A 144,179-nucleotide genomic window follows, 5' to 3' on the forward strand; every position below is an offset into this window, starting at 1 on the left:
ATTTTAGCAAAGATCACCTTAGAAAACAACACTAATTTGTTATTGTCATTACTCAAACTTTGGAGGTGAGCATAAATTCTATTGTACATTTTTGTTCACTCTTAAGGAATTTTACTTTTGTAGACATTAGGAGAAATTTCTGTGTGTTTTATTGGAAGCCATGCTGAAACCTTTCAGACCTGCTTTTGCCTTGTATCTGGCAACCCACTATGATTAACTGCAAAATTTCTGTGTAAGCTACAGCAAGTCTGAAGAGGCACATTCCATTATTGTCTTCACTGAACCAAGCATCCCATTTCTCCTTTCCATTTGGAAAGTGTTAAGGGTTGAACATTCAGTATCACAGCAAGAAGGTGACATGTCAAAGTGCTCCCTAGCTGGCAGTTGTGCAGCCAGGATGACAAACTCTGAGGGAAGAACATGACCTCGAGGTGGCCAGGCCCAGCCAAAACAACCCTTTGGTACTACACTTCCAAGCCTTGTGGCAAGCACTAGCTGAACCTCTGCAGAGAGCATCCCTACTCACAAAGCCATTAGCACACCTTTCCAGGGGTATTCTTGAATGCCAGTGCCTGATCTAAGTTTAAAACTGCAGAGAAGCCAGGGTTAATGCAACCTTTTAAAGGATAAAAATTATCAATGATTTATCTTTTTTCTGTTTTTAACCTTGGCTAGAGACATGAGGAAAATCTTCTATGAAATTATTTTTAGGATACAGCATTTTCTTCTTAGCTTTTAGTTTAGGTTTTGCCAAAAGATTCAGTTTCTTTGGGCTGCCTTGATCTCTGAAACAAAGTTTAAGCAACAGTTGCCCTGCTCAGTGCTGCTTTTCAAATGAACTTTTACCTTACTCATATAACAAACCAGAGACTGCTACACCCAGGAAGCTGTAGAAAAAGTGTAGCATGAATTCTTCCTCCAATATCACTGTCTCTAGGAGAATTTGAAATGAAAACTGGTAGCCCATTTAAAATAAAGTTATTTTCAATGTAATTATGAAAAATCTCCATATTTGATTACTTTCTGATTACATTAAAGGGTTTATTTTATATGTGTGTGTGTGTACATGAAACTCCAGTATGTACTGGGATGAGTTTATTGCAGTTCATGTTACTGTACAGCAAGACTGCCTCCACATGTGCTCTGATTGAGATATGGGATGGATTTTTTTTTTTAATTCAAAGCAGCAACAAAGGCTTATTTTGCTTATTTCACTACTGTCAGTCTGAGGTGGTTTGGGCTTTTTATAGGCTTGTAAAGGTGGTCAAGTTTATTAAAGTAAGAGGACCAAATTCCTGCTTTTTTTCAGTTTCGTGCAAAAAACTGGGAACCTCTCTGTAGGAATATTAAGTAATTTCGTGTGCACAGAAGGGAGCCTGTTGCAGGGAACTCCAGGTGAGCTGCCCCATGCACAGCTCCCTGCTGTGCAGAAACACCAGCTCACATCCATCAGCCCACAGACAGCACACACTGTGCCGCGATGGCTCTTGGAGACAGCACCAACCTCCCCATCCCTTGCTGCACCTCCAGCTCCAAGGACAGCACACAATCCCTCCTGTCTCTTGTGCCCACAGCATATTTATGCCCTGACATAAGGTAAGGTGTATACTAAGAAGGCATTGACAGCTCCAAGCTAAGTTTCACCTTTTCTTTTGTTACATCAGTCCTTAACTTCCCAATTGCTTTAAGTATGAGCTTGTGCCTGTCAAGGTGGCTTACTTGTCTTCTTCCATATCAAAATGAAAGCATGGCTAGTTTAAAAGGGCTGACAACAAAATCCTCTAGTCTAAATGAAAGAAAGCAAAACAAAACAAAAACCCTAACTCAGCATAATCATCTCTCTACAGCATGAGAAAGAAAGAAGTGACAGCAATCTGCAGATTTTTAAATTATTTTTATTGATTCTCATTGACGTCCTTGCTGAAATGTGAACAAAAGATTGAGTCGATTACTGAGGTCTATTCAAGGCTTTTCTGATAGCTTAACCAATAATAACTGTACAAAAAACTCAGCTGGGTGGAGGCAGAGATCCTAAAGGGTATCTTTATAATTAGGGAAGAGTTCACAGAGCCACCACAGAGCTGTATACCCACCCTTGAATACACCAGATGCATTTCTGCATGGAGGTTGAAAGATGGAGTATCAGCATGGGCATCGACTCTGCTGGTTCTGCCCTTCTATGGTAGATTTGGTTTGCATGGCCAAGCTTTGGTAGCCGGGACCTACAGAGGTGGCTTCTATGAGAAGCTGCTAAAAGCTTCTTTTAGCTCTTTGTTCATAAGAGCCAATCCCTTGTAGCTCCGAAGACTCACATACCACTGGTAAAGAGTGGGCCAATTAGAAATGGTGGTAACACCTCTACAATAACATATTTAAGAAGAAAAAAAAACCCCAAGTTATTGCAGAGTCATATTTGAGGCCAGAGAAGAGTGGAGTGAGAACACGTGAGAGGAACAACTCTGCAGACACTCAAGGTCACTAAAGAAGAAGGGGAAGGAGATGCTCCAGGCATTGGAGCTGGGATTTCCCTGCAGACCCATGGTGAAGACCATGGTGAAGCTGTGCCCCTGCAGCCCATGGAGGTCCATGGGGGTGCAGACATCCACCTGCCACCCATGGAGAAGACCCACATCAGAGAGATGGATGCCCAGAGGAGGCTGTGACCCTGAGGGAGTGTGGAGAGAGGAGCCTACACTGGGGCAAGCCTGTCTTTGAAGGACTGCACCCCGTGGGACAGTGACCCACACTGGAGCAGTTTGAGGGGGACTGTTGCCCATGGGATGGACTCACATTGCAGCAGCTTCTGGAGAGCTGCTCTTTGTGAGAAGGAGCCACATCAGAGAAGTTCACAGAGAACTGTCTCTGATGGAGGGACCTCATGGTGGAGCAAGGGAAGGGCTCTTCTCCCTGAGCAGCAGGAGAAACCACAGGTGATGAATTCACCATAATCTCCATTCCCTGTCTCCCTACACTGCTCTGGGGAGGAGACAGAGCTGTAAAGAGGGAGGAGATGAGGGGAAGGTGTTTTTAAGGTCTTTTCTTACTTCTCATTATCCTGCTCTGAATTTGTTAGTAATAAATTCAAATATCTCTAATTCTAGCCTGTTTTGCCTGTACTGCTATTTGGTGAGTGATGTCTTCCAGTCCTTATCTTAGCTCATGAACCTTTATATTTTCTCTCCCCTGTCCAGATGTTGAGGGGAGTGATAAGAGAGGCTTTGGTGGGTCCCTGGAGTCTGGCCAGCATCAACCCACTACATAAGGGAAAGGCAGATTTGGAAATTTATTGTTGTTAGTAGTAAGTTATGATTTGACTAGCACAAGGAATTTATTTGTTGAATTATCTTTAAATCATCACATTTCAGAGTAGAACCACACTTTAAATATGGGAAATGTTATTTGCTGTATATGTATTATGTTATTAAGCATAATTAAAGTTGAAAGCCATGAACCACACTCGAAGCTACTGCAAGGCTATAGAACATTTCTGTGGCCAACAAAATAAAGTACCATATGCTGGAGAAGCCAGCAGGCAAGAAGTAATACACTTAGTAGCCTGAACTACAGTATGCTGTGGGCCAGTATCCGTGCAAATATTCCAGAAATGAGTAATGAATAACTATTCTACTCTGAGAAACAAGTATGTGACTGCTAACATCATCATTTCTAGATATGAAAACTGCCAAAAACTAAACCATAACTTCAGAGAACAAAACCTCTCTTTTTATGGGTGCAAAATTCTACAGTGCCCTGTTTCAAGCATCTCAAAGATATCATATCTAGCTAAAGTATTTCACCTCTTGACTTTTCTAGAAGCCTTGCTGTGATTTTTTCAGACACTAAGTCACACAGAATATTCTATGTTTCCTTTGTACCCTCAGAAGTAGACAACAAAAGCTTTTTTTTTTTTCCTTTATGCTATGTTTTATTCATAACCATTGAAAAGAAAAATCGAAAGTCTGGTGTGAGTCACTCTTTAGACTTTTCTATTAGAAAATTGAATCAGAACTGTAAATGGTTTCAGACACAGATACCCAGAACCAGCACTGGAAACAGAGCAAAAACTAATGCAGACCTGGAAAAGGCAGTTTGAGCGCAAGGTCTTAAAATGCAACTGAACTGAGACCTGATTTGCACCACGATTGCCACTGGAATCATTCACTAGTGGAAGAAGTAAGGTCTATCTCTGAGACAAAAAAGAGTAGCTGCAGGCTTCACTGGCCTCCAGAACAGAAGTGTTTTACCCCACACATCCTCCTGCCACAGCTCTGGACTAAGCACCCTCAAGGGAACCAGCTCTCCCAGAAAGGTCACCACGAGAAAGAGTGGTGCAAACACAATCCCCAGTGGTTCTCCATCAATGAGAGGCATCCAATCTGATGCTCTGGGATCTTTCTCGGCTGAAAGAGAATTTCTCCATCTCTATTGGAACAATCCCCTTTCTTGACCTGCATAGCACTGAAATGATGACAGCTGGAGCCTGATTCTGTTACACTGCTATTTCTGATATCTGATACTTGGTAAAAATGCCCTCTAGCCTAGAGGATATACAACCCATGTTCCCAGCCAACAACACAGAGTTTGCATTAGCAGAATGTACTGAACTGTGGCTGCCTTCAGTCTTCTACATTCATAGGTAGTCATGAGGAATAAATTACACATTAGAGAAGCTAAAAAAATTCATCAGCTTATATCTGGAGCCAAGTTGTCCCCTAGGTATGTGGAGTACAAAATTTCAGCTCATTCTAAGCAAAGAGCCAAAGAGATAAAGAGTCAAAACAGGCTCTCTAAAGAAGACCTGTTCCCATTCCTCTAGCTCTGCACAAATTCAACTAATGAAATTTTCAGAAGAAATTGTGCATTTTTTTGCGGGGAAAAAAAATAAAAAGGAAGAGGAAGGGATCCTGGGGGCTACAAAGCTAGAACAGCTTCTGTGGAGACAGATCACTGACTGAGAAAAATATAGTTGTTACAAGATGTTTAGTCAATTCATCACCATTTAGATTACACTACATTGGTATAAGCTTCTGTGAACATACCAGGGCTATGATAAGGAGGGCTATAGAAAAACATATGCTATATAAACCTATATAAATAAAAGTGAAATACATTTCAAATAAATCTCTTACTTTCAATATTTCTTTCTTTCTTTTGATTGTATTAAGCAACAGTTGTGAATTTATCAGGTTTTTTTCTAAAAGAAGGGGCACCCCCACTGCTCTCTACTATGTGTGGACAGAGCAAAAAAAAATCACTCACATTCCTTTAAATACCACAAAAAAAACCAGATAAAAAACCCCAATGAGCTCATATTTATATAAATACTATTACATTCGTTTCATGTACTTTTTATATCCAATGAACTGTAGCCTGTAGCCTTAGAACGTTAATAAAAACCATGTTTGCGTTCATAGTTCATAGTTTAAAAAACTTACAATTGATAACAGGAGTCCAATACATTTTATGCACGCTATTTATCCACTTAAAAAGTGGGGGTGGGAAGAAAACAAGGAAAGCACCAGGGGCCTGATCCTGCTCCCATGAAAGACAGTGGGAAGTTTTCCTGTTGCCTACAAGATGCTGGATTGTGCCTTTGGTTTTGCTGGCAGATCTGTAAGTGACTTTTTGTTTCTCTTGTGGCTAAAACACAGTCATTTGCTGCCCTCTAGAAGTAGACTGACACATACGCCTTAGTTTACTTCAATACAGGCCTTGTCACTCGAATTTAAAAAAATGCACCTAACAACAATAACAAGCAATGTCAAAGAACTAGAGGGATGTGAGGAACTACGAGGTATACAGAGAATTTTGAAGTGTTCTCTAAATTCAGTTATTTGATAACATCACTGATTATTCTGTTTGAAACATGTAACAGTGTCATGTATTGCTCCTGGGATTATCAAATTTTTTTAGGAGAAATTAATTCAGATTATTGTTTTATTCTGCTTAATAAAACTGAAAATTAACAGAATAGAATCGTGAGGGCTTTATTTAAAGCCCAACCCTCACCACACTGATATAGGACACTGACAGGAACGAGAGATTCATCATGTCAGGACAAAAGAATGACAAAATAAGTCAGAGAGTTTCAATTGATAGTTAAATCTTTTATTGCCTCCAAAAGTAGCAATCTATTAATAATGGTTCTTTATTAAGTGTTTAGATTTATTTTCAATTTTATTTTGGTTTTATTAGTAGGGGGGGAAAGGCTGAAAACCACTGGGAACTGCCTGATTTCCACAAACTCCCCAATGAATGAAAATTAGGACAGAAATTTATTTCAAATTAAAAAAAAAAAAAAAGATAAACCACAAATATTCTAACTTCAGCTCCAAGAGGTTAAAGAATCCAAGCATGAAAGCAATGAATGAACAGAACTCAAATGTCAAGATACCATTCAATTATCATCATGTAATGCAATTAGATTACAAGTATACAGTTAGTATATGGTTTTCTTAGATTGATTTTATTTATTTATTTATTATTTCACTTCCATCACAAGTGGATTTTATGTGTGAAATATGTAAAAGTAGAAGTATTGTTCTAGTACCAGTTCACAAACAGCCCAATGCCATTAAGTTATATCTCATACCATGCTCATTGCTATATTATGTTCCCTGAAGTGACAAAGGACTTGCAGACCAAGTCCTGAACAGCTGAAAAGTTCTTGATTCTCCTTATACCTATCAGAAAAATTGCCCACTTAAGGATATATGCACTAATCAACCAAAAATCAATTCATAATTAGCAGCCATTTAAAAAAATTTGTCTTAGAATCACCTAACTATTTACATTGGAAAAAGCTTTTCCGACCTGTCAAGCTCAACTTGTGTTTGCTTCTCTTCCCAGTACTTTGACAATAAATACAAGCAGGACAGGCTTGCAACTTTAAATCTCAAGTTAGGTACTCCTAAGATGCAAACTGAATGTGACTGTTGTGATATATGTCATTTCAGAGACAAAGACGTTCAAATTAAGATTCTGGCAGGTGAAATATATTTCTGATGTCTCCTTTAAATGTCAAAATTTAGGTAAAGTGAATATGTTGTTGCTTGTATCTCCTAATAAGCATTCTTTAGAAATGCCAGTGTTTCACACTTTCCATAATTAGTCTGAATATATTTCTTTTGAAGTGTAAATCAAAGATTCAAGAAGTCTTTCTAAGTTCTCTCTCTCCTTAACCAGATTTATGCTATTTTTGCTTCTAATTGGCTTGTCTAAAATCAAACATTATTTTAAACTCAGGTAAGGTAAGCAGCAAGGTCAAGACCAAGGGTCTAGGAGCTTAAGCATGTTTTCTGTGAACAAAAAATAGTTGAACAGTCTCCCAAAGAATGGAAGCAAGATAGAGTTTAATCACTTTGATATTTTGAGTCAACTGCAAGGTCAATAAATGTGTATACTCCCACACTAAAATACGAACAGAAGGTGGGTCATGCATGTCATGCCCTGACAAACCAGACCTGTCTAAGCTTAACTATTTTAAACACCCTTAAGGAGTGAATGTCAAGCCAGGCACTTCCAAAGTTTTCTCAGATTGCTGGCTGCGGAGTTTTCAGCTAAATAAAGTATGGTGTGGATGCCACCAAGTGGTAGCTGTTATCACATACCAGCGTCCTCAGCATGGCCTCACTCCAGGCTAACACTTCAGTTGCAGAAAATATTCCAGGTACAGGCATTTGCCAGGAATGGAATATCACTATTGCAAAAAGAGGAAAAAATTCTCTAAGGAAAAAATTTGATTCCTACTGCTAATGACAGAATTGTCATGAACTTAAATGAAACCAATACCAACTTCCTTTTGAAATTTTATAAAATACTTATAATCTTCTCAGAGCAAATTCAAAGTTGATCAAAAGACCACATCTGCAGTTCAGGTTCACAGGAATCCTGCAGAGAGATCCAAGGTGTACCTGGAAGAGATCCTTTGTGTATAACTGATTCTTTGGGTATATACACACTCCTAAATGTCAAAGGGCCATGGACAAGTTCAAGTATTGCTTAACTGTCTTATCACTACCCTATTTTTGTTCTTGTTGCAAATTGCTCTCTCTCAGACAAAGTATAAGCAAAGTGCTGGGAACAATTTCCTCCAGAGAATGATCACAAAAGCCAGTTGGCTGAAACTGCTCTGGGTATGCCATGACCATTTGCTCTGCAATTAACTAACTCCCTGTGTTCTCTACCATCCTTCAACATTATTGCAGCAAGGTTTGCACATATCTCATAAACCACATCTCAGGACATATATAGCCTCAGTTCCATGCCATAAGAGCACTCAGTCGCTATTTCATGCCTTTGCATTATTTCAGCCACAGTGGCTTGACAAGAGGCCCACAGGATCCATCCAGGTACACAGCACAGAGTTGGGCAGCCTCTACCTCTACGGAGCCAGGAATTACAGCAAGGGTATAAGACAACCCCTGCCGCTTGTTGGGATTTCTGAGGAGAAGTTGCTTATATGAGAAGCAATTTAGAAACACACCCTGTCTATGAGCTCATTCTTGGAGAGCATTACAGAAGGAATATATATATATTCCTTCAGGAATTCTGCCATGACTCCCAGCATAAATCTGGTATAGAAGACATGAAGAACCTTCCATCAAAGGCATTGCACCTGGTACATGTTGGAGATACCTGGTTCAAATGTATGAGCTCCATCCATACCATCATTCTTCCAGCCTCACTCACCACACTTGTGAAGGACCTAGGAGAAATTCCCTGCCTGCTGAATGGGGCAATCAGAGAACTCTGTACTCTCTGCTCTACTTTTCAGGCAGCCAAGTGACTTGCCACCAGTTTTGTAGTTCAATAAATACCAAATTGAAAGTGAATAATTCTGACTTGCTTTTTCTTGTTGACTCATACTCATTTCAATAATAAAGTATGTCTGGGAAAAAAACTATTTACTAATTAAAATTATGTACTATGTTAATAATAACAATGTCTATTTAATTAATGTGTTTATTAACACAGTTATCTGAAAACAAAAGGCAGATTAGATTGCTTCTGGCACTAGCCTGAGGGGAATGGCAACACAGCCTGGCTCCACTGCCTACCTTCATCAATCAGAGCCCTGGAAAGCTGAGCAGGCTGTGACAGTGCTACCTACTGCCACTGAAGAAAGGAGGGACACTACTGCAGAAAGTGTAGCAGGCCCTCTACCCAGAACTTTTTTTCCTCATCTATACACTAAGTTCAAATAAATACTTTGCTTTTCACTAAAGATTTCCATGGAGATGTGTAGCAAAAAGTCTCGTTCTAAAGTCCCTTCTGCTCTGTCTTTCCAAGAACAGAAGTAGATTGGCACAAGCCCTTTGTCTACAGCAATGCTCACAATGTGCCCACACAGCTCAGGAACCATAAGCAGGCTTCAGGTGAAGCATTCTGACAGCCTAATCTCGGATTTCTAGTGTGCAACCAACAAAACCCAGAGCACCATTTGTTGATACCAATGAATAAGAACATTCAGAATCATGTAGACAGTGAATCCAAGAAATGGATGTTTTCCAATTCCTTCCCTGGAATCTAAATCAGCACTCACCAAATGTTACTGAGATCACAGTCTGCATCACAATAAATATGATTACCTGAAATAGAGTATCAAACATTATAAATCAATGTCAACAAAGAACATCTTCATCTGTCTATATTTGAGAAGTAGGTCTTAATGATAAACCAGAAAACAAAAAACCAAACAAAACAAAACAAACAAACAAACAAAACAAAAAAAAATCAAAAAACCCATGGATTAGGCAGGCTGGGAAAGCAAGCCAAGGACTCATGGTCCCACTACATAAATATGAGTTTGGGAGAAACAAGTCTGAAATTTTACACAGTAGAAAAAAAGTGGGAGTAACACTGAACAAAACCTTACTGTCTTGACAAATCACTGAAAACAAGACACATAAAAAACCACTTGTACAGCAGCATGTTCCAGACATATTTTGCATTTCACCTCTGAACTCAGTTTGCATAAAGAGAAGCACAGGAGCCAAAATACTTACACAGAGGTAAACAAGGAACCAAAAAAAAAAAAAGAAGCCCTCTTTATTTATAAAAAAAAATAACGCCTGAAAAACATGAGTCCCTGTGCTGAACAAAGACCCTGCTAGCCCAGCATCCTGCCTCTGACAGCAGCTAAAGCTCTACTGCAGAAGTAAGAAAACAACAGGCAAATGCATAAATCATCAAGAGGCTGTTATGCTTTCACCAATACTGACGAAATGGATGACAGAAGGTTATACCAAGCCTGTGGGTATTAGCCTGAGGAAACAATGTTTTACTGTTTTTCTAATTATGTTGACAATTTTCTATCTAACAAACTAACTGATTTTTAATTAAGATGTTTGAAACTTGGTATTGGAGACTCATGCATTAGAGAAGGATGTTCCCCAAAAGCTGCCTCTTATTCCTGAGAAAACACAGAGCTAGGAATAAGAGGTGGTCTAGTTCCTGCATCAAGTAAGGGAGTTGCAGACCCAAAGAAGTGAAATAGCATGAAGAGGGAAGCGGTGACAGAAGGAGAAAACACTTGAAATTATTAAATCTAAATACTGCCCAATCTGCTAGGAGCTGAATTTCTCTGCTAAAATAATGTTGTTTGACATTCAAGGTCTACAGTGATTGCCTTCCAATACATACAATAAGACTTGATAGCATAGGTGAACAGGAAAATGAAATGCTATATAGTAAGTTTAAAGATGGAAAAAAACCCATTCTAAAGTTATAAAAACACTGTGATAAAAGAAATAATAACATGAATATACAGGCAGGTCATCAATCACATAGACTTAATCAACCACTGTGCACAGATGAACCTCTGGACCTATAAGGATCATATACCATATACATTAACATCAGTTAACAAAAGCAAAAGTTGACTGAACATTCTGTTTGTATTTTACACATATCTAGAACACACTCATTGATGAAATTCCAACCCAGAAATATGGCTTTACCTAACCAATGGCTAAGGCATTCCCTAAATATGATGGAAGAAATTCTATCCCAACTAATGTTCCTGAAGTTTCCATAGACTTATGCTCACCCTGTTTTTTCTACACAGTAATGACAGGCAATTCTTCACTGCTGCTGAACACTGCTGGAGTTACTGTTGTTCAATAAACCAGTACAGAGAATTTACTCAAGCTGATTTAAGTCAGAAGTCTGTTGCTTAGCCTCTGGAGGAATATTGGAAAACACAGTCAACAGGATATTTCAGAGCTTTCTTATCTGCAGAATTTGTCATTTATAAGATGTCATCATCTTTAGTATGTTATTCTGGAAACTTATTTAGAGGTAATGAGCAGGAAATTTGGCATTACTTTCAACATAATTCTCTGTAATTATTTCTAAATCATAGTACAAAAATATTTTTCCACTCCATGATTTATGCAGCTTGTACTCTTGTACACTCTGATGACTCAAAATTTCAACAGGCCCTCATGACATTATTTTCAACTTTCTATGTGCAGCTGGAGCTGGTGGGCCATATATTCCAGGACTATCTACAGCATCATATTAAGAACTATTAAGTCAAACCATGTGTGAAATCAGCATATACAAATTACATTTTTTAACGTCTATGCCAAGTACCATACTTCAGGACTGAAGCAGAATTAGTTTGCAATAAGTGAAGATGAGCTGTGATTCCTCTTTCATGTCTTACTCCAATGGCAAGTACTTCTTGAACTTTAATCACAAATAACTTTTCCTTATTTTCAGTCTTTTAGCTTCTTATTAAGTGGCAGACTCTGTTTCTCATTGACCCATAATTTGAAGCAAATAGAAATGCATTTCTTTTTACTGTTTGTATAGCAGCTCATACAGCACCATTCTGCTGTTTATTAAGAATTTTTGGGTATTCTGGAACTTTATTTGCTTGACCATTACTGGGTGATGAAGTCCAAACATGCCCTAAGTAGCAGAACAGATGTTTGCAACTTTCAGAGCTCTTAAAATTTGTGACTGAGAGGTCCTGCTGGAGTACAGGTCCTTGTGAAGAGACAAGACTACCTCAGGAGACCAGGAGATTATTCAAAGAACATGTCAAGGGCAATGACATGTAATTAAGCACTTGAGAGCAGGATGCTATCTGAGCACAAAAATAGTGAGGAATAAAATGAATTAACAGGATAAACCTTGCTCTGGTACGTCAATTTTCTGCATATAGGATAAAGGGCTTAGATGTAAATGGAGTTAGGTGAAGAAAGGAATAAAATGGAATGGTATGTCTCAGAAAGTATGCCCCATAAACAACATTCAGACAGCAGAAACTGCATAACTGAAGGAGAATTTGGGGAAAAAATCTTCCTCAAAAAATCCATCCAGAGATGGATTGCACCCTGATAACAAGCAGTGTGACACAGTCAAGAGAGGGGTGATAGAGGTGTAATTTAGTGATAGTGGTGTGCAATGAATAAGATCCAAGAGTGATAAACTTGGACCTTGCTACAGTGTGGGGATCTACAGGATTGCACAGTAATAATAGTGACATCATTATTTGCTAGGTCATTTTGCTGATTTATTAGATTATTAATAGTGGGTAGATCCAACAATAAACATTGAAGCCTCTCCCCTCAGGCCTGCAATTGAGAAAACAAGATTTCCAGACAACAGCTGTCCTCTCACCCTTGCATCCTCTGAAAGACATTTTCCATTTAGACATATTAGTCTGCAAAGTCCTTAAGGGCTGCAAACCTTTTGAGTGAGCTTTACCACTGATTTCACAAACTTGCCTTAAGAAAAACTGGCAACATTTTGTCTTAGCTTAAGCTGATGCAAACGACTAATTAGATACTCATTATTTGAAGAATATTTTGCTTTATGTGAATTAAAGTTTTCATTGAAGTGATCTGAATTATCTGTTTTCAGGAGAAAAACCAAGATGAAAAGTTAAAAACCAAATTTTAACCAAATCAGTTTCTATTCACACGCTCATGCATGCCTATAAAATTCTTTTCATACATCTGTGGTAGCAGCACTCACCTTCTCCCTGGCTGACATATGGAGACAACAAGCCTTTCATGACCCAAGGTGGGAATGGGAAGAGGCCATTGTATCCCTTTGGTCCACAGACAGGGTCCCCAGCCAACAGGGCAGAGACATTTCTGCACCATGACCTCCATCCAAGGAGACTCCTCTGGACTGAGTGCCCCTCACCATTCTCTCCCCATGGCAGTGACTCTTTTTGTACTGAATATCCCTGAGTGATCCTTTGATCCCTCTATCTTCTGCAGACTCTTGAGTGAGAGGCCTCTTTGTGTGTCTATCTGTGTGCACATGTACATTTTGTGTAGTAACATAATCCCAGTGAGTACAACAAACTTGTAACCCGTTAAACGTCATGGGAGCATCACCATTACCTACCTTGCTCATTACTCTAGGCCATTAGTTTTAGTTGCAACTTAAAGTTTGTTATCTGCATGAAGTTGTTGCCATGTACTTCTGTGCCAGCATGCTGACAGTTGTCCGAATTCCTAGCTCTCATGGGCCGCAGTAAGACCAGATGGGTTTGTGTTGGACACAGCATAATTCCCACTCTCCTCCTTTAAGAGTCGTTTTCTGCATTAGTATCATACAGCATGTGCAGGGACTCTGACAGATCATGGTCACACAATTCTGACGTCACATTCCCAATACATTTCCACTACAGAGAGGGAGTCAGGGTTTTTTTTTTCCATTTTCAGTTTCATTTCATTTTGTTTCATTCTTCGTTCCTTTAAGATCTTTCCTGGCACCCCATGGGATTTTTTCCATGGCTGCCCAACCTCAACAGCTCTCCCTCAGGTGAAGACAAGTTGGCCTTTTTGAAAATAAAAAAATTCTTTTCTTGGTAGTGGGAGAAGCTCAAGTTTTCTGTCTTTCTGCTCCTGTATCAGCCCAGGCCTTGACACTGCACTTGTCCTTGAACGGACCTTGCCCCTGCCCTTGGGTGGGCTCATGTGCAGGAAGAGCCAGAGCTACTTGTGTCTCCCAGGGATCAGTATTGGTCCCAGTCCTAGTCAGTACTGATGATCTGGACGAGGGAATCAAATGCACCCTTAATAAATCTGCATATGACAGGGCAGGAGGGTTGAAAGGATCTGCAGAGGAACCAGGACGGGCTGGATCAATAGGCCAAGACTAACTGTATAATGTCCAAGAAGGCAAAATGCCAGGTCCTGCCTTTGGGTCACAACAGCCCCTGCTGTGTTACAGACTGTGGGAGGAGTGGCTGAGCACCTGCCCTGTGGGAATGACCTGGGGTGCTGGTTGACAGTGGCTGAATGTGAGCCAGAGTGTGTCCCGCTGGACAAAAAGGTCAATGGCATCCTGTCCTGTATCAGCAATAGTGTGGCCAGCAGGACCAGGGCAGTGATTGTCCCTCTGTACTCAGCACTGGTGAGGGCACATCTCGAGTGCTGTGTCCAGTTCTGGGCCCCTTACCACAAGGAAGACACTGAGGTGCTGGAGCGTGTCCAGAGGAGGGCAAGAAGGGTCTGGAGCACAAGTCCTGTGAGGAGCAGCTGAGGGAGCCGGAGGTGTTTAGCTGGAGGAAAGGAGGCTCACAGGGCACCTTACTGCTCGGCACAGCTCCCTGAAAGGAGACGGCAGCCAGGCAAGGGTCGGCCTCTTTTACCTTACTCTTTTACGGGTAAGAAGTGCTAGGACAAGAAGACACGGTCTTACGCTGCGGCAGAGAAGGTTTCGGTTGGAGATAAGGAGGAATTCCTCCACAGAAGAGGTGATTAGACACCGGAATGGGCTGCCCAGGGAGGTGGTGGAGTAAGCGTCCCTGGAGGTGTTTAAGGAAAGACTGAACGCGACACTCAGTGCCATGTTCCAGCTGACACGGTGGTGGTCGGTCAGAGGCTGGACTGCAGGGTCCCCGCGCTCCCTTCTGACCGCACGGATTCTGTTTTTCGGGAAGCTGCCGCAGGCCGAGGGGCGGCGCCGGGCCGGGTGTCCATGGAAACCGAGCGCACGCGGAGCGCCGCCCTCCTTCCCTGCTTCCCGCCGCCGCAGTGGCCACCATGATGCTGCTGGGCGGCCGCGGGCTGGACGCCAGGTACGGGGCCGCGGGGCCGGGGCCGCCGGGCTGCGGCGGGAGGACGCCTCGCTGCCCGCAGCGAGCCCGGGGCTGGCGCGGGGTCGGGGAGCGATGCGGGCCCTCCTGGCGCGTCCCGGGGAGATGGGGCCGCCTCTGCCTTCCTCCGTGAAGGCCGCAAAACTTTTGCAGGCCTAGTGTGCTGTGCAGAGATGGAGAAAAGCTGTGCTGCCGGTGTGTATGCCGAGCTCTCGCGAATAATTCTGTGGGCAGTTCTAAGCGGTGGCGGTAATGAGGAGGGAATAAAAACTTTTACACCCCCATAAAAGAAAACGTAGTGTTTCACGTCCCAAAATTAAATACTAGGTGCATGGGTGTACTGTAAGGTCTGAATGATGTCTTCCTCCTGGAGGGAGACACTTTCTGACATAAAGATCTTTCAAGAAGACAGGAAACCTTTTACTGAACATCTTTGTCGGGTAGTATAATTTTAAAAAACAGCTTTATTAGCACCTAATGAAATTCCTACTTGCCTCCTCACCTGGTGAAACCGTCCCTATTCGAGTGGTTCTGTGCCCCAGCATGTCCTGGAGGACTGAAAAACTTCCTTGGGGATTTTTAACCCTAACGGAATCTCTCTTGAACAGCCTTCCAGGCAGCTCGCCGTGAAGGAACCCAACTCGGTTTTTGCCCAAGGCAGAACTATTTTTCGTTAATACATTTCCTGAAGTAAAGGTGTTCCTCATTTGAATTGTTTGCATTGTTGTTTAGTTGCAAAGTACCAAATTTCTTCGAATTTTTCTGATCATCATGTATCCTGATACAAAGTCAGTATTTAAATACTGGTCAGCAGTATTGGGATAGCTTAAGTATATGAAGGAAGGTTTTGTTTCTCTCTCTTGCCAAGACAGTGGTAGGAGTGAATTCACTCGCAGAGAATTCTAGCACTTCACGTCAATAACCTTGTGTTAGACCATAGAGACTTCTTAGGACCCAGTATCTGGCAGGTACTGTTAGTTGAACTGTCTTACAGCTGATTCACTCAGATCAACAACTGCCATGAGTTCACATGACCATCAGATAATATAGGAATATGAAAGCAAAATACAAAGTGAAATATGTGAGTTACTGGAATGACTTCTCTAAATCATTAATCATGAAACATACAGGCATTGGATAAATAAACTAATTAGATTTATCTGGTTCAAAAGAAAGTAATTTATTAGTGTGATGAATGTCCTTTCAGTGGTATTAGAATTTTCACCTCTTGTGTCCATTCACTTTTCTTCTTTAATTCTTGGTGATATTTATTCTTTGTAGTGCAGTTTGGTAACTGTTTACAATTTAAAGTCCATTTAATACCTTTACCAGTTTGTCCTCTACTGCCTAATTTCTCCAGCCATTGCCTTGCCTGTTTAGATTACAGGCTTTTGCAGGAAGGTCTTGCAGAAGTCTTGCTTGAGACTGCAATTGTTACCACTGCACTAGTAACTAATAACATGAGTAATAGTGAGCTGTTGCTTAAATGCAGGAGGAAAACTTCCATGCAGATTTTTGTGATTTGGGTTGTCATGTACTTGATCTTTAAGTGTAATTTGCTTTTTTTTTTTAGTTTGTTATTCATTCATAAAAAAGCACATATTACATAAGTTACAACATTCTCTTTTTCAGAATAAATTTCTGCTTTGCACTGAAATGAGATATCCAAGTTATTAATGGTATAATCATATAGGTTTTCTTCTGTATGTGTTGTAAACATTTCTGCCCTTCTTATTTTTCACTTCTTTTTCTTTGGTATCCAGGGACAATCAGACTAGACAAATGCAAGATGCTGTTTCAAATGTGGAAAAACATTTTGGTGAATTGTGCCAAATATTTGCTGGATATGTACGTAAAACTGCCAGACTACGAGACAAAGCAGATCTTCTAGTAAATGAAATATATGCATATGCAGCTACAGAGACACCAAACTTAAAAGTTGGACTGAAAAACTTTGCAGATGAATTTTCCAGACTTCAGGATTATCGCCAGGCAGAGGTACAAAATTAAAGCTGTACATGTTGTGTTTGCCATCTGAACTTTTCACTTACTTATCTGTGATTTAAAGGGAAATCATATACTCTGCATTCAGAAGAGAAACAGGAGAAAACATCTAAATATATTAATGTCTGAGCAGAGTAGGCTGCCAAAGCATTCATCATTTACCCACCTAATCACTTCAAGGAAAACTGCCTAAAATTAGTCCTGTTGAAGTCAGGAAAACTATCCCTATGAACACATAAATTATTTGAGGAAGAGCAAGAGGGTTTTTGACTTTAGATTATGATTTATGGTTAATAAAGTGTTCTTTATTAGTTGTGTGATTTGAGTTGTCTAGCAGCAGCTGAGGCAAAATCAGTCATTTTCCTTTTGCTAAGCATTACCAGAAATAGTATTGAAGAGGTGCTGTCAGGGACCACTGTAGATTTCATAAGTTTGTAGTTCAGCATTAAAAGTACAAACTTGATTTGGACCGTATGTGACTGTATGGCCACATTTCTCTTAGTTGAGTGAGAGTGTAAGGGAAGGTGTTTATGCCATTTAAACATTTATGTATGGTGCCAGTCAAATTGTAACTTACAATGCAGATACTGAGATTAAAAAAAAATCATTCACATGTACTCAATCTAGTTTTTGGAGTACATATCTATTCTTTTAGTAGAACATAGAAAATTCCCATTTATAGTTTTGAATGTAAGACACACTACAATTCAAAAAAGAGACTGAAGTAGTTGACATTCTTTATGTCGTCAGGGCTTTTTTATTTTGGAAAGGATTGCAAGTCATCTCTTCATAATAACAAATTGGAAAGAGAAAATATGTAGTTAAAATGTGAAGCAGCGAGTTTGACATACAAGGAATATGTGTGGATCTTTATCAGTCTATTTAGGGAGGGATTTTTAAGATGTAAAAAAACCCCTTAGGGTGTGTGCAATTTTAATTTTTCCATAAGCTCATATACATCTCCAGCTGAGATGTGGCTCCAGCTGAGCCACATGTAGCTTATGCTTCAAATGATGTAATAGTAAATTATCCTCTGCTATTAAAATTATATTGTGGCCGAAGGTGAATGCAGATTCAGACTTCATGATCTCTCTGTTTCCATCATTGAACTATGAACCTGCAATTTTGAGGTACATATGTAACAACCTGAGGTTTGCTTTTGTTGATTTTAAATGTTTTTTAAAAACTGACATTCGGCCTACATCGTCCTGCCATGCCTGTCTGTAAACCAGCATTGCCCTGTGAAAGAAAAAAAGGCAGGAGCAGCAAAGGAAAAGAGAAGCTTTTGGTCTTTAAATCGAATTCTCCTTTGCTCTTGAAAACAAAACATATTATCTCAGCTTTGTTTCTTCTGGGCATCAAGTCTCTTAACAGTTTTCCTGTTTGCTGCCAAAGTAGGCAAGAGAAAATTAGCTTATAAGGATTATCAGTTTCTGGTCTTTAGCTGCAGTGCTAGATAGATAAATACTTAGGGGTGAGGTACCACAACATGTGGTAGGGTAAGTAAGATGGGCAGGTTCTTTGGTATGTCTGTAACTCATGTGTTGTTTAGAGCCTTATTACCCTATTCCTTTCTATTCTATTGGCAGTTCAAGTGAAATTGTTTGACAGTGCACTGGGAGATGGGATCAAGGAGAAATGTTTGCTCAGCTGGCATAGATGTTGGCTGACTGGTGACTACCAGTATAGAGGGAACTGTCTCTTCCCAGTAGAGGTGTGGACCTTGTCCTGATCTGGATGTCACAGTGATGTGCCACAGCACTCACTCATGGTCCATAAGTCGTTGGCAGATTACACTGGGGCCACTCAGACACTTTTGTCAGATTTTACAAGCAGGTCTTATCCTATTGCCTGTCTGACCATATGTAGCTGTTTTTCTGACTAGGAGAACTGAAACAAAAATTCAGAACCATTCATCATGAGAGTATTTATGCGTTTTACATACCCTGTTATTGGTGTTTTTAGTGCACTCAGTACCAGTGATGCTGTTTCCACTATCTTTAAGAAGTGTTCCATTTTGTACAGTATATTTGATAGCAAAGATTGCTTGGTCCATAACCTATCAGAATGTGTAGAGCAAATACACTGATCTTTAGATAGAAAGCTACAGAACTCCACGATGCAATGTTGAATGTATTTAGTGCTCAGTTTGATGTATTCAGAATTTTCCATGTTTCATTTATCCTGATCTAATTTGGAAAAAAGGAATTCTACTAGAAATCAGCTTGAGCTCTTCAGAAAACAAATTTCTTCTTGGTTAATGTACTTGTAGATTTACAAAATTTTTAAAAACTGTTATCCTAATATTTTTTCAGCATATATTGATTAAATTCGTAATAAGATGAGTCACTATTAAATTATATTGTTTCCCATTTCTGCACACCCTGAATATGGATGATTTTAGTAACCTTGTGATTTCTTTCTGTAGGTTGACAGACTGGAAGCCAAGGTTGTTGAACCTCTGAAATGTTACGGGACCATAGTGAAACTCAAAAGGGTAGGTTAAACATATGTTTTCTCACAACGTATATTTCAGTGTCCTGACCACTCAGTTGAAAACTTTTTGTTTCTTGGGAAAATCGTTCTGATTTTTCATATTTCAGTAATCAGTTCAACTTAATTATATAGTTAGATAGCTGAACTGAAGCTATATATATGTTGGAGGAAAGAGCTTTGATGTGAAGAAAAGGATATTCAGGTTCTTTGAACACAAGCAAATGCTCAGAAAAGGCATTTATTTCTTCTCTTCCAAACTTCCTGGATAGTGTAAATTCAGGACTTTTTATTTATAAATAATGTCATTTATTGTTGTTTGATTTTGGTGATGATGGTGATGACATTATTACTACTACTACTATTTTGGCTCTTAGTCATCAATATGCTGCCTTTAACAGCTTTTTTAACTCAGAATTGTGTTCTACAATAAAGTTCATCACTTAGAAAACATATTTGAACCTGGTAAGTAGGTAGTGGCCTAAATTCCTCTCTGTTAAGTCATCATGATGACCTGAAGATACACAAAAATCTGAGGTCTCTTCATTCACTATATTTTTGAAACAATGTTTATGGGGGTTCGAAATATTCCCTTAAAGTATCTGTAAGTTTGTTTCCTCCAGGAAGGATAAGCTTCAACAAATAATTTTTAATAAGCAGATGTTTGTAAAATTTGTATCATATGCAGAGAATACCTTAATCCTGCAAACTCAAATCTGTAATTGATGTTTATGTCTGTACCATAATCTATATAAATCAAAAGCTTAAATTATTATTTTTATCTGATGATATTTTACAAAAATACCAAAACAAAAATCTTGTGCTGTGCTCATCATGATTAATTTGAGTAGATTGTGGCACTCCATCTCAAGCAAGCAGTTTTCCCATGTTTTTGTTTTGGTTTTTTTTTCCATATGGTGAAGAACCAAGTAGTGTTTGGAACTTAGTGCACAGTTACCTCACTTGGTGGTTAAAGAGATGACTGTGAAGGAAATGCATCCTGCACTTGAGTAGGACTTCCCACGGTAGTCCTTTGCAGAGCTGTAGATTATAGAGCCTAAAGGCTGGTATCTTAATGGTCACTCTGAAACCCAGTTTGTGAGATCTAAAACTGAGTACTCTGTAGGGTATAAATGTCGAGGGAGGAAGACAAGTTTCATGTGTTTGTGGCAGTAGGGTTGCTGAGGAGACACAGAACATTACAGCAGTGCCTGGGGCTTACAAACCATTGAAGAAACTGTCTTGAGGTGCACTGCCACTGATAGCCAGTAATGCTGAGGAGAGAAGCATCTGAAACCAAGTCATTGCTTGTAACAGTGAATTGAATTTCCTGTGGTCTTTGCTTTTCAGAATGTCAGAAAGCATTGCATAATGTTTATTTTAGCTACAGTGAGGAGTATGAGAGCATTTTTAAACTGTAGATGGATCAACTATTTTACCAGTTTACCTTTGAACTAAGATAGAGTTCACTAAAGATGTAGGCCATTAAATGTTGTTGTGTTGTTGTTTTTTTTTCCATTGCACGTTGACCATAAACCTTGGTTAAAACTTCAACTACCTTGTCTTCAGTTATGATCTATAATTCCTGGGACATATTTAGTGACAAAGGAAATGTTATTACTCATGTAAATCTAGCACAAGCAGCTAGTTCTAGGAGTGCTGTAGCTGTAACTAGATCAGCTGACTAAAATCAGGCAGAGTATGTCATTATAGCTACTTTCTATAAAGGGAATGTTCTCACTGCTGCTTACATACTGGGTCTGTTCCAAGAAGTACACAGCAGTATTTCTGTGCTAAAAACAACTGTTGCTTTTTCTGTGGTGTAAGATATCAATGTCCTGTGCTACTAAATGCTTTAAAGTGGCCCAGGTCAATCAGAGTAGCGTTGTCCTAGATTCTCCTAATGCAGTAAAATTGTTTAAGTCACTTGTTCTGGTTTATGATGCTGAATCGCTTCAGTGGAAGCTAAAACACTCTTCTTGTCCCACAACACAGCTTAAATGTAGGATATGAGGATTTCTTTCTGTTTCATTGTTCTATATATCAATCTTCACTTTTCTGCTTTTTGGCAACTCTGTTCCTGGTTCCTTTCCTTCATGTAAAACAGGACATCATAAAGACAAGGTGATCCACGGGCAGAAGAAAGGATTGATTTGCTTTAATAACTTCAGTGACTAAAGCAGGTAACAGTACAGTGATGAGGCTCTGCCAGCTCATTGTCTGGTGGATGAACTGTAACTGTACTTCTGTATGATTTGAAAATAGATGGGTGACCAGAGTTATTACGTGTGACTTGAATTCATAGTTAAAACCAAGAGGGACTATGAATAATTTTATATTCTTTGTCTTTTTATCTCATTGCCTATTCCATTCCACTTTTGCTTGAGTGTAACTAAAGCATATTTTCCAAAAATATGTCAAAGCTTGGTCTAAAGACACTGGAGGTGAATGTAGGACTGTTGGTGGTAGTTGGTAGTTAGTTGATGTTTGTGGTGTTTTGTTTTAAATGAAAGACTTCACCTAATCTTTGGTTCTTGTTATATGCTCCACTGAGATGAAAGAGCCCTGTAATGCTTTGGGGTTTTTTTTCTGAATGAAGGTATTTAGACACTAGTAAAACAAATTTTTCTTTTTTTTTTTTTTTTTTTTTTTTTTTTCTGTTAGGTAATGTAGACCATGATTCTTTTGCTATAAATTGCATTTCCTCTGACTTTTATTATTTTTATTGGGGTTTTTTTTCTGCACCATTTTATTGGACAAAATATGTATGTAACTGGGTCCTACTTTTGTACATCCAAAACTTATACACAGCTTCACCACTACGGCCATAGTAGCACTAATTCTTTGTCACGCTTCAGCTAGGAGAGCAATATGTTTCATCTTGGCTGTTGCTACAGAAAACAGAGGTAGAGAGGGGAACAGTTCAGTCCCTGTAGGTATTTCCAGAGGCACTACGTCCTAGAAAGAAAATACTGAATTTAATAATGGTAACTCTAGAACTTTGCATCCTCAAGTACACTTTGCATGAAAGTCAGAACCCTTTCAAGCCACAGTGTTAAATCTGATTGACTGTTTTAAATGAGCCTAGAAAGTCAGTACTGTTAACAGGGCTCAGTCATTAAATAGCACTAAACATGCAGCTGTGACCATTAGATAGAAAACTTCGTTGTTTCAAAAATAAACATGTTCTTTTCTCTTTCTCTAGCCTTAAAATTTAAAACTGGAAAAAACCAAGTTTAAAAAATTCTGTTATTCCTTTTCTTGTAGCCACATGGTTTTCATAAAAGCAAAAGGCCTTTTCAGTAATCTTTGACCTTAGAGGTAAATTCTCTTCTGAAAGGACAGCAGTAAAATCAGCCTTGATGGGCTGAAGATGAAGTAGTTTGTATTATCAGAAGCCAGCTCTGTGTCCCTAGAGATGAAGCAAAATGACAATATACATGGACATACAGACAGTAAGGACAGAAACAAGGACGAACTGCATGTTTTGCCCTTGACCTCATGTGCAGCCTCATTATTGAAGGAACACAGAGCACTGTGAAACCTGGCAGTCTTGTGCTTGTCATTGAGTAGTCATCTGGTCACAGGATCACAAAACTTGTTGAAAGATACGTTCTTAGTTGCATATCCTTCTGAGGGACAGATAACCATTTAATGGCCTACTAAAGATGTAAGCTATGATTTTTTTTTTCCCCATTGCACATAAAAGCATTAAAATTGTGATATCCAAGGCAGGAGCACAGACAACTGCTCAATATGATGGTTTCTAATAGTTCTATCTCCATTCTGGAGTAGTAAATAAAAGGAAAGTGGTATTTTTAGAATAAAAGGTCATTTGAAATGCATGCCCAATCCTGCCTCAGATTTTGTTAGACCTCAGACTGTATTTCTGCTTGTTCTAAACTACTGCTTCTTTAAACTGGAACTGTCAGAATTAATGACCATTTCCTTACCAGCATCAGTGGAGTGATAAATACTTGACTGATAATCTTACATTCCATGAATGTCAAACATTTGCAAAACTCAGTTTATAGCATGAACAAAAATTTGAAAAAACTGGTAGATGAACATTCTTAAATTGTCCCAGGTCTTCCTAGAAGTACGTACTACCTTCTCCTTTGGAAATGGAGCAAAAAACAGTTATCAAGAGTTTCTGCCTTTTCTAGATCATTTAAGTTTTATCTTCTCCAGCTACATCATTCCTTGGATATATTTTCTTCCAAATGGTTTTAAACACCTTACTAAGTGCATATATATAAATATGCAGTTTAACCCTTTCAGCCTTAAAATTCCTGTGGTACCTTGTAGCACAGAATTGTTCAGGTTGAAAAAGACCTCTGTGATCACTGAGTCCAACCATTAGTCCAACACAACCATACTCACCAGTAAACTATGTCCCCAAATGCCATAGCAACACCTTTTTTGAACACTACCAAAGTGGTGATTCCATCAGTTCCCTGGGCAGCCTATTCAAATACCTGACCACTCCCTCCATTGGAAAAAAATCTTCATAATATTTCATCTAAACCTCTCCTGATGCAGTTTACATGTCCTCATCCTGTCACTGGTTGTGTGGGAGAAGAGACCAACCCCCACCTGGCTACAACCTCCTTTCAGGCATCTATGGAGTGCAATAAGGCTCCCCCTGAGCCTCCTCCAGGCTAAACACTCCCAGCTCCCTCAGCCATTCCTCATCAGACTTCTGCTCCAGCTCCTTCAGCAGCTCCACTGCCAGCAGTGACAGCAGTTGGCAGTGGACAGGTGACAGCAGTGTATTTTCTTCAGAATTTCTCCTTGGTACTGACTGCTGCCTGCTTTGGTTTTTTTTTTTAATGATGCTACTTTATTTGATGCTGCTTTTTATTTCTGAGTACCACATTTATTCTATTGCTAAGTCAGGAACAAGTCTGCCTTCTTAATGCTTTGGGGATCTCAGCTTGTGACCATCTGTTATACTTCTCATGTAAAGCTGTGAATATCTTTCTCTTTCCTTCTCCCCATTTTCAATTATAATGTGTGCTATAGGGAGTTGCGCCAGGTGCAAAACTCGCTCAGTCCCTGACTTCTCTTTCAGAGGATCAGTTAACAGATCACTAAAGTCTGTTTTTATTCAAAGCTTAAGATTTGTCCATGCATGTATAGGCAGTGCATGTATGAAGAAGAGCATATTTTGTATTATCCTAAATGTATTTCAAACATGTCTAAAACATTTTATTTCCAGGATGATCTTAAAGCAACTTTAACCGCAAAGAACCGAGAAGCCAAGCAATTATCTCAACTGGAAAAGACACGTCAGCGGAATCCATCAGATCTACACATTATTGTATCCTGCATCTCTGGTCACTATGACAAATAGTTTTAAAATTTCTTGGGAATTAAACCGTTATGTTTAGGAAGTGACAGTAACAGTAATACTCTTTAGAGGGACTGTTTCCAATGTTGAATCTTTTCTTAAACTTCATGTAGAATTACAGCTGCTACAGAGCAGTAGTTACTCACTTTTGAATTGAAAAGAAACTATGAATTAATTGATCTGTTTATGCAAGAGAGGTAGGCATAGATTACATCTAGGAATTTGGAAGGTTTTAAAAGCAAGTGTTATCAGACAATTTGTTTTTTTTTGTTTCTGTGGATTTATTGTTTTACTGGTTTTTTCCCTGCCATTTTGGTCATTGTGCTTCCTGGTACCTAGATGGGATATGAGTTTCCTCCAGCTGCATGAAGGGTCATTATTCTCTTAGTATAATACTCAACTAGATTACTCTTCTTTTCCAAAGACCAGTCACCCTCCCCAGTGTACTATTCTGTACCACAGCAGGAAAAATTAAGCTTCCATCAAACCAAATCAGAATTTCCAGTAAAATCTCATTGAAGTTTCAAATTTTGAAGCAATGCCAAAATAAACAGAATCAAGACAACCCTACTTCAGTCCCTTTATGCTTACATATTATGATACAGGATCTAGGTTCATGATGTACTCTTTACTTTTTTATTACATTTTAGTGTTAGACTTGAGAGTCTTTAAGCAGTCTGATTTGTTGCTGGATTTTATCAACTCTGTTTCAGAATCTTCAAGATCTTTCTAGTGTCTGGGGCATGAGACTGCAGAAAGAGTGAAAATTGACTGTGTTGGTCAAACAGAACACAGAACTACATTTTATTTTTGTCTTTGCCAGAGAATTTCCATTTAATATTAATCAAATCAGTTAAGTAATGCCTAATTAGAATTCCTCACGTAATAAAGACAGACATATGTCAGCCACAGAGTTAGAACTTCAGCTGTGTTGCTAAGTTCTCTCTTGTTGGAATTAAGGGAGTGAATTATAATAATAAGCTGTTTTCCCCAAAGAGAGACTGGTCCTATTTTTCTCCCTCAAGCTAATTCCCTTTCATTTCATGGGTATGTCACTGGACCTAGTTCATTTCTTCTTGTTTCTTTTCTAAGCTTCTCCCAAATACTCTTCTGTGACTTAGTTTCTTGCAACACCTCTTTTTGGTACTTAAGGCTTTGAGTGAAGAGTTATAAAATCTCAGTACAGTCTGATTCTGCAGCATAGGCACCAAATGCTGCCTATTTGCATTTTACAGTGATTGACGTAAAACACATAAGAAAGTATTAGGAGCAGGAATGTGCTCTTTTGAGGGTGTGTGCCGGTCAGCTTTCAGGTCTGAGAGAGGCTTTTCCACATTAGAGCACAGTAGTTGGGCTGGTGCAGGGGTTCTCTTATTCTTGAGCAACTGTGAAGTTGCAGCAGTGAACAACTGGCTACAGATAGCAAAGGATCTGTACTCACTCCCATCTTACAAATGGGGTGTTAGCACAGCTTTGAAAAGAAAACATTATCAGACTTCTAAAAATACAGAAATATGCTTCCATAAATTAAAATAGATTTATTTTTCTTAGGAATTCTGCTAAACTGTAGGTTACCTGCTTTTTATTTTGTTCTTTTAAAAACAAATAACCAAATCCTCAGTCCAAAACAAAAGCTGTCCTGAAATGTTTTGGCCTGCATACTTGAATTCTAGCAAATATCTAATAAACTCTACATCTTACAGCCAGAAGCTTCAGGCAACATCATAATAGCACTAAATATATAGATGTTTTGACATAATTAAGGGAAATAGTTCACAGTATATTAAAAGTAGAAGTGAAAATGAATACATCTGTGAATATTGATTGTTACGTTGCCATTTTTTCCTTTACTTATATTTCCAGTCACAGGTGAGTGTTCAGAAGAGAAAATACCAAACTGCTGTTGTCTGAACTATGCAGGCTCTGCGACTTTAGACACTTCACTCTGAAACAACCAGAATTCCTCTCCAAAAGCCTCTGTGCACAAATTATGTCCAGTCTGAGATGTATTTGGGTATCACAGAAATAACATACTGTATTTGTATGTGTAAGGGCTGTGTATGCGTAATAGCTGCCATCACTTACACAGTGACTGATTGAAGTAATTGAAAATACACAAAATGTCTTTTCTTCCCTCCTGTGGTTTGGGCAAAATCAAGAAAGAGAGATGAACATGTTCATAAATACACCTTTTGTACTACTAAAGATTATTATCAATTCTGTTTGCCCTGTAAGGGCAGAGTTGTGTCTATGATTCTAGGCTGTTTTTGAAAGGAGATTGTTTCAAATTGATAATCCTGTAAAATAAGATCAGCAGATTAGAATCAAAGAAGTTGAACAGAGCATGCCTTATGCTTTGGGTTTCTATATGTGTAACACTAAAAGCTAGATCACAGGAACTGGACCTGTGGTGTCTTCTTCCATTTAAAAAAATCCTCTCTTAAGTTGCAGCTTTGTAGAAATGGGAAGAACCCTACAACTTGACCATGGGATACAGTACTTGATCCATATACTACTTTCAAATCTCACTACAAAATAGATTTATGATAATACTTACTGACTGAGCCTGTAGTATCATTACTGTATGATGTTTGACCAATAATGTAAGGAAAATTACAATTTTAGACCCAAATCTTTCAAGCTTTCAAGTGCAAGCTCTTGCAACTGTACATTGTTAATTTGTAATAGTACAGAGTTCTCAGACTTGACTTAATCAGAATAGTTTCAATATCTTTCACTAAATGGTAGTGAACTTTCTATAAAGTTCATAATTATATCTAATTAAAATAGCTATCTAAAATGTTTTTTATAGTAACAAAATAAGAAAAACTGTGTATTTATGTGTTTAGGAAGTGGTTGATGTGTTCCCTTCCCAGTGCCCTGTTGAATATGTCCTTTATAAGATATTTTAATAATACAAAAATATTAAAAACATAAAATACCTGAAATACATTTGAATCTAAAAATTACAACAACTCTAGCCTGAAGGATTGAGATATTTACAGGATGTTAGTTCCAGCTGCTGCTATAATTGTCTATTTAAATAATTTTTTTAAAACTTACTAAGATGAGGTTCAGCACACTATACTGGAAAAGATTCTTTCTGGACTCAGCAGGTTGATCTGCAGTAGAAAACAAGGAGTGATCTTTCCTGCTCACCCACCACTCTGGCCTCTGCTGGGTTGAGTACCTAAACCCAGTCACTGTGTTGTCATTGTCAGGGCTGGCTCAGTAAAACTATCACATGATTATTACAGAAAATGAATCAAGGCAGAGGGACTTTCCTGACTGGCTGCAGCTGATCATTTTTCATGTTTCACATGAAAGTCACAACAATGCAGAAAGCATGTTGTATATGCTCATTAAGCTACGGATTTAAAATCCTGTAACACAGATATGTATTGTTTTGAAAACTCAGACTTAAATGTTTTCATGGCAGTTACAGGAAATAGCTTTGTGTCAAATGCAAGGCTAATTTCACCTTTGTGTTACTTTACCAGGCTGAAAGTGAACTGCAGAGAGCGACACTGGATGCTACTCGAACAACTCGGCACCTAGAGGAAACCATTGATAATTTTGAGAAAAAGAAGATAAGGGACATCAAAGTATGTGTGCTCACATTTCATCTTGCATAATAAAATTACTATAGTTAGTCAGGGACAAGATTAGCAACATTCAGTATTCACTGAAATGCAGATCTCATGGTATTCATTAATATTTCACAAGAATTTTAAATGACAGGTATGTGTAGAATCTACAGATTCTATATCCTCAACCTCTTATAAAAGACTATCTTCAAAATAGTCAAACTTCTGACTGACTGCATCTTGTGAATACATATTGGACATTATCAAGAAACTTTTCAGCAAGACATGTTATTCGTATCACATTTCCTCTTTACTTTTGAGGTATTTATTTAGAATTTATTATTAAACAATAACTACATAAGTGATAGCCCAGCCAGCCTTATGTTTAATTTCTATAATTCAAGTCTGACTACTTGAAAGTACTAAGTATCATGCAGTTAGTCTACAGCAGTTTTTTTGAAGTGAAAATGTACTTTACTAGATTAAGAAAACCTTTCTTTTACTTTCAGAACATATTTTCTGAATTTATAACCATTGAAATGTTGTTCCATGGGAAAGCTTTAGAGATATATACTGCTGCTTACCAGAATATCCAAAATATTGATGAAAATGAAGATTTGGAGGTAAGAGTGATTGAGATTTGCTTCTCTTTACTTCCTATATAAAAACAGTTTTCACAGTTGAGCTATACATGTCCCACACAGAAAAATGCAACAAATATTTCAGGTTCCCAGAACAAATTCATGTATACCAAGCCTTTTTTTTGCACTTCTTCAGCAAGAGCATGAAGGTTTGTAATCTCAGAGAACACAAACAGAGAGCAACTGCAGTGGCAATCTAATTTTTCCCACAAAACACAGAAAAGAGACTCAGAAAATTACCTGCCACTCCAAACTCAGCTAAACCTAGTTTTTAAAGAACACTTCTGCAGTGAATCTTGCTCTAAAGATGCACATAGAAACATTCTTACACTGCTGTGATAAGATAATGTAAAGACTAATTACTGCAATAAAGATCTCCCTCTAACCGGAATTTTGTTTGCTTGTTTTCATCTTTGAATCACTTTTATTAGGTTGTTCTAGAATTAAGAGACATTTGTTATTTACTACATTGGGGTTTTTCCCTTGTGGCGGTAACCAGCTTCAAGTCACTCTTTCTTTTCTATTTGAATTATAGTTTCTCCTTCCCAAGATATGCTTTTCAGTCCTATTCATTCTTGCAGTTCTTCTGGATGTTGGGCCTTTAAACTTAATATCATTGAAATGTGTGTTGTGTATATCTGTTTGGTTTGTCAAAAAAGTTGGATCATTTTCAGTCTTTTTTTGTAAATCCTACCAGTAATAATTTTGTCTATGACATAGCTCAGAACCAAGTTAGCACAAGACTTAAAAAAACCACGATTCTTCAGTGACAGTCATATTTGAGACTAGTTGGTAATTTTACTTCATTTAAACTATGCCATGGCAATTTTGTACTATTTTAGTTTTACAATTATAATGTCACATGGCACTAATTCAGAAATCTCCTTTAAGTCAGTACTTTGTCCTTCACAACCAAATTTTTAATCTCATTTTAAATTTCCTGTTAATTGGACAATAATTTATTTTTCGTAAAAATACTAACCATAATGTACCATCTCCTAGACTTAGTCTTGCACAGATAGCTGTATTGGTTATTGAAATAACTTGAAAATATAACAAATGTTACAGTCTTCTCTGTATTCTAAGAGGTTTCCCAAATTTTTCCTGAGTTGTAGATCTCCTGTACATTGCAAGTAAAATTTTTCTGATGCAGTTGTGACCGACAGCAGGGATTTGCTTGTGAAGGGACTGAGCTCATCTTTACAAGAAATGGACAGCCTGAAGGAGTTGCAGGGGTTCATACTTCTAGCTTAGGCTGAAACTCAGCTAGATATGTTGGTGGGAAACCATTGCAGTTTTCCCTGTGTAAATGTCCCCAAACCTCTGAAGATTGTTTACCTTTACCACATTAAGTGTGTTAGTGTATGTCAGGTTAAGCAAGGACCTTGTTTCAGCTAAAAGTTATCAGTCCAAACTACAGTTGATGCACATCTCTAAATCAGGCTTCATTGTCCGATGCTGCATTTCTGCAAGCTTCAGTCTTGGTGATTCTTAGCTTGCACGCATCTAAGTCACAGCTTTCTCTTTTTGATTAGGTTTTTCGGAGTTCACTTTATCCACCAGACTATCAGTCTCGTTTAGACATAGTTCGTGCAAATTCCAAGTCCCCCCTGCAAAGAACTGGCTCCTCAAAATCTTCACTGAGAACAACACAGGTAAGAAAACAAATTACCTAAGTTACTGTATTAAAGCTCTGCTTAACGTAATCTTCCAGCTAATGCACATGGATCCACTGTCTTTACTCAGTTTACCGTCAGAAATGTAAAGAAACTTTCAGTGGCATAAATATCGTATTAAGCTCTTGATAATGCAGCTTCATCATTGAAAGGAAAAAACCCTCAGCTTTTAAAGCTGTGTTCCTTTCTTTTGTCAAATGCCATTTCCAGCAATACTTGGTCTTCCATCAACAAACTGTGCCATCTTGCAGAGAAGAGATCTAGAAGCTTATCTGAAATTCAGAGTAGCGACATTCTTTAAACACTTGCGTATTTTAGTGTTCAGATTCTAGCGTGCCCTCCTCATGCAGACTAGTGATATCTTCTAGCAGCAGAGCAAACCCATGACCAACAGACCTCTCCTTTTATACTCTGAAAATTCACAGCGGGGCGGGCGGGAGAGAATGAAAAAAATGAGAGAAACAGTTGAAGACAGTGACACTCTTTTGTGACACAGGACCAGCTACCTTGCAAATATCTTTGCCACTTGTTTACAGCAGTTAACTTGCAGACACTGCAAAATGGCTAACTTATTTTTAATTTATTGCAACTGTAATCCTCTAACTACAATGATTGTTACCAGTGTTTCAGTTAAAGACAAAACCACATTTAAAATGTATCTTACCTTTCTTCTTTGAATAGAATCATGCATTGATATTGTCCTAAGGAAAATTTTTCTTGACTTCCTACACACTTTACACCTTGTCTGCTCTCAACATAGAACGGATCAATTATTACAGTTGAGCTGTTCTGTTGGTGAACGTATGAATTGTGTCATCTGAAGGGATACAACTTAGTGACTCAATGCCTGAAGTACTATCTTGACTGAGTAATTTGCCAGTCCTGTCTATCACTCAGGCAAATTTCATGTTCAAGCTACTTCAGAAAATGTAAGAGATAAAAAACACAAAATGAGAAAACTGAGAGTATGTACACTGTGATTTCTCCAAGAGGTGTAGTTGTGGAAACTGACAGTGGTCAGAACATGGATTCTTAGACTCCAGGCAGTGCCTTGAAGTATGTGGGAAAGCCAAGGACAAAACTCTCTCAGTCTTGCCTGGGAAGTCATGAGGAGGAACCCAAAACAATCCCTATAAACAATCCCTGTGGAGAGCCTCCTCTTGACACCTGGTGTTTTTCCAACTTGTTTACTGGTAAAGATGTTTACAAAAAGGTGGTGCCCTAAAGGACCAATCCTATTCATTGTACCTAAACACTGTATAAAAAGAATTTGTCTTTCAGTGGACTTTGCTGTAAGCCCTCTGAAGAAATCCAAGTTCTACATGTCGTTCCATGAGCCGCACTGAATCGTAACAATAGTGGAGTGGAACTCCATTTTGATTAACTTGCAAGTTAACCTTTCTCGTTTCCTAGACTGCTCTCTTAATTATTTCTTTGGGTGTTAGTGTTCTCGTAACCTTTCCTGTTCTGAAAAGAACAGGAAGTCATCTACACCTAGAGGGAAACTCCAATGCAATTCAAAAAAAGGTCATCTTACTTGGTTGTGCAGTGTGTCTCCAGAGGAGGATCATATGGCAGAAAAAAAGGGGTGGACCCTACTAATGCAGTCATCATAGGGCAGTGAAGAAAAATTTAAGCAGCCCTTCCTGATTCTGTAAACAGCATGGTGCTGAATTACACTAAGGGCTCTAATCTTTGGAACCACCAAACATCCCATGAGGAAAAAAAAAGGCTGTATTCAGAAAAACTTTCAGGTGATTTGCTTTATCTTTTCTGTGGATCCTTCGCTCTGAATTTTTTGACAGATCTAGTCTCCTGCTACACAGTAATCCTGTACTGTCTGTAATGAAGTACTTTGCAATTTCCAATGTAAAGCAGTATAAACAATGTGGGAAGCAGTTCACAAAATCACATGACCCACAAGTCTGGCAGGGGAGGACACACACACACAAACACTAGCCTGTAGGTGGAGGACAGTGTGGGAAGTCACTGCATACCAGATAAAGTGTGCCAGTAACACAATTCAGGTCTTTTCAGAGGATTTAACACATACCATCTTTGAATTTATTTCTGGCTCTGTGGATTAACTTTCTGTATTATCTTTATGTTAAAAATCTAAAGTCCTCCTTGAGCTTGATTCATTTTCTCACAAAGAGCTATGTCCTTCATTTTACAACAATTCACTTGGCAATTTATCCTCAATGTTTTGGTTTAACAATTCAGGTTGGTAGATCTTACATTTTAGAACTATAGCAAAACAGAATGACCTTTTCCAGATATTTTAAATCAAACTTAACTACGCAAATTTTATCTATATGCATTAAATATAACAAACTTTTACACTGACACTCTGTAGGACAGTGAAGTATCATTTTAACCATTACTGAAAATGTCTGCATCCGAATGTTCCAACACTAAGACATGTGGAGAGAATTGTCATTCTTCTGTAGTAGCATCTACAGTGAAACATAGAGCTGAACTGCTTAAGCAAGGACAGTCATCAGCTACATGCAATTAGAATTAATTTTTACATAAAATTATTTATGGTCAACAAATTATCATAATTTTTTTGCATTAAGTTATGAAAAATTAAATTCCACTCTCGGTATGTTTTAGTTCTTCGGCACAATAACTTGGATTTAAACTACATAATTTCTTTTCTCACTTTCCTTCCCTGATCCAGTTTGGTTCTTATGGATAGCCATCTTAGCACCACAGGTGATAATATTTAATAAACTATTTCATTTATTGCTGCATGGTCAGAGGTATTTGAGTAGTGAGAAGAAAAAAATCCATAAAGCCAAAACACTTCTTATTTCAGGAAAGGGAGGGAGCTTTTCTTCAGACACATGATGCAAGTTCTGCTGAAGAATTTCAGATGCTCTGAACTAGAAAAAAAACCTTAGAAAATTAGTCTATCCAAGTGAAATTCTTTTCACCTTAAGAGGCTCAAGCTGCAGCTTTCCTTAAACTCCAATTACAAATCACTGCCACTGTCTTTTTCTTCTTTCACAGAATAAGACTGCTGCTTTAGACATTTCAACTCAAGTTAACCCAGCTTCACCCAATGATTAACTCCATTTTCTGTTGTGCTCAGGAATTTTTAAGCAAGTATTTGCTTCGAGCTCAATTATGTACTTTGTGAGCATCAACAAGACTAAGGATTTTTCTGCTTTCAGAAGTTCAATGATTACAGTTTGCTTTATGCACACACAAAAAAAACTTATGTTACATACATGGCTGTATGAATTATAACACCTCAGAAGTCGATTTAATAAAATGAGCATTTAAGGACTTTTAAAATAGGGGGTTGCTTAAAAAAAAGGCAAGCTCTGTCTTCAGTACAGAAGTTTTTATTATATCACTGTATGTGAGAAGACACAGAAAATATAACCAAAATTAGAGCTGCAGATACCCTTAAAGAACTACCGAACCTGAAATAATTTTTCAAAGGCATTCCAGATGACTTGGATAACTGTCTTCAATGTTCTCTTTCTCATGGGGAAAGAAAAAAAAAATCCATATATCCTTTTTTTAAATTGCAAATGTTGCACTGTCCATCAAGAATCTATCTTCAATAGGAATTGGATTGAGCATTAAAAAAAAAAAATAGGAATTGGATTGAGCATTAAAAAAAAAAGTCCAGGCTGCAAAATCTTTCAAATGAGATGAAAGCTTGGCAGCTGGCACTTGTTTTTAATGTTTGATGAACCAAAAAGAGGAGTCACTCTAAAGGCAAGCGCTGATGGGCAGGGAAGGAAGTTCATCTATGGATCAAGACACTTTTACTAAGTTTGTCTAATTCATTCTTGGAAAAAAAAAAAAAAAGTAAAAAGCTTAGAGCAGCATAGTTTTGAGCTTTTAACTGAAGAGGTCTGATGTCTCTAAGATAAGATTAGGCCCTAATACTCATCTTCAGCCTGCTGTTTCAACAGCCAACCCAGTAAAGGAATGATCTGCATCTTGTTGATTTTTAGCATTAACTGGGTAAAAATGACATTTTCCCTATCCTATAATAGTTGTCAAGGATTACATGGATTTTATTTAGCTTTTAAAAATCATTATAGCATTTTTATTGTGTCATGTATCTTTCCATTGGTGTGCATGTTATGAAGAGTTAATAAATTAATAACTTAGTCCCCCCATGAAAACCCGACAAACATTTAGACTGAAAATGCCGATAGAGAATTTTTTGGTTGCAGAGAACAAATAGTTGATATCCTTTTGTTGGATTTTTGTTTTAGCAGACTTCCCACAGAAAGGTACGAAAAGATGAAGAAGAAGACGAGGAGGAAGATGAAGATGATGAAGAGGAGGATGAGGAGGATGAATTTGATGCTACTAAGGAAGTGAGATAGCAAAGCTGTTCTAAGAGGAGTTTTTTTATTAAGGGGGAAGAAAAACCCTTTACCTAGAGGCTTTTATATGTTGGATCTAAAATTTCACTGGGGCTGTGTATTTAGAATTCCAGCAGGAGCATGAATCAGCACTGATTCCAGAGTGCCAGACAACAAAACAGTTTCAAAGAACGGAAAAAAATCCACTGAAAGTGGACAATTTCAGTAGCTAGAAAATTAAATATTTAAATAGATGCCTGTATTATATTTGCATAAATTGTATTGTAATCACACTTGCTTAAACTTAGGTGATGAACAGTGTCCAAATACTGCACTAAGCTTTCAAGCAGTTACGAGCATTGTTTTCTTGTTACTTTGCCAATATATTACCTCTCTAGCTATACACCTCTTGAATTTATTAAGTGCTCTAGCTGTAACTGTTATATTTGGGTGCACACATCCTAAATTGCAGTAATTAAGAAACTGTTTGCAGCAACAACCTGTTTTCATTTTGCTATTCACTCTGGATGGCAGAAAGCAGGGTGAGGTGTACTTTTTTTCTTATTTTCATTTTCCTCAGGCTTTCATCAGGTTCAGATGACTTTTGATTCCTTTACACATTCAGAATGAACAGTTACAAATAAGGACCTGGCCCAGTATCTTATGTTCAATTCTGCTTTGCTTTTAATAAAAGTGCCTTCATGATAAAACTAGTGGATATTTTATGTAGTTGATAATTATTATATTAGTTGAGATGCTATACATAGTTCAAATTTCATGTGTTTACCAACACAATTCAGTTTCTGGTTCCATCAAACACAAGAAATTACACATTTTGAGTGTAATTTCTTGTCCTGTTTAGAGATAGAGGCTACATGTGTTCATTTTTTAATAGTGTATGGTTGTCTGCCAGAAAGCTCCTACCACACTGTTCACCTCCACCTTTAGTATCTGCTAAAGAACAAATCCAGAAGAATTTAAAACTTGTTTTCCCAGTCACAAGTTAACTTATAACAAAATCTTTCAGTTACAGAAATAAACTAGGAAATGCATTTATAATATTGATGCCACTTTTGTCCACTGATGCAAAGTATGCAAAGCATACAAGCATACCCGTTTTGACACGTGAAAAAACAGGTTTTGCCAAAAAAACAATGTGATGAAAATAAGTGTAAAGTTCACAATAAAGGGTTCTGTTTTAAACCCAGACAATAGTTTTACACCAGCATTACACATCATTGACACTGAATTACTGCTGGCAAGGAGTAAATACCAGTGAGCAAAACTTTTAAAAGTATCTGTGTAATTAATTCCTATGTATATTTCAGCAACTAAGGCACTTAAATAAATAGTTCTATCACATCAGAATTCTAGTGATCACCAGAATTTCACTTCACTTTACCATTTCACACACAATGAAGTTGTCCATCTCCAAAACAGATGGCGTACTTCATAACAGTTTAAGATTTTCATATAATATACATAGATACAAATAGAAAATACTTGTGTACTATGCCTTGAGAAAGCAATTCTGAAAAAAGGCAGTTTTGTTTACATTAATTGGCCTCTAAAAGATTATGCAGTTGACAAGCCTAAAATTCATTCTTCCTACATCACAAAAAAAGTCGACTTCAGGAGTCACAGAAAAACTTCCAGAAAGGAAGTACAGGTCAGGCAACTTTGTCCTGCGTGCATGTCATAACTCCGCATGTTGCACAGAAATTGTGCAAACTGTTGAAACTATAGATGAAGAGTAAAATAGTGCACAACCAGAGTAACAATTTAGGATGTTAGTAAAGAACGAAATATTACCTAGAGATACTTCTCTGCAAGAATTTTCTTGTGGTATGAGTGCATACTGCAAGACTGACTTGCAGTTATTCCATTCACTCATTTTTATTTTCTCTTAGTGGCACCTAGAAGATGCAGGAATATGTCCATTCTTGCCTGGACTATTTTGCCTCTGTTGAACACACAGACACATTCCTTTGGGATTAAGGGTGCTCATCACTGGCCTGTTGGACCTCCCCTAAATGCCTCAAGCTGCTTTTGTAACTGATCACTATTTCTCGTTTATGACAACAGAAAATGTTCTCTTTTACCTCAGAATTTTTGGACAATGGTAACAAAAGCAACTTCACAGAAGGCAGAACTAAGGAAACTTGTCATGTTTTATATCAGCATCACAAAATGCAGCATTTCATTTATCACTGTGGATGGCAGTTAAAAAGGAAGAAGAGTATTTCAAGCAATGTAATCATAGACAGTCTCTGATTTGTTCTTTGTGCTGGAAATACTGTGCCTCCAAAGCACTAAACATCTGATGTTATAAAACCCTGTTATCAGGAAATGCTGTCATCACACTATGCACCTGTACCACGCAGGCAGGCAGAATCAGGATATAATGCCCAGGGGCACTATAGATGCAGGGGGAACAGAGGTAAATGGACACACACAGACCCAAAACACCAATGAGAAAACAGCTATAAACTAAGAACCCACTCTACTGTTAACCTTATTATTTAACTCATGTCCTGGCACCGCTTCCCAGGTTTCCTATGCTTCAGTGCATCTGTTGTACATACTTTGAGATACAACTTTTCATACAGACATTGAAAAAATAATTTTTTATCAATCAAACATTTCAGATTAAGCTGAAGTAGTCATAAACTCTATTCTGGCTTTAAATTAAATACAAATCAGCTCCAGGGCAAACAAGACCATTTTGTAATGCCTTAATTATAACCTCCGCCATTACAAGCTTTATGATACTTTATGATACTAATGGGGAAAAAAGTTTACCATCTGAAAAACTAATGGTATCTTATTAGCAATTACCCTTAACCTTTTCTGAAAACAGATAATTTTTTTCTAAAAGATAATCTCACACTTGACTGGCAGAACAACCTACTCAACTCTTACCTTTCCAGCCTCCAAGTTTGAAATCTTCTGTTGTAGATGTGCTTTAAAATCAACAGATCATCTAAAACTGATTAACTGGAGAAGTTAGTTGTATTGGCATTTTCAACACAGCTTAGTAGTAAAGATACTAGCTTACAAAAATAGTCACAGTAGTTTTCAACATGATGGTCAGGATAGTTTATTTTGAAGATTCTCATGTCTTTATTTTCCCTGCAACATTTTCTGGCTCCTTGATCTCTTTTACAGTAGCAATTAAATAAAGCACAAAATGGTTGGGTTTTAATTCCTTTCAAGTTCAGAGGAGGATTCAAGACTGTATGATTCTGAAGCTAATTCCTACCAGAAAGCAAAAACCAGTATGCTAAGTGTTCAGAATTTGAAGACTTGGCCATTATGTTTCTTTGCTCAGAACCATCTACATATACAGACCTTGCATTACCATTTAAGAAGCTTTCTTCTTGGCATTTAAAACAGAACCAATAATATGCAGAAGAAATAAAGCTACACTAATCTTGTAAATATTACAGAACAAAAAAATCCAAGCAGTTGGCATGGAAGTTGTGCAATCACAGTGACAGACTTCACATAAAGTAATGAAGGTTTGACCACCAGTGAGGGGCATCATTCACTGAAAAGCCTGCCCAGACAGCTCTGTCCTTAAAGCTGTTAAAGATGCAGTGGACAAGGCCTTGACCTGGACAAGGCCATTCTAGCTGAAACTTGCTTTGAGGAGGCAATTGGAATAGAGACCTCCCTACTTCATGAATTTAGGAATTCTGAGTATTGAACAAGCCAAGGTTACAAGTTTTCACTGCCAAGTTGCAACTTTGTTGTCTCAGTTTGAGGGGACTGCAACTTAATCCTTTAGTACTAGAAGATACTACCTTGCACAGTTGCAAATTCAACAACAGTCCTTGCCCACTAAGTGTTAATTTTGAAGACAGAGCTTTTTCGAGCTACTTTTTATTTCTTCCTAAAATTTAAATATGCTGGTAACAAATCAATGAAAACAACATGTTCTAAATGCTGACATAAGCATTTTATTATGTAAGAAAATAAGATAGTTGGTTGTCAGCTTGGTTGCCAGTGACAGATGTTAGTTAAAACTAATCAGAGATTGACCTGGGATGCATCCAGACATCATTAGCCAATGAGTATTCATATTATGCAGCATATGAAGATAAAACCACTCAAGTCAATTCTTGATCTAACTCCAACATTTATTTTCCTCCTTAAGGTGAGAAAAAATCCTAACTGATGAACACGGCCTCTGCAATCTCTGTAAACTACCCATCATTTGCTGTGTTGACAAACTACCCCATTCACTCTCCAGATGAAGCAGCCAGCATCATTCTCACCAAGACCCAGAGCTGCTGAGCATAACAGTTGAGACCATTAACTATACAAGTTTTAAATATAAGACACACATTTAAATGGCAATTTCCTTTTTATTTTAAAAAAGTTGCAAAGCCAGCTAACGAGAACAGGAAGCTCTTAAAACAGGAATGCCTGCAAACACATGAAACCGAATAAAACCTGAAAAGTTTGCACAAAAAGAAACAAAAAAAAAATCAGAATTTTTAAAATTTTACTAAGCTAACCTCAGTAAGAAGTCTCATTTACTAATGCAGGTAGCACTGAAAATCTTCTATTTGAACCGTCTGTGTGGTCAGTCAACCAGCACTTACGTTTTCATTTGATGCAGAGACATAAGACTGGAATTAATCTAAAAAAAAACCAAAAAAAACCAACCCAAAGCATTGTAACTCCATCTCTTTATACCTTGATGTATGACATTCAATCTCCTACAGGTATTTCAACCAAGAGCTAAACAACTGAACTGGGTATTATTTACAACCGTTGATGGAAACTCTTTTGCATCTTCCAGTAATTAAAAGTTAAAATAACTGTCAATACTGTCAAACCTAGAATGTGTTATTAGAGCATCTCTTCCTCCTTTACAGCAAACTCAGCTTAACTTTCCGTGGCCCAATGGGCCTATCGTTGAGTTCATTAATAGCAGCCATTGCTTCCTCATAGTTTGTCATAGCAACGATGGCATCACCAGAAGGTAATCCTTGCTCATTGTACTGCACAGAAACTGACTCCGGGATCACTCTGTAGCCATAGAAAAAATCCAGAATCTCATTAGGAGTAGCTTTAAAAGGTAAATTTTTCAACAGAATAGGAACAACCCGTTCAGAACCACCACCACTGAAATTTGGATCTGGCATAAATCTTCCTTCAGGAAAATTTCCCATTTTATTATTCCCAAACTCCATTCTGCCAAAAGGTTCACTGTCACAACCAAAATCCATGAGAGGTGGTGGACCCCTAAAATCCTTAGGAGGGCACATGAAGTCCTCAGGGGGATGTCTAAATTCAGAATGATGCCTGAAGTTCCCAGGGGGACCAAATGAATGCATGGATGGCCCTTGTGGTGGCCCAGATGGTGAACCAACTGGACGGGAGAGGTCACTTCTGTCATACAGATGTGAATGACCGTGCATTTGATTTGGTGCAGATAATGGTGCAGCTACACCAAATTTCTGCATCTGATCTTGAGATATAAGTCTTATTAAAACTTCTGTTCCCAAAAATGTTTGACGATTTAAATGTTCTGCTTTCATAGCCTGTTCTTCAGATTTAAACTTCACTAGTGCTTCTCCCAGTCCAACTCCTTTTTCATCATAGAGCAAGTAAATATCATCTTCGTCAATATCAAATCTTGCAAAGAACTTTTGCACTTCCATTTTTGACACATCAAATGGAAAATTCCTTACATAAACACAAGTCTTAGGGCTGGAATGACCTTCCCGGTAACTTCTTTCTGATATGGCCTGTCCAAGATGATCTCTGTCCAGTGATCTTTTCCTCTCACAAGAGTCAATTATTTTCAACATTGACTTTCTTGAAATTGGAAAAATGTACACAGGACGATTGAGAAGAACCTTTCTATGACATTCCAAAGCAGCCTGATATTCTCTCTCACTCCTTAGCACCACAAACGCATCTCTAGTCCTTTTCTGATGCTTATCTGTTAGAATCTTGATCTGTTTGCTGTGTATATCCAGATCAGGAAAAAAATCTCTCAAATCTCTCTTCTCCACATTGAAAGATAGATTTCTTAAGTGTATGTAATATTCCTGACTGGGAGATGAACGAGAATGTGCTCTTTGTCTCCTTGGTGATCTTGAACGAGAATGCCTCCTTGAATGCATGTAGCCTGAACTTCTCGGAGAATGGTCTTCACACAAAAAGTGATCCATTTCATCTGGCATGTCTATCCTCCCACCGCATTCAATCCACCGTTCCTCTGTAGTTGGACTGATCTCTATAAACCTCTGACCCATGTATTGCCGATGACGTTTTAGTCCTTCTAAGGCATCACCAGGCGTAGCACATTTTACCAAGCAATCACCATTGTTTAAACCATTGCGGTGCTTTATCAGAATCACTTCGTCCACACGTATCCCCGAGAGGAAAGCACGCACTTCAACTTCTGTTGCAGAGTAAGGTATACCACGTAGAAACAAGTAACGATCATCTGGGTTAAACGGGTGAGAATCCTTTCGTAATTGATAGTTTGACTTGGGTATACCCATATCACCATATCTGGTGCCGTTGGTATGGAAACCAGCCTCCAGGCGATCTGGTGGCCCATAACTAGGTTTTCTGATTCCTTTTGGAGAAGCTGTAACTAAATGTGGTATATCTCCAACACTTGATGTACTAGAACCATTAGCACCTGTTCTTCTAGAGCCAGACATACTCTCTCGTCCCCCACGGTCAAATCGTTTTCGGCTCATTTCTATGGTACTCTGCATCTCTGCCTTGCTGCTGAGAAAGAGCTCTATGCGCGAGTCCTTGATAAACCCTCCCGAACAGCTCATGGCACGCCGGGCATCTTCGTCTGTTGCAAATATAATAAAAGCCTCCCCAATCTCTCCTCCAATAATATGCACACCTCCATCAGGAATATTCAATCCCAAGAAGAAACGACGAATATCTGGAGGACCCGCAACAACAGGAAGCCCCTGTAAACGGATGACTACAGCCATGCTGAGCTCAACCCACAGCAAAAATCACCTGCAGACAAAAAGGTACACATGATAGCACGTCTTTAGTACTCAGCTATTACAGTATCTTATCACTTAAGAAGCTAGAGCCTTTTTAATGGATGCCCTTGTCTCATCAAGAGAGAAGGTATCAAAAAACCCACAACTTCACGAGAACAAGATTAAAACACAATTCACTGAATGTTGATTAGTCAGAACAATTAGCTACTCCACCGGCACACGTGCACAAATCTATCAATATTCCCTACCCTAAGGGCAACAAAATCCACCTAAGTCACTCCTCACCATCCACAATACCTAAAGAACATCTCAAGGCTTTCAGGGCATAGTTACTGTATGCCAGAGATCTCTGCCCATTCCTAAGGAACAAAAAAATCCAGTTTACTTTTGAACAGGACACTAGCTGATAAAAGGAGAAAGGAAAAAGAATAGCTATGTCACTGAAAAATGAAGTAATTCACAGTGATGACTATACTGCTTTGACAAGTTGCTCTACCCAGTGATCAGTTCTGCTCAATAATGTATGTTTTCTCAGCATTCAAAAATTGTTGTCTCTTTGGCGTAGTCAGAGTATTAACTGCAGCGGCCACAAGCATATCCTAGTTGCCAGCCACCAGTCTGTGAGAAAAAAAGGCTGTGTATGATCTTGTCACAATACTCAGTGAGAAGTGTTAAGCTTTTGGCAGCTTACCTGTTTCTGCTTTGGAGACCTGATAAATTCTGTAAAATCAACTTAACTGTGGAAAGAAAACGAAACATAATTAATGGCTGATACCTGTACTTTGCTTTACACACTGTGCTACACTGCTGCAGCCCATCCATAGCAGTGGCTAATACTAAAGCCAAGCATGTTATGAACCCATGTGAAGAGCTCCTTCCATGTTCCAAGATGCCATGCACTGCATCTGTTTCCGTTTTAGAAGCAAAAGAAATTCAAAATTTGACTTCCAGAAACGATGAAAATACGATGAGATTACTTGGTCATCAATTGTGCCACACTGAACTCTTGCAATAAAACAGACTGACAGTGTATCAAGGGAACAGTTCTCAACTGAGTTCTTGAAAGGTGCTTAGGTCCATCTCAGGATTACACGACACATCCATTCTTCTGAAATCCACCTGGTTTCAAACTTCATATGTATGCTACTCACCACTCCAGCTCTGCACTTAACATACACAGTGAAGACTGTCAAATGAAAGAGCAAAAATATCCAAAAAGGAGAAACTTCAGGAAGTACCTAAATTTACAAAGCCAGCTCCCTATATCATTAGTCTACTGCCTTTCAAACATAAGAACAAGAAAAGCTTGAATACACTGACTTAACATACCCTGATTTTCAGTATTTTCCAACATCACACAATAAATATCACAACATTCTCAGAACAAACACAAGCCTCTCTAGCAAATCACTGCATCCCTTTAAAACAAACACAACAGCCCAACACTGTGTATCTGAGAATGCTCTTCCTACAAACCTTGCTCTATAAAGCACTGGATCCTGATGACAAGTTATCTATCAATAACCACAACTGTCACACCACCTGAACTTAGCAAAATGAGCAAAGCCCAAATTCTGTCACTAATGGACTCCACCTCCACCAGTGCTCTGTAAGCACAACAAACCAAAAACAACTGCCCATTTAGGAACTTCACTAAAGACCATCTCTTCTCTGTACTTTTGTGGTGAATCGACTCCAATCAGCAGCCAAGCACCCACACAGCCTGATTGTTCACTCCTTGTCCCCATCAGCAGGATGGGAAAGAACAAAGTCAAGAATCTTGTGGGTCAAGACAGTTTCATAAGTGGAAAGAAAAACACAAAACAAAAGAAATCACTCACCACCTCCCACAGGATGACTGATGTCCAGCCTTTCTCCAAATAACAACTGCCTTGGGAGCCAAGAAAAAATTCCCCCAAAGAAACCAAAATCATCAAAATACTTCTTCCTCTACCTCAGTTTTTGTTACCTAGCACGATGTTAACATGTCACAGAATATCCCTCTGGAGAGTTTGGGTCGGCTGTCCCAGCCATGTCCCTCCCAGCTTCTCACCTACTCTGAGCACACTCACTGGAGGAAGAGTAGGGAAAACAGATAAAGCCTTGATACTGTGCAAGTGCTGGTCAGCCACAGCCAAAACACCGACGTGTTGTCAACATTCTTTTAGCCACAAATCCACACTGAACTTTATGAGCTGCTGTGAAGAACGTTAACTCCATCCCAAACAGACCCAGAACACTTTACAACATGTCTTCTCAACAGATGCAAGAGCAGTGCCAACAAGCATGGAGAATTCAAGGGCAGAATTTTCACACAGCACCTTCGTGTCTTGAAAACGCAAAGCCGCTGCCCTGCTACTTCATGATGTATTTAATCTGTAGTACTTCTGGATTCACAACTCCTCTTCCTTATCCCAATTTTTAAACATCATTCACAACAGCTCTCATCCATAATTCTTCGGTGATAAACAGCAAGTTCTCCACGATGCACCAGGGATACAATACACAACCTTCAGTGGTGAAAACCAGACACCGTGATTTCAGATCACAATGTGATCTCTAAGAAGTCCATAAACAAATGCAAGTTCACATAATAGCTCTTACTGACTGTATAGTAAACAATCACACATGGGTAGAAAGCATAGACAAGCCATCCAACAACTTAAAGTGCATAACCAAAAAGAGTTGACTCGTCATGAAAAGTAAGAGCAATTCATTAACTGAAAAAGGACTTCAGAGAGCAAGGATTTGGAGAATAAATAAAGGACTTCATGCCACAACTTAAAAGCACAGAAGTGTACAGTTTTATGCAATTTTATATATGAGCAAAAATGGCTAGAAAACATTACAATACCTATTCTTCCACAGCCTCGGGATATTCCAAACATTAAAGCCATTAAAATAATCCAAAACTTGTAAACACAGTAGGAAACTAAGTCTGCACTAAACTGGTATTTTTATCATAACACTGAAAATTACACAGACTACAAGCTAGAAAGAACATCCACAGAAACACCCCGACTACGAAACTGGGCCAGTATAGAATAACCAGAGGAGCAGGGGAAAGTTTCTTATTCTGTTCCTCAAAATAAGCCTTAATAGAGGAAGCAGGCTGCTGCGAAAAGCCGTTTTCAGTGCTGAAGGAAAACGTGAGTGAGCGGTTTAGCTGGGCCCGCTACACGGCCGAATGTAGCACGGAACCGTTCCCGAGCACGTCGCCCCGCGGGCACCAGCGCTGCTGGAGGCGGCCGCCGCGGGCGGCAGGGCAGGGAACGGGCGAGGGAGGCCGCCCGCGCCACACGCGCTGCGGCCGCCAGAGCCGCCGGTGCTCCGCCCCCACGAAGAAGCCCGTCTGCGTCCTAACATCGGGACAGGGCTGACAGAGGCACCGGGAGCGGGGAAGAGGGGTTGGAAGCCCAGGGATACGAGGAGGCCGGGGCACACGGAGCTGCTGCGCAGCGGTTCCGCGAAGGTCGGGCAACCGAGAACCGGCAAACTCCGCGCGGCCCTCGGCCACACGCCACATCCCGGGGAGGCGTGCTCTGTCCCTCACGCCATCCATCCACGCACCCACCGGACACGCCGCTCGGACGGACCCCGCACCTCCCGGCTCCGCCAAGATGGCGCCGCCTCCGCTGCCCCCCTACAACGCTGAGGGGAAGCTGCTCCGCGCGAGCGCTTCCGGCCCGCGAGCGCGGGCCTGCGCGCGCACCTAGGGGCGGGGCGGAAACGCCGCGGCGCTGTGACCCCGCCCCCTCCGCTGCAGCTGCGCGTGCGCGAACCGCGCACCCTCATTGGCGCGTGGGCAGGAGCTGCTTCGCAGGCAGTGCGCATGCGCTCTCTGCATTGGAGGCGGGTCTGGGGTCACCGTCTAAGTAGAGTTGAGGGAGCTGTGTAATAGTAGTTCTGTATGATTATAGATATGAGTAGCGATAGACGTGTACGGTGATAGACCTGTATACAGAGATCGGTCACATAGGGACCGCGCTGCTGCCGCGCTGTGCGCTGTCCTCAGGCTCATTCCCGTCGGTGCTGCCGCGTGCCGAGCCTCAGGCACCACTCAGCGCTGCGTTTCCAATACCTGGACCCGATTTCTAACGCAGCTCGGGGCTGCCTCAGGCCTGGGTTGTGAGAGGAAAGGAAGGCAGGGATGGAGGAATGGAGGAGAAGGAAAGGTTTAAGGTTAAGTGGGAAGGGCAGAGACAGAATACTTTGGTTGTGCAAGTGAGATCTTTTATCCTAATGTTTATCCTACCTGCCTTCCCTGACTTTACGTGTTCTCCCCTCTGTCTGTGCCTATCTAGTACTTGTCTGCTCTATCATACGTCGGGGAAAAAAAAAAAAAAAAAAAAAAAAAAAAAAAAAAAAACCCTATTTATGGTAGATTAACCTAGCAATCTTGCCGACTTTAGGAGCTCTCAATACAGAGTCTTGTTTAGAAAAAAGACAGTGTTTATTCTGTGCGGGGTACAAGGTATAGATTACCACAAATCAAGCACAAGGGTAGAAAGTTACATCTTTACACAGTCAAATGTACATGAGCTTGAGCCTGGGGACAGATAATTCGACTTGAAAATATCAACTCAACTTTTAACAGTTGTTGAGCCAACAAAATTAATCCAATAAGAAATAAGACATACTAATGTTGAAAATAATAGTAGTTAGGCAATTAGCACGCAGGAGAGGGACAATGAGAAATAACTAAAATGCAGGACACGGTGTCTTGCAAAGTTTTGGTCACATCTGAGGGAATGAGAGAAAAGGAAACAGGCAAAAACACACACAGAAAGTTCTACCTGAGCATGAAGAATTTTACTGTGCTGATGCACTGGAACAGGCTGCCCTGAGAAGCTGTGGAGTCTCCGTCACTGGAGATATTCAAGAACTCTCAGGTTGCAATAGTGTACCACGTGTACTTTGGGATGATCCTGCTTGAACAGGGAGAATGGACCAGATGATCCCCTGCCAGTCCTTTCCAGCCGGACTCATTCTGTGATTGTGTGGAACGTGAACAAGAGTGTGACAAAGCTGGAAAGGTAAAGGGGAGTAACTTTGGCTAAGCATCCATTGTTCTAGGCATTTTGTATTTTCAGCTTGTTGCCACTTCCCTTTCTGGGGGGAAATTACAAATACATGTTACATTTGCATGATACAATGTGCACCAGTTGTAGAGACGAGGTACCGGAAAGTGCAAACCGGGTCTAGTGTCCGCTCGTTTCTCTCTCCTGATCTCGCATTAGACGAACAAAACTCCCTGTAAACCAAATACATAAAGTCGGGCTGGTCCCCCCTCCCCCGGCCCGCCCCGCGAACGCTTCGCGTGCTGCGGCGGCTGGCCCCCGGGGCTCTCCGTACCGCGCGTCTCTGGCCAATCGGCGCGCACGGCCGAGGCGCGCGGTGGCCATGGCGACGCGGGGCCGCGGGGCGGCCGCCGCCGCGCTGCTCGTGGCGCTGTCGGCGGCGCTGCCCCCCGCCCGCGGCTTCTCCGTCCCGCTCCAGCGGCCCGCCGACTGCGGCGCCGACCGCTACTTCGACAGCTCCCGCCTGGCCTGCGCGCCCTGCGGGGCCCACCAGCGGCAGAGCGCCGGCGGTGAGCGATGGGGGAGGCGGGGCTCGGGCGGCTCCGCGCTGAATCCGCCCCCAGCAGCGGGAGATGCGCGGTCGGGCTCGGGCTGTAGCGGTGGAACAGCCGCCCTCGGGCACGGCGGGGAAAGACGCGAAGGGGCAGGGTCAAGCAAAGACCTGAGAGGCTTCAGCACAGCTGTGATGTATCTGAGATACAGCTCAGAGAAATTATTTTCAGCCTTTTTGTAATACCCTTTATTTCCTCAAGCATTATACTGTATTTGCATTTTCATAATTCCACAACACCCTGAAATTATGTTCTACAACACTTCTGTAACTTCAAACTCCTTGTCAAACTTGAGTGTCTGAGATACCAAGTGTCTGAGATCCTCAGGCTGTGCCTATGCCAGTCCAAGTCCCACACGGGCACTTGGAGCAGATACAACACAGCCTGACAGTACTAAATGGAAAGTACAGATAGTCGGCTGCTTTCTTTACGGCATAAGGAGGTATTAAAGGGTCCATCTTTTATAAATACACAGTCCAACAAGAGGGGGAGTTCCCTGTTGCCTGTACAAATTTGAGATTGAGACCCAGCAACATCTCTTTTCAGAACTGGTGCTTCAGTCAGAAGCAGTGATCTGGAGAGCTGTGTTCACAGCTGCTGCGTGAAAGCTGCTCACCTTTTCCACCACCACCATGGTGCCCTAAATACTAATCCCGTAGTTCACTTACTGGAAAAAAATACACTGTTTTCAAATCCCCTGATGAAGTGGGTGTTTAGATCGATGACTCCCTTTTAGGCTGAATCTTCCTCTAAATAAAGGATTTCAAGGAGGGGAAAATTCCAAGGGGAGGTCAAGGGTTTATTTTTTTCCTGCAGATCTGACTGGAGCAGTGTAGATAGGTGCCACTCAGTGCTTTTGCATCTTGACTGAATTCCAGTTGTGGTTGCCCATACACTCCCTGGTTGGTCATCAGTTTGGATTCTGCTTTCGGGTGACATACCTAAAAATCTAGATTTTGTCACTGTGAGTGTCACAGCCCAAACTTTTCATTGATCTAATCCAATTGGGCTTTTTCTTCGTTAGAACTAAGTAAAAATGGTTGATCACTTTGACAGATGTTTCTGGACAACTGGTCTTGTTAGAATATACTTTAAGGTTATAAAACTTTCCACAGAATTTGACATTATTTTTGCCTGGACAGTTCAATAAGCTTAAACAATAAAACAGTTTATTAGTACATATAATCAATTTTGGTTTGTGGTATTTGTTTAAAAGTAGAGAGAGAAGTTCTTGACGCTGAGTCAGGAAAAACTTCTTAAATGTTGTTGAGCACTAGCAGATGGGAATTATACTGTGCCATGAAAATAGTGTTTAATTTCATATAAAATGTTAAGTATTCTGTTCTGTTCACTCATTGAAAACCATTCAGTATAAACCCTGATCCCCATGCACAATTTTAAAAGCCTTGAGTTTAAAACAGCTTTTCATACTACAGCTGTATCTTGAAAAACCTTTTCATAGGAACACAGTTTGGTTTTAAGACTGACTTCAAACTGAAAAAATAAAACCTGTATACAAATATATAATGCTGGTGTTGTAGGGAGGAAAGACTGTGGCAAGATTTAGATGGAGAGATTATATCTATTACGGACCAACTGGCAAATTTTGGTTTAATTAAAAATCCCACAAAATACCAGCTCTGGGTTCCTGTTCCACCCTGGTAGATCGGTCAGCATTGTAACATTCTTCTAAAACATCTGTGTGCAAACTGTAACATGGGCATTTTTTAAGAAGCAAGATGATTTTCATTCACATCTCACTCAAATGTTTTATGTGTCTATCTAATAATCCATCTTGATCTCTTGAGAACAATAGTAGTTGTTCTTAGTATTCTGTTGCAATCTGTCCATTTTATATAGATTAAAAGTGCATTTGTTTTGTTTCCTTCAGGTAGTTCCTGTGTATGTGAGCCAGGATACAGGATGGTTTCTAGTAATGGTGGATTCTCTGTTACTTGTGAAAAATGCCCAGAAAATATGGTAAGTATTGAATTGTTTCATGTTTTCCATAATGATAAAATACTTACCATAACCATTATGGGGTTTTTAATTTTAGATTTTTTCCTGACTGCAAGTTATTTTTCATTTATTTAAAGTATTTTTGAGTAATGGTCTTTGATTGGGAATTTTTAAGACCATGCTTATATATAGTGTTTTTTTCAATTTAGAATTGTCTATTTCTATTATTTTACAGGCTTTGTTTCATTACAAGTGACCCCACACACAAAATAAGGATTTTTTTAAGTTTCTTCCACTGCTTTTCCTCTCTGCTTTGTCCTTGCCCAGAGAGCACAACTCTGAACAGTGTTAAAGATGCTTTTCAGCTCATACGTATCTTAACTCTTACTTATATAAATACTATTATTGTAATATTTAGGCTGTATCTTTATAATCTGCTATATTTCATCTTCTTACTTCAAAATGAGTTGCTCCTACTATGTTACTTTAATCATAATTATAGTTTGATCAGTTCTTCTGACCTTCCTTGACAGCTTAAGCTATAGTTTTGTGTCATAATCTCAGCATTGATCCAGATTTTGATCCAAGCTTAACCAGATTTTTCCACTATAGTAAGCAAAGAAATGTGTTTTTCCAGCAAATCAACTTTTGAGGGTGAAGCCTTCCTGAATACTTCTTTCCCTTCAATAACTATAGAAGAACTCTCAGGAGAGCAGCTTACTTCCTTGGGTTAGGTGTTCAATGGCTAATGGGCTAGGTAATTTCTCTTTTCTTTCCATCTGCTTGCTGTGTTAGACAAAGACTTTGACACATAACCTTTATGTTGTGATCTTTTCCCGTTTCTTCCTCTTTGCTGCAATGGTGGCATTTGCCTTTGTTCTACTGCCAAGGCTTTTGCAAAGATAAAATGATGATAGTGGAAAAGGGGAGTAACATCAGTAGCACTTGAGGAGAAGCTGTTATCTACATTTTCCTCAGTGCTTTTTATCTGTAGTGCAGTTACTTCATATTATAAAATAAGTGTGGATGTGGACTGTCTGGATAGGTACAAAATTCCAAACAATTATATAAACTGCTTCTCTTAGAACTCTTCCATTTCCATTACTTCTGTATATTTATATGCAATTGCAATAAGCAATTTATATGCAGAATGTCTATGTATACATTATTATGTTTATTCAATATATCTCTTTTTAAACATTGTACTTTTAATTTTCCCTGAAGGATGTAAGCTAACAGGTTTGGAAGAGCTTACCTTTTTTTTGTGTCTGCTAAAAATTACTTTTGCCAGATTGTTTAGCCTTTTTTTATCTTTAAAAGCTTCATGAATGTTATCAATGTTTTATTTGAACATATTTTCTAGTAACTAATGGCCGGTTAAGGCATCTTTCACAGATACTGGGTGATCTCCATATTTTTGAAAATTCTTATAGTTTTATGTTTTCTTTTAGAGTGGAGTTACTCAAGATGGATGGAATTGTATTACTTGCCCCAAAGGCTTGACTTCAAAAGGAAATTGTAAATGCCCCAATAATGAAATACTAGGTAAAAAAAATATATGCCAATTATGAGATGAGAGTGCTTGTTTTAGATATTTGAGTTTACTAAGATATGCTCTTCTGTTAAATAAGAAAGAATATTTTACATTTGTTTTCATGTCTAATGTAAAAATTCAACCTTGCTCTTGATCTTAATAATAATTTCTGAAAGACAAAGGATAAATCTGTACCATTGCAATGAAAAAAAATATTGTGCAAACATTCCATAAATGAATACTGGTGTATCACTTCCTTCAAGCTCTTTGGCAATGGAATTGAAGTTCCATTGTCATTAAAGCTGGAATAAAAGCAATGTCAGTATAGACTATAAAAACATTACAGTGTTTTGAAGTATAAAGAACAGTAAAGGAATTATACCTACATGAGTAGGTGGAAGAGAACAGGCTGAGCACACCAAGCAAATGGCTATGCATTAATGTCAGTGGATTTCATGCCTCCCTGAGACACCTGTACCTGTGATTTTATGAGATGTGCTTCCTTACATCTGTGCTTACTTGATGCTCTCTAGTAGTTGCGAATGTTTTTCAGTAGACAGAAAAATAATGTTAAATTTAGTGTTCATGTTAAATGGATTTTTGCTTGTTTTGCATAGTGGAAACATAAGAGCAAAGTACAGTTTTCATCAGTGGTGTAAAACATAAAAGCTCTTGGAACCTCTAGTTTTCCTTATTTTCAAAGACATGGAATGCCTCTAATTCTCAGAATAAGCATTGCAAATGTCCACTTTGGTTACATTTCCAACAGAGTATATTGGAGAATCCCTGTTTTCCAGATCAATAATTTTAAATTTTCCTAGGAATCTGGAGAACACTGAATACCAGTCTTCTACCTTAAACTTTAAGAGAGTTACAAAATACATTACGGGCCTTTATGATAAAATATTGAGAGCAAAGCTGATTCTGTAATTTGACATGCAGGTACATTAGTACTGTATTTTTTTAATTCTCTTTGGTTTGTTGCTTTGGGGTTTTTTATTTAATAATTAGATTTGAGATCTCTTGCCAGATGATATAGTTGATGGAAGATGCAGTTTTGAAACTTGGAAACGGTGACATTTCTGTGAATCATTTAGATAAAATACAATTTTGTTTTCCCCAGTAATTTGCAAACTTGTTGTTTTGAACTTTTGCTTTGCAGTGAGGGCTTTTTTTGAAATCTTATTCAGAATAAATAAGGAACAGCCAAACCAGACATGAAATGTTGCATTTCTCATTTAAAACTAAACTTCATGTGCACATACATACATACATACATACGTACATGAATGCGCATTTATAGTGGATATTATTTGCATGTTGTGATCTTGATTTTTTCAAAATAAATTCTTTGAATTTATTTTAGATCTGCGCAGATGCTGAGTTTTTTCACACTTACCTTAACCTGTGTGACACTTTGTATCAGGGACTTTTATCACAGGTGCTTTTCTTTTGTGCTTAGTGGAAAGAAGCATCGATGGCGTTTTGCTTAATGAAGCAATGTGTGTACATTGTAATGGAAGTGAGCATTCTTTCTCTGCCTCAGATGCATCAGGAAGCAGGTGGGTGCTCTTTGCCTTTTGTGATGATAAATTTCAACGTGACATGCTAATTTAAATGGAATATTCCTGAGGAACAGACTGTATCTTTGGGATGACAGTTTTGAAGGCAGGGAATTGGAAATCCTGTGTCAAATCCACTGTAGTTTGTGCTGAAGTCCTTATATGGCCAGCAGCTTGGGGTCTTTGTCTTTCAGGCTTTGGATTGGAAGCAGAACAGAATTCTTATTCTGACAATTATTTATTTGATTTATTTTCCACTTCACTGATAGTAGAAACAATTCAGTAATAACTTTTGAATTTCAGTTCAAACTAGAGAAGTTGCTGATGCTGTTCCTGGGCGTGCTATGTAATCAGCTTTCACTGAGGACTAAATATCATACTTAGCTACATTTTAAGTGCATTCTTCATGTTTGTGATCCATAGGTGTGTAAGATGTGAAAAGACATTCATCCAAGTAAGCAAGTCTTGTGACTGCAACAGCCCAAACATCCTAGTAAGTAGAAGAATGGTTGCTGTATTGAAGTTCAGAAAAAGAAAAGTTATTTTGGCAAGTGTATAAATATCTTATCAATATTTTTTTATTCTGTTTCTTTCAGACTGGGGGTTTGTGTTTCTTGGCTCGTGAAGGCTTACCCCCAAAGGGAGTTGCAACTATTCGTTTTGCACAGCTGGTAAGTGAATGTTTTCTAAAACACTTTTAAGCTTTCTCATTACTTACTTTCAGTAAGTATTTCAAATTCACTTTCTTGGAAAACAATGGTGGTACTTTTTTGTCTGATCCCTGTGATTGTGAGGTCATTTGCATCAAGATAGAGTGTAAGTATGGACATCAAGCAAGCATTGTTCTAGTGGAGTAAGCTTTTAAAAATGCATGCCCTCTTGGAAACTGAAAAAGGGACGTAATTTACATGACTTTAGTATCAAAACAAGTAGCATGTAGCCTTTAGTATTAATTGTGTGCATTGAAAGCATACTCTTGTATCACAAAAACATTCTGAAGAGTCCATGAATGCCTCTGGACTTGTTTACCCTATGAAATTTGTGGTTGTGTAAAATATTTAAAAAAGATAAAAGGCTTGAGTTTACTGCTTGATCTTAAGAGCTTATAAAAGAAAATGGGCACATGTAAAGTTTGAGATTGTGTGTGAAATAGCTGATGTCCTTGAATTAGCTAATGAATGAAAATATGTTCCATTGAGAAGATTGAAGGGGTTTTTGTTGTTTTTACTAATGAACTTCCATTAATTGTGAAATCTGCTCAAAGTTAGGACCATTTTCCAAGTAGTTCTGAATTCAGGAAATGCTATCTGGCTAAGAAATGTATTTTGTTCCTAAATGAATTGATGTTAAAAGCTAGCACTTGAAAGAAAGTAAAAAGCAGTCTTCGATTTTTCTGATAACAAACTAGTTTGCTCCCTTATTAATATTACTATTATTAGAAAGTATTAATATTAATATTATCAGAAATGCCATCTTCTAAGTAATATTTTATTGAAAATATGTCTTTTCAGTTTGTTACAGTATGTACGAATGGTATGTGTAGGTCAAATGTGAATAGTTATAAAAAGGAGGTTGTGAAATAATTAATTTGACAAATTTGATCCTGAGTTAGAATTTCCATTAAGCCAACATCTTTCCTTAAAATTGTTAGTACTTCCCATTTGTGGTAAAAAAAAATTCTGCATCATAGAATCCATATTCAAAGCTTAAATATTTAGTCTCTTGTCCTGTATACTTTGTCTAATTCAGTGAAGTGAAAGAAATTATTGCATTATGGTTGTGTTTGGAACTGATATTGTTAGACTGCGATACGTACAGAAAGCTCTTAGAAAAAAATCAGTAGCATCTTCTAGCTGACATAGTTTTCCAGACTGTTACATTATGGATGAGTTGTTGTGAACAAAAACAGTGAAAAAGTTCCTTATTTACAGGGTATAACACTGACATCAGCATGGTTTCTGAAAAACCTGCAGTCCTCAGCCTTTGCCTGTTGGGTGAGTTTTATTAATGTTTGCAGTTTGCTTTTTGCAAATGTTTGCAGCAAATGGTACTCTATAAAAGCATGTCACTTTTATTTTTTGAAGTTACCTTATTTACTTTTAAAGAATTCTATTTTGAGATGAAAATAGAAAAGAAATAATTATATGTACAGAATGCTTAGAAATACTGAGGGCTAGTCAATGTTAATACAAGTCTACAGCATTGGAATTTTCACAAGATGAATGGTGTTAAAGAAAAATCCTTCAATATTCAGCAGTATGTGACCTACTAGCCATATATTTGGATACAAACGAGCATATCCAGTGAAGAGATCACTTAGAAAATTAATTTATTACATACCCACTATTTACTAGTGCCTGCTCTTTACCTCTTAGTTGACTTAGTTGACTTTCAGTTATTCATAACCATGGAACCACCCCTTTTAGCTTTGCTTTGCTTTCTGTATGGAAGTGTTATTTACCATTATGTTGCTCTGGGTGGCAGTAACCATGGGTGAAAAAGTGGCTGCAGCAGCAGAATTACAGACACTTGTGAAGGGCATGTGCCTCTGCCTCCCTTCTGTTATCACACATTCTCATTTTCCTTCTGTATTGCTGTCCTGAAGATCAGATTTTAACTTCTCAGATGCTATCTTTTGTCCCTATCTGTCACAACCCAAAGGGTTACCTGGTCTAGAAGTCTCTAAGGATCAAAATATGGATTTGCAGGATTCCATAATACACAAGCACATGGAGTCTTTATTTCCTACATTTTTTCATTAGCGTTTACTTCAAATTATTACTGGTAAAGTGAGTACAGTTATGATTAGTAAAGCAAGTGTGTATGTGTAGCAGCAGTCAATTGTAGCAGCAGGCATCCATTTCAATATTACTTTTTGCTACAAAATGATCACTAGGAAAGCAGCAAATGCACTTGTGATGAATTACCCATATGTGTGTGTATTATTGCAAATAGTACCAGTAGAGTACTCAAGAAACCACTCCCAGGAGTGGGGCCTCAATACTGATGACAGATGAAGTTTCACTTCAAAGATGATCGACATTGCAGAACCTGGAGGGAGTCAGGCATCTCTAGCCACAGTCTGGTAACTTGGCTAGGAGAGGTTATAGAAAAGTTTGTGTAGGGGACCTTCCCTGTGTGTTGAGATTGAGAGAGAGCGAGATGAGAGACAGGGAGAGATTTACTCTCCATTTTGGGTAAAAAGTAATTTTTATATCAGAGAGACATAAGGTGGTGTAGGGCAGCACCACCTGGAGCAGCCAAGAGATGACATTGTTTTATATCTCTAGCTATTTTTTTACTTCTTCCAGACTTTTTCTACTCTTTCATGTACAACCATCAATAGCAGTTGCCTGTTCCTACCTTATGGAATGTTTTCCCTCTTCTATACCCTAACCCTCTTCTAGACCCTTTTTCATCTTTCCAGAGGACAGGTTGCTGTTACAGTTCCTTGGGTTTGTGCTTATTGATGGTGTCTCAGGAGGTCTCTGAAGTTCAGATACCCAGCTGCACTTTTCAAGGATGTTTCAGATGCCCAGGCCATGTTCCCAGGCTGGCACGTGTTCTCTCAGTCAGTATTTCACCAGACTAACATTCAGAATTTTCCCAGATCACCTTTGCTCCTATCACCATCTCATATACACAGCTCTGAGATGCATTCTCCCACTAGTCCTATTCTTTATCACTGACATCAGTTTATCCTGTTTGCCTGCCTCACCCTGCACAACCATTCAGAGGGGCTGCCTGCATGTGATGAGCAGCTGCTGGTCTGACCCACCCAAATAGGGGTAAAGAGGAGGCAAATTAATATCAGTGTTGTGAGTCCTGCACACAGATGCCAGGTGTCACCTCTGCACACCACTTGGCACTGGTGTGTTTAACAAAATTGAACAAGGTACATAAAACTGAAGAGAAAATACTTGCACTACATGCATCTGTAATTGTCCATCTGAGGTCTTTGATGGAGTCATCTTTGCTATACAGTCTAAGTGATATTAAACATTTTGATTCTCACTTTGTTTTCTAAGTGCAGATTTCAACATTTCTGTCACTTTTTACCATCTAGTGGATACAACTAAAATAAGCTGAAAAACTGAGAATATTGATGTCTTGCTACCATCTGCAGATCTATAAAAATACAGTACCTGAATAGTGAGAAAATACTGTGTGTTTACAAAATGAAATTACTTTCAAGTGAAAACAAAGGTTTAGGAGTGGCTTCTTAAAAATAACATTAATTTTATGGCAGGCTGACAAAAGGGAGGGGGTAATTAATTTTTTTTTTCTGTGTTCTTGTGTTTCTCCACTGCAGTTGTACTCTAATCTAACAGCATGCCAAGCTCTTGGAAATATGTGTGTGATGAATATGAACTCATTGAGCTCTTCAAGTACTGATGCCTGTGGTTTGTTTCAGTATATTTTTGTCAGTACAGCAAGGGTAGGCATCATTCATTCAATACCCTACTGGTAAGTTGCCTTTTCTATAATTTCTGGTCTTTAATAGCTTTGTATGGAAATTATTATTCTCAGTGTTCTTTGATGAAAATATTATGTTTCTTTAGAGAAAACAATGTAATTCTTTTCAGGAGGCATAATCTTCCATGGCTGTATTATGGAGACCAACCAGGATTAGCATCCCAAGTGCTTGAGAAAAATCATTTTCCTACAACTTTCACTTTTAAGGGAACAGATAAGGTAGGTGTTGGGTAGTAGACATAGGGAAGCATACATTAGGAAGAGGACATAATCACATGACAAGGTTTAGATTTGTTATAGTTGTGATTCTACTAAAGGTAAAATTTAGGCAGTTAGTGTAACAAAACTTGTCAGATCTTATGGAAGAGGTAGGTGATATTTATGTAAATAATGTCTAGTCACTTCCTTTACTTACACTCTCAAATCCCACATTCTCACAAGGCCAAGCCTGTGTGGTCTGACCAGGACATAAGGAACAAAGGATGCCAGCTTTTAAGAGTTCACTGTGTCCCCAAGGATCTGGACTGGCAGTGGTGAACTAGTAATTAGACAAACCCTTTATACGCCTTAGGAGTTGTTTGACACTGTGTTTTGCTTGAGTCTTGTTTACTTCCATCTTCATAAATCTGAGCCAAAGTTGGTCATTGTCTTTTTTGCATGTTTTAAAATATGTACATCCTTTTGTCAGATTTCATGGTGAACTAATGTGAAAAAGAGGGGTAAGTGTGATGTGCTGTATCTTTACTGCCACTCTCCTGGTGTGCCAAAGTGCAGGGTCTTTTGCTGACAAGATGTCTGTGCCAGGTTTTATCACAACCCATTTATCAGCTCTGTAGCTGGGAACAGTGTTCTTCATCACTGTGATGTGGTGTTTAATGCTTTCTGTTGCTTACACACACATTTCTCCCCCTACTTGGTTTATTTGTAATATTTCTGTTACGAATGTCTACAAGCTGGTTGTATCAGAACTGGTTTCATTGTATTACTCTAGCCTTTTCCTCTTCCTGCAGTGAATTAGGGGGAAAAAAAAGGGAGAAAAATAATTTTAATGTTAACAAAGCCAGATACCCATCCCTGGGAGGGATGAACTGCTTAAATAGTTTGTTAATTGACACATTTTTATGAAGAAATCAGATAGTAAAATTGAGCAGTAAAGTGATTTATTTTTCCAAATTCATTGAAAAAATAGAATAACTGGAATAGTTTATTCAAGTTCAGCTTATCACAGAAAATAGTACTAGTGATAACCTGTTTGTCAGTTATACTCCCAAATCTATCTAGAGTTTTCTTATTGACTCAAAAATAAAATGGCCTTTTTCAGCCATATTCTACAAGGCAATGTTTTAAGCTAAACAATGTTGCAATGTGGCAGTTGTTTTAATAACTAAAATACTTGTTATTCCTCCTACACTGAAGGTTCTGGAAGCCCTCTAGATTCTCACATAGTATAGAAAATCTGCATTAGACATTAGAAATCTGCGTAGATTTCTGATTAGTTTGGGGCATGTCTACATGTGTAGAAGTTCCCTCCATATTTTTTCCATATCACTAGTGAAGCTGTAGAAGAATGTTATGGGTTTTTTTTTAAAGTAAACTACCAAAACCAAGATTAAAACAAAATCAAAAGGGCAAAAAAATGAAGGATTGCACTGAACGTTTTAGGAAACATCAAACAAGTAGACAGCAGTCTCTAAAATGTGAATGTCCAATTCAGGCAGTTTCATTGGTCTTTATCTTTTTTTCATCAACAGGATGTAAAACTGAAATTTATTGCAGCCTCCTTTGATGCAGCAGGAAACTTTCTTAAGTGGCAAAGTTTGGAAGGAGGTATCTTACAGGTATGTTTGACTTTAGTTATCTTTTCTTGATAGCACAACATTCTGAGTGCCTTTAGCCAAATTTAGACAAAAGCCAAGAGTTTAGTTACTACACTAATGACAGTTCATAACTGTAGAGCTAGGATAGGGAAAATAGCCCTTTATTCTTGGTCACAATGATCTCTACAAAATCAGAAGTATAAATTCATCAATATTGCCTTCATCCTTTGGACTAGTATAAATTTGGCATATTGGAGAGCTCTAAAAAATAGTGTTAGTCATTTAGAACCAACTGTCTCTGTCTTCCATTCAGCATAGTTGCTCATTTGTGTAGTTTCTTATTAAACCTCTTTTTCTTGTTGAGAAAAGTGCATTCTTTAGCTCTTTGTCCACATGTGTTTATAGATGATGCTATGAGTATGTCCCTATTAGATGCTGTCACCTATTCGCACACATCACGGGGGTGACAATCAAATCAGTGGTTTTGTCACTGTCAAGGGAGGTAGGAAAGCTGATCTACACCATTTTCTTAGCGTTGTCTTAGGATTTTTTTGCATGCTTATTTCTTTTGGTCTTAAATATAAAACGTACACTATGATCAGCATGTGCCTTTTCCATAACAGAAAGTTATAAATATGTGGTGGAAGACTTTACACAGAAAGGGGGAATACTGGCTGGAATTACCCTTGGACAGTAAACCCTCAGATTTCAGGGACACAGACATTCTATTTCAGCAATACCACACTGAGTAGTTAGGCTGCAAAAAATGCAAGTAAGCAGCAATTAGAAAGTGCAATAGTCTGTCAGAGAGAACAATTGGCAGCTGCGACATGTTACAGAATAGAATTTGTTTAGCAGTCCAGTGGTGGTATAGGCACTCTCAGTATTTCCCTAGGCACACAACAATAGGAACACTGGCAGGAATGATTGGGAATTCTTGGTTCCTTTTCTGTTGGAGCACGTCGTTTCAACCATTTCAGTGTCTACAGAAGAGTGGTTGACATTCAGGATTTAATTTGTTACTGCCTCAGGATGAGCCATCTTGTGTCTGTGTCTCCAGTTTTAAGGAAATCTGATGTTTAAGAGAACAGGTTACTAAGACAGTTACTATGCATAGAAAATTATATATTCTGACTTACAAGTTTAGGTTTATTGGGGCACATTTATTGTCTAGGACAAAGCTTTTAACAGCTATCAAGAACCATTGGGAAAGGAATAGCTTTTCCATTCAAAGCCTCCTGTAATGTAATAGGTTGTGATAAACCGGTCTCAATGCATAATTGTAGCCATTCCAAGAATTTCAGTTTCACACTAATAGAATTATGTTTTATGAAAATTTAGACTTAATTCTCATTTTGGGAAAATGGTTCTGCCCTCCACTAAATGCTGTGCTCATTTAGTTAGACTTTGGACCATTGTTTTCTGGATTCAGCTGAATCTGCTGTTCTTTGCTAAAAATATAAGTGTTGTAATAAAAAAAGAAAAAAAAATCTGTTAGTTGGTATAACTTTGATTCTCTGAGGATGCCAGATTAAGAGAAACAGGGCTGTATGAATGTGGACTTCTTTTCTTATGGGATTCTTGAATTTAGCAGAAGCCACCAATTGAGCTTGAGGCAGCACAGTGCATTGAGCATTCAGTCCACAGAAAGATTATTCTTGCCTGTTTGAGTTGTGCTGTCCAAAGATTTCAGTGAAGGAACTGAAAAATACTATGCAAGTATGAATAAGCTAAACCAGCATTTTAAGAACATCAGTATTAGTGAAATAAATATTTGTGTTTTCTCCAAAATAAATCTTTCTCTTATTAAAAAATAGAACAAAATATCTTTTGTGAGAACTGAATACATAAGTGCTTGTAAATATTTTTCACATGAGAAGACAATACCTTTGAATTAACCTAATTATAACTATGTTTTATTCAGCTTTGTCCTGATACCCAAACTAAATTGAATGCAGCTTATGTTTTTGGAACAACTTACCAACAAAGTGTAAGTATGATAAAAAATGTTATTTTGAATTTTGAATTAAGCTGCCTTATATGTCATTAGTTATTCAGTGCATATTGAAGAACATTTGGAGTTTAGGCATAAGCTGCAACATGGAGTTCTTTCTTGGGAAATTGAGTGAAATAAGTGTGGGGGTTTTGAAATTATTTGACTAGATCACAAGACTTGTTTTCTACATAGCATAATCACAATAAATTGGCATTTGTATTTGTGTGGTTGCTGACTTAGCAGTGGAAGAACACAGTGCCTGAATTATGACAGCCATATGCTTTGTATCATATCTCCCAATTTTCTGACCACCATCTTTGGCCAGTTTTCATATGGAAAGAAGGCAAATCCAATCATGCTATGCCTGAATATTGTTCCCATTTACTCTTTTTTGTATGCCCTGATTTTAGTGAGTTCAGTAAAGAGATTGAAAATGTGTTCTAATTGAACAGATGACTCATCAGAGGAAAGAGATTCTTTAGTTGTCTTAACTATGAATAAAGACTGTTGGGGTTTTCACACTTTACTAAACACCAGGAAAGGAAGAGGGAATAGAACACTAAATTCTGTCAGTTGCAGAAATAGTTCTGCCAGTGATAAAGCTTCATTAATTTTTGTCACTTAATATGTTGAATGGGAACGTGGTAGTCTCTTTGGCAAGGGAGTGGAGAAGGAAACATCCTTATAAAACTTCATATATGTGCACAGCATCTCATACCTATATATAACTATTGTTTATTAACTCATCTAACATTGAAAACCATTTCCCACATTATGTGTTGAAGTGTCAAAACACAAAATTTTGGCTGCTTTTTAGGTGGTGTGAAAGTCTTAGAAGGTAATAGCTGTCAAAGCTTAGTCTGGGAAATTTAGTGTTTACCAAATAACATTGACAAATCTTTGTTAAATATTTTTACTCTTCCATATTGTTTAATGTTGTTTAATCCATATTTCAGACAGAATGAAAATATGTTCTATTTAGGATCACTGAACTAGTTGAGTTTGGGGCTTTTTTTCTTTTTAAAATCTTGAGCATTTGATATTGAGTCTGTATTACCTGTTGTTAAGTATTAATTACAGATAATATCGTTGGGTTTAAATGGGTACATCAGTAACTTACTGAGTATTTTTTAATGCAATTTTCATCCACTGTATGCATTACTTTTTTTTTCCAAGTGGCTTTGGAGAAAACGTGGTTGACAAATTATATGAGTATTTAAAGATGCATGGTTGTTCACATTTGCAAAAAGTTACCTGCTTTCACATCTAATTTCTTCACACAATGACAGAGTGGTTGAGGTAGTCAGAGACCTCAGGAGGCTGTCTTGTCCACAAGACAAACAGGGCCGTGTAGAGCAGGTTGCCTAGGACCATGTCCACATGGGTTTTTATCCCCAGGGAGTGAGATTCCACAGCCTCCCTGGGCAGTCTGTGTCAGTGAAAACCTGTCTTCTGATGCTCAGAGGGAACCTCCTGTTTCAGTTTATGCCTGTTGCCTCTGGTCTTGTCACTGGGCACTGCTGAAAAGACCCTGGCTCTGTCTCTTACACCCTCCCTTGTACAATATTTGTACACATTGATAAGATCCCCCTGAGCCTTCTTACCTCCAGGCAAAAATGTCTCAGCTATTCTTTGTAGCAGAAATGCTTCAGTCTCTTCCTCACCATAGTGGCCTGTGCTGGACTGTATCAAGCAGTTTTAATTTCTCTCTTGTACTGGTGTGCTCAGAGCCAGATGCAGTACTCCATGACTTCAGCATTCATGTTTCTTGATTTTAATGTTTACGCTGTTTCACATTTTGTGTATGTGAGGTTTGCTAAGATATTTTTTTCAAATCTGTTGAAAAATTTTAAGAGCTTCATTCTCCACATTAGTCATTCCAGTTAATTGCAATAATTTCCAAGAAGTTTGCATAAAATCATTAGTACTTTGTAATTGCTTGCATATAGCTGGAGTACCTTGTCTATCAGTACTTCAGTAAAGCATTTGACACTGTTTCCCACTGCATTCTCAAGAAGCTCTCTGCTCGTGGCTTGGACAGATGCACTCTTCATGGGGTGAAAAAATGGTTGGATGTCAGGCCCAGAGAGTGGTGAATGAAACTAAATCCAGCTGGTCACTGGTGGTGTTCCCCAGGGCTCAGTACTGGGACTGGTCCTGTTTAACATCTTTAGCAATGATCTTGACAAGGGGATCAAGAACACCCCTCAGCAAGTTTGCAGATGACACCGGACTAGATGGGAGTGTTGAGCTGCTGGAGAGCAGGAAAGCTCTGCAGAGGGGTCCAGACAGGCCAGATGGACGGGCTGAGGCCAATTGTGTGAGGTGACAAGGCCAAGGGCCAGGTCCTGCACTTGGGTCACAACCACCTCATGCAGTGCTCAGACTTGGGGAAGAGCAGCTGGAAAGCTGCCTAGCAGAAGAAGACCTGTGGTTTCTGGTTGACAGATGGTCAAACATGAGCCAGCATGTGCCCAGGTGGCCAAGAAGGCCAGTGGCATCCTGGCCTGTACCAGGAATTGTGTGGCCAGCAGGACCAGGGCAGTGATTGTCCCCCTGGGCTCGGCACTGGTGAGGGCACACCTCGAGTGCTGTATCCATTCTGGGCCCCTCACTAAAAAGGACATTGAGGTGCTGGAGCGTGGAGACAGGAACAACAGAGCTGGTGAAGGGTCTAGAGCACAAGTCCTGTGAGGAGCAGCTGAGGGAGCTGAGAGAGTTTAGCCTGCAGGAATGGAGGCTCATGCAGGACCTCGATGATTCTGTGATTCTCTATTTTGTGAAGAAGTGTGACAGATTCCACAATGATTTTTGTAGGGAAGGAATCCACAGCTTGACAAAATAACTAAATGGTTAAAGTGATCTTTTTATTTTCACATTTTTTCTTCTAGTGCAAAATTTCAGTTTCTAAGATTTTATTGGATTTTGCTAATCCAGTCTTTTATGACCTGTTCCTTGAATATAATGATGGCAATGGGCAGCAATACCTTTGGGCCGTGCCAGTTTTAAATTTGAATCTTCAATACAATGAAAAGTTTGTTAATCAAGGTAAGATGGTGATAGTAACATCTCTATAAATTTATAAACAATCGGAAAACTTCAAATAGAAATAATTATATTAATTACTGTTACTGTGTTGTGTTGAAAGATGCCACTACACACCATAACTTGTTTCCATTTCAAAAATTTAGTATTTGTGGGCAAGTTCTGATAGTTTAAGTGCAAGCTGTGGTTGCATACACCATTGCAGTCAGTAATATGATAAATAAAATCATCTCATTTCATTATATATTTGTATAAGTTGAAAATAAACAATTTTATAGCCTCCATAATTACAACATGTTATACAATTATATGTGTAGTGTCTAATACATTTCGTTCTTTTTCTATGTTGAATAATGCATGTGTGAAACTGTCATGTTTTTTCCTAGGCAGTAATATGAACAACTGGCTTTTGACTCGTCGATTTTTTTTGGTGGATGCACTTAGTGGAAAAGAGAGTGACTTGGGAAAACCACCAAGGGTAATTCGGATTGCTAGCAAAATAACAATAAGGTGATTAACTCATAGAATATATATAGCACATAGAAAATAAAGCCAATGTTGTACAGTCTGAATTTTATTGTCTTAAAGTTGTTTTGTTATGTATTTTCTAATATGTCTAATATGTAATATGCTTTTTCTATTGCATATTTGAAAATGGCATGAATTTCCATAGGTTGTTCTGATGAGTGAAAGAAAACAATATTGACTTGTGGGAATTAAAATCACCATGATTCCCTTCCAGGTACAAGGATCAGACCATGTTTGCATAATGCAAGTTAACAGGTATTACTCAGTCACCTCTTAAAAGCAGGTGTTGTCTGAAAAGACCTAAAAGCTCCTCTGTTAATTGTTTTTCAACATGTGCATTGCTGACTATACAAGGATCTTATTTCATACTCCATATTCTTTTCTGGAGTATTTTTACAATCCATTGCCTAGTCTGTTATACAATCCAAAACAGGCTTGTAGTCATTTAACTAAAATTGTGAATCTGCCTGTTAGGGTCATTACTGATTGCTCATCTCAGCTGGAATATATTTAGGAAAAATACTTTTTTTCTCCTGCTTTAAGTGATGTCCTCTTGTAAGATGCAGACAGGTAAAGATTAATTCAGGTATTTTCTTACAAGTAAACAATCCTTCCCATAATTTGTTTTTATATATTTCTGTACATGCCTTTGTGCACTCCAGTTGCTTTTAAAATGTGAAGTGCTATGTCATTAGAAATTCTCATTTTATTTATCATGTTGTTCTGTTCATTTAGTATTTTCTTACAAGTCCAAGTTTCAACGATTGCTTTCCAAGTACTCATCTGTTTGTTTTTTTTAATTGAAAATCATACTCTTTATTTCTGCAGTATTCGTCTGGTATCCCATACACAGAGAGGAACTATCTACCCTCCTCTTATTACTGTTGATTACACAGATGTGCTTATCCAAAACCCTGAAACCCAGAGTGTGATGGTGAGATCTTTGTGCTACCTTAATTATACTTTCAGTTCTGTTGGAATTCCGGCTTTTGGTAGTGGATTATAAAAATCTAATAAGCAGTTTCTAGTTCTGATAAGCTTTGAAGTTACAAGTTTTCACTAAAACCTTTTAAAACAAATCAGTTAAAAATATTCTCTTTTCAATTTATCTTCAGTCTCTTTTAACTTAAAACACTTTGAATTTAAAGTTGGTTTTATAATGCTGAATTGAACTACAGTTCAAATAAAATTATACACACATAAAATAACACATAAAGGACTCCATGCAGCACTGCAAGCAATTTATGCAAGGAATTAGTATTTTTATTTAGAACAATGCATTAAGAGGAGGTTGTGATGACACAAACATTTCAGGTCACCTGTCGTTTAAGTTAAAATATTGGTAATATATTTAAACATCCTTTAGTACTTCATCCTTCTGTACTGAAAACCACCAAATTCTGCTGTAGCAGATGCAGAAGGGACATTTCCCTTTTGCCTTTTGTCCTTTTGCCTGCATTCATGGGCAGCAGCTCAGATGCCCCATTCTTCTGTCTTGCTTGTGTGTTAGATCACACTACAGTAAAAAGTAAAAATGTTGATCTTAGGATGGTAGAATAAAAAAAATTAATATTAGCATTTTCTGCTTGTCAACTTTCAACTGTTCAGACTTCCAGTACAAATAGACATCTGGCTAGAAGAAATATGTGGTGCTAGAAGCGTTCCCTGAGTTCCATATTAGTTGCATGAAAGTAAGAGAATTAGAAAGATAGATCAAGACTTTTTTTCCCTCCTAAGTGATGTCTTTATTTAAGTTGAGACAGCACTGTATCTAGAAAGTAATTCATTCAAATAGTGATGGTAGGAACAACTCTTTTCAGTTCCTCAGTTTTCTTTCATATTATTTCATCCTTACATCTATTTGGTGAGGTCTATTTGGGTATTGTCAATTTTGGATGTCTTAGTTTATGCAACTAAAAAGGTACATTGAATTTTGTTTCCAGTTTCTGTAAACACTGAGCTTGTAGTAACAGTATATTTAGACTTAAGTCCAAGTGCAGTGATAGAAGGAGGTCTGACAGGAACAAATGTTTGGGGAAGACAAGGTGGAGGGAAGGAGGGATTGTTTTAGGGGAGTGAAATGATGCTTCTTTTAAACTTAATTTAAAATACTATTTATTATCATGTTTGTGTTAAATTTAGCTGTGCAGTGATGAAGACTCAGGCCAGAATATTATTAAACAAAGCCAAACATTTTCACTTCCATGTACAAATCTTTCATACCAAAGTCAAAAGAGGCTTTAGGTTAAAATTTAAGCTAGAGGGAACAATTTTGGTGCATGATATTTTTTATTTCATTCAAGCTGCAAAAAACCTAGTATCTGAGCTGTGCAAGCTTACCATATGATTTTGCATGTTGGTGTAATTACATCAAGGTTACCTTTAATCACTGATAAAAGGGAGGGTATCAAACATTCAGTGTCTCCTTTCAGTAGGAACAAAATCATGCACATTTGAAAGAATTACAGATAGTTATAGCTGGTAACTTGCTGGCAGTCTCCCATCCCAGCATTACTGCTGGTAAAATCTGCAGGAAGAGTAGCACCGGACATGCTGGTAGTGAGCCTGGCACCAGAGCACACCAGGTCATATGAATTAAAAAAGTTTTATGTGATACTTGTGTAGTAGCCGTAGATGGGCATTCCCACCAACTAAAACTGAAAACTACCACTGTCTGTAATGGAGGTGGCACTTCAGAATTTCTGTACATAATTACTTTTTGCATTTCAATATTCAGGTTTCTTTTGCAGTCAGCTATGAGATGAATCAGTCAGAGGCTCAGATTCAGACTGATGTAAGTAATTCCCTTTAATTTCTTGATAGAATGATCTACTTCTATTTTTTTGTGTGTGTTTTAAAAATACCTGCAAATACTTTTTTGTTCTTTTCAGATCGCACTGGGTGTGTTGGGTGGACTGGCAGTGTTATGGTCCCTTCTCAAGACTGCAGGCTGGAAGAGGCGGACAGGAAGCTCTATAATTGACTTGCAGGTATGAACAGCTGCCAAACTGAAATGGGACATCTTTGCCTCTCTTTAAGGGCACCTTTGCTGTCATTCCCTGTGATTGTAATGATTCATTTTCTTAAGGTAACTGAAATAATTTCTAGCCTAGCTGCATAGAGCTGTGCCCCAGAGTTAGGCTCACTTGGGGAAGTAGTTTTTTGGCATTCTTTTTGATTCTGATATTGTCATTCAGGAAATGCTGCTCTAAAAATGAAGGTAATTACAGGCCTGTTCTGATCACTTGAGTGGACTTGGTTTTCAGATTAATTCTTCCTTGAACAAAGACCAGTGTGTAAGAGTTTCAGCTAGTGAAAGTACCATAAATGTATAACCACAGTGGAAAGCTTTTGCTCAGTGCTATTTTTCACTACTAGAGTTTCCTGTGTGAGCTACGTAACACTTTATATGAATGCATTGTGAACATATGCATTACTTGATTAGCTTTACAGATGTCTACAGCGTGTTTTTATAATTGCAGACAGTTTTCAAGTTCTTACTGTTCTATGCTGGAGATCTTGCCAACGTTTTCTTTATCATCACAGTGGGCACAGGGATTTATTGGCTCATATTCTTCAAAGTAAGTGCTTTTCCAGATTTGCATGTCTGAAAACCAAGTAATATTAAATATATTTTTGCATGGACATTAATTTTCTTTTTTCTTCTTTTTTATTTTCTTTTCTTGTCAGACTCTTGAGGCAAGTTTAATATAATATTCTGTTTTGTGTGCTTAAATTTTGTGTTCACCTCTTACTTTTCCTTAGGATTTGTTTTACTTGTAGTCTGCTTAATTATCACTTAAAATATTTTACATATTTATTGATCTTTTTCTGGAAAAGCTTATTCACACTTACGCATTTATTATGTTGTCACGTATGCCAGGTGTACAGTTTCAATATAACTTCTCAATTTTAGGCTCAGCAGTTTGTATCTGTCCTTTTACCTCTTCCATCTCAAGAAGAAGATTTTGTTACATACATAGCATGTGCATTTAGTTTAAAGGTAAATAATTTTTTCCTCACCATAAAATACATGTCAGCATGCTTCTGTGTATTTTCAGTAGGCTTGTTTTTAAATATCTTGTGCAGTTATTAGTGTGTAGATGTTATGCCCTAATAGTTATGTTCTTCTAAGAATTAAGTCATTTTTTTCAATAGAAATTTATTTTGTGGAGTCTTTATAGGAAAATAAATGTCTCAAGAAGGTAATGAAATAAAGACTGAAAAAACATTCTTTCAAGGATAAAGGTATAAAGAAATCCAAATAAAATAGCATCCTGTCAAGAAAGCAAGTACTTCAATTTAAAACAGAATGTAAGTGCTGTGAGTTCCTGATTAGAAAGAAGACAGATCCAAATCTGTCTACATTCTACATTCAAATATGTAGAATTCTGAGATCACTGTTCTGTCTTCATGGCACATACAAATATTATATAAATTGTGGATATTATATTGAATTGGAACTTGTAGTGCAGGTTAGTATGTTATGGAGAAATGGTTTTTTTTGTTACTTTCCTGTATTTTCCTCATAATTTTGGACATTGTCACATGACTTACCATTATTCCAAGCTTTTAAACAAACAAAAAATTATCAAAAGTTGGTAAAAAAGTTGCAGTCTCATGTATAATCAAGCTGTTGCTTATTATGTTCAATGAATAATCTATGCAATGACTATTCCTCCATATTTGTGTATATGCTGTTTCTGTCCTTACTTTTCTCTCGTAGGCTCTGCAATTTTTACACTTGCTGGTTTCACAACTTGCTATTGATATATTTTTTATTGACTGGGAAAGACCTAAGGGCAAAGTTCTTAAAGCAGTCGAAGGTAATCCAAACAATGCTTTTTTGTACAAGCTTTGGTGAAATTCAGATATTACTGATATCTGGTGATATCCAGATATTAAATTTTAGAGCTTTACTGTATGTACTCTTTTTAGGTGAAGGTGTTGTTAAAAGTGCTGCTGCACCTGTGAGCATATGGAGGACATACTTTATAGCAAATGAATGGAATGAAATTCAAACAATGAGGAAAATAAATCCTCTCTTTCAAGTGCTTGCAGTTCTTTTTTTTCTGGAGGTAATATTACTATTATTACTACCACTACTACTACTATTATTATTAATATTACTATTATAATTTATAATTCACACCCAGAGTGTAACTTAAGGGTTGGATGTTTAATTCTTGCATTCTATATGGTAATAGTGAATTCACTTGAAATCATGTAACTTAGTAAAATAATAATTTTAATGCATTTTTTAATTTATGAGTCATATATAGGTCACTGCAATATTTCATTAAGGAAGACCTAAAATAATCCCTAACCTTTAGTTACCTTAGAGATCTTTGTTAGTTTTGTTTAGGGTTTTTTTAAGGTAATGAGTTACTTTAAAGGGCTTAAGAGACTGATAAATCTGTGTACACACTCAATTCTTTATTTGCCTACTAGCACCTTCCTGCCACAGTCTACAGCTTTATTTCTGATTTCATATTTGTCTGAACTGAGCTTCCTTCCTGGTAATTTGCTGCAGTGCCCTTTCATAATGCAGGAAATAAAATGTGCCAGTTCTGTTTCAGATGGCAGTATGCCTTCAGTTGCAGCCTCAGGTTATGAGAGAAACTGTGCTTTAGCTTTTAAAAAATGTTTGGACTTGTTTCTTTTGTAGTTTAGTAATTTTTTTCTATCTTGTGAAATATTCTTAAAGTGTGTGGCATATAGTTGTTTTTGTGAGGTTCTTGCACATATTTTAACGGTTGTATTAAATTTTATAGTTATTTTTAATTTTTTCCTTTAAATAATTAAAGTCCTGAAACTTTCTTCATTCACTATGTGAGCATTTTTGCTGTTGCTAAATACAGGCCAGGACCAAATTAGGTGCAATGTTACAAGAGAGGGAGAAAAGACAGCACCTATTCTTATTGCACACTGCAGCTACTTGAAAGAAGGGTGTAGTGAGGTGTGTGTCTCTTCTCCCAAGTAACAACCACTAGAACATGAGGAAATTGTCAAACCACCACAAGTATATTAGGTGCAACTTCTGTTCTGAAAGATTTTTGCTGATTTTTCACCTCTAAAGTGTTTCAACACATAGTGTTCATCATCTTTTTTATTTTGGAACTTTTTTAGATTTTTTTGTTTAAAATAGATTCAGCCATACAGAAGGTGGAGGAGAATATATTTCTGTTCAATAAAAACAAAAGAAATCAACTTTTAAGAGTTGCAAAATACATTAAAATTTGCTTTAACAGTGCAATAAATAGGACCAAAGACTGAAATTTGGCAGAATTTATATCTCTATGCAGTAGAATCTTTTGGAGCTTTTCAGTAAAAGCCAGTATTGACTTTTTGTGAGATTTAGCTACAAGTTCTTTAATTTACCTGTCAACCCATACATGTACAGGTTATGTTTTAATTATGTTTCTCAGTAACAACACTGGATCACACAATTGAGCTCCGTCATAGTGAGCAGATGACTATTCCCAGGTCCATTTTTCATTATTTTTTCTTACTTCCTGTTATGATGGAAACAACAGGACCCTAATTAATACTATTCATTGTCACCTGTTGTTATATTGACCTTCTTATCTCTTCAGGTGGTGGGATTTTCAAACCTGGCTTTAATGGATGCTTCTTCCAGTCTTGCAAGAAGCAGTGAGAGCTATGTAGCTCCTTGGAGCCGCATTTTAAGATTTGGTGTGTCTGCTGCACTCTGGATAGCCATTGCCATCCTACAAGTATGTGAAACATGTGACATCCTGAATTATCATTTCAGGCTGGTTCTTGGAAGCTAGAATAAATCACTAGAGTGTCTAAACTGCTTATCCTAGCATGGAGTAGGTTCTTAACTGTTATGTTTGGTTATTTTAGCCTAGTACACCTTTGGGACTCAAAATGAATCTTCTGAGATATGAGACATCTGACTTCAGAATCAGAATTTTAATCCTCTCAAAGATGTGAATTTATGCAAATACTTTGTTTTATTTTAAACAACTTTGAAGCATCTGACAACTTTACTTCTTAATGGAAGTCGTATGTCAATGCTATTTCATTAAGTCCAATGCAATAGTGGCCACTACAGAAGTCTGTTATTTGTGGGTGTTAAGTGGTGAAATTAATTGCTTAATAATGTCAAATCTGATGAACTGATAAAAGAAAATTTGGTTGATTTATTTCAGGTCATATTTTTTGCTGTGATTTATGAAAGATTTGTTGAAGATAAGATAAGCCAATTTGTTGATTTGTGTTGCGTGAGCAATGTAAGTATTTCTTTGTCTCTTTTGTAGTGTGGCATTTTAAATAGAATAGTACGTAAGATTTTAAGAATATTAAATAATATTTATTTATTTAATTTAGATTACTAGCTAGTAGCCAAAGCTGATGTTTCCTTCAGCTCATTTTATTGGTGAACTCTGCAAGATTTTAGTTAAACTTTAATTGGAAAATTATTTCAGAAGTATAGGTATCGATATGTTCTTTTAGACATCTGAGTTTTAGGTTTTTTAGTTGTTTTTCTTTTTTCTTAATTGGCTACATGTGCTGATACAGAATTCAAAAATAACAAGTTATAACAGAAATTATTGTAACCACTGACTGCGATTCTGTTCACTGGTTTGTGTTTTAGTCCTTCTGACTTACAAGTTGTCTTGCTTTTATTTAATACATATATGTCCATTTTCTGTTCCTGTCTTGTGCTTGTCTCTCAACTGCTGAACTTCATTTTGTCCCTCTCAACAGTTATCACATTTTGCATGCATTTTCTCTTACTCACTTCTGAACTTTCTCTTCTTTGCATAGGGTTTTTGAAGCTTTGTACTGCAGGAATTGCCTTTTAACCAAAGAGGAGTGCAGTCAGAACAGATTGCATTACATCATTCGTCCAGAACTTCTTAAAAATACCAATTTACCTCTTTTATCAGTCTTTGCAGCCATGGTTATTCCTCTTCTGTGAGACACCCATGTAGTACCTGGGTTGTAGAAAAGAACAACCCAGTAGTAGTTGGGGTTTATGTGATATATAAGTATTGTATCATACTGAATGAAGTTCTGTTAAATACAGTCTCTTAGAAGTTCAGCTGGAATCATGCATATGTATTATGTAGCACAAGAATAACCTTTGAATCAAAATAAAATCTAATAGCTTTAACTTCTTGGCTCAGTGGAATTAAGCAGCAGCAAATCCTTGCTGTTGATGAACTAAACTTGAAGCTGAGATGTGTTTCTAGTTACATATAGATAAAACTAATTAGTAAAAGAGTTGCTAAATATTTTTCTCCCTTTTTTTTAAGTACCTGCCTACTCTGTATTTGTGGCAGGGCTAGCTGGTTTGACTGATCTTTACTGTGAATTCAGAAGATCAAAAATAAAATGATAGTTGTTGATTAGTGTTTTCTCTTCCCCCATCTCTTAGATTTCAGTGTTTCTCTTGTCACACAACTGCTTTGGTCATTATATCCATGGTCGCTCAGTGCATGGACATGCAGATACCAATATGGAAGAAATGAATATGAACCTGAAAAGAGAAGCAGTAAGTAAAAGTATTCAAGTTTATACCTTCTCAATTATTTATTTTATATGAAGACCATACACCTTTTCATTATGGATCTGTAATGGTGCACTGTAACATTGAACCATGTTACTTAAAACTGTTGATATGTAAATATATGATTCAGTAGTTCTTTTAACTAGCCCTTCATCTTTCTTTTTCTTCACTATTTTGTCTTGTTAGTTCTTCACATTTCAAGGATATAAACAGGATATACCCGTTTCTCTAAAAAGTTTTTTTCAAGTATTTAAGAACTTTCTTTTCAATATTTAAGCTTTTCATAAGGTCACAGCCACAAAAGCTTTACAAACCTTTTGTAAAGAGGCAGATCTGAAACTTGTTATCTGCCAATCAATTCTTTTATTCCATCTCTTCTACTGTGGTGATGCAACCCATTCTTTATAGAAATGAATTTGCATAAGTATTTTTTCTAGTTTGCCATATGTTGTATCTTCGCTGCAAGATCGGGCAAATATAAAATGTCTCATACAAGATCAGAGACTGCACTAAATTTCATGACATCTTGTATCTTTTTTGGGACAACTGAGAAAGTACCTTAAATAAGGATATTGCTATCTCAATCTTAAGTGGACAGAAAAAAAGATAACCATGCGAAAATTAAATCTCAAACACTGAAATACAAAGGAATCTTATTAATAATGTTTTTGACTTATGTGTTCCTACAAATTTTTTTCTGAATTCCTTATTTTAATATAATTCTGGGAAAAACAGAGGGTTATGCCCATGAAGATGTCAATTTTTTTATTTTCTTGGTGTTTCTGAGATTTATTAAATGTGACCAGAAAAATACAAGAAAGAAGTCAGGAATCCAAAACAAAGAAACAAAAAAGAGTGAGACAAGTATAGAAGAAATTATAGACCTAAAAGAAAGGTCTTCAGAATAAATATCAGAGTGTATTATGTATTATTAGAAGATAATGAACCAAACACAGGTGAAAGAAGAAATATGACTTTGTGACAGCAGGGGTCAGGATTTCATGTCCTAAGCAAATCTTGCTGCAGTAAAACAAGAGTGCAGTTGATTTAAATATTTAGAGATATTAAGTATTACCTATACATGAAAGAGAGAAAGTGAAAAGCTTTTGACTATTTTTGGGTCTATGAATGACATTAATAATGTTAATTTATAATTGCTTTAATTATATAGGAAAATCTGTGTAGTCAGAGAGGTTTGTTACCAAACACAGATGGCCAGACATTTCAGATTTCCATTTCAAGAAAAATGCGGCTGCACTATGACTGGATTCATGAAACCTTAACAAAAGTAAGTGAGATATTGCTATTCTTTAAATGTTATTTAAGATATGAAAATTTTCTGTTAAAGTCTTGGTCTTGTTGTATTTCAGAAACGTGGTCCTGCCAGGCTTTTGGACTCATCTGCAAATACTTTTGAACAAAGCACAAGGGCCTACAATGCCATGAACAAATTTCTCAGTTCTTTCATTGATCATGTATGTATATTGACATTACTGTATTAAGGAAAATATACTTATTCTAAGTACAGCATAGAAATTGTAAATCTAGAGGGCTGTAATTCCTCTTTAAGCATATGTGCTTTAAGATTTGTTGTTAAGGATTTTATGGCATCCAGAACAGTGCTTTATTCACAAAAAAAAAACCACCACCAAACAATTGGAGTGCTGTCCAGCAGTGCAGACTGCACTTGAAAATGACAAATCCTTTTTTTTTTGTGTACTTATTTTTGTCTTGGAATAGACCAGCGGGTTTTGTTTCATTCCTAAACGAGTAAGTAGCTGTACTTCACTTTGTAGCAGATTTGAAATCATAAAACAAGAAGTGTTGTTTTTCCTTTTCTTACAGGTTCATAAAGAAATGGATTATATTGTTAAAGATAAGTTGCTTCTTGAACGAATTCTTGGCATGGAGTTCATGGAACCAATAGAGAAAAGTATTTTTTATAATGGTAAAAAGATGTGTGGTATTTGTTGTATTTTAAGAATCCTGGTTTCTGTGTAGATTTCTTTCCCAGGATTTACAATCTAAAATGGACTTTACAGCAGGAGGGATTATTGAATGACTGCATGTGAGGGAGGTATTTAAGAGAAGTTCTTAAGGTTATACAATTCCTGTTTATAATTTGTCATTTGACTGTGATGTTTTTGATTTAAGGCAGCTGAAAGTGACAGATGTGCACATGTGTACAGATGTGCATGTTTATGAGATTCATAATCATAAGCTTTGATAGAAATACATTGTTTCACAGTCTACACTGCTGTGGTTCCCAGAAGTTTAGATATAAATCAGGATTTTGTGGCACTGAAATACACAATTAATAATGAAAATACATGGTTTCCAATCAAGCTTATATTGGACATTTTTTGAAAAAGTAGGAAGAGGTAAAAGAATATGTTTCCTGTAATTGTTTACATATTCTTTTCTCTTATAGAAGTGGTGCTTTTTTGATAAAATAAAAGTGGTAGATACATGGTCTAGAGTATGACTATGACTTTAGCTATGACTTTCACCTTGAAAGACCTGTTTTTGGGGGAACCATTAAACAAAAATAATGCTCTGCTCTGAACCTCCTCCTAAATAAGGCATTAAGCATGTGGGTTTAGGTTTTGAGTTAGGGCCAGAGCTAATAATTACTAAAACTTTTAGTGACAAGGAAGTTACGTCTGCTTCTTGGTTTAAAACAAGTTTTTAAAATAATCTGATTAAGAATTCAGGAGTAAATAGAGTTGTGTGTGATACATGGGTTTTACCTATTGTGTTCATCAGTATGATGCCATTTTATAAGTGAAAAGTTTGAATTATTTTTCAGTAGAATGACACGACAATCTCTGTGTTGCCATAGAATGTCATAAATTGCTCTATCACTGATTTTCCTTTTTCTTATCAGTTCCACAGCACAGACTAATGAACTCCACAGGCTTGCAACTCACAGAAATACTAAATTTTTAATAAATGTTCTCTTTCCATAGATGAAGGACACTCTTTCAGTGATGTTCTCTTTTATGGCAATGAAACGACGCTGCTCATCTTTGATATCCTGTTTTTCTCAGTGGTGGATTTAGCTTCTCAAAGTTTTGTTTTAGCAGCTATTCTAACATATTTGCAACAAGAGGTAAATTTTAATTTAAGAACAAAGTAATTTTTTTAAATTGGAATCAGTATGGCAGTTTAAATAGTTAACGAAATAATAAATGCAGTGACTTAGCAGTGTGCAGTGAGAGAAGATTATACTGAGACCTTATAAAATAGTTTTTTAATTTATTTTGTCAAACAGGCTTGTGAGAAATTAATTTTGTTTACATGGTGATTCTGAATGAAGAGGTTACAAATAATTTGCAATAGAAAACACGAATATCTGTTAAAATTAATCTCACATACTTCTATCATAATTTAGGGTGGAAGGTAGTGGAAAATGTTTTAAAAATGCTACAGGAAATTAAGCACCTAATTCATACTACTTATTATTTAAAGATAATCTGAAGTTACTATTTTACATTAGATACTGAAACATACCATTATAAGTATTTCTTCATTAATACCTGTTTTCCAAAATGTTCTTAGTTATTTAGGTTTATTCGTAATACACTTGGGCAGAAGAATTTGGCATCCAAAACCTTGGTGGATCAAAGATTTCTCATTTAATTGAGAAGATGAAAAACTGTTAAGGATTTAATCATGGAAATTATGAACATGACAGAAGCGTCTCTGACCTGGAGGTTAATTGTAGTGCACTTTTCAACAAGAACAACATAATGGGTTTGAAACCTGTCATTTTTTATATTGTGTGCTATTAAACTTTATTTTTCTGTATTTATAGGGAGTTTTTTTTAGATTTGTGAACACTAAGCTATAGGTCTTTATAAAGAAAGGTACCTGCAAATATGACAGAAGTAAACTTACTGTTGTTATTATTAGAATAAGATAAAAAATTATTTTATGGCTTTTGATAAGATATGGACCACTGACATCAAGGCAACAATTTGAGCATCTGATTGACAGGAGAGGTTGCCAGCTCTAAAACTCTCTAAAAATACCTTAAATCTTTTTTTTCTTTTTTTTTTTTTTTTTTTTAAGTTATTTTGAGGTGTAATGTTTAGCAAACATAAGTCGAATTTTACACAGCATGGGATTTGTTCTGAGATAAGTTAGTATTTCAGAAGGAATTTTTAAAGATTACTTATTTGCAGTGACTTCCACTTGAAATTTTAATGTTTCTGTCTTATATTATACAGTGTTGTATAATTCCGTCTCATCTCTTGGGAGTTTATCATTGTTTTTCTTGGGTGTGGCCTACACATGACGTCCCAAAGATATATTTGAGGTACAGTGGTGTTACAGTGATCTAGAGAAAGAGGCTACAATAGAGCAGAGGAGATGGTCATCAGCATTTGGTGTTTGTTCTTGATCTTCTGTCTTGTAATGTAGGATGTTCAGGGAAACAACAGTAATTATTCTGTTCACTTTTTCTACACAATTGAAATGGAAGCAATTTTTAAAAATCTTTTTAGAATTGTTTTCACAGGTGCTCATGGTCTCTTTAATTTTCTGATTTTATTATCTTTAGATATAACAGAGACCATAATCATTTTACCATCATCATATTTTTGGAATTTAGACAAGTTAATAATTACTCAAGTGCCAAGGGAGATTATGAATGGCCTTCAAATCACCTTAAACTGAGGTGTCTACCTCCCGTTTTTATCACTGAAAAGTCTTCCTACCTTTTTATACTTAATGTTTTTTTCAGTAAATGGTTACACATGAATAGTGTTTGCTGAGTTCATAGCTGTTACTTGTCTTTAGATGATTCAACAAGCAAAAATACCAGAAAAAATATCAGTCAACATCATCTCATGTTTATTCTGAAACAGAGATTGAGGACATGATTCGTTGAATTTAGCAGATCTCCTGTGCAGACATGCTTATCTGAGTTGAAGCAGCATTGCATTTCAGATGGTTTTTGGCTTCATAAAGAGGAACATGTTCTCATGTTGGTACTATGTCATATCATACTAAACTGAGAGTAACATGGACATAAATCTCACAGTCACTATTGCTCCATTGCGTTTGCTTTTGGTGTTGCAAAGCCTGTGTCACTTGCTAGTCCAGTATAGCTGTACTGAGTGATAGAATGTGCCTGCCAGTAAGGCTGTCACCAGGGAGATAACTGAAAAGTTGATTTGCAGTGGGATAGCCATTTAATAATGTGCAGTTTAGCATGAGGATTTCCATTCTTATGGATACAATTCAGTCTGTTGGTGCACACTATGCCTCAGAAAAGGTGTGCATACAAAATTCCTAATGGAGTGAAGTGTTCAGGATAAATAAAATTAAATTGTTGCATGTATGGTGAATGTAGTAATTAAAGTGTCCGTGAGGTTCTGGATCTGTTTAAACAGCCAAAAATCATATTTCCACTTGGAACCATGACTGCATGATCTCATTAGTTGTGAGGTTTCTTGTCAGTGATCTACTGACAGCCAAAACTGTAGATTAAGCTAAGGAGCCATCTGAAAAAGAGTCTGTAGTAGGACATTCACAAGGCAAAGTTAACCTCACCTGGTGTCCATGTGTTGCTTTGGATATCTTTGCATAGCATAACTAAAGTTCTTACAAGTTCTACTGCAAAGTCTGTGTATGAGAGGGAATAAAATCTTTGTCATGTGACTGTATTTACTCATGCTAACAGAGGTGACTAATGGTGTGTAGGGAGTTGCTGTGGTACTTTAATGAGTGAGGGTGACCCTGGTGAAGTGCCCTAGTAGTGATCTTTAGAGCAGTACAACTGTGAATAGAACTGTGCATCACTGTCAGTGGTCACAGGCACAGGCTTGTTCTCTCTGAATTCTGGTGATGTGTTTGTGATAATGAATTTTTTCCAGGGAACAGAACCACATCTCAACCATGCCTCCTCCAGAGTGGTCAGATTTATGACCAACTACAGTCAGAATAACTAAACTAACTAGACTTGGGTGAATCAGAGAATGTCTGAAAGCAGAATGAAGATGTGGCTGTGCCATCTGTAGATGTGTGGTTTTAATTAGTTCTGTTCTTATCAGTTCAGTACCAGCAGAAATGGAGACATTTTAGCATGTGGGCTCTTACTCTGTACTTCATTCTCAATGCTTATGCTAACCAGGTACACCTCTACATACAAAACTCCTGCTTTGAGTTTGCTTAGATCTGCCTTTAATTATCTGCTGCACAGTAGGGCACATAAAAACTTTCATGACCTTGCATTTTGCAAGAACTACTGTTAAAAGCAACTCTTCTTAACAGATGAATGATAAATTAATCTAAAAACATTCTGTCAAAATAGTTCAGTCACTTGGCCCTCTCCTTCTCCTCAGTGTACACACTACTCTGTTTTGTTTTATTTTTCCAGATCATTTGTCTAAAATGTTAATATATCTAACATAGGCACTCCACATGATTTAGGAAATAATTACAGGAGTAAAAAGCTGCAGGAATTCATAGAAGCTTTTCTTCACTCTTGTCCAGTGAACACTTGGAACAGGTTAACTGAGCTTTGTTCCCCTATTCCTTGATATTTATTCAGGAAATACCAAGCTTGATATTTGTTCAAGAAATATCCCTTGTGATTGTATTTCCAGCTTAATGTTTTTTACTTTTCAAAAATTAATATTCATCTACAGTGTGTTGTTCATGTGATGAGTGGCTTTCAGGTTTCTAAATGTTCTGTTTGCACACATGGCATTTATTCTCCTGTCTGTTTCTCTGAGCAATTAAAAAAAAGTCAAAGATTTGAGACTGGTTTTTTTCCACTTGTTAATTGACTTGACCGAGACTTACAATGTTTCTTCTTCCATGCACATGAGAGTAGGGCCAGAGGCTGCTGCTGGCTCTATAGTCCAGAGAAGCTCTATCAGAACAAGTGTGAGAAAGGGGTTTTGCAGTCCGTCTAACAATGGAGGGTATGGGTTTGAACAACCAGAACTAATGGAATGATATGGTTGTTTTTTGCCAAGTTAAGACACCAAACAAATTATTTCTAGATATAATTAAAATTTGTATGTACAGACAAGGTACAGTAACTTTAAAAATATGTTAAAATTTACAGGTTTCATGTACTAGTGAGGACTTGTCAGTTTACTACAACATTCATCTGAGTGGTAAGGGCAGATGTGTGACTGAAGTAAACCCTACCAGAGGTGAGAAGTGGAGCTGGCAGAGTGCTCAGCTTCCACCCTCCCATCAGCTGGTGCAGCACAGTGATGCCAGCCAAGGCCAGCTCAAGGGGTTTTAGTTTGTTGTCAGGCTCAGCAGGAGTGTTTAAGCAGTGGGCGAAGGGGACAGTGACATTGTGACACTAAGGAAAACACATTGTGACTCCTAAGGAAATCACAAGTAAATGGATAGTGAAAGGAGGTAACTACCAAACCTCTCAGAACTGGTCTCTCTCAACACTACCTACTTTCCCCTAACTTTTTTTCTCTACCCAGTATCACGCCCATTTCTCCTGTACCTTTTCCCTAATTAAAAGCACTGTTTAATTCTCCTGTGCCCCAAGGCACTGCATTCAGGCAGTACCTGACACAGCCTCCTCCACCACCCCATCACTGTCAGCTGAGATGCAGATCCTGCCCCTCCCTTCCTGCAGGCCTGGCACCCAGGCTCTGCCGGGGCAGCTGCTGCCTCTCTCCACTTCCCTGGGCAAATGAGGAGAGCTGTGACCTCAGCAGGAGAATGCTGCCAAGCTGAGCAGTACTGTTTGCCAAGGTGTGCCTCAGGGTTGCAGCACAGGTTCTTTGGTGAGAAAAATGAAAATCCAAACATAACCTTAAAAGTCAGTTTAAAAGTGTGAAGTACCAGCTTCTGTGTATGGCTGAAAGAAAGAATGAAACCAAGATGCCTCAAAAAAACCCTGCTTTTGGAGCACTGGCTTCCTCCAGCTTTGCCTCTTCTATTGCCTGCATATTATCTCCATCCCAGAACACCACCTTCCCAGCCTCTTACCATGACTGGTATAGCAGACAGATAACGCCTGTGAGAAAGTCACAGTCCTTGCTGCCAAAGGGAACAGGGCTGTGGATGATGTCCTGCAGGCAGGTGGCCGAGCTGTGCCAGCCTCCATGGGCACAAGTGTGTGGGCAGGTCTGGGCTCCAGCGCCCATGGGGAGGAGGTGGATCACAGGTTGGGCTGGGGATCCTGGAGCCTGTGAGACAATCCCCAGGAAACTCCATGGGAAATGTATTTGCCTCTCTCAAAGCTGAATTAAATTTTACCCTGCTAGATCTTCAGTAAGCTGTGATGGTCCAGAGGCCTGACCAGCCGTATCCCTCTCTGTTCCAGACTGCTTTACCAACCTAGTGATGCTACTTGAGACTTGTCACCCGTTCAGTTTTCCCCTGTGACTTCAGTCACAGCAGGAGTAGCTCCAAGCCTGGGAGCTGGGGAGAGGTGAGGCAGGCCTTGGGGTTAATAAGGAAATATTTTATTTTCAAACCTCGTCTATGGAATAGCTCTGCAGAGGTCAGGAGGCAGCACTGCATTAGCTGCCACGGAGAATTTAATTTCCCTTTGAATGCTCAGAATTGTTCTTTTGTTAATCTGAAAGCTGAGCCCACACCTGTCAATCTCCTCACAACCTGTGGTGTTGACAGAATCAAACCAGAGGCATGGAATCTGAGCAGACAGAAGGAAATGTACTTGCCATAGCACTAAAGCAGTTATTCCTACAAAGGCCACAGCAATTAAGAGACATATCTAGATGGTTTATTTCAGTGGCTGGGTTTTTTCCATAAGTGCCTTTTATTAAGGAATTATCAAATTTCCATTTTACAGCTCCGTGTCAGGGTAGCAGAAAGGCTCATGCAGTATGGAGGAAATGGGAATGGATAAAATGACCTGTAACCCCATGGTCGCCATAATTTTGTCACCCTGGTTTGCAGCTGCAGGATAATAATCCCCTTCAAATCATACAAGAAATAAGTCTCCAGTTCTTCCTGCAAATGCTGAATGGAGATATTTGCTTTTGGCTTTGCCTGATCTCTGGGACAAGAAGAGTTGCACCACATGACCTCCCAGAGTACCTCCCAGAGCCTAATTCCCCTTCCTATCCATGCCCTCCCACTGGCAGCCAACCTGGGATGAATAAATTTGGCACTTTCACGTGTTCCAGTTCCTCCTGGATCCTCTACACACTCCATGGAGCTATTGGGGCATTACCCCCCCGTCACAGCCTCTTGGAGGATGAATCTGGGGCTTTAGGCTTTGCATCCCTAGGCTGCTGTCCCACCTGCACTAGCTCTTCTCTTCACCTCTTCCTTTTCAGGCTCACCTGGGCCTGCAGAGAAGCAAGCCCCAGAAACGTTGTCAAGGGGATTGCAAGAGTTAAGCTGAAATCTTTATGTTGAGTAACAGCTGTGCCGAAAGCTCGGTATTTATTGCACTATCCTGGAAGGTCAGAGCGCAATGACAGCAGGGGAGGGACCCCCCTCAGGTGTTCATTTCTCCTAAAAGCATACAGTCAGAAACTAGTTTCTGTTTTTCTGAGAGTTTGAGACAGGAAAGGGAAAGGCTGCATTTCCCATTTGCAACAATTTCTTTTTTTTTTCATGTGTGTGGGTATTAACAGCTGAGCTTCACTGTTGAAAAGACCTGAATTACTTGTACCTTGCAGCGCAGATTATTCTCTTTACAAACACTGGAAAATATTACTGCATGGTCAGGCACAGGACATGCAGATTGCTTTCTGTGGAGATTACAATGCAGCGAATGTTGTGACATGGGGCACCCAAAAGCTCAGTGCAGAACTTGATGAGACTCAGGGTTCTCCCCACATCATGTAAATCCACAGGGCCAGGGAGACACACCTTTTCATAAGGATGAAGGCAAAGCCTAACAAATTCATCTGTGTAGAGATGGTTATAGTTGGTTGTTGTGGTTTTTTTGTTTTTTTTTTAAAAAAAAAAAAAAAAAAAAAAAAAAAAAAAAAAAAAAGAGAAAGAGAATATGGCTGCCCAGCTTGCACAACCAGCTGCAGCTCACTGGTGGCTAACACTGATCTTACTGCATAATATTTCTCTTAGGTGACACCCTGTCTTTGCATTTGCAGAATGCCCGGCACCATGCCATTTGGAAGGCAACACAACGGAATTCCTTTGGGGGCTGCAGAGGCTGTGATGAGTCTCAGGGATTTGTGAGCATGGTGATGGGAAAGTGCTGGGTCTGAGACCTGTGGATCAGGACCATCTGGTCTGTCAACAGGGAGAGCGGGATCCTACAGCGATGCTGTCTGGTTTACAGCTGCAGATGTGCAGCTGTGACGCCCCTGTTATACAGGTTGTAAGGAAAGGTGGGCTGCTGTCAGTGAGGAAGTTTTGCTTCCTCACCCCAAGTACTGTGAGCAAACCACAATTTCCTCAATCTCTTTAGCTGTTTAGAGCTAGCATTGTTCTCCAGTGGTTTATTTCTGACAGTCTGAATAAATGTAGAGAAATGCTTTGATGACACACTTCTTTGAAATAATAATATCCATTGCCCATGCTCAGCAGACATGAAGCCAGAAGAGACAATGAGGTAATGGAACCTCCCTTGGTGGCCACTCAGAGCTCTTGGCTCCTCTGGCACAGTCACACTGATTCCCCATCCCTTGTCATCAAAGGAAACGCTGCCTTCTCAGCAACCATTGCCAAGAAAGGGCTGGAATTCTTTACCATGCAATTTAGCAGTAGACATTTAAATGCATCTAGATGGGAGAACAGAAGGGAGCTTATCTTCTCTGGGAAGTGACTTCTGTCTCTTGCTTTATCTGGGAGAGCTTGAAACAGATGCAGTAGGTGAGGGCAAAAGTTAGAGAATTCAGAAAGCTTCATCTCCCACCAGTGATTGCCATGCCATCCATAGTTGTACACTAGAAACCACAGTGTATAATTAGAGGAGGCGGATGTTTTCAAATTCTCTGCCTATGCGTGTGCAGGAGAGTAAAATCCTGGCTGCTCTTCACACCCCTTGTCAGTCTCTCAGCTCAAGGACAGCGTAATAGACATCTGCAAAGCATGAATCAGCTCTGCGGATGCTTATGCTTGGAAATGAACACCTCTAGAACCCAGCTCACAGCTGGGAACAAGCCTCAGCCCCTGATATTATCTGTGCAGAGGCACTGAAATGGATCTAGCTGGGTGAGTGGCTCAGAGAATTGTTGGTCAGCAAGGAACCCTGGCAGGGTTTGCTGTCCTGCAGGGCCAGGATGATGCTGGTGGCACCAGGTAAGAGGAGGAAAAAGTGGAGGAGCCAGGCCTGGGAAGAGGTGCTCAGGGCAGCAGGCCACGGTCTTGCCCAGAGACACCAGAGCTAAGTGCAGCACCAGCCCAGGATCACGAGTTCTTTCAGCTGTGTTTTGGCATTGCACAGGAGCTATAAGGCAGCCCATTCTTCTGTGCTCCTTCTCTGCAGCCCCTTTGCCACAAAGAGAGTGTGCAGTAAATGTGAATGCTGAACACATGGTACCACCCCATCCCGGGCTGCCAGCAATCCAACAGGGGCAAGCTGGGACTTCAGTGAGGGTCCCAAGCCAATCACCTAGTGATGACACCTTCTCACATGGTTTTGTATTCAGATCTTAGCCAAGAATTATCAGATTCCCTTGTCCCAGCAAATACATGAGAAAGGCATTTCTTGAGAAAAGTGCCCACAGTCTGGGAAGTCGCCATCTTCCAGCTTTTCTGTATGACAAAGGTGCAGGAGACCCATGGTACATAAGGCTATATGAACCAAATTAAACTCTGGGAGGATTAGAGCCATCAGCAGGGTGGGGACTAGAGAACAACATCTTGTAGGGGTCCCAGCAGTGGGTCTGGAATAACCCCAAAGTGCACTTTTTTCCTGCAAACCTCCTCTGCAAACAAACCCGATGGTTCCCAGCAGGGTGGCCACGCTGGCAGGTTAAAGGTACCTGGCCCTCAGGTGTTTGTAACCATTAGCCCACAAGTCAGTAAGGACCAGTGACCTTTCTGGCCCCAAGTCATTGCTTAAGAGTTTAAAGGAGGGCTGTAAGCAATGATAAAATGCTCCAAAGCTCATATCCCTGTCCACAATCTGGGGATGCTGCAGGTCTGTGTCTCCTTTGTTGCCAAGGAGTGATTTAGCTGAAGGAAAGAGGAAATCACCCCATTTGCTTTGGCTGGAAATGTTTTTCTCAAAAGAACCCGACCAAGCACATGCTGAAACCCCACTGGTGGCCTGATCCCCCTTGCTGTGTCATAACACAGGTTCTTGCACAGTTTGCTCCCCAGGAAATTATTTCTAGGGTTAATTTCTGAGCAGGGGAAGGTATTCGTGCTCCAAATGAACTACACTGTTAAACACAATTTTCCTCTGGGTTTACACATGCATAAAAAGGGTGTACTCAAACCAGACCTGGGAGAGAAATGTTTCCAACAACCTCCCTCTTGTTTGATCAGTCCCAGAGCAGTATTGACTTAAGAATATTGTCTTGATGGTAACCTGTAGGAAAAGTTTAAATTCCTTTCACAACCTGGAGAGAAAAGGAGGCCTCTCAGTGAAGGTTCTTCCCAGCAATGGCAGAGGTTGGCACTCCCCAGGCAGCCATCTGTGCTTATTAATTCTGCTGGAAGGCCGCACTGGCCCATCATAGGAAAAAAAAAAAAAAGTTCTCTGGAAAAGCACGAATTAAAGTAACTAGTAATTGCCCTTTTGCCTATACCTGAGCATGCATGTTTAAATGAGATACGGCTTCAAAGCAGTGATTGTGGAAGGCCGTGCCGGAGCCCTGCTGGAGCTGGGCTGGCTCCTGGGTCAGGGGGCTGCACTCTAAAAACACTCAAGAGAGCTGAAAGGGGCGAGGTGTGCAGGGGCATCTTTGGGAGCGTGTAAAGCTGTGGGACAAAAGGCACACTTGCGTAAGCCGTGGAGGCTGAAGGAGGAAGGGTGTTTTCTGGCATCCCTTCCTCTCTCCAGCTGCTGCTCCCAGCGCAGCCGCAGCAGCGCTCGCACAGCCCTGCGCCACCCATCCGCCTCCGAAAGGGCCCTTCTGACAGCGGAGTGGCGCTAGGATCGGAGCCAGTGCGCAGCGGCAGCTCTGCTGTCAGGCCGAGCTCCGCTCAGCAGGAAACTCCTCGCAGCTGCAGAACGAGGAGCCGCAGAGGCTCCGGGCAGCTGGCCCGGCGCCCGGGGGAAAAAGAGCAGTTGTCACGCTGCTCTTGGACATGTTGCTGCGGTTGCTTGGCTGCCGCCCCGAACTCCTCTTCCCTTCTAAGCTCACAAGTCCACTCGTTCATCCTCTCTAAGGACGCTTCCTTGCCTTATGCAGCTGCCTATTCCAAACACTCCATCTGATCACCACTATACTGCAAGTCTCCAAGTGTCTCCCTGTCCTTGTGCCAACAGCAGGCAGTCCCGCTGCCTTGCAGTTTCCTCACGGGGCCAGGGCCAACCACTGGGAACAGGAGCATCTGGGCAGCTCTGGCTGCCACCATTCTGTCCAGTTACACTCAATTGCTGACAGAAGTCAGGCCAGACAAAGCCAAGCTTTTTCTTGGACAGAAAGGAACTACAGGACCACACTTGGCCCAGGGAAATTCTCCATCCAGGACCAATACAGGATATGGTTTTGTTTCCAGGGATAGAGAGGACTGAACCGAAGAGGGTAAAAAAATCTGGGAATATAGGAGAAATGCCTTTTGATGAAATCAGCCATTGTTTTCAAAAAATACCTGGGTTGAATGCTGAAAGTTTTGATGTGTCAATTTAATTTATGTGATGCAACTGCAGCACAGAGAGTTGGAAATGCCCACAGAGAATGGTGGTTGAAACACTCCAGAATACTCCCAAATACTTCACAAAATGTATCATCTTTTCGCCATCAAATATCTGCCAAGCACTTGGAGATCCCTGCCCCAAGCCCACTCTGCTCTTGTATGAGGACAAGTTCTAGCCTAAACACTGCCTTTCCAACAGTGATCCCAGCGCTGCCAGCAGGGTTCCAATGCTGAGGCTTCTTCATAGTGAACAAAACTGTGACCTCCCCGGACCACCCCATCCACTGACTCTCCTTCTGCTGACTGCCGAGGGACCAAAGCCAAAGTAACAGCCTTCAATTTCTGCTTGTGACAATCTCCCCGCTGAACTCCAGTCCAATTACTTAAGTGCCCAACAAAAGCATAAAATATATATTAAAGGGACTTCAAAACAACATAGGAATATGATCTCAGTGAGGGAGAAGCATAAACGTGAAAGTATAGTGTTAATTAAAGCCAATTGTCCCTGTAATTGTCTCAAGTTAATGGTCATTTTGTAATGTCATGCCTCAATAATCTGAGTTAATTTTATATATATATTTTATATATTGTTATATGGAGCAACATGCAAATCACTTCAGGGTTATCAGCTTGTTGTCATCCCCATCCATATCGTGCAACTTTTATTCAGTGTGAATTGAGGCAATATAGCTAGACCTTACCAAAGCCCCAGTTATTTTAGATCAATTATGATCAGAAATACACTTCCATGAAACCATGGGGCCATATAGCCACCTGCATACACATACAATCCCTGGTCACAAACTCAGTCAATTCAGGGGTTAAAACTATTTTTTTTTCTCACTCCCAGCATAGCCAAATGTAAATAGGCCAGTTGTTTTGCTGCTCTGCTCCGCATATCAGCCACAGAGGGTCCAGAAGTTAGTGCTTAGCTGGCAATTTTGCTTATAATGAGGGAGGCAGCGCAGCGTGTTCATTTACAGCCACATCACCTCTGCTGACAGAAGTAAAAATGAGCTTTTGTCAACATCAATAAACAAATTAGAAACTGCTCTGGAGAGACAGAGCTCTGGTAGCCCCATTGCGTCAACAGTGAAAGGAGGGGAGGGCCAGGCCCTTCCAGCCACCTACTGCAGGGGATGGGAGGGACCTTATCAGCGATTGATGGAGAGACAGGAAGACTGATTAATGATCAGAATTCGATTTTACTCAGGTTTTCCAAGTCTTATATACCATTTCAGTGAGGCTAATAATTTCTACTACAATAATTAGGTTAGAAGATCATACAAGCAACTCATGCATTATACAACATCTTTATCGTAGGGGGTTGATTGAATCTTTTCCCTTAAACAGGTTTTAATCCCATCTTCTCATAAGCTCAAAGTTCTGTTTGTCCTTGCCACAGCATCCTAGTCACCAGACTAGTTATGCTAATTAAGTCCGTCCTACTCTCAGATTTGTGTATTCCTACAGGACCTGGCTCCTGTAAGGCTGCTCCTCTCTGCTGCTGGCCTGGTATGAGGGCAGCTCGGGGACCCTTGGCCAGGGGCAGAACGAGCAGGAGCGTAGCCCCTGGTCACTGCAGCTCCACCAGGCAATAACGGGTGTCCCATGGCTGGCAGAAATTTTCATCAAAACAAAGGTTTTTATCAGAAAATGCCAGTTTATCAAATTCAGCAGGCTTTGAACCAGCAGTTTCTAATGAACTTCTGAAAAAAAAAAAAAAAAAAAAAAAAAAAAAAAAAAAAAAAAAACAGATTCTTTGCAGGACCTGCCTCACTCCTTCCTGGTTTCTTGAGCTGCACAGTTGCCAAGGACTCACACATCCACAGCTCTACAGGGCTGCTAATATTTCAGACTTTTGATTTTCCAAGGATGAGAAGCCTGGAAAGGCCTAGCACAGATAGGGCTTATAGGTCCTGCAGAACAGGACAGACCCTGGCATTCTGGAGGATATCCTGTCACACCAAGGACATAAAGGTTCCAATGCCCAGAGAACAAGGAGCCTGGACACATTGTTGAAGACTTGGATAACACTGAAAGAAATTCCTTGACTAAAAGAAGTTTATAGGAACACCAAACCCTAAACCAATTAAAACCCCAGAATCTCCATTCAGGTTTCATACTATCAAAACTTCATTTTGAAATTGAACATCTCCTTTGTTTTTTGTGAGGAACAGACCCACTACCTGTCCTTCCACCCCTGAGAAAGAGGATGCTTGTGCTTTCCAACTCTCCATCCTTTCCTCTCACTTCTTGCAGTATCTGCAGGTTTTCCTGCATATTTCTTATGGGAAAATACATTTCCCTCAGTGCTGTCTTCATGGTATTGAGGGCACACAATTTGTTGTTTTATCTAAGTGCTTATCTCTTCTGTGTTTGATGTTTATAAGAGCTATTTGCCAACGATTTCCAAGGTGTTTTAATAACAGGTGTTGCTTCCTTTCTGTAGGCCAGAGCGAAATTGCCTGAATGAGATGCAGAGATAGGGAGAAAAAGGGACACACTGCTCTGGCTATGATAGTCTCTTCTTCTGGATAAATGTTTCCTTCCACCACCCAGGGCGAGGCTGGATATCCAATTAGGTAGGTCATTTAATGCTGCTGGAGGGAGAAAAAGCTACTCTGTGCAGTCCAAGGGCACTTCATGCAAGGTGACAAGTCCACAGCCCTCATTGTCTTACCAGTGCAGAGCTGTCTGGATGCCTTTCAACCCTCGGCTCAGAGAAAACTGGTCCCCAGGGCTCACACTTAAGGTGACATTCAGGGCATTTTGTAAACATGCAGCTGCCTGGATCTGACAGACACACTTCCCAGACACCAAAGGCACAAGGCACACACTTATAATCTTCCTCACAGCTTGAAGTGCTTCCATTGCTCTTTCTGGATTATTACCTGTGGCTAAGCATCTGCTTAGTTCTAAGGACCAGCTTGAACTCCTTATTAACAACCATATCAGATATCCACACATTCCTCCACCAGAGCTCTGGTTTAGCCTCACATGGTGCTGATGGGCATAAAGAAGCACCAGCTGCAAAGGGCATCAGACCTAAGCTGAGAGCAGAAAAGGTGTCCCATAGTTCCACAAGGTTTGGAGGAAAGGCACTAAATACATTCCTTTTCTTCTGCTTGAGGGAAGACGACGGGGAAAGAAAAGGTTTCCTCATTGTCACCACTGAGGCTTTGTGCCTACAGCAGGGATTATGAGATGACTCCAGATGTCTAATAAATCATGGCCTCATGCACCACCCCATTTTTCTTACAATTATTTGACTACCAGATCACCTTATGCATTAAAAGCACCTGCCTCAAGGTTGTAGTATTGTATCTTGAGCAGAAACACGCAGAAATCATCACCATGCTCAGTATGGTGGTTTTTTTGGTCAAAAAACCATAAGAACCACAGGCAGCTCAGATAACAATGCTGCCCTCTGTAACTAGGTGGCTACACCCTCAGAAACAGAACAGATGCAAAACCAAAAATGTTAAGAAGAGCTTAGGATTCAATAAATGGAGAGACAGACACTGTGATTTGGGGACTGGCCTGTCCTTTTCCCATCCGGATGGCAGATGTTTACTGAACTCAGAGACAAAAGACTGCACAGTCCTTCATCACTTTCTCTTTGGTTGTATGCTTTCGCTGTGTTTGCTGCTGGCAGAGCAAGTTCTGCACTCAGTCACTCCCAACCAGTTGTCATGAGAGCTGATCAATACCTTGCACAGACACCTGTGCACAGAACATGCCTTTCCTGACTGACCTCCATCTCCAGCAGTACTTCATGCTGGGAATCATCAGATTTCCACCACAGGAAAATCTGGGCACTCCTTCCAGTGCTTTGATTTTGGTTAAAAACATAGTTTTAATTCTACTCAGAATTGTGAAGAACTTGGATAATTTTAACAGAGCTTAAAAAAAATCACATGATTTTTCATTTTTTAATTACTGCATCAAAGCTTGAAAAATTATAGATTTGCTATGGTCCATGTTTCAGATGAGAGCTCAATGCCAGTTTGCCATTGGGGACTAAAGATAAAGCAAAGATGAAAGAGTAAATGCTGTCCTGCGTGTTCAACACAGAAGCCAACCATACTCTTTCAAGGCACATTTCAGACATGGCCACAACTGATTTGGAAAGGAAAACTCAGCTACAGTTTGAGAGAATTCAGTGCTAGCTGGAGCAATGATCACTAGCTCTCTTAATGGAACTTTACCAGAAAAACAATAACATCCTTAATATTTCTAGCACAAACCAGGCATGGATCCAAAAATATTTTAACTCTGAGCAACTGGGGAAGTGAGCTTTTTCCACCGTGCGTTCTACTGCAGTGACTCACCGAGGAACTCAGCCCCCAGCGTAAGGCATCCTTGCACAGTGATCCATCAGGAGCAATGCTCAGCCAAGCATATGGCATCACAATCACAGGCAGCAAGCAAACTGAAGATTTATTTCACCATGGGTATGAAATGCATATATCATTATGTCTACTACGCAGAATAGCTGGGCATATAACTTCAGAGAGCTCAATTACAACACTAAAGCATGGTGAATGCTGGTTTTCCTTAAAGTTTTACCAGTATTGTATCAAATATTCAAAACAAAGCTCTGTTCATGTCAGTTCATGGTGGTTTGTCCCAAATGACCAGGGGATCCCTACTGTAAGGCACACGCATGCATAATCCTGTCTTGGAAAAAAATTACAGGAAAATATTCATAGGACAAAGGCTGGCCCTACCCCATCTTGTGCTGTGAGTGTCCCACTCAGCATCTCAGGAGAATAAAGCGTATTTATTACACCCATCTCATTACTGTATTAAAGAAGAGATGCTGATTGTTTAACAACTCTTTGGTAACACATACCTTTAAGCTCAAGAGGCACAGCTGGATGATGGAAAAGAGCCAAGAGGACAAGGAGACCTGTTTTCCTTGCTCCCCTTTGCTTCTCCCCAGGTCAATGGCTCCCCTTCACCCCAGCCCAGCCACCCCCTGCCTCACCTAAGGGCAGATTCAATTCGCTGAACCAGTAGTATACAATGCAGAGGAAAAAAAAAAATAGCCCATCAATAATTTCCAGCTTTGGAAGTTGTATTGTCCTGGCAAAGGGTCATGACAGCCGGCACAAGGAAGGGGGCTGGGCTGCAGGTGAGGAATGCGGGAGCGCGGTGAGGATGCACTGCCACTGCTTGTCGCTGAGCCGCTGCCCCGCTCGGGCCCGGGAGCAGGGGAGGCGTCGCTCTCTCTCTGCCGGGAGCACTGGGCAGACCGAGATGTGCCGAGTCCTCACCTGCAGGGCGGTACGACCCAGCTCCCAGTCTGCTTTGTAACGACTAAGGAGGCTGACAGAACGCCTGAATCATTGCCAATTATTCGTGTGTCAGTTTTGATGTGTTGGAAAGCAGCTCATGAAGACGAGTTGTTCTGACAGTAAGACACACCTGGTTGCTGCCCAGCTAGGGGAGAAGGCATTTGCTCTTCAGAGAATATTACATGAAGCTCTTGACGACTCCTGCTTACCAGCCACCATCCTGAGACCTATCCAAACCACACAGAAGTCAGTGTCAAGACCTACCAGCTGCAGGTCTTAACACTGTGACTGGTGGGACCTCTGTTTTGTGTCAAAATAAATGCCAACATAATGCAGGTATATACATACAATACATCCTATATAAAAGGAAGCCGTCGGTGTACCTGTTAACTTGGTGGTGTATATTTTTGCAATGAATTAACATGCCAAACTAAATTTCAAGGACTGGGCTGAAGATATGCATAGAAGGCATGCAGACTAGGTGCAGGAAGTACCATACCACTCACTGGTTTTGGGGAAAACAAGACAATGGAAAATATCCCTCATCTCACATTTTCTAAAGGATTTTTAAATGAATGTGCAAGATCTTTCACACCAGTTAATTACAGAGATGGAAATGTGTGTCTCGCTGTACCAGAGCAAAAGAAGCAAGGTAAGAAACAGAATTCCAATACAATAGCGCCAGTTTCTGAATTTAGCTGTAACTATGGCAATCTTCATTCACAGTATTTAACTGAGACTCCAGAAAAGTAGTGCACTTAGCAAGCTTGAATAAATCGCTACCTCACCACCTTACAAATGTCTCAAAGACATGAACTTTTACAAAAATGACACTTCTTAGGAAATTTGTATTTGCAGAAATCATTTGACATTACTTCTGCATTGCCTGTTCATGCTGACCACAGGGACTTGACTTTTCAGAGTAGCCAGGAATTAAGGGAGATACATTTCAAGAGGACAGTCAAAGGAAAAAAAAAAAAAAAAAAAACAACAAAAAAAAAACAAACAAACCCACACAACAACAACAAAAAAACCCCCAACAACAACAAAACAAAACAAAAAAAAAAACACCACAAAAACCCAACCAAAATTAACTATTAACATAAATTTAATACAATGTCCTGCTACTGTGCAATTACTGTTGAAAGCTGGTGGTAAAGTCAGCAACATTTTTTTGCTTTTCCTGGGTTGTATAAAGTCTAAAGGGGACACTGGGCCAAATTCTTCTCTCACTTATATGTGTGTTTTTCCCTTCCACTTTCACTGGCATCAGCAGCCTCAGCTTGCTGCATTGTCACAGTTTCTAGTGTTCCCCATACATAAGCTTGAATAAAGGAGTAGTGTGGTATTAAGAGAAAACATAACAAAGCAGAAGAAATGGATCAATATAGCACATTTCCTCTCTGCATCCAGCTCCCCTGACGTTCTGGGCTGTCAGGGAGTGCTTCACTCACCAGCTGCTCCCTGGTATGTGGTACAAGCCTGTTGTTCAGCTCTGTTTCATACAGCATTCTTCTTTACTCTTCTGGTATAGAAAGCAAAAGGATGAAAAATAATTTTCAAACATCAAAACCAAACATTTCTTAATAGAGGTGCTTGGTTTGAGACAGCCAGTGAACAAGTTTTTGCTTGCTGTTTTATGTCCAAGAGAAGCCAGAGGATGCTCTGGATGCTGTATTTATTTCAATGTTCACTATACCAATGCATCATGTAGAGCGACTGCACCATACATATGTTTGGCAAACACTTAAGCTAATCTGTAGCCACACAAGTTTGGTTAGTAGTCCTTGGAGGCAACAGAGAAGGCATTTCTAATGCACAGGGATGGGCACGTTTCTGGCAGGACTCATTACTGAATCCCAACTGGCTCAGGGACATCTGGATTCCCAATATCACACTACATCTGGTGATTTGGCCTTGGTAGCAAGACCAAACAGGCTTGGCCACAGTAACAAAACAAAAGATAAAGGTGGCAAAGGTACTTGGCAGAATTATGATTGCTGCAGGCAAGATAAAATCATGAGAACATGATGGTCTGCACTGTGAGTGCTGTAAAGACGGCCTTAAGGAATGACGGTGGAAAATGGTAGAGTGTGGGAAGAGACTCAGTTATGCTATAGCCCCTTTTCCCTTAGGTTTTCTTTGAAACTATTTTTTTTTTTTTTAAGAAAGACCTAGCAGCAAAACATTTTTAAACTTTTCTTTACTGACATGACTGGAATGTTTGGGTGTGAATCTTGCTGCAAGTATGTGTTACAGGCTGAACACTCTGCAGCAAGTCCCATGCCTTTGAGCACAAGCAGGGCACAGGGAGTGCACTTCTTGTGCACATGGGGGCCCTGATATTTTGCTGTCTGGAAACAGTTCAGAGTTGTCAACGACGCAGATTTGCTAATCAAAACTCCACACGGCTGAAGGACACACACACACTGACCTTTACTACAGCCCTGGGAATGCTGCAGCAGCCTGAAATGACTTTCTAGAGTTGCTCCCACTGTTTGAGTTCTTTGCAAGTACTGGCGGGGACACTGTGCCTCTGAACAAAGCACCTTTTAAACATGTACTTTTCAGAGAGAAGGGAGGAATTATCTCTGATTCAACAGGGCTTTCAGATACCCTTTCCAGATTACTACAGTGGTTTCATTCAGTTATGCAGACTTCAAATTAGAAGTTAATGAAAACTAACACACTTCTTATTTCTCCTGAGGCACATTTGCTCTCCTATTCAGATGGCTGAGAAAAGTAAGTCAGAAGAAAATGCCTCCTTGTCTGACAAAGGGTGCAGGGATTCTGGGAACTGCCTGGCAGCAAATTGCTGCATCAACACCACTGCTGTAATTTTGAATCAGTTGTGCTCATTTTCCAAGTGTGTTTTACAGCCACCTCCCACATGGCAATGCATGAGCAAGTAAAGTATCATTAGCTTTGATGGGCACCCTTTGTCTTCTCAGGAAATGACAAAATGCTCTCCTCAAAAAGCTGACCATTGGAGAGAAATTACAGACTCATGTTTGGCACAGAGTGTGGTGTTCGCAGCTGTACTGACTGCCTGCCAGGAGCTGTCTGCCTACAGAACATGCTGTCTTCCAGCTGCTCGACCCAAGATAGTGCAAGAGGATAAGAGCAGTGTTAGAGAAGTGAACAGACTTTCTGTTTGCAGATTTCTCTTGCTTGGTTTCATAGCTCTTCTCTGGGGAAAGTGAGCTCGTTGCCAGTCTTCACATTATGGCAGATTCAAGAAGTGTTTCCTGAATTAACCTAAAGCACTGCTTTTTTGTCTCAGGGCAAGGTGTCCATTATTAACATGCAAGGAAAAAACCCCACCCTGTGACCCATATATTCTACCCCCGATACATGCAAATACAAACCAGAATGACTTGAATACAGGAAAATAATTGGGATTTTCTTTTTGCTAACATCTTAAAACCCTTACACTTCAAAGACCCTGTCCTTCCTTATTCCAGCTCTTCTTTGAGCTGTTTCTGTTTAATCCTAGCAATCACCTTGAGTCATGACACTAGGTATAATGCAATAGACTCACATGTACAATTCTTGTATTTAAAAAGCGCTTGTTTTTCTGAACACAGCAAAAAGCAGGCAAACAGCAAGAGCCCACTTGTGCTTACGTTCAAGCCCTTTCCAGGAAGTTCTTTGCCCCAGTGTTCTCCTTCCTTTCAGTGTCATGTCCCTGAACTCAGTTTACTGTGCTCTTTGCAATTCTAGCCTTTTTTTTTAAATAGGTTTTTTTTTGCCCTCTCCTACATGCACATGTATGACTCCACAATTTCTGGTGTAACCACTTTCTGTCTGTGTCATTTACAAGTACACTGCATTGCAAGCGTGTATGAGGACATGCTATTACTTAATTTTATGATATTGGTGCAATATTTGGGAAGGTGGATTGTACTGGTTTGAGTTTCAGTAATCAGAATTATTTAACTGCTTCGTCATGCCAAACCAATTTAATATGTTTTTTCCCTTCACATAGCTTTTTCTTACTATTTTTGACAACAGTTGATGTGATCACAAGTTGATTACATTTTGCTGCATGAAAAGAGAAGTAAATTAGAATTACATACATGAATTTTGCAAATGGCCAAAAGGATGCTGGGATAGCTCCACAGGCTGATGGAGAGAACAAAAATCACTCCCAGGGTGTGGTTTTGTATTTCCTCCTGCTCCCCTGGCCTGCTGCAATGCCCTTCCCTGCTGCCAGAGACTGCTGCTTGCCCTGCTCTGTGTGCTGAGCAGTTGGTGGAGGCGTGCCCTGAACTGCTCTGTGAAATAGTTCAAGTTTAAAAGTGCTTTTGGGAGAGTTCAGAGCACTTTCACTTTAAAGTATGGCTGCATACACTTTTTTACGGGTGGTGACTTAGAGGGCCTCGAAGGGAACACAAAGTAGGAAGCAAGAAAGATATTTCTATAAATGAAGCTACAGTTGGATGGCTTAAACCAGACAGTAGACAGAGTGAAAAAAAACATAGCAATCTGCCTTAGAGACCCCAGGGTTATCTGTTCTGGTACCTTTAACCTGCATGGCATCAGTATGACTGAGCCCGTTTACACAAGGGCACAGTGACACATCACAACCCAGTTGTTCACTGGGTAGATCAAAGCACTCTGTGCACTTTGACCCTGGATCTTAGGTCTTCATTGGGATCAAATGGTAACAGAGATTAATTGCTGTGAGCACCGAAAATGAATGAGTGTGAAGACTGTGCCTATGATGACAATATTTGTGAATGCATTTGTTTGCTAGTATTGAAAGTAAATATTTTATTCATTATCTCATGGGAATGCATGATCATATCAACAATGCATTTAAAAGAAACAAAAATATTGTGTGCTGCAGCACTTTGCTAAGGAAACTGAAATAGTGAGTTAGGTGAATCAGTCCTTGATAACCCAAACTGTAATTTAAAACGCAAATGCCTTTCTGAGCTCATCTATTCTGAGCTGGATAGAGCCCAGCATGTTTCAGTTCTTAAATAACTCATTCCCATGACCTTTGCAATTCACTACCTTACACAACAGTGCAAAAAAGAGCCTCATACACATGACTCAGGCTGCCTTAGGGTTCCTGAAATTTAAGAAGGCAGCCTACATAACATGATCACAAGCAAAAGGAAAATAAAAGACAGCTTATATAACATCCAGACAAATGGAACAAACCTCTGCACTTACACAAGGCTGCAGGCTGCAGAGATGCATCCAAAGTTCGAAGAAGTGTCAAAGAAACAGCCTGGTGTGGCTGGTGTTTAACCCTGGTGTTTAAAGTCACCACTAATACAACAAATAATCCTTACTCTTAAAATACTACTCTAAAACACTTAGCTTGCAATCTGGACTTGCTCCAGGACATTTGAAACACATTGAATAAAATTATCATGGGGAAGGAATAAGGTGCCTGGACTGCTAACTTGCAAGCCCAAAAGGTTTGCAGGAAACATGTGTCCTGAGCTCCTGAGAAGCAGCACGGTAGCAGTTATCTTGTGCTTACTCAATGTCCTCCCAATGCTCCTAGATCTTTATGGAGGTTCCTCAGAGGCACAGCCCATCTGTAGGGGAACATGTGATCTTGCACCACCTCTCCAGACTCTGCCACAGGGATATCACTGAGCTATGCAACAGAATATGCAGGTTATTCAGACTTGCAAGCCAAATCCAGCCCTCGGCTGGAATCCAGATTCAAGGAAAGCACCCCAGTGCCAATGCAGAGCAAAATTAGAATGGGAATCTCTAAATGACCTTATAAAAAAATTCCCCAGGAAAAGAAAGGCACCCCTAAAAGCAGGCCGGCTGGAAATTATCACAGTCAGGCCTTCTCCTTTGATTAAAAGCCTGGCACAGGAGCACAGCTTTGCTCTGCTGAGACGGCCAGGATCTCTCAGAGGGAGTTGGCTGCCTCCAGTTCCTGAATACCATAAAGCTCCAGATTCATTTGTAAGACAGTGTTGCTCCTCCTGCTTGTTGCTATCCTACCACGCAACAGCCTAATGGCTAAAGCTTTTAACTGTTAAGAGGCTGGTATAATTGTCACCTTCATTCTACACCGCCTCTTTTTCCAAGTGAGTCCTGTTACTGTCTGGCTGCAGGTCAGCTGAGGCGAGGGCAATGCCTTACCATGACGTGAATCCACCACACAGGAATCCACCACTCCTTGGCTCAGAGACAGAAAATGAGACTCTGTAACCTTCTGCTTGGGACACCTGCCTGAAAGAACAGAATACTGGATCTAGTCAGGGAAGGGAAGAGGTTAGAACAAATACATGTTTGGTTTGTGGTTTAAAAATATAAATTAAACATATTGTATAAAGCAAATGGTAAATATTTATGTAGATGGGGTCACTTGAGATAATAAGTCCATTTATCAACCAAGCAAACCAGTGACCTAACTCATCTTTTTTCTACAGAAAAAAAACCCCAACTTATTAAAAAAAAAACCCAACAAAATACTTATTTTGTTTTATCATTAAATACAAACTCCAAAGGATACAAGGTCTTATTTTCCCAGCATTTAGGTAAGGCTAAACTGAGAAAGGCAAAGAGGAATGAGAAGGAGGTCACTTTGGTATTCTTTCTAAACTTCCTTGTTACAACTGGAAATGTGACCTAGGCCCCAAGACACCTAAGAGATTGGTTCAGAGCCAACTCTGGGTTCTAAATTTAAAGTTCTAATTTTATCTTCCATAACTACTTTTCACTTCAAAGTACCCTCTCATGCTAAGGCAATAACACCTCATGCTAACACAATAACATACTTCTCATAGTTGGCACTGGTTGCTCTTCCTCATTGCTGGAGAAAATATTAGTCTTTAACATCCACATTTGCATACAAAGATCTCAATTCAAGCCAGCTGTTTCTACAGACCATCCATTGGCTTCGATCTCTTGACTCCAGTGACCTCAAGTAAAGACAAAAGGCTGTATTCAATTACCAGTGTCTGAGCATTTTTTTTATTTCAAGGTATCATATCTGATAAAACAAACCCAGGATACCATTGTTCCAGCACCATTAGGTAAACAATATTTTATCTGTTGAAAAGTGTAAGCTGTTCCCTGCATGGAAAAATGTGGGCAGATTCCCCTCTCAAGTTTATTCTCCACTCTTTCCCCTGAAGTCTGATGAATCTTTCACATGGCAGCCATTATAACTGCAAATGTAGTTACTTTTTTAAAAGACTGGAACACAGAAATATGAAAAATGCACATGATGAACTACAGCTGGAAAAGGGATCCCACCCTTCAGAACCAAGGTAATTGCTGGATGCAATTTCCTGATATCCTGAAACTACTTCCTCATAGCCAAACACTGATAATGTCCTAAGTATCATTCTTAAAGCTGGCCAAAAATTTATTTTTTTACAGAATTTACCTTACTTCATCAAGCTGTCAGAATGCTGTATTCCCCAAACTGGATACCAGACCCTGAAAAACCTGCCCACGTGAAAAGTGCACAACTTGTGCACAACTACTACCAAATGAAAAAAATGCTTTTAAATCTCTGCTAATGAGATGGGAATCAACATATAGGATGGTACAAAGAAGTCTTGAGGGACAAGAAGCAACAGATACAAGCTTAACACGGAAGATTCTGATTAACTAAAAATTAAAAATCTTCAGAATGAAAGTGCTGAAGTACTGGAATTGGGGCCCAGGCAGCCCAGTGACACTCAGTCCTCAAACACATCCAAAACAGGACTGACCAAGTCCCTGAACAACCTGACCTGGCTTTAAAGATGGCCCTGTTTTCAGCAGGTCTTGTCTGACCTCAATTACTCTCTGAGTCCAGGAAGCTGGATCTGAACTGTTGAATGAGTCAGGCCCATTGCTTCATTTCAGAAGGGAATTAAGAGTGAAGATACAAAGGCCGTCCAGGGGAGACAAAATCAATTAAACTATCCTTGCATCCTACAATTACAGCGAAATACCCACTGAAAGCAATTGTCTGTGATTTGCCATTGGACTTGCTTTTAGAAAGGGCAGGGGAGAGAGGAATCATATGGCTCAGTGCTGCTGGCTTACTCTAAAGTTGATACTGTTAGACTTTCTTTAAAACTCACCTTTTGCAAGGCTCATTGTAAAACTTCAGAAATGTGCACTGTACTCGGGAACCCAGCTGTGCTGAGGCAGGACAGATGCACCACCCACAGCAAACATTCCCTGAGAGGGCAGCAGAACATTTGAATGTACAACTGAACTCTCCCTTTGAAGCAGACTGAAGAACACAGGCCACCGCTGTTTGCAGGTACTCTGAGCTCTACTGACACATTTATTTTTGTCACATAAAGCTCTTGATTTCCACAAAAAATAAATTGCTGCTCTGTGGAACAGCACACTTAGATTGCTGTCATTGCTTCTGTAATGCTCTCAGGAAAGAACACAGTTTAGTCCTGTCCAATCTTTCCTGTTAATTCTATACTTGGCCTGTTTGTCTCCCTTATTTTCTCCCTTGTTAGGCTTTTCTTTCTGCTCTCAAAACTTGTCTGAGTCTTCTGCCCTTTTTTCCTGCTCCAGGTTGGTATGGCAGCCTGCCAAGTGTTTGATCCGTGCACTCAGTTTTAAGACAGGTTTTATGAGCAACTGCTCTTTTCAACAAGCACAGGAGCAACAGGGCATTTCTGTAACATTGTGTGCAAGGATATCACAAGAATATGAAGGAGTCAAGGGATATAAAAACAAGTGAAATATTATCTCGTGCTCCTGAACTAGCTTTCAGTAAAAATGAGTCAATAAAAATGAATCAATAAAATATTTATACATCAGGCACAAGAACCTATTTAAACTAGAAGGTTTTTGCAAACACTTGATTTCAAATGAAAATGGATTTTGATGATCTGTAATTGGTTTCTCTGGAAATGTATTTCTCTGGAAATGTTTGGGGTTTTGTTTGGAAATGTGTGTTAGGGTAAGTACTGCAGCACTTCAGCTGCAATGATAATGCATAGCTGCCTGTTGGTTCTGCAGTGCAGAATTAGCCACTGCTGACAATAGGCACATTAAAACAAGAACTGATGTCTCTTGTTACACTCTGTTGATAATCCTTTCATCCAGGGAAACAGGGAGACTTTGCATACCTTGAAGTAGTTACAAGTAATTGCTTTTCCAGCAGTCTCTGGTGTAAAATGTTAAATGTGGAACAACATGTTTTTATTCATTAAAATATTTTTTATTCTTATAGAATCAGCAAAAATGGACTGTTGCTCAAAGTGCACAAAAAGGTCTTGGCAGCAGCAAGATGAAAAGAAAGAAAATCTAACTTTCCAGTGAAATTGCAACATCCAACTTCTGGCAGCACACCAGTAAACTCACATAAGCTCGAGGAGCAAAGTGTCAGCCAAACTTTAGCATTTTATCTTTAATTTGTGAGATTCATATGTGGCTGCTAAACTACAATATTTTCTCATGCAGTATTTTAAAATTCAAATTTTGTCTAATGTTCAGATATATCAACAGGATACTGTGAGATAGGCAGCTACAACTTCCAAGACCAGCTCTAAAAATAGTTCCTCTCCTGGCCTTAAATCAGGAAGAAAGGGATAATTAAATCAATAAACAGGGAACTGTACCACTAACCTTTCAATTTCACAGCAAATTACAGAGAATTGAACTAATGGGCACAAGATGTTCTGAAGACTAAAAGTGCTAAATGCTAACTATTTGTGGAATTTTTTTCCAGGTAGGCAACTCGAGACAGCAACCTTCTCTGTGAAAGTCATACATGAAGCCACTCTACAAACTCCTCACTTAGAGGAACATGACACTTCATCCCAATCCATTTCTGTGTATCTAGTCGTAGAACAATGACTCAAATTCATCCAGGCAGAGGTCTGTCTTCCCACAGCCTTCTTCCTTCTGACAAGGTAAGAAGGTGGCTTGATAGTGTGCCTTTACATGGTCTGTAAGAAAATTTCTAAACTTGAGGGCCTTACAGTCACTCTTGCTGCAAGTAGAAAATTATGTAAATGGTTGTTATTTCAGCACATGCTGGCAATCTATTTTTAACCACATGGTACCGTTAAAAAGGAATGCAAATAATTTGTTTTCCATGCTGTTTAATGAAGTTTTTAATGCATAATGGTTCTGTCAGATGCCTTTTTTTTTCACTTCTAAAATAAGCCTCAAAGAGAAGATGATGGAGCACCATTCTAGATAAACAAATAAATGTCTCAAAAGTCACCCAGAACACCAATAAATGAAAATTTTAATACTCCATGTTTTCAACTACTACCATGAAAGACCTGCATTTCTAAGGATGGCATAATTTCATCTTTCTAACTGATTTTCACACAGAAGGTCATGGGGCAATACTTTCCACACTCTTACATTTCAAGTAGACCTCTTGAGTCTTCTGGGCATTAAGTGCAGATTTTCCTTTGTTTCTTCTCCTGTTTTTGGTATGCAGCTGTACACATCCTACCAACCGAGTAAAGATGTAAGCATAGTCAAAAACCTATGTTCTGCTACAGCTGCTGAGGGAATGCTAATTGCAACACCCCAGGGCTTACTAAGATTGCTGCCAACAAAACAGAGCAAAGTAGGCATATGAAGACACCCTGAAAAATAGTAAGGAGTGAGAGCATAGGCATCTATAAACAGAGAGATGATCAAGGAAATCCAAATACTGTCACATTTATATTCTTTCCATATTCAGAAATGTACATGAAGAGTAAGCCTCGATCAGAGTACCTCAGAGGCACAGGCAAAATTGAGTGTTGCTCTAGAGATGTGGAACAGGACAGTAACTAAGAGAGGGGAGAGAAAGGAGGACGGGGAGGCTACTGCTGCTGCCGCACGGGCAGAAACCACAGGTGCTGCCCTTCCAGGGAAGGGCTGTTCCTTCTCCATAGCCACTGCCCTCAAACCACGCCGTGCTGGCAGTGACAGCAGCAACGCGGAGATGTCAGCGCTGAGAGGTCCTGCTCTTCGGCACTCCACAGCAGCCTGCTTTGCCTGGAGGGATTCTGGAGAGGACTAAACACCACGGGGCAAATTAATTTAAAAAAAGACCCCCAAAATATAACCCCTCCCTGTCTCAGTATAAGCCTCAGTGGCCTCTTGTGGAGTTAACATGCTTTGTGACTGCAAGTCACCTCGAACATTTCAAGGTGAAAAAAATACCAAGAAGCACCATTCTTCAACAGATCAAATGCCAATACACCCTACAAAATTTAAACATTCCCCCATATTCGGTCGCTATTACAGTCCGAAGTTGTGTGACTCTGACTCCTGGCCAAAGGAGTGTGTGGGGCTTTCTCACGGCAGAGACCCCTGGCTTAGGGGACAGACTTCAGCCGTCTGTTGCGGAGTTAACGCGCTGCGTACCTGCTAAAGATACGCCATGAGCATTTCGGGGGGACGGCCCCGGCCCCATTTCCCGCTGGCAAAGCGCCGCGGCGGCTCCGCTCCCTCACGGACCCCGGGGGCAGGGCGCGGGCACAGCGCGCGCCGCCGCCTTCGCGCCTTCCCGCCCCTGCGCGTGCGCGCGCACGCAGAGCCCCCTCCTCCCCCGCCCCCCGCGCGCTCCCTCAGCCTCCGCGTCACGTGCCCGCCTTGCCCTCCTCAGCAGCCAATGGGCGGCGCGCCGCGCGCCGCAGGGCCCTTTATAAAGTCGCGGCGGCGGCGGGCGTGAGGCGGCGGCTGTCGGGGGTTTGGGAGTGGCGGGCGTATTCGGGGCGGCGCGGTCCTGTCCTTCCCCCCGCTCCCTTTCCTGTGCCGCACGGTCCTTCCACCCGTCTTCCTGAGCCGCCCGGGAAAGGCCCAGGTCTGTGCCCGGGACGGGCGGAGGGAGGAGGAGGTGGTCGTGCTGGAGGCGGGCGGGCGGGCGGCTGGCTGGGGAGGGGCGGCCATGTCGGGGCCGCGCAGCGCCTGAGCGGGCAGCGGTATCCGCCGCAGCGAGAGCGGGCCCTGCGCCTCGCCCTGCCGGAAGGGAGAGCGGGGCCGGCGGGGCTCGGTGCCCGGACGGGCGGCGGGTTCGGGCGGTCCCTGCGGAGCTGGCTCAGTCCCATCGCCGGGCGACTGGCAGCAGCGGCGCCGTGCGCCCGCAGAAGGGCTGTGTGTGCGTGTCTCCTCCTGTCTGCCGTCCCACCGTGCCGGAGCTCTACGTCTTCTCTAACAAACTCTCTGCCTTGCTTCTCCCCCCGCCCCCCGGGCTTCTGCTTTGTGGATGTTGGCGGCTTCATGTTGTGACAGGAGAATGTGTGTATGTCCTGGGCCCAGACGGATCGGTATGTATCTCCCTTCACGGAGCGACGGGCTCGGGGGGTCGGATGGGAGCCGGGGAAAGGGGCTGCTAGGCTGGGCTGTGTCTGAAGGCTGAGGCCGGAGGGAAGGATTAACGGTGCTGCTTGTGTTGAATGCTGCTTATTCCTCCTCCCCATCCTCTACAGCTGGCTCATTCGGCTCTGTCAGGTGTAGGAAATGCACCCGAGTGAGAGTTTTTGCCTGAAGCCATGGGTGTCTTTGGCATAGTGTTTTGGAGAAACCCCGTGCAATATCAATTAGCCTTAATAGTATGAATATAACGAGCCTTTATTAAAAAAAGATGAAACATTCTTTTATTCTTTTTACCGTAGTACTACAAAACCTGTAAGTTGATCATCTGACTCATTATTGGTCATATTACATTTACAGTTTGAAAAATAGCACTTGTACCCTGCTCTGGGCTTGGAGAGGTATTTACACTGGACTGATTCTAAAATCTTGACCAATTCTGATTGAACTGTAAGATTTCTACTTTTCTTTCTCTGCCATCTTTTGATCAGCCATAATGGTCTTGGGATCTTAAGTATTTAAAGGGCTGGTGGAGTGTCTGGTTATATTTGGGGCAGCTGTGTTGGGGGTAAGTGGGAGTGACTTTAATTTTGGTTCAGCTTTGGACATTTGGAATTAGGCACTTACTTAATCAACTTGGAACTATTGAAGCTGGTACATGAAACAGACTGATCTCCTAAGCTGCCATAGATCTGCTGTAAATGATATGAGCCATGGAAAATGTGAAGCCAACTTCTTACTACTTTCTCTTGGATTTCATATAACATAAATGATAAACTAATGATTAAAAATCATAAGAATGTCCTCTGGTGGCACTGCAGAACTGTTACAGCAGCAATACATTTGTATTTTTGCTTCATCATAGACAAACAAAACTGTCAGAACAGTTGAGGTACCACTGTGGGTCAGCACTGAACACAAATGCTGAGCAGTCAGGGCAGCTTGATCCAGGTGGAGTCTAATGGGAGACCCGTGCTGACTCTTCCTACAGGTGCTGCTGTAGGCCAGGCACATCTACAGAACCTTAAGCAAAATTGTTGCTTTTAAATGTCACGTGAAGAAATGTACATAACTGTTACCAAAATAGCTCCCATATAATTAGAAGGCAGTGAATAGAATTTAAAATCTATATTTGGAATTGCAGTCTACTGCTGTCATGCTGTGTGTATGTGAAGCCTGGACTCAAGAAGCAAATGGCTAACATAAATTCGATATGCATCTGGAAGTTTCTGGCAATTCACTGCTCCTCTTTGTCTGGACTACAGCCCAAGCTCTTCTGGTACCTGCACGACAGAAAAGTTCAGTCTTCAGCTGTCAGTGGAAGACTCAGCAGAGGTTTTTGTCAAAGTACAGCAGTCACTATTAATACTGGGGAGTCAGTCAGTGGAATGACAGCAACATGAATTCTATTCTGCTTTCGGCACTTACATGTCATGTAACTGAGGAATAGGCTCTACTCTGTTTTACTTAGGAAGAACAAACAAGCTTGGAGAGAAGAATGATTTGCTTCCCTTTCTTGTAAGAAGGAGAATGGGGTGAAGCTTCGTATGTTTCTAGACACTTCTCAGGTGATCAGAATCATGGCTGAAGCTAATGGAGTGATGCAAAATGCAGTTTCTCCTTTATATTGCGTGATCCTCTAGACTGAGTATTTGGGCTATTGGGGTTGAGTCTCATCTGAAATACTGGTATGCCTGCTTTGCCAAGAAAAGAATCCATTTAATGACTGAAGCACCTTGCATAACTCAGCAATATCCATTTCTTCAGTAAAACAATTTGACATCAAGCAGTGCTGACAGATTAGTACTTATGACTGCCGTAAGCCCTCTAATGATCTTTTCTGGAAAAAAGCTTTTGTGATGAAACTTGATCATGAAAGAGGAAATAGAATTTGCCTTAAATGTGTGTACTTCACACAAGGCACAGTTCAACTCCATTTCCACTCTGGAATTGTCTCTCAAGTATTATATTGTAGAAGACTTCCTGGTAATGAGGCATAGTGAATCAGCCTTTTGAGAGGCACTCTCACTAATGTTGTGATTTGGTATGTAAATGGAGATGAGTGAGTATACTAGCATACTCTTTCTTCAGGGGAAGTGAAAAGTAAGGAAAACTAAGATGTGGCAAGTAGCAGTAGAATATGTTGTCAGATACTAGTGGCTTATCTTAATACTGAACTAGCTTTAGAGTATTGTGCAAGCTTCTATTCTAGTCATGGAAGTAAACAATTTGCATGTAGGCTTTCAGTTGAGTAGCTTATTAAAGTGTTTTATCTTAAAATGTACTGGGATGGACTAGCTGTTGGAAAACTGTATTTCCTTTTTACCTCTTGTACTTATATATTAAGCAAGAAAATTGCTGTGTAGACTGCTGTGGCTGTTTTGTATACGTCACACAAGTTTGAAGTTCTACATGTGAAAGGGGGAGAAACAAAACTCACTACTGACTTCTGATCGCGCAAAGAATATCAGTTCTCTGTCACCTACTTCTTGCTTCTGCTGCCTAAACCATCTTCATTGTATATAATCTCAGAATTGTTTCCTGAGTCTTCCTGTTAGATGCTTTCTTTTCTTCAGCCTTAGAGTTTTCTTTCTTGTGTGCCACATCTGTCTCTGTCAGCTGTGAAATCACCAGGAAAGCAAATACTGGTGAAAAGTCCTGTGGCAGTTCTGTAGAATGTCTCATGCTAACCTTTGTGCTGTTGTTTGAGGCTTCATTGACTGTTTGGGTGATACTTTCGCTTCCTGCCTGCTACCTGAGTGGGTATAGGAGCTAAAATACCTGTGCTAAAGCACAGTGTAGCTCTTTTGTTACAGCCCAGTGTAGTGTCTATAAACAAGCACCTCGTAATGCCTTTCTTTGTCAAGTCCTTTGAAGCTATGAACTCCATATAATAAGCAACATGGTTAGGAGCTGTAAACATCTTAACACAGTACTGGGGGGAAAAAATCTGTTAGCTGTCCCGCTAAGCATGGTTGTTCTCTTGTCTTTCAGCAATTCCAGTCCGGAGCTCCAGCTGCCATTGTTGTCTGATGCCATGCAGCACCAGCTCATCTGTTCCCATTGATTCGTAACTGTGAGATTAGCAGGATAGGCAGTACTAGCGTGTTACTGCCACCATAAACATCTGTGTTGTTTGTCATCTCACTTTGCTCACAGTCACTTCAGATATGCACCGCAGAAGAAATTTGCGGCACTTTAACAGGCCAAAGGAGCACTTTAATCATTTATTCACACAAGGGATTATGCTTCTACACCACAGAGGTTTTACCTCACCCCTTCACAGGTCAACAGCATTCTGAAAGCAAATGAATACAGTTTCAAAGTCCCAGAATTTGATGGTAAAAATGTAAGTTCTGTTCTTGGCTTTGATAGCAACCAGTTGCCTGCTAATGCTCCGATAGAGGACCGGAGGAGTGCTGCCACTGTTTACAGACAAGAGGGATGCTTCTGGGGTGTGTTTGATGGCCACGCAGGCTGTGCTTGTGCTCAGGCTGTCAGTGAAAGACTGTTTTATTACATTGCTGTCTCTTTGTTACCTCATGAGACTTTACTTGAAATAGAAAATGCTGTGGAGAGTGGCAGAGCTCTGTTGCCTATTTTACAGTGGCACAAGCATCCCAATGATTATTTTAGCAAAGAGGCTTCCAAGCTTTATTTCAACAGTCTAAGAACTTACTGGCAGGAGCTGATTGATCTCAACAGTGGAGAGACTACTGATGTGAGAGAAGCTTTAATTAATGCCTTTAAGAGGCTTGATAATGATATTTCTTTGGAAGCTCAAGTAGGGGATCCAAATTCTTTTCTCAACTATCTAGTACTGCGAGTAGCATTTTCTGGAGCAACTGCCTGCGTAGCCCATGTGGATGGTATCGACTTGCACATTGCAAACACAGGTGACAGTAGAGCGATGCTTGGCGTGCAGGAAGAAGATGGATCTTGGTCTGCAGTTAATTTGTCATATGACCACAATGCACAAAATGAGCGTGAAGTGGAACGTGTGAAAATGGAGCATCCAAAGTCTGAAGAGAAAAGTCTTGTGAAACAGGATCGTCTCTTGGGTCTCCTGATGCCTTTCAGAGCTTTTGGTGATGTGAAATTTAAATGGAGTATTGAACTGCAGAAGAGAGTAGTAGAATCAGGCCCAGATCAGCTGAATGACAATGAATATACAAAGTTTATTCCTCCAAACTATTACACTCCCCCATACCTCACAGCTGAACCAGAAGTCATACATCACAAGTTACGGCCACAGGATAAGTTCCTGGTTTTGGCCACAGATGGGCTCTGGGAGACAATGCACCGGCAAGATGTGGCTAGAATTGTGGGGGAGTATCTCACTGGTGTTCACCACCAGCAGCCAATAGCTGTTGGTGGCTATAAGGTAACTCTGGGACAGATGCATGGTCTCTTAACAGAAAGGAGAGCAAGAATTTCTTCAGTATTTGAAGATCAGAATGCAGCAACTCACCTGATCCGTCATGCAGTGGGTAATAATGAGTTTGGAACTGTGGATCATGAGCGACTGTCCAAGATGCTCAGTCTTCCAGAGGAGCTGGCTCGAATGTATAGAGATGACATTACAATTATTGTGGTGCAGTTCAATTCACATGTTATAGGCGCATATCAAAATGAGGAATTGTGAATTTAATGCGGTGAACTAGTTACTAAAGTTGTAACAAGGGCCAGTATGAGCAGCAAATGAAAAAAAAAAAACACCCAAAAATAAAATTAGAAAAAAGCCTTTGGCAAACAATTGTTTGTTGTTAGATTCAGCATATCTATTGTTCCTGCCTTTCCCCAGAGCACTAAAAACACGGGAAGTGCTATTGACCCAATATAAAACTTGAAGAGGATGTCCTAGCTTGGGAATAGAGGTTTTTTATAACAACTTTGCACTATTGATTTCATGATGCTGCTAAAACAATGTCTTAAAATTGGCAAATTTGGATGAGGGAGGAAGTAGGATAAAGAATTAACTATCAAAGATCTGGCTGTTTGAGAAACAGCTTGTTTATAAAATATCTGCAAATATATACACTTAAGGAAAAGATAAGTAAAAAAATATTGAGTTCTTTACAGGGCTAATTGTTGCAATGGTTATCTGTGAATAGATTGTCTATTGCTTCTTCTAAGCAGGTCACTTTAACCAAGTAAGTCTTCAGTGTGACAAAGTTGTCTCACTTTCATATGGACAATGTCATTCACGTAAGGGTATTTGTCTAAGTGTTGACTTTCAATGCAGGTCTAAGCCATAGTCAATACCTAAGATTGTTAATGCTTAATCATATCTTATGCATGGTAATTTCTAAATTTCTTGTGCATTAATACTTGGCTGTGGGTTTCTGCACAACTTGTAGGGCATAATGCATTACAACATGCAGCAAGATACCAGATAACTTTGTGGAGGACTTCAGTTTTCAGTATAAAGAAATTTTTGAAAAGTCAATATTGTTAGTTAGGCTGTGTTTGCTTTCCTAAATGTTGTGTCCTTCATGGACTCCCCCTCTCCCTGGCATTGCTTATCTAGTAAATAATTTTCACCTGAAAAGATCAGGAAATCATTGCTGACCTCTTTGTAGCTTTGTAACTTGCGCTCATTTTCACTTTGGATATTTCGAAAGGTCACAATATATGTCCATTCATTTGAACTCATATGTGTAGTCAGGTTAAAAACTACAGATTACAAAAAACTGATGTATGGCTTGTAAATAGCATTTTAATTGGGAAACTCACTGGCATGCATGTGTATGTTCAGTGGCTATTTCTAGCAACTTCTTTTAGTTGTGTGTTTCTGGGCAGCTGGTGTGTGCATGTTTTTACAGTCCAGAATGCTATCACAGAGCAGTCTCTGAAATGGGTTTCTCTGGCTTGAAATGGTTGAATTTGAACTTAAAAGATTTGCTGTACTTGTGTCCCAAAATTGTTTGGCTTGTAATGGTAAAAGTAGAGGCTGACAGCTAATTGGCCATCATTGCATCTGTTTGAGATATGTTGCATTGTACACGGATTTATTTTAACCTGCCCATAGGTTAAAACTGAAATGCCTGCTGGAGTACTGGTCCTTGATGACTGAGAGAACACATTAAACTTTATTCCTGGGTTCTAGAGAACAATGATAGGTCAGCTTATTTCACTTTACCAAGGTGTTTCAGTTAAAATAATTCCCTAGCCCTCATCATAGCTAGTTAAATCAACACTTTACTCAATTAACTGAAATATGCTAGGTTTCTAAAGTGGCATTTTCTACTGAATATGTCTTGCTAATTAATGCTACTATTACAGAGGGTGCACTTAGTTTGGACAATGAACCTATCCTATAGTAAACATTGGCTACTCAAACTCACAAATGCTATGTGTACTCAGTGGCCTGCAGCTTTAGTATGTCTCTACCTAACCTTAACTATCAGCATCAATATTGCTGTAAGGTTAATGATGCCTAAGTTCACCTTCAAGATGTACATAACCCTTCTTTATTTGAAGGGAGACGGAGAACTCCAAAATGCTTAGACAAGTACTGGCTGTTGACATTGCTTCTGTATGTTGTGTTTGGTGACTGTGTCATTAACTAGGTCAATAGACTATGTTATATCATTTGAATGCAGTATGTATCTCGGCTGTGCAGTATTTCACTTTCTTACTTTTTTTACTGTTAAAGCTCTATTACATGCATTGATGTATTTAACCTATGATTGTTGGTACAGATTTGGTACAAGTCATAGCTAGAAGAATGCACGTTGGTCCCATGGATACACTTTATTGAGGAGAAGCTGTTTTTTGTAGTAAGATACTTGAGTATGGGGTCAGACAATATTTATGTATTGCTTGGAGACTTGCTCAGTATGTATGCAGTGAACAGAAGCAGCGTTAACTGCCTGCTGAACAGGTGATCTGAACAAACATCTTTTAACAGATTCCAATAAAATGATCAATTATGCAGAAATCCATGTGTATTGAGTTGATGTAGAATGTGATCTCTGTTCTGCTAGGACAGTTCTTTTGTGTGATCCCTGTTTCGAATACATCAGATGGCCAGTGAAAGTGAAGTGTAAATGGGAACAGAGAATTGAACTTCAGAGTGCTCCAGTGCCATTGTGAGACTCAATGCCACCCTGCATCAGGCGTGCTGCTGCTGCCTCCCCCAGGCAGCAGAGCTCAGCTCCTTCCATCACTTTTGCTGTGTCTCAGTTCCCAGCACCTCATGAGCACTTTCAAGGGGAAGTGCTGCTGAGGAAGCAGCATCATTTCAGATCTTAGAGCTGTGTGCTGTACTTTGTTCAAGCAATATAGCATTTCATAAACAGTCTAAATATGTGCAGATTAATTGGGGCAAGAACAAGTTGATGGTGAGCTAACCAGAAACAGCTCTTGTGCCCCAGGTTGAGGACACATTTGCCTTGTCCACCAGAATTGTTGCACTGTGGGAAGTGCAGATTTTGTGTATGTAAGGGTGATGCTGGGATTACTTTTTCAGATAAGGATTTCACAGCTGCAAATATATGGTTCAGCCATGGAGGGTGGCTGAATCTTGACAGTCAACACAAGATTTATCTTGATCTTTAAAACTGTTCTAGATGAATGTGTCAGTTCAACAGTTGATACTATGTAAGAGCAAGTGGGAGATGTGTTACCTGTACTTCTAACTTAAGGCTCTGTGAACTCTGTTCCCTTGTCTTCAGTGGTGTGTGCATTGTATTTGCAACCCGTCCATCTGGATGCTGAAGCACAACCCATGTCACTTGTACAGAGTGGTGTTTCTAATTGAAGCTCATGTTAGAACTGTATTCAAAAGCTTCCTTGACAGGTGTCAGTACAAATTGCTCACACCACTGATCAGGTGGTTGATGGCAAGTCTGTGACATGGTGGTTGTATTTGCAGTGCAATAGATAAGCCTGTTGTTACAATGCTGGTTGCGCATTCTGTTTTATTTGCTGCTTGTGAGTATTAATAATAAATTTCTGGGTAGAGGGAAAGGATAATCTGGATCACAAATGTGATTTTGTAACTGGATCACAAATGAAGTATAAGTTAGCAGGAGCATTGTGTGGTCAAACAAAAAACAATCTGAGATGCATAAATGGTCTGTTCCTATCTGTTCTGCAAAGTTTAAGGGGAAAAAAAAAAAAAAAAAAAAACCCAAACAATTTCTCTCATATATTGGTTAGTGTGCAAGTCTTCTGAAACGTCATTTCTTGCAAATGACCCACCTAATCAGTCATGAAACTTTCCAGTATTACATAAAGCAACATAAGATAATATGGGTGCCATTCAGTATATACCATGATAACCAGGTGTTTTCTTTGAGGCAATTAATAAGAAATTTTTTTTTTTTTTTTTTTTAGAACCTAACAAATAGAAGAAGTAAACTGAAAAGGTCTCTAGCTCAAAAAATAAGGACCACCCAGTACAAGATAAAAACTTGTGAATACCATACTCTTTTATAGCACATTAACAAATTTTAATATTCAATTTAATATCCAAAATGTATACTTAGGGTAGCTTTTAATGTATTACCTCACATCTTAATTGCAAAAATAATCCAGTTTAGGGCTGTCTAATTGGACATCATGTGTCATGTCACATTATGCTGAAAGACAGGAAAAATGCCTAATAAATAGGGAGATCATTGGCATTAACAGGAAAGCACCCATGAGCTGACTCACAGTCATGCATTAAGCATAGTTTCGTTCAAAAGCTCTGTATATTAATGGAATGAGTCTGTCAAAATTGCTATGAACCTATAGTCACTAATTCTGTAGTCTTTCCTGTTGCTGCATCCCTAATATTTCTTTGCTCAATGTCGTGGTTTAGCAGCTGAGCTAATAAAAGAATACTATTTTCCAGGTTTTACGGATCTTGTGCAAGGTTATTAAATGGCTAATAATAATTGGTGTTCCCAGGTTTAGGGAACTTGGAGAGGAATGAATGTTGCTTCCCTAGTAGCAGCCTCTTCAAGAGGTGGGGAAAAGTAAATCTTTGTCTTAATAGAACCTGACTGCTGTATAGAAGACCAAGCTACAACATGTTTGGCAGGCATTTATTACTCCTGCTAAAAAAAGCTAAGGGTATTCATTTATACAGCATGCTACATTAGTGCAGCTGCCACCCTACACCTCTGGAAGTAGCTCAAACGTCCCTGCAAAACTTGTAGTTCTGTGTATGTACAAGTATTGTACATTGTGCAGGGCAGATCCTTGTTCGAGGTGCTGGGGCTGTGTTCAGTGCATGCTGTACTGAACTGTACAGGCCTCAGTAGCTGTTCAGCCCCTCCATGCCTACATTCAACTCCATTGAGCACAACAGAAGTGTAGTCACCTTGTCCACATGTAGGTATCTACATTTAGGTTTTTCTGGAGGCGAATCTTAGAACATTTTTTCCTAGGTTTGAAAGGTACACTAGTCTTGAAGTTTTGCATCTGCCACTTTTGCATAAATTTGGATTTTTTTATTGTCTTGTACTGAATATTCCTGTAATTAGCCCTATTCTAAGGGGTTGTTCTTGCTTTTGGTTCTTAAGTTATGTAGAAGTGTAACTCAAGCTCCAGTGTCACATTTTGTGTTGACCTACACAGATGGAGTGTAGGATGTCCCTGCTGCAAGGTGTTGCTGTTACACAGAGGGCTCTTTATCTCCCCTGCTCCAGAGCCCTGCCAGTGTTCAACAGTTAAGTGAGCAACATACGATTTCCTTAGCATAACCTCTGAAGCCTGCACTTGGAACATTGTTCAGCACTCATTCTTGTTTCATGGATAGGAATCTGTAAAGCTTCCAACACAGCTGATCAGAGGAATCTGTGTTCTTCTATTCATACTTTTGCAAAGTTCAGTCCTAAGAACAGCTCAACAGAAAAGATGATCCAGGTCTTTGCAAAGTCCCCCTTTATATGAAAAGAAGTAAAATATCCAGAATGGAGGAGAGAGTGTCTTTTTATCAAAATAGTCCAGCTTGTAAAATGCTGAAATATTAATGATAAAGAAAAAACAGAATCTGAACTTATAGTTGGTAGTACAGAAGGCAGAAGTGTCTTCTAGCGGGTGCCTTGGCAGTGCTGTAGTGTGGCAATGCAAGGCAGTCCTGTGTCTGTCTTCTGAGGCTGGTCTGGAAATGAACACTAAAATACCATTCACTGCTTAGCAAACACTGACACTAAAGAGTCTGAGACGCTGTCTAGCTCAATGTCAGGAAGACAGATAAACATAAAATATATGTCAAATATTGACAGACACTTTGTATTTTTAGTATTTGGGGCTTTCTTTACATTTTGGCCATGCTTATATGACTTCATGCCAAATCACATTCCAGCAGGTGAAGAGAGTCTGTGTTCCATAGAATCAATGTGTAAGAGACACTTCTTACAGCTGAGGAAGGCTCCTGACCACTCCTGCTACTTAGTGAAGAATATGTAAGGAACTTGTGGAAATCTAGCTGACAGAAAAATGCAGTGAAAAGGTCACACAGGATTAGGGCCCAAAATTAACATAGGCTCTCCAGGTTGGTAGATGGCAAGCATTTAAGCTGGTGTACTGCACTTTAAAGCCACTGTATCATGGCAGGGGTTCAGACAGTTGAAATATATCACAACTAAACTGATTAAAAATTCTGATGTCTGCTGTGTATGCTAACCTGTATTAAAATAGAAATACGGGAGTGTTACAGGTCTTATTTCACAATGATGCAGCTTAAAGAAGCATTTGAAGCATATCGCACCAGTGATATTAAAAGCTCAGTTCTGGAGTCAGAGAATCATAAAAGTCCCTTTGATATGAGATCAAGTGTTCCCAGGGTGCCCGCAGGAAGAGGGCTTGGACTCTCTCTTGCTGCAGCAGCTAACACTTAAAAAAATAAAAAGAGATACGAGGTCTGTCTAGCTAATGAAGGGATATAAAAAGCCCATCATAAACTGTGAAGCAGAGACTGAAGTGGCAATAGGAAGTTAGATTCAGAAAAGTGACAGAATGTGGAGTATTTCAAAAGTACACAGAAATACCGGAGTATGAATCCTAAAAAAAAAAACTAGGATAAAGTAGGAAAATGTAAGGGAGAAAAAACCTGTTTTAATGTGTCTTTAAAGCTGAAATTGCACACATGAAAGAAAATTGGGTGTGTGTCATAAAACAACTGCAGAAGGCAGCACATAAACCACAATGATGTCAGATGGCAGTGAGGAGAAAGGTCTTGCATTGGGGACATGGTCCTGCTCAGAAGAACAGCCAGCAGATCAAGAGATCAGAAATGACTGAATATCTAAGCTGAAGATCAAAAAACCCAAAACATCAAAAGCTGAAAAAAGAACAGCTGCTGTTCTGATTTTTTTAATATTTACTGTTTCTGTGCTAATATGAAAACAGACACAAGTCATCAAAATAAATGTATGGGTGCATGGAATTTTAAAATCCAAGGGCAGTGTACATTACAAAACATTAGTTTCTTGGTTTTTACATTGTAATGATACCTCAGTACAGAAGACAGAAAGCTGTCAGTGAGGATGAAAGAAAAAAGATCAGAAAAAACTAAGTAGAGGAAATAAAATTAAAGCTGAGGAGAACTTGTTACTTCATTTTCTTTTTCTGTCAGTCTTTTAATTTGTATCATGCCTGTATGGGTTTTTTTCAGAGGTTTTTGAGCCTCGGGCTACGTTTGTAGACCATGGAAAGTTAAGTTTGGCTTAGAATGTAGTTAAAAGCAACTATATGCTGACATTTTCACAGTTGTTAAAATGCCAAACTGGAAGTTTTGCTCTCCTGCATTCCACCAGTTGCTGCCCAAATGAATGCTAATCGTTGTGGCATTCCCTTGTTCAACAGGTTTTTCTTGTCCTCCATACCTCAGGTGAATGCTGCTGTCCTGAAGACAGAGAGTTCATTTTGCTTATCTTAAATCACCCTCAGCCAAGAACAATGCTGCAAGTATGCAGATGGATGTTCATGTGCATTCCTTAAATGGAACATGCTCAAGGCGTTTCGAGTTCCTGCCAGTCCATCAGAGACAACTGGGTCAACTGCTACCAAGAGGGGAGTAAATAATCAGAGAATTGAATTGTTAGCAAAACTGAGAAGCATCACATGACGTCTGGCAGTTTCATAGACAGAGAACTAAAATTTTTATCATAGGATAAAAATAAGACTTTTGGGGATGTTTCATTTTCTAGAACCTTCCTCTAGATAAATTTAGTTGCCAGAATATTCCACTGGTGGCAATTTTGTAGAACAGTGAAGAACTGTTTTGTAGAACAGTCTGTATTGTTGGTGTGATTGTTGGGGTAGAACCTGCCAGGAACATGACTGCAACATACATTTTGACTTTGCAATAGCAAATTGATCAATAATTGACTGAACTAAGCAAAATATTGCATTCTAGAGCGTTTGATCAGCGGGGACAGTAATACATCCATATCTGACAGCAAAACCAAAAAATAAATAGAAGACTTTGCTCATATCTTAAGCTTAATAATTTAATAGGCAATCCTATATATACCATTACAATAAAAGCATTATTGGTCTGGGTGAAAGTTTGTAAAATATGAAGTAAAATGGCCTGTCCCAGCTAAAAAAACCTCAAACCAACAAAAAACTTAGCACACCGAGACTAAACATATAATTTCTACTGTAAGTTCAAAGTTTTCTTGTAAAAGAAGGATAAAACCCCAAAAAGCTAGTGGTTAATAATAAGGACAGAGATAATATTTGAGCAAATGGATACCAGTTTTGATCTACTCTTGATTTTAAAAAATCAGTAAGACTACTGAAGAAACAGGTCTTTGCAGATGTATTTGTAAGAGAAAACTAAGAAGCAACATAAGTTGCAATGGTTGCGAAAGACAACTTGGATTCAAAATGTGTATTTTCATATGCTTAAACAAATATCCAAGGATTTAAACAAATTAATTTGCTGAATTACTCTTCAACGAAGCAGTGAAGAGCAACACTAAATATCCGTTATTTGCTAGTTACTTTTTTTCCTTAAAATTTCAGTTAAATTAAACCATTATTTTTTTAATTAAGAACTCCTCCCAAACATGTTGCATCAGCTCTATTTATCATTCCCTCACTTGAGTTAAAAATAAGAGATGGCCAAAATAAGGAGAAAATTGTGGTTTGAAATTTTCCTAAGTCAAACAATTTAAAAAATACTCCCTACGTTTTTTAAATGGGACGCAAATAATAGGTGAATTCCATTAGACTATTTTCACAGTGGTGGTTGCCAGAAACCTCTGGGCATCATCTAGTTTAACTCTCCTGCTTAACCACCTGGTCAGTTAGCAAAACTGCTGTCACAGCTCAACCAATTGAAGGAAAGCTTCAGGCAGGTCAAGTGAAGTTTGGACAAAGGGAGTCTGAAACTCTATCCTGAGGCGTTGCACATTCAGTACAAAGCTTATGGCCCATTGCTAGCAATGCCTAGGCTGTATTGCAAGGCCCTGTGGTTACAAAGTCCATGCTGGCTGCTCCCAGTGACCTTGTCCTTCTTTGGAGGTGCTCTCCAGGAATGCTTGCTCAATCACCTTTTGGAGCACAGAGAGGAGGATGATAAGCCTGTAGTTCTGTGTGTCCTACTTGAAGACAGGAGTTATTCACTCTTTTCTAGAGTTCAGTAACTTTCCCCGACTACCATAGTCTTTCACAGATAATAGAGAGTGGGTTCAATGGCATCAGCCAGCACTGTTAGGAGGCATGGATACATCCCATAAGTCCCCATGGACTTAAATATGCCTTTTTTAAAATTAAATGTTTCTTAACTTGATCTACTTCCTCTTGCTCCAGACTTTCTCACAGGTTTGAGGATGAGGTTCCTGAAGGCTGACCTTACCAGTAAACACAGGTACTTCAGCTTTCTTGTTACCAGGTCCCCTACCCCATTCAGTAGCAGGCACACATTTTCCCTTTTGCAGGTGATAGATATACCTGTAGTTGTAGTTGTATACCTGTAGATATACCTGTAGTTGCCACTGTCCATAATTCCTTATCAGGCTCAACTCCAGGTGGGTTTTGCCTTTTCTAACCCTGCCCCTGTGTGCTTGGACAGCATCTATATATTTCTGGCAGTTCACCTGTCCTTGCTTCTACCTCTTATAGAACACTTCCTTTTTCTGTTTGAGCTTTATCAGTCTCCTTGCTCACATTTGCAGCTGCCTCCTGCCTTTGACTGATTTCCTGCACATTGAGGTGGATTATTCTGAAGCTGGAGGAGGTGATACTTGAAACTCAGCTAACTCATCTAGTCCCCCCTCTTCTGTGGATGCATTGTGCAGGATTTCTCCAAGTAGACACCTTAAGAGGCCACAACCTGCTCTTTTGAACTCCACAGGTCAATCCTGCTGTTTACCTTGTTTCCTTTTTGTGGGATCTGCCACCATTTCACAGCCACTGCAGTAAAGGCTTCATGGGACCTTCACATCCCTGATGAATTCTTCCTTGGTTGTCTTCCCTAGTTTTAAGTGGGGGGTCCAGCAGAATGCTTTGCCCCACATGGCCTCTGTGTTCATACTTGTTAGCAACTGCTCACTGCAGTAACACTCAGATTGCTTGGGTCCTGGGTTGACCTCCCAGCCAGTATCATAGCAGGGCAGAGTTTTGTTAGAATGCAAAAATTAATCATTTAATTGATTTCATTAAAACAATCTGTTGAAGGTACTTATTTCTGAATAATGCAGAAAATAAATACATTACCATGAGAATTTTTTTTAAGTCTTAACAGCTCAGGTAATTTCATTTTGCAAAGTAGGCAACAACTTAAACAAACTGAAAAGTAATCAAGATAGCAGCAGACAGATAAAAAACATAAACTGATTACTTTACTGTAAATTGTGGGTATGTAAAATAAATGTACAAACAGGAAGGGAAAATCACTCTGCTTTTAAAGTGAGTGAGCTGAAAATTGAGCAAAAACCCACCTACATGAAAGAAATACATGAAAGAAATCTTGAATGAAATGCTTCTTCAAGTGAAATCAGGAGAAACCCTTGCTTGTTCTTTTGAGGTATCTGGCAGCATTTTATGGATCTTTGACAGGTATGGATTTTGTTCCTTATTCTACCAGGAATGACTGGGTAACTGTAGGCAAGTTGCTGAAGATGAAGTTTTGAAACAAGGTCACTTAATTTGCAAACCTCAGGCTTTGGATTACAGTTTCAAAAGCCCGTGCCCATACAGGCTCAGAGTGCAAATGCACCCTTTTGGCTTAAAACAGCTCTCAGAAGGCTCAGTACACCTGAAAATCGAGTAAGAGAACTGCACACTTGTTTGCACATTTGGTCTCCCTACTCTTCTCCAGATTACTGTAGGTTAGTAATGGGACTATTTGGAAAAGATAGTGCTCAGTTAAACAGCTTTGTAGGTTATACTGAAATAAGCACAGTTATTTCAAAATGAAAACTGCTGTTGCAGTAACTTTACTGTGTAAATCTTTCTCGGTTTACTGTGTTTCTTTCAGCATCATCCCGTAGTTCCTAGGGAAGCAGTTTCACTTAATCACACCTTCCTGCCTGGGTAAAACGTGCTTGGCATCGTAACTAATCGAGTGTAAGAAAAAAAAATTGATTTTGTAGGCTCTTGTTGTAGGCAGTTGGTCTTTGATGTTCCTTCCCTTTGGATTCATTTCCAGCCACAAAACATCTGTTCTCCTTGTAATTGGGGAAGCTGGGGTAATTTAATTAGGCAAACATCCCCTGTCTGGTGAATCTTCTTTCTGATGGGAGTTTAGTTGAAAAGAACCCCACTGTTTCTTTTATCAAGAAGTGGTTCTTTGCTAATCTGTTTAGCCTGGGTACGGCTAAGGCAGAGCTCTTTTCTCTTAATGAATTATTTGTAAATGGGGCTCCTCCTTGTGGGTGATGTTCGTAGCACAGGGCTGGGCAGAGGCCGGCCGGTGCTGCAGCTGCCTGGGTTTAGGCACAGCAAATCAGCAACGATTAATACGCAAAAAGCCTTTCAGTCATGTGCAGCACTTCACACCGGAGGTTCATGTGCAAGCCCGAGGGGTGGTTGATGGTTACGAGCTCTGGAGGTGTTTTTGTAGAGCCAGGCCAAGGCGGTTCGAAGGAAGATGCTCTCCAGAGGAGCCGAGCCAGCCTTTTATTCACAGCAGCAGCTTATGTCTCAATGGCTGATACCAGCAAGTTTACTCACTACTCTTCAATTAATGTAAAATTGATTTTACGTGAACTGGAGCTGATGCTGCCAACAGCACCATCAGGCTTGGCAAGGGCAAGGACCCTGAGAGGAAACACTCCCCTTTGTCCTGTGCCTGCAGTTTTATTTCATGGTGATTTTCAGTCAAATATTCTCTTAGTAAACCTGGAATAATGTGCTGCATTTTCAACCTTAAAATATTGTATCTGAAGATTATGTGGAAATCAAGGATCCTGTCAAAGTTGAAACTCTCCATTCAAGTTTGAAAAATTCAAAATTTTCCTTAATAGAATTTATAGATAGCTCTTATATGCAATTTTTATTTGATGTTCTATATTGTATATATCTCCAATCACAAAACATGTTCTCCATCTAATTATGAAAAATCAAAATTAAATTAGGTCCACCTGAAATAAAAACTGAGATTTTCTCAGTATAACCCTTTGGAATTTTCATTGATTTAAAATTCGCTATCTGTGAAAGGCAACTGACTCTTAAAAGGAAACTGACACATTCTTTACAGAAATTGTGAAAAAAGTCTCCCTTTCTTTTATATTAACTGTTTTTATGGTGTCTTTAGGAAGCACTGCTTCTCTTTATATTTAGCATTGAGATTACCTGGGCAGGAAAAGCAGTGGAGGATGGTTCTGGTCCTGGTGGGGTGCTTGGATTTAGCTCCCAGCTTTGGCAAATGACAAGTATAACATCCACACTCACTTGGAAAAGAGGGGAGGAAAAAGCAGTCATTCAACTTAATTTCATTTTAGTACTGTCTTCTTTTCCCTTTTAAGATAGAAGAAGAAGAGAAAGCAAAATTGTATGTCTATGCATTGTCGTTATTCTCTAGTGAACATGTTAATCAGGGATTTGTTACAAAACTTCTATGAAAGCGATATGCAGGTGATTAGACAAGATCCAACACAGGGAATAGCCTCCACAATCCTCCTTTGCTTTGTTCTTGGTAAGATTTTCAGTCTAGACAAGACACAAGCAATGACATTTCTGTGTCTTTCAAAGCACAACCATGACCAGATATTCATCTGTGCCTGGAAGTATGAGCAGTCACAAGTGCTGGCTCTGGTCTGCAAGCTCCACACACTGCAGATTTGGCTGTGCCTTTGTCAGCTGCTGTGAATTTGCTTGGCAGCAGGAACATAGTCCAGGGAATTCTCATATCCCTTTCCTCATGCTATAGCTACACCCTACTGAGTCCTGAAGTGCCACCAGAGCAACCAGAGGAGTCACCAAACCGGTGATTTGGATTCCTCATGGGATATATCTGCATAGGTCCTTGGGACAGAGAGATGACCACAGTGCTGTTGTGATTTTCTATTTTGGTTAGAGTTATAACAGTAGAAATATATTATGAAAATAATAATTTAAAAAACTATCTAAGTGATCTAACTGAATCATTTTCTACTATGCATGCTACTGAGTGCAGAAAGAGAAATCCTATACAAATAGGTGAAGCTTTTTCCGTACAGATATTTACAAAAATAAGCCAATTTGTTTACTCTTTGTAATATGGAAAGCATATATTCAACAGCCATGAAAGGAAATAAAAGTAAGAACTATAAAAGAAAGAGTTTCTTACAATCAACCTGTCAACAGTCTTGCCAAGAAGAAATGAATCAGTTATTATCTTTGTGTCTATGTCATTGTCACAGAGATAGTGGTATCATAAACAGCTGAAGTACTTGCAGGATTTTATAAATGCATTTAGAAATTAGAACGACTTCCATATCTTTAAATGTGAAAGCTATTTTGAGAACCCTAGAAGTCCATTGTTTTACTGACATTTTTGACTGCAAATTATGGATTTCCTCTAACTTTCTCAAAAACTATTATGTTGGCTTTGGAGTTGGTATAGAAGATAGAGAATAATGGACTATGAGATGAATGGTTTAGCAAATATATAAATATGATGTGTGGATTTATTCGCAGTTGTATCCCTGGCTGAGTTAACAATCCAAATGAGCCTTTCCTGCAGTATCTAATGGCACTGTATAGTAATTAATGCAAATTTATCTTCCTGAAAGACTGGCAGAAAGACACCTTTTAAAATTCAATATGCATACTGTTCCTCAAAAGAAGAATAAATTAGCTTGAACAGTTTCAGAAGAACTAACAAGATAAAGAATTGAAAAATACTTGAACTCACAGGACTGTTTTAGGAGAGGAATTGGTATTTGAGTGGATAAGCATGAAATTATGATCTGCTTGCCCATTTTACCATGTAGAAGATGTGCAGCCACTTCATGGCAAGGTGGTTTTTTTTTCTTTAAGTTTTGTCCCTATGATTAGTCCTATATTTTATGAGAACTTGATTCTGACATTTATGATATATTAATTCTGTCATTGTCCCATACATAACAGAACTGTTAGTGCTAAAATCTGTCTGAGCTTCTGTAACCCAGATCTCAGCCTAGAAAGAAATACTACTCCCCTGTGATAGAAGCTGACTTTGGAAAGGGAATTTATTGAGATGATTATAACTGCATAGATCCTCTGGTAAATCACATTATTCTAGTGTTTTGCACTAAATGGACTTCTGGCTATCTAAATGGACTTCTGGCTAACTATCTAAAAATTATTATGTTGCTAAAAATGCTTAGCAAAACTCAGTCCTCCTCTTGGTACCTTATGGGAACCAGGTTCACCTGTAAGAAAACCAAATAATTTGTTTAACGTACCAATAGGGACTAAGTGTAAGACCAGAGAGGTAAGAACTGTGTAACAAGCACTTTGTTTTGGTGTTGTATCTGTGAACCTTCTGGACATTCCTAAACTTGGCCTTTCAATGGCAACAAAACACCCCTCATCACTTGCTGAAACAAAAGCTGCATGATGTTTCCATGATGCCCAGTGTGCTGCCCTCCAGGTCTTTGGCTCCTGGAAGGAAGGGGCTGAGCTACTGAAGTCAGGGGGGAGTTGTAGCATTCACATTCTGCTTTGAATTTTGGAAAAGTGTCTGTGATGTTTGAATTTACTCCCTGTCACTTCATGCTGGTAAGCACCATCTGAAGAGTATTCTGCTTGTTGTTTCCTACATCTGTCATAATGTTTGTTGCAAGCCTGAGTGTGGATGTGCCCTGGCTGGCATAAGCCAAATGACTCATGAGTCAGGAATGCCTCTCTTCAGATTCAGCTCAGCTTTACAGATTGAGATTGCTTGCCCTTTGCTTTTCAGCTGACATCAAAGAGTACAAAAATAGTTGGGGTTTGTCTCCAGGCATTTTCCTTGGTTTAAACTGGAATTCTCAAATATTTCCATTTCACAGAGCAGCAATTTGAGTGCTTTCTGTCCAGAGTTTTTCCTCACATGGCACACATTGAGCAGTCATGTCCTTCTCAAGTCCCTCCTTCCATTATTTGGCCTTTGGTCTCATAACTTAACTAAATCTTTAAATAGAAACTCATAACTCATAACTAAATCTTTTAAAGATGAACTCTTTGTTATATTTAAAAGCATCTTTTTAGAGGGAAATTATTTGGAACCTTGTTATTCAATATTGATTGTAAATATGGCCATTTTGCAAAGACACAAGGACCAAGGATTGTACCATTAATGGATGAGGCCTTAATTGTATTCTCATTTTCTAGCAGCTTAGAGATACAGCAGATTTCACAAGGAGCTGGCAAGTCTGATAGCTCTTGTTAGTTCTTCCATCCTTCTTGGCACATGACAGGTTCAAAACAAATTCTAAATTAATTTTTCATTTATAGTAGGGAGACCATAATAAATATAGCAGCTAGGATATTTTCTTTCTCTACAGTTAAAGCAGTTCCAAGGGACCAAAAAAAAGGTAATGAAACAAAATAAAATCAAGAATAAAAGAATAACATATTCTATGACAAAAAGAAAAAGTGGGAGAGGGACGCAAGGTATGCCAAAATGAAAATTGCAGGCTTTGAAATAGGAAATTTCTTTCAAACAGGCTATTTTTATACCTCAGAAAACCCCATTTGGTTGGTACACTAATATGCCTGAGAATCCTTTAGTGTGGCACAAATATAGCCTTAATAATTTTAAATTATCCCTTATACAGACAGGAATCTGCTCAAGATTTTTTTTTTCTTCTGTTTTTAACTATACATTTGAAATGGATGTTGTATTGCAGTGACATCTGTCTGCTGAAGCTACTGTTAGCCTTCCTTGGTGTGCCACAACTTGGCTCAAACCCTGAGTAAGAGAAGTCAGTTCACCAGTGTAGCAAGGGTATTATTTTGACACTTAAACATTATTAGTTGTTACTGAAGTGGATGTCTGCAGATTATATAAGTGAGGATTCCCTCATTATTTGATAACCAGGAATATTTTCATATTATTATTCCAAGCATCATTTGTTTCCAGAAGTTTAAGGATAATAGTATTAAAACATTAAAAAGGCTAATACAAGGATTGGCCTATTCCAGTGTGTTGACACTGTGGTTGTTGGCATTTTCTGAAGCCTTGTATTGTACTGAATTTCATTAACTTACAATAATTCACATTTTAGTGAATTGGGCCCATCCTTCCAACAGAATCTGTAGTAGCTTGTTTTAAAGAGTCAGAATGAATCCTTTCTCACATTTCTCACATCTCCTTTCTCACAAAACTGCTGCCCCACAGGCTCTCAACACCACAAAGGAGTACTGAGCAGACTCTCCTTGACCTTGGGAGTACTCTGGGCTTCAGTTCATTTTCACAGTTCTCTTGTCACGTTCCCTGGCAGCATCTGAAAGCCATGCTGGGTAGGGCAAAAGGAACCTCTGCACACTCGGTAAAACTCACCTCCCGGTTTCTCCTGGGACTCACTTCATCTCCTGAAGTCTTGGAGAGCAATATTCTTCATTCCTCTGTGAAAACTCTTTCCCAGAAAAGTGCCAAAAAATTAGGGGACCCAACATTTACTGGAATAAGTTGTACTTATTATTCATATCCTAAAGGGCATGTGGGCATATAAATCATAGAAGCATAGAACAGTCCAGTATGGAAGGGACCTCCAAAGACCACCTAGTCCAAAATTTTATGGGAAAGGAAGTGTAGATGAGATGAGCATCCACCCTGTTCAATCACATCTTCAAAACCTCCAGTTACAGGGACTCTACCAGAACCCTGGGAACACAGTTCAGTGAATGATTATTCTCACTGGAAAAAAAATTCTTTATGCTCAGATGAAACCTAATGTGCATGTCCAAGTGTGCACGTGGCAGTCACTGTGCCTGCCTGTGTCAGCAGTGCATGAGCAGTGAAGTGCTGTGGGTGACTCACCTCTCCTGTCAGCCACAGCAGGGTAAGAGTCCTGCCCACTCACCAATATGTCTTGGAAAAATCTGCCTACCCAGCCATTTTGGCAGAGATTTTACCTGGGTTCATTATCTAAACAGGCTAAAATCATCAGCAGAACCGTTAACCTCAAGACCTACTGGCAACATCTCATAGTGAGAGGCACAATGTGACAGTGGTAGAGTTGCTCAGAAGTTGACCGGCAAAATGATTTTTCACCAGAAAGTGCTGATTTATCAAGCTCTGTGTTGTCAAACAACAATTTCACTAGTTTAAACCCCCTTTTAAAATGCCTAGAAGTTGTTCAAATACCCCACTTTAACTTTTCAGTTAGATTTTTTAAAGAACTCACTTTAAAATTTAAATTAAGTTTTAGTAAAATTAAAGCCAAATCAAAACAAGTATTTTGATCATCAAAAGGAAAAATCATATGTGCAATCCAAAGTTACTCCTTTGCAGGCTTTCACTGGTTAAGCATATTTGAGATAATTATGTATTTTCAGCTGAAGATAGCTGATAAGATCTTGACTCATGGGTGAAGGCAGTGACAAAATGCCTGGCATTTTAATGGTGTCATAATTTTTCCCTGCCTTTAAATAAAATGTTTTCCTACAGCTTTTAAACCATGAAGGTGTCTTTATATGCCTATATAGTTATACAGAGGATTTGTGTTCTCTCAGTTCCTCTGAGATGTTTCTCATTTTGTCAGTGCAATGGGAAAAATTAGTTTGAGAGAATTCTTGCCCTGCCATGGCAAGATGGCAACAGCTCTTCTGAGCCACAATATGATGCTTTGGTGCAGCTATTTGCTCAGGAATCTGGATCTGTTCTGGTACTTTCCCATTTTTAACTTTTTGGCTGCATGCTTAGATGTTACTCATTTTCCCTCCCATTGCTGGACTCTCGGTTACCCTCCTCTGGTCTTGAAATGGATAACAAATCACCCCAATCCTTAAAACTACTCATGTTTCTCTCAATTTCCCTTCTCCAGTCCTTGTCTTTCGTCCACACAGAACCTGAAATTGTATTCTGGCAGAGATACCCGTGTATACAAATCTGCATGTAAGGATGAGCAAAGCTGGCAGCAATATGAGTTCATGCATCAATGCAGAGCTGCTTGTTGGCTTCCTCATGTTCATTGCAGATAGCAGTCAAATTATACTCCATGCTTACTTGGCAATAAGGGATATTGAAAATTCATGGCAGTCAGGTGTGACAGAAAAGAGTGAAACATTGCACCCATTTTTAAAAAGGGGAGAAAGGATGGCTCTGGGGATTATGGACCTGTCACCTGCGTGCCTGAAAGTATCATGAAATAGATCCTCCTAGAAGCTGTGCTAAGGCACATGGAGGACAGGGAGGTGATTTGGGACACCCAGCATGGCTTCTCCATGTGCAAGTCCTGCCTGACCAGAATAGTGGCCTTCATGATGGGGTGACTACATCAGTGGATGAGGGAACGGGTATGGATGTCATCTGTCTGGATTTGTGTAAGATCTTTGACATGATCCCCCACAATGTCCTTCTCTCTAAATTGGAGAAAGATGGATTCTGTAGGTGGACTGTTAGGTGGATGAGGGATTTATGTATGGTCACATCCAGATCAATGGCTCAGTGTTCCAATAGAGGTCAGTGACAAGTGGTGTCCCTCAAGAGTCCATGTTGAGAACAGTATATTTAATGTCTTCATCAGTGATATAGACAGTGGGATCAGTGCACCCTCAGCAAGTTTGCCACTGACACATGAAGGATGGGATACCATCCAGAGGGATCTGGAGAAACGTCACATCCAGATCAATGGCTCAGTGTTCCAATAGAGGTCAGTGACAAGTGGTGTCCCTCAAGAGTCCATGTTGAGAACAGTATATTTAATGTCTTCATCAGTGATATAGACAGTGGGATCAGTGCACCCTCAGCAAGTTTGCCACTGACACATGAAGGATGGGATACCATCCAGAGGGATCTGGAGAAACGCAAGAAGTGGGGCCATGAGAATCTCATAATGGTCAACAAGCCCAAGTGCAAGGTACTGCACCTGAGTTGGAGCAACTCTCAGTATCAAGAGTCTGGAGAGGAAGAGATTGCAAGCAGCCCTGCCAAGAAGGACTTGAGGTTGCTGGTGAATGAAAAACTGGACATGCCCTGGCAATGTGCACTTGCAGCTCAGAAAGCCAGATGTGTCCGGGGCTGCCAAGAGGTGCCTGCAGCAGAGCGAGGGAGGGAATTCTGCCCCTCTACTCTGTGCTGGTGAGGTCCCACCTGGAGTGCTGCATCCAGCTCTGGGGGCCCAGGACAAGGAAGATGTGGATGTGTTGGAGCAGATCCACAGGAGTGTCACACATGATTAGAGGGCTGCCCACTATTTACAAAGTACGATGATTCACTTAGATTTGCATAGCAGCAAGGCTTCTAGGTCACCCTTCTAGACAGCCCTTGGCTCCCACGTTGGCATCTGTCCCCCCAAGTCCAGAATAAGCTGGATACAGTCATCACAACTCCCACTGGTGGTTATGGCTTAAGCATGGGTGCAGAAAGGGGTGGGAGAATGTGCTGCTGCACTGTCCAGGGTCTGTCTACAGCATTTAAGGTTGACTTTGACTGGATTTTTTGGAAAAAGAGGCTGCATTCCTTCTGGAAATTTAGCAGAACCTGGAAGCAGACCCTGGAAGGAAACCAGTGAGATTTGCAGTGTTGATTTTTACAGCTGGAAGGAGAAAAACAGTGAAGGAACTTAATTGCAGCTTATCTACTTAGGTACAATTTCCCCAACAAGCTGCAGACTCCAGTTATAGCAGGATCCTACAGACTTGGTTGTCATTCAAAACAGGAAGTGCGAAAAAACCAAAAACTAATGAAGTATCATAAAGTCACTATAGTGCAGCCCAAAAAGATCTGAGATAATTACCACTGTCTTATCACTTGGGACTTAGGCTCTCCCTTTTAAATGGTGCTCAGCAATTTGAGCAACTGTTCAGTCAAGTGTCTTTCTAGTGCCTACAAAAATTATTTTCCCAGGGAAATAACTTTATTTTTTCCTGTCTTTCACCAATATCTTATTGTTGAGTTCCTCCTGTGGCATACCTGCCAGTTTGGAGAGGAACTGTGATCATGGAGTGTCCAAGGGAACTGGGATTGTTTAGTCTGGAAAAACCTGACGGGGGGTTGTAAAAAGGTGAGGTTGGTCTCTTCTTCCAGGTAACAAGTGGAAAACAGCCTCAAGTTGTACCTGGGGAGGTTTAGACTAGATATGAGGAAAAAATTATTCACTGAAAGGGTAGTTAGGCATTGGAACAGGCTGCTTGGGGAAGTGATGGAATCACCAGCCCTGCAAGTATTCGAAAACATATGTAGACATGATGCTTAGAGAAATGATGTAGTAGTGGATGTAGTGGCAGTTCACGGTTGGCCTTGATGATCTTACAGGTCTTTTCTAAGCTTAGTGCTCCTATGGTTCAATGATTCCATGCCAGGAGAGGCAAAAGCTGGGAGCCTTTGCCTGGAGGAGAGCTCAGACGGGGCCGGCAAGCGAGAAGCCAGGCAGGGGGCAGCATCTGATCACCCAGGGGCCCTCTCCTCCCGCTCCAGGCTCGCTGTGGTCGCAGCGCCTGCGGCCGCTCGGGAAGTTTGGCCAGGACAGGGAAAAAAGTTTTGAGACTCTTTGATGTGTTGCTGCGGATTCTGCGATAGCGGCGGATCAAAGTAGCGGCAGCCTCGCTGGTGAAGTTATTTATACAGACATCAAAGTGTTCTGCGGCAGGAAACCTACTGCCACATCACTAGTGTAGCATTCGTGGCTAGAGAACTGGGTGCTAAGAAAAGTGGTGGGGACAGTAAACGGGACATCTGACTGAGGACTTCTGTAGTATCCTGTTTTATCTGGAGCGCTGACTTCAGCTGAAGCAGATCAAAAAGTGACAACTGGTCCACTTCACTGCTAATCCAAGAGTTACTACTTATTATGTTATATTATAGGCCCTTTTTTTCTTGGTGATAAGTTTATTTTTGTAGAGACACAAAAATCTGCACACCGTGGTGACAATTTGAATTGCAGAACACCTCTGTAGTTATTTTCTTCCACAGCTAACACTGAAAGCCACAGATCAGGATATGAATTGTAAAATTAATAGAATCAGTTCCTGAGTCTCCTATAAAGGATACAATACAAAAGGGAACAACTCCTTTTTAGACTATGAGAATGTAAAAATGAGCACATAACAGTCAGTATCACCAGTCCTAGGAACATTTGTGGAGTTAAACGCGTGCAAACCAATTAATGCCTGTCATATGTAGTTCGTTCTTTCTTTGATCTTATTCCTATGAAAACCGTGAGCAGTGAAATGTTTGTGAGATGTTTGGACCTTGAGAATGTCAGGCTTTGTTTGCCTCTATTCACCAGATAGCACTCTCTATCACTGGGCAGGTTCAGTTCTAAAGCCCCAGCTGTCTTTATTGGAGAGTTACAGGCTCTGGATATGTGTTCTGCAACCTTTTTACCAGGGTGAAATAAATGCAGGCTTTGCAAAAATGCAGATACATGCATCTTACTGGCAGTGGGACCATAGCACCTCCAAGCACTGGAGACTCAACCTTGAACCCATCCAGGTGAGTTCTCCACCAACCCTCACCAACCCATGGGGCTTTGGATGCACCTTTGTTGTCTAACTGCCAGACATCAAGAAACTTGGCAGATTGCTGCCTGCAGCCTTAAAGCAGTTGCCTCCTGCAGAATGATCTGCACTGTGCCAAAATGAATAGGGGTGCAGTCTCGTTTTTTGTGTGGTGTGGTTCTGGGTTGCACCACAGACACTTTCAGAAGGAGATATGGGGGATTCCCAGGAGGCCAGGATGGGCTGCTAGGCTGGTGTGGATGGGCTTACAGCAAGACAATGCTGGTGCCCCCTGGCAGTTTTTAACATGATGGCCTTGTGCCCACTAGTCCTCCTCCCTGCATTAGCACACTGAGATTCATAATGCAGTATACTGCCCAGCTGGTTCCTCACCCATTGTGGACAACAGATACCATCCCTCCCACAGCCCACTGGAGTGCAGGGGAGCTTTATCATTCCTTAGAATTGGAACAAGATTTGTCCTTGAGGGCTATATTCAGAAATTAATTCAGATAGACTGGATGTTTCTAGTCCAGAAATAATTTTACTTTTCCTGGATATTTCCCTTGAGCTCTTATGCTGCCTGCTGAGATATTCTCAGTCCAGGTCAGCAGGTACAGGGCTTCCCTCACAGTCAGGTCAGATTAGGAGAATTAGCTAGAGTGATGCAGAGTTCCCTGAGAAGACACAGAAGATACATCTTTTTGGCAAAGTAGATGACAGCAAAAGGTGCTGTTACAACTATCACCTTCTTCTCACTGCTGCAGAACTCTTTCTGCCTCATACCTGTGACTTCTTAATATAAATTACAGTCATAATCTCACAAGAGGGAGCCACAATGTTCCCTCATCTTCATCAAACGTGCTTACACAAAACCAGTTCACTTTCTCTACATCTTCTCAGTCCCTTTCTCTCTGCAGTCCCACATCTCTCCCATAAGACCCTGAAATGGCATGCGGTTTTTACAGAAGGTCTTGTGTTCCTGTCTCTTCTTCCCTCGCCTGCTTTAACAGTTATTGTAGGTATTTTGAGCTCTGGTCTCTTGCTTTCCTAAGGAGTACTCATCACTAGTCAAAGAGACAAAAGGTGGGTGCCATTTTAAAAGAAAACAGTGAATCTTGCTCCATTCCTTGAACGAAGTGAGGCAGGTACCTTTTGTCTGAAGGATTCCTGGCTTTGGTTCCCGTAGGAGTGCAAATCCTGACTTAATCCCCTCAGATCCTCAGAACTTCAGCTTCCTTCTTCCACCTTGTTTTGTATTTAAAGAAAAGTTAGATGTCCATACACTTCATGGAATGGGGTCATATATGTTGAAAGAAATAGTCAAAAACCCTCACACAGAGATGCCTGGCCCCATCCCATGGGATGTACAGATGTCCATCCATTCTGTAACAGGGAATTCTGTGCTCTATTTAACACGTTTGGTGTTGCCTTAAAGCCTTAGTGGTTTCCCAGGGGTATGGGTGTTCGTGTTTAATTTTTTTTCCAGAGGTTGTCTATTTAAAGCTGTTTGTTGGTTTTAGATCAAGTCTACAGCTGTTCTAAACATCTCACGGTGTTAGCCAAGTGAAGCCAAGGGTTTGTACCAGGAAGGCAATGACTCACTTTCTCTAGCCAACCTGATAGCCCAAGACCTACGTCAAGCTTTATAGTGTGCTCCAGTTAGTCCATCCTTGCATTCAAATAGACAGAAAAATGCATTGCAGTAAAAAGAAATATCTCTTTCTGTCCATTTCCTTGCATTTGGAAATACACATGCTAGCACTGAGAGCAGGTGGAGTGGGGCCCTAAGTATTGTTATGACTTACTCAGGGCTGCAGGTTTTTGTACAGTAGATGCTTTCCTATTCCAGTAATGGATGCATGTTGAAACTCAAATTGTTTTTTTTTTACAAGGAGTTAACAAGCTACAGTACTTAAAAGTGCTGTAAGGATTTGTGAGATTAAGTACTTGTATCATTCTCTACAAAGTTAATTAGATTCAAATAGCTTACTCTTCATGATTAGGATCTTAAACTTCCAACTGCATGTGCTTCATTTTTTCACATATGGGCCAGACTGACAAAATTCATAAAAACAGAATCATCCTAGAAAACTGCAAGCATGTTTGCTTTCACATTCAATTTTAATTAGGACAAGACCACTGTGAATCATTTGAAAGGTTCTTGGGACCCATTTTCATGACATCTTCTCATCTGTTTTCTTCATACAAACTTTAGCTGGCACGTTCACAGAAAAGATAATTAACAATATACAAAAAATACTCCTCGGAAATAAAACTTGTATTTACTTCTTATTCAAACAAACAAATTTGCAATTTACTTCTTATTGCAATATGCAATTTACTTCTTATTCAAACAACTGCATGACTGTTATTCAGGCATGACAATTTTCCAGCTAATAGGTAAGTGAGCAACTGAAGTGAAATGATTGATACCTCTGTCTTTACAAGTTCTTACTCAGATGTGACATGGGGGTTTAGACAAAAAAAGACATGGAGGACTCTTCCTCTGCTGTGAAAGTGCCTGCTAGGAGACTGGCACTTCCCACCTGCAGTTGCTAAAATGGAAGTAATGAGCCCAAATTAGCTCTGGGGGTATCTCCATTGCTCCATTGCTGCCCCATGCCTGTCTGCCCAGGGAAATATTATCAGTCATTGCCCAGCCACTTCCTGAAATGGTCATACACATAATACATGGTGATGCTGTGCAGACAAAACAAAGCATCTCTGTCAGTGTGAGTTGAAACTGTTTAGAGGGGATAGACTGCCTTCACCATGTTTTCTGGTATGGTTGTTGATCTGTGCAGTGGAATGAGGTGCCAGATCATCTTTTGCTTCCATCCTCATGTGAATGTTTTATAGCCAGCCTAAGGCATTCTTGTTAAATAAAAATCCTATGGCTTTTCTTGATCTTTAAGAGAGTTTACACTTTTTCCTAAGCATGTACCATAAGATGTTCCGAAGAAAACACAGTCCTGTGTCCTACCTTGAGCTCTTGATCTTTATTGATCAGTGCAAGAATGTCAAGAATAACTCCTTGCTACCATGATTATTGTGTCTTTTTCCAGTTCATTTAAAAATTGAACTATTACCATGGTAAAAGTGAAACTCTTCATTGTAAACTGCTTCACCAGCACATCAGTTTTATTTCTCTCAATTAATCTTGCTTGCAGGACTATCTGGGTGGCTCCCCTTCCTTTGTTGCTGTTGAGACTCTGTACTGTTTTGCAAACTAACTCCTGTCATTAATTCAGCCTGGGATTTGTTTTGGTTTGTTGTTTTTGTTTTGGTTTTGTTGGTTTGTTTGGGGTTTTGTTGGTTTTTTTGGTTTTGTTTTGTTGTTTTTTTTTGTTGTTTTTTTTGTTGTTTTTTTTCCCCCAGCATGTCTTGCTAGAGTGCAGACAGTGCCAAAGTCTGCAAAAATTTCCATGTGGCTGAGGCATATCTGCAGGAAGGAGGAGGAGACGTGAGAGAAGTCACTTTTCATTAGTGTGAATGTCCTGAGCGCAAGATACAGAAAAAAAATGCACTAAGTGGCAGCTTCTATAATTCCCAGATTTTCTGTAAGGATGAGCCCTTTCTCAAGGAGTCAAAGTGAGTTTCATGCAAATGTATAGAAACACTTAACTCTTGAAGTGCTAGAAATATTCTATTAGATGCACTAAAACCTTTCTCTTCTGAAGCTTTATGTTTCAATAGGTGACCCCCTGTGTTACATACATGTGTGCCACATATCCAGTACATCAGCCCTTATCTCTGGGCCTTTGAAGGGAGCTTGTGATGAGTGCACCTACTCTGTGGTGCAAGTTGACCATCTGTGCAGGGTGGATTCTTTAAACTTGTTGTCAGTTATGTAAGAGCCTTAGTGGGATGGGTTGGAGTCCTCATCTTAATCCCACTGAAGTCAGAGGAGGAGTGCCTGTTAACTCTAAAAGGCCTTGGATCAGTGCCTGTGGGAAGCTATTTTATAAATCCCAGCTTGTAATGTTCATTCTTATAATTTACTAGGACATATTTTGATAAAAAGCCATTCTTTACCTCATTTCTTCTAGGATTGCTTGGAGTAATTAAGTCATCTTGTTGAGCTAAAATCTGGGGTCTTAGAGGTGAGGAGAAAAAAGTGGTGGTAGGGCTAGTATTTTCTTTGATGCAGTCCTGTTTATTTGTGAAGAATGTAAATAGCTCTTTTTTTTTCTCCAGAGCACAGCTGGAATCACAAAGGTTATAACTCTCTTGCTTCTAACACTGAAACCTTGCAAAATCATCTCTCCGTCTTTCAACAGTGCGCTCTCATGCCTGTCCACAATGCAGTTATTGTATGACCATGCAGCACTCTCTTGTACAGTCTGCTTGCTTTTTTTTCCCATTATAAATTAGATCCTCACTCATGGTTTCTCTGATGAGACTGTTTCCCTACTTACCCCTTTTTAACCCCATTTATGCTGAATATTTATATTTTTATACATCTTATATTTTTAACATTTATATTTACAGTGCAAGCTTCTGGGGCTAGTAACCATTTTTTGTTCTATGTTTATACATCATTGGTCTCTTGGTCCACCTTGAGGATACTAACAACAATAATAAAAATGAAAACATGGTGTTCTCATTTTCTTGTTACTCTGCCCAGCACTCTCTCTACCCAGTACTGCCCTGGTAACCCTGCCTAAGGTGGGTGCAAAAGAGCTTGTAGGATGGCTGTTTCCAGCCCCATATATCCCAAAGGAGTAGTTAACTGAAAGATGCTGAGGGTATAAGAAAAGTGGACAACAGAAAGGGAATGACTTAAAATAGTATATCTGGCCACTTTTTTTCCCAACTGAAACTCACAAGAGGCTGACTCACCTGATTTAGGTCTGGGGACAAAAATTCAGGATTCCCAAGAGGCCAGAGGAAAAGGCTACCACCATCATCTGCTGTAGCAGTTCGCTGTTTTTGCCACAGTGGAGGCTCTGGTATCTAGGCCTACAGCACGACTTCCACTTTGCTTTCATGAGTGGGTCGGGTCTTGTAACAGACGCATGGTACCAATATGGCAGACGGTTACAAAAGACGTTTATTAAGTAAAAAGTTCAGGTTTTATACTTCTTATCTATTACTACGTCAAACAGGATATTGCCACACCTCCTGGGTTAGTAGTTGGAGTGGAAAAGTACTGGCACATGTTAGTAGAGGGTCTACATTCCTTTCAGGGGTATCTTATCTCGAGAGGGGGATGGGGCTTGCTCTCCTCCTCACCGTTACAGTCCGAGATCTTCCGGCCGCCTGTCCCTTATCTAACCACATCTCCCCCCCCTCTCTCACAAAAGAACGAGGTAGTTATACACATATATATATATATATAGATATAGGCACTAAATGAGGTAGAAGGTTAGGACTTAATAAGGGAAAAAGGAGTTTAGAAACTTGAGTAAATTTTTGCCAGGCAAGTTTGGAAATCTTGTGACTGGCAATTTTAAATTCACAGCATCTCATGTTGGCCTATGAACAGAATGTTAGTCTGATCTAGGCGAGCTTTGACAAATGAAACTATCTTGTTCAGCAGTTGAGACAGACCCTGGTGTTGTGTTGCCAGGGCTGAGACACCTGTCGCTGTGCCGGCTGCTCCTAAGGCGAGTAGCATTGCGATGGTAACACCTGTCAATATCTCTCTTTTGTGGAGCCTGTTGGATTCTTCGAGAAGGCTGTACATTTCTTCCTCTGAGTGGTACAGGACTCTAGGAACAATCAGAACTTGGACACAGAAATCGTTAGAATCATCAAACTTGGGAAGAGATACACACGGACTTACTCCAGACCTCTGACAAACCCACATTGCCGATGTAGCAGGTATTACCCACTTGTTATTCTTTCTGTTAGGCTTTACAACTCTGGTACAGACATTCCCTTTTCGCTCAGCCAGGGTTGCATTACCAAAGCATTTGCCTCGGCCTGAGACCTGGCTTAGGGTGATCCCTCTGCGAGGTGTGTCCCATCGGCACTGCTGGGGTGCATCAGCGGCTGAGTAACTGAATGGGGTGTTTAAAGCAACTCCTTCATAAAAAGGTGGTTGGACATCATAACAAAGCCAACAGGAATTGGTTAGGTTAGGGTTAGATTCATTCAGGGATAGAAAGGTAGCTTCTAACATACGAAAGATTGGATCGGGATCTGACCTAGCTAATTTATCCATCTGAAAGGCTTCTGCATCACTAGTTGGGGTTCTGCTGACACTCGTAGGTGCAGCCCTAGGGTAGGTCATATTTTTCTTTGTCTGTGTGCTTTTAATTATCTTGTTGGGCTCCACAGCTCTGGGTTCTGAGGGTTGAGACTTGGTAATTTGCACGTTCACCTACTTTTTTGACTCTTGAAGGACTACTGTCCAGGTCTTGCCCACCGTCCAGCTAGGATGAGTGGGTTGCAAAACTGTCATGTTATAGTATATGCATTTTCGGATTTTTGGGATCTTGTAACTATATCGATAGGAATTCCCGTGTACAGAGAGAGGTGTTTTACAACCTGCGGGTGCCCAGGTGAATTGCAGGAATTTGTCAGGTTTTTGTGGGTCCCACCCAGGCCCTGACGGCCTGGCGTCTGTTACAATGGTCTCACATCCCCAATGTCCGCAATATCCCCAGCCGGGGTTATTACAATAGCTTTTTCCTGCGTTTGAAGCTGGGCACCAATAGGATAGGTATGTGTGTGATGAGAATGGAGAATGAGGGTCTACCTTTGGTTGTCCTGGAAACAAATCGATAATACGAAGCACGAAGGATGGACTGTTTGGTGTGGTGATGTCTCTGAGCACCTTACCACTGGTAAGATGTCTCATGACCCACCTGAATGGCTGGTGTGGGTAGAAATCTGAGCTGGCTTGTCCTCTGGCGACAAACCCCAGCAACAAAATCACACAGGCATATCGTTGGTGCTTGGATCTCGCCCGCGTGGGTTTCTCTGGTGCTTTCTGACGGCTTGGTGGTGCGTCTCGTTCCTCTGGGAGAGGCGTGTACGCGTTACGTGGTCGCCCCACCAGCATGTCCTGTAAACAGAAACTCACAGTTTTCATTAGTCTCATCCTGCTCACTGTGGAGATCAGGTTTAATTGATTTAATAGGACACCACCTGATTTTCCCATCCCTTTTGACAGCTGCATACCCTCGCCCTGTAAGCATTAATCTCCAGCCCCGTTCCCATTCACCCAGCTCATTTTTAATTACAACCTGCGGGCCCTCCTCTAGTGCTCTGGAGGCCCAGTGTTTTTGAATGGGATTATTTGCTTCACTTCCTCTGGGGAATTGATTTAATGCTATCAGTGCGGTTGCCAGTATGCGTGCCTGTTCTCCTGAGGGAATGGAATTGTTAAAGCCTTCTGCTTTTGCCAACACCTCTATCTTAGTTTTCAGGGTTTGATTTGCCCGCTCGACTATAGCCTGACCAGTACTGTTATATGGGATACCTTGCACTAATGTGATCCTCCATTTGGAGGCGAATTCCTGCACTGGTTTAGAAATAAAATTGGAACCATTATCTGTTTTAATCTGCTTGGGGATACCAAGCCATGCCATAGCTGTCAGCCAGTGCTGGATTGTGGCTTTGGAGTTAGTCTTGGGATGCTGGGTGGCTACAATCGTTCCACTGAACGTGTCCACTGTTACTGCAAGCCATGCTCGAGGCTTCAGCAGCTGACACAAGGTGAAGTCCGACTGCCAGATTTCTGAGGGCTTAAGACCTCTTGGGTTGACCCCACTAGTCCACAGGGGTGATTTCTGGCAGTGAGGGCAGGTAGCCACTACATGTTTGGCATCCGCGGTTGTGATTCCACATCTCTTCGCTAGTGCTTTGGGTCCAATGTGGAGGGATTCGTGCAGTTGACGGGCTTCCTGCAGTGTCCAGACTCCTTTCGCTGCAGCATCTGCTTTGTCGTTGCCAATCTGAAAGTACCCTTTGATTGGGTTGTGGCTATTGACGTGAATGATTGATACAGTGCCCTTTCGTGAAGAGAGTGCCTCTTCTAGCATTAGGGCAGCTGCTGATGTTGACACACCTGGTCCTGCCATGGCTAGGCAGAGCCTTGCCACGAATATAGAGTCTGTTACAATGTTAAGGTGTTCCTCTTGGAAAAGTCCACAGGCCAGGGTTACTGCTGTAGCTTCCAGCTGCTGCACTGACAGTGTGGGGTCACATGCTTTGATGCAATGCCACTGCTCTCCTACCTGCCACACTGCTGTCGCCGTCTATGGTCGGTTGCTTGCGAAAAGGAAGGTGGATTCTCGCTGGCTCAGTCCCTAGGTGTTTCACGGCGAGTTTCCTGCCTTTCATGATGAGGTTAGCGATGCATTCTACTGCTGGGGAAAATGCACGAGCAGGCCTTCCAAGGACCACCCATTGAATCGGTCGGGCCTTTTCAGAAGGTCCTTGGGCCAGTGCTCCCACTCCCCCCTTTTGTGTAAAATGCACATATAAGTCCAGGGGCATCGCTGGGTTCCATCTGGCAAGTGTGCCAGTGGACATCTGCTGTTCGATGAAGTCGAGGGAGCTCGCCGCTTGTGGTGTCAGCTCCTTGGTTTCCCAGGGGTGCTTTCCTTTCAGGAGGTCGTACAGAGGGTCCATGATCTCAGGAGGAACCAGGACGATGTTGCGAAGCCACTGCAGTGATCCTACCAGGCGTTGCACGTCGTGGAGCGTCTTAACATCTCGGTGGACTTTCACCTTAGGAGGTGTCACGTAGGAGCTTGTGATTCCCACTCCTAGGAAGGTGACACAGGGTCCTTTCTTGATCTTCGCGCTCGCAATCTCGAAGCCGTTGGCCTGGAGGGTCTCTGTGATCCTGGATACCAGATGATCCACTTGGCTCGCTGATGGTGCTGAGACCAGAATGTCGTCCATGTACTGGATGATGGTGGCAGCAGGATAGGAGTGTCGGACTGGCATCAGTGCTTTGTCCACGGTGATCTGGCAGATGGTCGGGCTGTCGACCATACCTTGAGGTAGCACTTTCCACTGGAAACGCAGGCTGGGCCGATTGCCATTCGGGAAAACCACAGAGAAGGCAAATCGTTCCCTGTCCTCAGGATGCAAAGGTATTGAAAAGAAACAGTCTTTAATGTCCAATACTGCACATGGCTGTCCTTCAGGAACAGCTGAGTTCATGGGCAACAGTGTCTGAACTGGGCCTATGGGTCGGATTGTTTTATTCACTTCTCTCAGGTCATGGACTAAGCGATAGCCTTCTCCTGACCTTTTGGGAACAGGAAAAACGGGCGTGTTCCAAGGACTCACAGTGGTTTCTATATGATCCTTTTGCAGTTCCCTCTCAACCAGTTCTATTAAAGCTGCCAAGCGAGGCTCACATAGGGGCCACTGCTCAACCCATACAGGGTCTGATGATTTCCAGGTCAATTTGATCGGCAGCAAAGGGTGTAAGGCAGTGGCCCTCATTATAAATTTGTAATCCTGACTCCGAGCATAGCCAGGACGTCCCTTCCTATTAAGGGTGGAGAATCCTGTAAAATGTAAGGGTAAATGGCAACTGTTTGTTCTGGCCCCTTTTTTGTGTGGAGTGTTATCGCCACCAATTGGGTGCTTTTCCATGCCCTGGATTGTCCCCCCACCCCGTTCACAGGAGGGACTTCTTTAATTTGCCAATGTCTGGGCCAGTGTGATTGAGGAAAAATGGTGCAGTCTGATCCAGTGTCTGCCAAAAACTGAAGCCCTAAAACGTGAGGGTCCTGGCTGCCATAGAGCTGACACGTCCCCCACACCCTCAAGGGCTCCCTCCCCACTTTCATGACCAAGGCCACCCAGGGGTTCCGCTCTGGTTTGTCCCCTGTTGACCCTGTGACACTGGAGCAGTTTGTGGTGGTGAGAGGTGCATGTTGGCTGCTGATGATGGTGCATTGTTCTGCCACTGAATGGCTGGTGGGGATGAGACAGTGACTGGTTCCTGTATATATATGGGGTATGAAGGTCCCCTGCCCCACTGGGTATTGGGAAGGCTGGGCCATCTCGCAGTGGGAGGAGGCTGAGTATGGCCCACACGCCCCCTCCCCCTTCCGTTTCCCTGGGGCCTGGATCTGCACTCCTTGGCCAGGTGTCCCCTTTTGCCACAATTCCAGCAGGTGGGTCTTTGGCGCTGCTGGGTCGGGGGTGCTGCCACTGGCTGCTGTGCTGGCTGGGGACAGCTTGCTGCTACATGACCTGTTTGGCCACATTTCAGGCAAGCCATTGCATTTGTTAGGGTATGAACCGCTGCCTGCATGGGTATTAGGTGTTCTTCCTTTACCACATGTTTGATCATGTCAGCTAAGCTGGCTCCTGCAGGCAGAGACCGTAAAATTTCCTTGGTTACAGTATTACACTGTTGCTTTAAACAGTCTGTCACCACCGGTCCCCTTGCAGCTGCAGGCAGGGTGGATGAATCAATTGCAGCCTGTAATCGGTCCACAAAATGTGTAAAACTCTCACTTTCCCCCTGTTTGATCGTTGACCACGGCGTGGACTTGTCCACAACCCGGGAAGCTGCCCTTATTGCCTCCCTAGCTGCCCTGGTTGTTGCTTTCACCTCCTCTGCTGTGAGGTGTGCAGCTTGGTTTTGGGGCGTGGCCACATCGTCATGTTTGCCAAGCAGCCTGGACAGAGTAGAGCCATGGAGAGGCTGTCCCTGCCCTGAGGCTTGAGCTAGGGCAGCTGTGCATGAATTGGACCACTCCTGCTGAAATACAATCAACCCTGCCCCATCAAAAAACATACGGGTTATTTGTGAGATATCAAAGGGCAGCATATCATCATTGCTAAAAAGACCATCGATCAGTGTGGACACCAGGGGTGAATTAATTCCTTTTTCCTGCACCGCTTTCACCACAATCTGCACTTCTTTCGTACTGAGTGGGGTATAAGTTCGTCTCTGGTTCTGCCGATTGCCAGAAACCCGTACCGGGAACGCGTGTATTGCAGCCGCAGGTTCCCACTCTGCACAGGCTAATTTTATCTTCCCCCAATCGGTTAATTTGCCCTGAATCTGTTCCCTTACATTGTTAAAAGCTTTGCTCGGTTTCGCTGGAAACTTTATAAAATCTGTTATCTCCGTTTCCGAATCGGACTCGGAGCCCTCTGTAGAGCTCGTCGTGGAGCTGTAGCTCCCTTCCGTGTCGGAAGTGAACTGGTGGTAAGCTTCCGGTTTGCTATGCTTTTTCCCCGGACTCCGCCCCCGTTCCGCCTTCGGCGGGTGGACTCGGATGTTCCCTCTGCTTTGACTCCATTCCGTCTCCCGCGCCCGGCCCCCCCCCTCCGACCGGGGGTGACGCTGGCGCCTTGCGCGGGGGTGACCCCACGTTTCCCCTTTTTGCTCGCTCCTGCCCTTGGTAGATGACACCGGTAAGGGACCTTGTCCGTGTGTTCGCCCCCCCCCGCTCTCCCGCGCATGCGCCATGTAGGTCGGTGGCTCCGGAATTCCTCCGACCCCCCACGCATGCTCGGTCGCGGGGTTTTGCACTTCCGGGTTCGCATCGCCACGTGGCGCCCTTCCCCGCTCGCGCTCCACGTGGCCGGCGCCATCTTGGCCACATGGCGGGGGGGGTAGCGGCGATTGGTCGCCCCGCCCCCGCGCCGGACCGTCGGCGCCATCTTGGCCATATGGCGGGGGGTGTATGCCCTCCGCGGCGATAGCCAATCTCTCGGCGTCTCTTGCCTGCCGCGCTAGTTCTTCCCAGACAGACCGCGTACTCTCCTCCGCGCGGCCGCGCTGCGTCTCCGCGCCCGGAGAGGCTGCCGTTTCGGACCGTGCCGGGGAGCCGCCGCTCCGCGCGGGCGGCGCCGCCGCCGGTCCTAGCGCCGCGCCGCCGCTCGGACCCTGGTCGCGGCAAGGAGGGATTTTCGGGGAAGCCGCGGTTTTTTCGGGGGTGTTCGGATCTGGGGTCTCTCGCGGGGGGACCCGGGGTTTTTCCGCGTGCTCCGCGGCTTTTATGCATGTATTTGTGGAGGGGGATGACGCGTCTGGCTCCCGCTTTTCCCCTGGGGTCTCTGCTGCACTGCGCCCCCCCCCCTTCTCTTCCGGGGCTTCTCCGGAGGGTCCTGCGCCCCCTCGGTCCCCTCTCCCCGGCTGCTTAGCCGTGAATAAACACGTTTTTGCAGCGTTCCAAGCCTCCTGTTCTTCCATTGCTTTTCGCAACACTTTTTCAACTTTTCCCCATGCTTTTAAAACTTTTCCGCTGCCGGTGGCTTTTGTATCTTCCGCCAGGGCAACTGTATATTTCTCCCACCCCTCTGAATTTAATATACATATTGGGCGTTTTATAACGCCAAAATCCGATAATCTTGCAATAGCAAGAAATAAATCCCTTTGGTCTCGCTGTTTCCAGTGGACCGCCTCTAAACTTACGACCATCATCACGGGCTTTATGTTGTCCGCGGGGTCCTGGGGCGTCCCCCTTTTTCTTCTCCTCCTCAGGAGTTCGGACCGGCCGACTCCTACCCGCTGTGCCTTTCCAAAGCGTAGCTCCCGTCCTCCGAGGTAATCGTTCCCGGGTTTACGGCACCACTTGTAGCAGTTCGCTGTTTTTGCCACAGTGGAGGCTCTGGTATCTAGGCCTACAGCACGACTTCCACTTTGCTTTCATGAGTGGGTCGGGTCTTGTAACAGACGCATGGTACCAATATGGCAGACGGTTACAAAAGACGTTTATTAAGTAAAAAGTTCAGGTTTTATACTTCTTATCTATTACTACGTCAAACAGGATATTGCCACACCTCCTGGGTTAGTAGTTGGAGTGGAAAAGTACTGGCACATGTTAGTAGAGGGTCTACATTCCTTTCAGGGGTATCTTATCTCGAGAGGGGGATGGGGCTTGCTCTCCTCCTCACCGTTACAGTCCGAGATCTTCCGGCCGCCTGTCCCTTATCTAACCACAATCTGCTAAGGGTTCCCTGTGCATGTGGGCAATGTTTTCAACAGACGAGTGGTATCTGAGAAGGATTGAGTTATTAATGGGAGTATATGGAAACAAATTGCTTGTCAAGCCTCCTCCTGACAGGATTTCCTATCTTAAACCTTAGTAAGTGAGGGGGAAAGATTTTCTAGAGACAAATTCTGTTCCTCAAATTATCAGTTGGTAAAAAGGAAAGAATTCACTGTGTTTCCATCCAATTTGGTCTCATTGCTGTTGCTTATCCTGCTTTAGCATGGGATTGATTTGTGAATGTGCAGTGCTTACAGACGGGAACGTGAGCCGGGCACATCCAGAGAGTTACAGTTTGTCAGGACAGTTTCTCTAAAAGGAAGATTATATGCAAGCATTTGTAATGTAGCTTGGGTGCCAACCCAGTTCTGGGGGCCTGCTGTGTTCATTATAATGGTACATTGCATTCCTTGCTGCTGGGAGATCATTTTATCACAGCATCTGAAGTATAAACTGAAGTCAGAGTAAACCCCAGCTTTTTTATTGCTGTTGGGAAGGTCATAACTTACCCTGCTGAAAGAGTGCTGGGGCACAGCAGAGGGCATCCTTCAACAGAGGTACCAGTCCTGCCCTCCAGCAAGGCTGTGCAGGCAGCAGCATTTCACATCAGCTAGGCAACTGCACCAATCCTTTTCATGCAATCACTGTGCAACCAGGGCTCCTGCTGCCCT

General features: G+C 40.4%; 4 protein-coding genes and 2 long non-coding RNA genes across 13 annotated transcripts; 3 read left to right on the forward strand and 3 right to left on the reverse strand.

Moving 5' to 3' along the window:
- The first annotated feature begins 14,998 nt into the window (after positions 1 to 14,998).
- On the forward strand, positions 14,999 to 35,874 carry CIBAR1 (CBY1 interacting BAR domain containing 1). Of its 5 annotated transcripts, none has more exons than XM_066333445.1 (9): positions 14,999 to 15,052; positions 15,224 to 15,265; positions 16,834 to 17,068; positions 19,503 to 19,571; positions 24,789 to 24,890; positions 28,421 to 28,525; positions 29,017 to 29,130; positions 30,684 to 30,803; positions 35,069 to 35,874. In XM_066333445.1, the coding sequence occupies exons 1-9, from the start codon at positions 15,018 to 15,020 to the stop codon at positions 35,180 to 35,182; spliced, it is 936 nt and encodes a 311-aa protein (XP_066189542.1). In that variant the 5' UTR covers positions 14,999 to 15,017; the 3' UTR covers positions 35,183 to 35,874. The 5 variants fall into 5 exon arrangements, with proteins under 5 accessions (XP_066189542.1, XP_066189550.1, XP_066189575.1 ...); XM_066333453.1 differs by having other exon boundaries at positions 35,072 to 35,874; XM_066333478.1 differs by lacking the exon at positions 35,069 to 35,874 and adding an exon at positions 31,585 to 31,956.
- A 3,637-nt stretch (positions 35,875 to 39,511) lies between these two features.
- Positions 39,512 to 45,866, reverse strand: RBM12B (RNA binding motif protein 12B). 4 transcript variants are annotated; one of them, XM_066333423.1, is made up of 4 exons: positions 45,737 to 45,863; positions 44,004 to 44,672; positions 42,854 to 42,899; positions 39,512 to 42,172 (listed from the first exon to the last, which is right to left on the reverse strand). In XM_066333423.1, exon 4 carries the CDS (start codon positions 42,142 to 42,144, stop codon positions 40,042 to 40,044), a length of 2,103 nt encoding a protein of 700 aa, XP_066189520.1. In that variant the 5' UTR covers positions 42,145 to 42,172; positions 42,854 to 42,899; positions 44,004 to 44,672; positions 45,737 to 45,863; the 3' UTR covers positions 39,512 to 40,041. The 4 variants fall into 4 exon arrangements, with proteins under 4 accessions (XP_066189520.1, XP_066189512.1, XP_066189502.1 ...); XM_066333415.1 differs by having other exon boundaries at positions 44,004 to 44,721; positions 45,733 to 45,850; XM_066333405.1 differs by lacking the exon at positions 44,004 to 44,672 and having other exon boundaries at positions 45,737 to 45,866.
- Positions 45,867 to 47,565: 1,699 nt separating this feature from the next.
- Positions 47,566 to 79,970, forward strand: TMEM67 (transmembrane protein 67). The gene is made up of 28 exons (XM_066316119.1): positions 47,566 to 47,925; positions 49,655 to 49,774; positions 51,205 to 51,298; positions 52,750 to 52,849; positions 53,273 to 53,342; positions 53,446 to 53,520; positions 54,781 to 54,843; positions 57,162 to 57,316; positions 57,436 to 57,544; positions 59,077 to 59,163; positions 61,067 to 61,132; positions 64,030 to 64,186; positions 64,570 to 64,693; positions 65,540 to 65,645; positions 67,449 to 67,505; positions 67,603 to 67,701; positions 68,194 to 68,292; positions 68,628 to 68,714; positions 69,438 to 69,537; positions 69,650 to 69,789; positions 71,308 to 71,448; positions 71,890 to 71,970; positions 73,122 to 73,238; positions 74,425 to 74,541; positions 74,624 to 74,728; positions 75,099 to 75,201; positions 76,223 to 76,365; positions 76,815 to 79,970. The coding sequence occupies exons 1-28, from the start codon at positions 47,566 to 47,568 to the stop codon at positions 76,893 to 76,895; spliced, it is 3,156 nt and encodes a 1,051-aa protein (XP_066172216.1). The 3' UTR covers positions 76,896 to 79,970.
- A 24,297-nt stretch (positions 79,971 to 104,267) lies between these two features.
- On the forward strand, positions 104,268 to 111,515 carry PDP1 (pyruvate dehydrogenase phosphatase catalytic subunit 1). Its single transcript, XM_066333489.1, is given in 5 exon segments — positions 104,268 to 104,526; positions 107,567 to 107,584; positions 107,587 to 107,610; positions 107,613 to 107,674; positions 107,676 to 111,515. Coding segments are annotated over 5 exon segments (1,707 nt in total). The 5' UTR covers positions 104,268 to 104,465; the 3' UTR covers positions 109,218 to 111,515.
- A 9,747-nt stretch (positions 111,516 to 121,262) lies between these two features.
- LOC136371689 (uncharacterized) lies at positions 121,263 to 125,734 on the reverse strand. The gene is made up of 2 exons (XR_010745392.1): positions 125,475 to 125,734; positions 121,263 to 122,029 (listed from the first exon to the last, which is right to left on the reverse strand). It is a non-coding gene; the product is annotated as an uncharacterized lncRNA (long non-coding RNA).
- Positions 125,735 to 128,361: 2,627 nt separating this feature from the next.
- LOC136371749 (uncharacterized) lies at positions 128,362 to 135,480 on the reverse strand. Its single transcript, XR_010745401.1, has 3 exons — positions 135,422 to 135,480; positions 129,051 to 129,195; positions 128,362 to 128,631 (listed from the first exon to the last, which is right to left on the reverse strand). It is a non-coding gene; the product is annotated as an uncharacterized lncRNA (long non-coding RNA).
- Positions 135,481 to 144,179: the final 8,699 nt, after the last annotated feature.

This window comes from Sylvia atricapilla, chromosome 1, assembly GCF_009819655.1.
Source record: "Sylvia atricapilla isolate bSylAtr1 chromosome 1, bSylAtr1.pri, whole genome shotgun sequence".
NCBI lineage: Eukaryota > Metazoa > Chordata > Aves > Passeriformes > Sylviidae > Sylvia > Sylvia atricapilla.

Excerpts from the sequence above, each read along its gene's own strand:
- CIBAR1 (XM_066333445.1), top strand. The coding sequence starts at position 15,018 with ATGATGCTGCTGGGCGGCCGCGGGCTGGACGCCAG. Across the intron at positions 19,572-24,788 it reads CCATAGTGAAACTCAAAAGG|GATGATCTTAAAGCAACTTT; the intron begins GTAGGTTAAACA and ends TTTTATTTCCAG. Across the intron at positions 30,804-35,068 it reads CTTCACTGAGAACAACACAG|CAGACTTCCCACAGAAAGGT; the intron begins GTAAGAAAACAA and ends TTTTTGTTTTAG.
- RBM12B (XM_066333405.1), bottom strand. The coding sequence starts at position 42,144 with ATGGCTGTAGTCATCCGTTTACAGGGGCTTCCTGTTGTTGCGGGTCCT.
- TMEM67 (XM_066316119.1), top strand. The coding sequence starts at position 47,566 with ATGGCGACGCGGGGCCGCGGGGCGGCCGCCGCCGCGCTGCTCGTGGCG. Across the intron at positions 67,702-68,193 it reads GCTCTATAATTGACTTGCAG|ACAGTTTTCAAGTTCTTACT; the intron begins GTATGAACAGCT and ends TTATAATTGCAG. Across the intron at positions 69,538-69,649 it reads AGTTCTTAAAGCAGTCGAAG|GTGAAGGTGTTGTTAAAAGT; the intron begins GTAATCCAAACA and ends TACTCTTTTTAG.